This window comes from Staurois parvus, unplaced genomic scaffold (genome assembly GCF_062004578.1).
Source record: "Staurois parvus isolate SC_StPar_1 unplaced genomic scaffold, SC_StPar_1.0 ptg000715l, whole genome shotgun sequence".
Lineage (NCBI taxonomy): Eukaryota > Metazoa > Chordata > Amphibia > Anura > Ranidae > Staurois > Staurois parvus.
In genome coordinates, this window is record NW_028318511.1 from 487,368 (window position 1) to 623,798 (window position 136,431).

At 42.3% G+C, this 136,431-nt stretch overlaps 1 protein-coding gene across 2 annotated transcripts; it reads right to left on the reverse strand.

Annotated features, from left to right (window-relative positions):
• Positions 1-5,309: 5,309 nt before the first annotated feature.
• Positions 5,310-95,987, reverse strand: LOC149445605 (synaptotagmin-1-like). Of its 2 annotated transcripts, none has more exons than XM_089653519.1 (9): positions 95,845-95,987; positions 35,569-35,720; positions 33,446-33,606; positions 31,444-31,539; positions 30,205-30,372; positions 13,352-13,519; positions 13,152-13,269; positions 9,498-9,631; positions 5,310-6,803 (listed from the first exon to the last, which is right to left on the reverse strand). In XM_089653519.1, the coding sequence occupies exons 2-9, from the start codon at positions 35,684-35,686 to the stop codon at positions 6,570-6,572; spliced, it is 1,197 nt and encodes a 398-aa protein (XP_089509645.1). In that variant the 5' UTR covers positions 35,687-35,720; positions 95,845-95,987; the 3' UTR covers positions 5,310-6,569. The 2 variants fall into 2 exon arrangements, with proteins under 2 accessions (XP_089509645.1, XP_089509646.1); XM_089653520.1 differs by lacking the exon at positions 95,845-95,987 and adding an exon at positions 40,496-40,540.
• Positions 95,988-136,431: the final 40,444 nt, after the last annotated feature.

Sequence of the window (136,431 nt, forward strand, 5' to 3'; positions counted from 1 at the left end):
TCTGTGGCCCTAACTCTGTCCCTAATACAGAGCGGTCTGCCTCTCTTGAATGACTGGAGGCAAATGGAGAATTCTAAAATGGCCGCCATTTATAGCTCGACCATTACACAGTGCTGGCTGGCTGGCTGCTGATTGGCTAATGCGATCACATGTCATTAATGAATGCATTATGGGTCAGCGCGCCTTGTCTGCGCGCCTTCCCAGACATCCCCGCTCCGTCGCCGCACATGTCGCCGCCATTTTAGGAAAAATTTCGATTCGCGCATCCGAAGTATGATAATTTTCGGATTCGGCGCGAATCGAAAATTTTCCAATATTCGAAACGAATTCCACTTCGCCTACTTCGATTCGCTCATCTCTAAATATAATAATAATACATTTAATTCAATAATATAATCAAACCAAAAACACTGAAATGTGAAATATAGCGCCAAGTTCGCACATTGCTGAGCAAAGTCGCAAAATCGTTTTCAGTGTCTGATGACGAATTTCCCCACAAATCATTATCACTCAATTCTGCAAGTAGTTCTGATTTACTATCGCTGTTCTCTAGCTGATCTAAACTGCTTTTGACCTAAAGGGACACTTTTTGGACGCCATGGACGTTTCTCAGTTTCCAGGCAGAAAGAACAGACAAAATGCAGGCGGGGCGCAGGACAAAGCACTAGGGACAAAATGTATGTGAAATTGGTTGAGGCAGCAATGTTTTGCTATGTAAAATGTAAAAAAAAAAGACATTATTTAAAATTTTTAAATTTCCCGCCGCCGGCGGCGCCCGTACGTCCCGACGTCACAGGAACAGGACACAGAAGCCGGATGCCGGCATCGGCGCCGAAGGAGATGGCCGGGGAAGCTGCAGGGGACACATCGTGGGAGCGCAGGGTAAGGTAAGTGAAGAACAAATGCCGGAGCAGCGCCGCATGGTATTCCCGAGTGTAGCTCGGGGTTACCGCTCTTGGTACTGAAATGTTACCCCGAGCTACACTCGGGAATACCGCCAAGGAGGTTAAGTTGCATTACTGAAATAAATGAACTTTTGCACGATATTCTAATTTTTCGAGTTTCACCTGTATAAGCTCCAGGAGACCTTTTAGTTTCTTGGGAGTCCTCTTTATTTATGCAGTGAACCCCACTTTGTGTTACCAGCCACTGACTCCAAACTTGTCAGCCCCTTCATATTTGATATAATAGCTAATTTATCATTAAATTACAATTACAGATCATTCATTTGACTTCTCCAGTCTCATTTCCCACAGTCTGTCTTCTTCCTACCTGCAGTGCACATTTGATGTTTATCTTCTCGGCACACATTTTTTTCTTACAGCAGGGCATGCTGGGATCAGTAGTTATTCCTTTTAGTGCAGCCAAATGTTTAAAGAGAACAGTTATGATTGGGTTTATGGAAGAATATTTTTTCTCAAATTATATATAATATGTAACAAAGTATAATCGACTATGAATAATGTACAACTGTCCTTTTATGCCGTTATTCTGCTTACAGATGACTCTTGGCCCTGAAAATAGAAGGAACGGGTCACCTGAAGTCTGCTTGGCCCTATGCTTTCTTTAGAGTTGGCATTATGGCACCATGTAACAGAGAGCTGTAGTTCTGAGAAATCGAAACATCTGTTTGGCTTTTTATATGCTGTTGTGGTTACGTAGGAGCTGGAAGACAGTTGAAGGAGCAGCAATTCATAGAGATGAAAATCACTTTTCCACTGCAGTGCATTGCATTATTGCACATTTCCCTAGTGGTCTTCCAGGGCAGAAAGTTGGAGAGACAGAGACTTCTACCACCTGGACAGGAAACATGTTACCAGGTCAAATGTTAAAAGGGGGTCTTTTCCTCATTTCTTGTTTTTTTTTCCCTCCATTTGGCGATGCATTGCTTGGGACCTGGGTAAGGTAAGCCTTTGAGTCTCTGGCTGTCCTTTCTTCTACCCCCTGTACAGTCATGGCCGAAATTGTTGGCACCCTTGATATTTTTCCTGAAAATCAAGTATTTCACACAAAAAAGGTATTGCATTAACACATGTTTTGCTATACACATGTTTATTCCCTTTGTATGTATTGGAACAAATATAAAACAGAGGCAGAAAAGCAAATATGACATAATGTCACACAAAACCCCAAAAATGGGCTGGACAAAAGTATTGGCACCCTTAACTTAATATTTGGTTGCACACCCTTTGGAAAACATAACTGAAATCAGTCGCTTCCTATAACCATCAATAAGCTTCTGACACCTCTCACCCGGAATTTTGGACCACTCTTCCTTTGCAAACAGCTCCAGGTCTCTCTTATTGGAAGGACACCTTTTCCCAACAGCAATTTTAAGATCTCTCCACAGGTGTTCAATGGGATTTAGATCTGGGCTCATTGCTGGCCACTTCAGAACTCTCCAGCGCTTCTTTGCCATCCATTTCTGAGTGCTTTTTGACGTATGTTTGGGGTCATTGTCCTGCTGGAAGACCCAGGATCTTGGACGCAAACCCAGCTTTCTGACACTGGGCCCTACAGTGCGACCCAAAATCCTTTGGTAATCCTCAGATTTCATGATGCCTTGCACACAGTCAAGGCACCCAGTGCCAGAGGCAGCAAAACAACCCCAAAACATCATTGAACCTCCACCATATTTTACCGTAGGTACTGTTTTGTTCTTTGTAGGCCTCATTCCGTTTTCGGTAAACAGTAGAATGATGTGCTTTACCGAAAAGCTCTATCTTGGTCTCATCTGTCCACAAGACGTTTTCCCAGAAGGCTTTTGGCTTACTCAAGTACATTTTGGCAAACTGTAGTCTTGCTTTTTTATGTCTCTGTGTCAGCAGTGGGGTCCTCCTGGGTCTCCTGCCATAGCGTTTCATTTCATTTAAATGTCGACGGATAGTTCGCGCTGACACTGATGCTCCCTGAGCCTGCAGGACAGCTTGAATGTCTTTGGAACATGTTTGGGGCTGCTTATCCACCATCCGGACTATTCTGCGTTGCAATCTTTCATCAATTTTCCTCATCCGTCCACGACCAGGGAGATTAGCTACAGTGCCATGGGTTGCAAACTTCTTGATAATGTTGCGCACTGTGGACAAAGGCAAATCTAGTTCTCTGGAGATGGACTTGTAACCTTGAGATTGTTGATATTTTGCCACAATTTTGGTTCTCAGGTCCTCAGACAGTTCTCGTCTCCTCTTTCTGTTGTCCATGCTTAGTGTGGCACAGACAGACACACAATGCAAAGGTTAAGTGAACGTCTCTCCTTTTTATCTGCTTTCAGGTGTGATTTCTATATTGCCCACACCTGTTACTTGCCCCAGGTGAGTTTACAGGAGCATCACATGCTTGTAACATTCTTATTTATCCGCAGTTGTGAAAGGGTGCCAATACTTTTGTCCAGCCCATTTTTGGAGGTTTGTGTGACATTATGTCGAATTTGCTTTCTTTCCTCCCTTTTTTTGTTTTGTCCCAATACACACAAAGGGAATAAACATGTGTATAGCAAAACATGTGTTAATGCAATACGTTTCGTGAGAAATACATGATTTCCTGGAGAAATATCAAGGGTGCCAACAATTTCGGCCATGACTGTATATACTTCTGCTGCTGCTGGTGGTCCTTCTATGCTACCTTGCCCTCCAGGACCCCTCCTGGGTACCCCTTCTTTTTCTTCATGTCTAGTGAAGTCCTTGTATGGAGGGGACTTACCTTCTTGACAGGGAGTTTTGTGGGTGGGCAGTTGCAGTTTTCCCAGGTTAGAATATGGCCTTAGCCATTTCTTTTTTGAAGGACACTAGGCATCACATCTGTGCAGGGTAATGTCATTCCTGGGTGATGAAACTTTTTGTTCCAAGCCTCATTTTTGGTGCTTAAGGAAGACGATGGGCCTGTTGGTGCCTTTATGGTGGATTTTTCCAGCAGCAGGTGTTAGGATGCCAATAATGTAGGAGCTATGCTGCAAGATGGACCCCTCCCTGTAGGCTCAGCAGATTCAAGATTCCCTAGTGCCAAAACTACACATGGAAGCCAAACAGTTTTTCTGTGTTGCCAAAAATGATGCACATCAGGTTTTTGTTTTGGACAGTTTGTTATGTTGCCAGCTATTCATTTGAATAGTAGTAGATACAATGTCAATCACGATGTCCGCCGCCGCCTCCGACCAGAATAAAGAATTAAAAAAAAAAAGTCTCCACTTCCGATGATGGCTCCCGCCATCTGCCTGCTCCGGTAGTTTGACAGTTCTTAAATATGTAAGGGGTGGGGCCACCTGGGGACATCATCATTGATGTCACGTGCGTGATGTCCCTGGGTGGCCCCGCCCCTTACATATTTATGAACTGTCAAACCACCGGACCAGACAGACGGCGGGAGCCATCGTTGGGAGCGGAGCATTTTTTTAAAAATTATTTTTTCGGGTCTGCGGCAGACATCCTGATTGACTTTGGATCTACTGCGGGGGGATATTCTTTTAGTTTTTTCTCTTAATAAAGGACTTGTCAAAGACCATGTCCTGTCTTTTTTCACACTATACTTTTTGTTTTTTGTGAATGAGTAGCAGGACCATGTTCCCCATACTCATTCACATAGGGGGGATTAAAGGGGGCTTCCAGATTCTGATAAGCCCCCTGCCTGCAGACCCCCACAACCACCGGCCAGGGTTGTGGGGAAGAGGCCCTTGTCCCCAGCAACATGGGAACAAGGTGCTTTGGGGGGGGAGACCCCCCTGCCCCAAAGTACCCCCCCATGTTGCGGGCATGTGGCCTGGTATGGTGCAGGAGGGGAGGGGGGGGCGCTCGTTCGTCTCCCCCCCCCTTTCCTGATCTGCCGGGCTGCATGCTCGGATAGGGGTCTGGTATGGATTTTGGGAGGGACCCCCACGCCATTTGTTTTTTAATTTTGGCGTGGGAGTTCCCCTCAAAATTGTAAACCGAGGCATTATTTTCAATGGATTTCATTCGTAAACCGAAAATTATATTAACCAAGGCGTTTGTAAACCGAGGTGCACCTATACAATGCAACTAGGTAAAGTAAATGCTTATAACAGCAAATCATAATTTTTGTTTAGTTCTCCATGAAAGATGATACATTCGGGTGCTACTGGCAACAAATACATTTTTATTTCTATTTTTTCTCAAGTTTTTATAATTCAACCCCCATCTTTAAAATATATGGACTATATCACAGATTACATATTTTGGCATCTTTTGGTCTTGATTTAAAATGATTCCAACATTTGTTAGAAACGTTATTTCTCTAACATATTCTTCATTATTTTAGAGTTATACATACAAACATTAAGATTAACACTACACAATTGGGAAAGTTCAATCTTGGTTTATTCCGAACAAAAGTTTGAAATATATTTTATATTGTTCTTTCAATGCTCATAGAACATATTTTACTTCATTCTGTTTCCCAACTTGTAAACATTTGCCGACATGGCATGACTTGCATTTTGTACGGATATAATTTATGAATGTACAGAAAAAAAAATATATATATATCAGACAGACTTTGTGCAAGATGAGACATATAAAGAAACAGCTAATATGTTTTGGTATAATAAAAGGTTCATGATAGGGCCGCCATTCATTCTAGCTCAATGGGGTAAATGTGCACTTTTTGGTAGAGAAGCATCTTATACCAGGTTTACTCCGGTTAATATTTTAAACAGGGAAATAAGTTATGATTGCATAACTATCCATTTTAACCATGGAGTTGCCACTCTGGATAAATTCATGAAGAATAGATGTGAGGATGATAGAATGTTGTTGCTGAAACTTTTTGGAATGGGCAAGGGGTGGCCGGTGTATCCCTGCCAAAGGCTCCTTGTATTCATTTACCCAGATGTCTAAGATACAGTATGTTCTGGTATAAACTACAAAGAAGAGATACTTTATCCCTCCCACAAGAGATAGGTGACTTCACTGTAGCAAGGCAGGAAAAAGTTTAGATACAAACCAGCCAGGTGATTAGGGTCAAGGATCCTGCTTGTACTATGACCAGAAAAAACAGTTTTATTGCAGAAACACCCACGAGGAACACTGGAAAGAGAGAATTGACTGGAAGGGCGTTGAAAGAGAGTTCTGGCGCAAAGTAACTAGTTGGGATTGAAGTGGCTTCTGCTACACAATGTCTATCAAGGAAGTAAAGAAACAGTCCTGCTGGACATGGGAGTGACCTGTCTTGCTGTGGCCATTGGACGTTTGAGAAAAGCAATGGGCACCAAAATCTGTGCAAAGGCAGTTTTCCTTCTCTTTTAGGAAGGTGAGGAAAAAAAGTACCCTTTTGCAAAACGTTTACCAAGGATTAAAAGGGGCATCATACTGCAAACTGGCTGATATCAGATCAAGAGTGTACTAAGACACATGATCCAGTGGGGTGGGTTCTGCTTTATATTATATGCTGTATGGCTGAACAAGTGTAGACTTAATTTTGCTACACACATATTACAACATAATAAGCTACAGTAATCACCATATGCAAAACAGTAACAAAAGGGGCCCAGATTTTAGGTTGCAGGTAACCCTGATATTTTTTCATGGCGACCCTGACTCAGGAACCTCAAGATACAAGCTCTATCTCCCTGGAATAGGCAGTTTTAAATGAGATTTTAGTGCCAGCGTTTTGTCAACCTCTTCTGCTGCCTGAAGATTGTGCCACTGTGCTATGGGTCTTCGAGGATGTGCAAGCATGTCTGACCAGTGTCGCAAAGCATTTCCCGAGGCTCGGCAGCCTAAAAATATCTTTCCAATCTGCTCATTTTTATTGACTTTATCATGGTCCCACACTGAGATGATGAGATCCACATTCTGAGGGAGAGAAGAAAATTGTTATATGTACATAAAAAGGATTTGCCATCCTAGTTAATTGTGCAGTATAGAGTGTATAACATTGAAGTTATTATATAAAGTAAAGTGGTTGTAAAGGCTCAAGCTTTTTTACCTTCATGCATGCTATGCATGAAGTTAAAAAAACTTCTCTGTGCAGAACCCCCCCCAAGACTTACCTGAGCCCGATCGTGATCCAGCGATGTGCATGAGAGCCTCGGCTCTCCTGGGACTCTCCCTCCTTGTCTGTGACAGCAGCGGAAGCCATTGTCAATCACAGCCACTGAGCCAATGAGATGAGAGAGAGGGAGAGGGCCAAGCCACGGCTCTGTGTGTTAATGGACACGCAGAGCAGCAGCTCGGGAGCACACCTGCCTGGGTTCCCCCATTGCAAGCAGCTTGAACTCAACAGGCGGAAGGGGCGAAGAGCGCCAGCGGAGGACCCGAGAAGAGGAGGATCGGGGCTGCTTTGTGTAAAACCACTATTATTTTTTAAAACTAAATCTGAGCCTTTAGTAACATTTTAACCATTTGCCATCTGCCCTATAGCAGATTTACGCTACAGGGCAGATGTTCTGTGCAAATCACATATATAAATGTGATTTTACACTTCTGCCACAGGGGGGCACACGCCTACCTCTGGAGCACTGATTCTGCTGTGATTGGACACAGCAGAAGTCGATCAACAGGTGCCAGCCAATGGATGAGCACCAGCACCTGTTGATCACCGAGAAGACTGACAGAACATAGCTCTGCCTATGTAAACAAGGCTAAGCTGTGTTCTGTCAGTGGCGATCTGCTAGATTTTTTTCAGGGAACAAAATCTAGCAGATTGCCTTGCAAAATCAGCACACACAGTACCCAAAAACACTGGCTAGGCACACAATTAACCCTTTGATCATCCTAGATGTTTAACCCCTTCCCTGATAGTGTCATTAATACAATAACAGTGTATATTTTTAGCACTGATCACTGTATTATTGTGACTGGTTCCCACGAAGTGTCAGACTGTCCGCCGCAATATCGCAGTCCCACTATAACTCGCTGATCACCGCCATTACTAGTATAAAAAAAATTCCAGTATATATACCGCCATTTGTAGATGCTACAACTTTTGCACAAACCAATCAATATACGCTTATTGGGATTTTTTTTTTATATGTAGCAGAATACATTTTGGCTTAAATTTATGAAGAGATTTGATTTTTGTTTATTTTTTACTTGGATATGTCTTATTGCAGAAAGTAAAAAGTATTGTTATTTTTCTTAAATGTCAGTGTTTTTTGTTTATTGTGCAAAAAATTAAAAACCCAGAGGTGATCAAATACCAAAAGAAAGCTCTATTTGTGGGAAAAAATATTACATACCGTATTTTTCGCTCCATAAGACGCACTTTTTTCCCCCCAAAAAAGGGGGGAAAATGTCAGTGCATCTTATGGAGCGAATATGGAGCGGCCGGTCCGGTATTTCCACCGCCGTGTCAAAATACCGGGCCGGCCGCTCAGCTCTGCAGTGGGACTTTACCTGTTCCTCTATCCAGCGGCGCGCTGTCTTCACGGCGCGCTGTCTTCCCGGCTTCTGTAGTGTGCGTGACAGCCAGGTGCCAAGTGCGCATGCGCAAGAAGCGGTGCTCTTTGTGAATGGTAAGGCGGTACCTGGGACACATGACAGATCCCAGAAGCCGCCGGACCAATCACAAAGCTCAGTGATTCTCGCTCATGCGCACTGGGCATCCGGCTGTCCGCCGAGCGCCCACACTACAGAAGCCGGGTAGACAGCGCGCGGCTGGATAGAGGAACAGGTAAGATCAAAGAAGAACTCCGCGGAAGTAAGAGTGGGTACCTGTCAAATTCAGGTACCCGCTCCCCCTCCCTCCCCAAAGGTCAGCAGTCATCTCCTGTACCGTGTCCGCAGTCTCTGGTCATCTCCTGTACTGTCCGCAGTCTCTGGTCATCCACTGTACTATGTCCGCAGTCTCTGGTCATCCCTGTACTATGTCCGCAGTCTCTGGTCATCCACTGTACTATGTCCGCAGTCTCTGGTCATCCCCTGTACTGTGTCCGCAGTCTCTGGTCATCCCCTGTGCTGTGTCCGCAGTCTCTGGTCATCTCCTGTACTGTGTCCGCAGTCTCTGGTCATCTCCTGTACTGAGTCCGCAGTCTCTGGTCATCTCTTGTACTGTGTCCGCAGTCTCTGGTCATCTCCTGTACTGTGTCCGCAGTTTCTGGTCATCTCCTGTACTGTGTCCGCAGTCTCTGGTCATCTCCTGTACTGTGTCCGCAGTCTCTGGTCATCTCCTGTACTATGTCCGCAGTCTCTGGTCATCTCCTGTACTGTGTCCGCAGTCTCTGGTCATCTGTACTATGTCTGCAGTCCATTAGTTCAGAATTTTTTTTTCTGTTTTCTGCCTCTAAAACCTAGGTGCGCCTTATGGTCAGGTGCGTCTTATGGAGCGAAAAATACGGTAAATTTAATTGCATTGCATAAATTTAGTTGCATGACAGTGCAATTGTCAGTTAAATTAAAGCAGCGCTGTATCGCAAAAAATGGAATGGTCATGGAGGGGGGTAAATCTTCCGGAGGTCAAGTGGTAGGATAGGTTCACCTTTTGACAAAAAATAATAAATGCACATTTTTTTTGCAGATAAATATGTAATATGAGTATGCCATTCTGACCTTAATTTGCTCCAGTGTCACATCAAAGGTGAATTCCTCATTGAAGTATGGATTTAATGTATTCTTCTTTACCTTAGTCTTTTTTCTCTTCCATTTTTTCTTATTCAGAGCCAGCTGCACCTTCACGTATGGGTCTGTGGGGGCAAAAAAGTTCAGTTTGTTGATAAAATAAATACTAAATATATATCATTACCAATGTGGTCTTATCAGGAATAGCATGCATGTTATTAATTAATAGCAACAGTCAAAAATCTAGATGGGTCAATTGGTAGTCTGCTAAGGGACTAGCAAATCAAGAACTGTGCAGGCAAATCGGGGTACGGCAGTAAAGCTAACTGATTGCATGACTACTAATCCAATACAGAGAAAATCAGGATCGTAAATTTGTTGGATCCTTTAGGGTTGATTGACTAAAGGAAAATAAGATGTATACTTAGCTTAGTGAAGATCGTGAAAATTCACTTTGCAAAGAATACTCAATTACAAGTAAGGAACATTTTAAAAATAGTATTTTTGCTTGGACATGATTGAATGATGAAAGTCAGCAGATCTTCACTGCATTAACTATGCTAAGAAAAAAAATCCCCTTGCAAATAGAACAGTCTATTTAGTAAATCAACCCTAATGCATTACAAATTATTGGGCATGTTCACATTCAATTGGATTTTATACACTGTATGGCCAAAGATACACAGACAACCTTCCAAATGATTGTCTTACAATGTTTACAGTGAAGGGTGCTGTTAATGGTACAGCATACACCAAGGCTGTTATGCCCACAAAGGTGGAGAGGGACTCCATACTAATACCAATGGTTTTGGAATGACATGTCTAATAGGTCCATATAGGTGTGAAAGTTGTCCAAAAAATTTGGGCAAATTACTTTATATCCTGATAGGTCCGCATCCTTTAGATACATTGATCTGCATGCATGTCAGGAACAATTCAGTTGATCCTTTGGTGAGAGACTATTTCGTACAATAAACTGCTAAAAGCTGAGCTCTGGCTGGTTATGATCTCGGCTCAATTATGCACATTTTGCTGTTTTCTGAAATAGGGGCAACTGCATCCTAGAACCAAGTTTCATCAGAAAAAAACACATATACTAAAACATACACCCCCCGGTTCACATATATGCGGCCATGCGGCACGAGAGCCCATTCATTTGAATGGACTCCCGTGCCCGTGACACGCAGGGAAGAAGTCCCTGCACTTCTTTGGAAAATGCAGCCCGCATGGGAAACTCGGTTCCCAGTACAGTTGCGTTTTCCAGTGCGGTTGGAGTGCCATTATAACTAATGGCACCCGCCCACGGGTCCGCATTTTTCTGTGCGGGTGGTGCCGCACAGGTTTTCGTGCGGATCTGCAGCGGCACCACCCGCACAGATGTGAACCTAGGGTCAGGGGGAGATTACTAAAACAGGAGAGTGCAAAATCTGGGGCAGCTCTGCATAGAAACCAATCAGCTTCCAGATTTTATTGTGAAAGCTTAATTGAACAAGCTGAAGTTAGAAGCTGATTGGCTACTATGCAGAGTTGCCCCAGATTTAGCATTCTCCAGTTTTAGTAAATTGCCCCCTAATGCTAAGAGGGTTAAAGGAAACCTGTGAAGAGAGGAATATGTGGATTGCCATTGCTGACCTCCTCCTGAAAATACTAGTGATTATCTAAGTCACTAATCCAGGACAAGTATGCCAATCAGGAGAATCAGATTCAGATCACAACTCCTAATCTGCATACCTTTGTTGGGATAATGACTTGGTAGAGCAATGAAGCCAAAAAATCAGTATGACAGCCGAGAAATTTTCTGATGAAGAGGATAGCATTGTTAGCTGTCATATCTTCTCAGTACATGTCCTCTAAAACTAGCCAACTGTTTTTGTATGAAACAAAAAAAAAGTTTGTATCATAAAACCAGAAAGGCAAAACTATTGGATATGTAGTTTTCCTTTTGTGTAGAAAGTTCTATTTGTACACAATTATCTCAGATTAAACTGAATGTAAAATAAAGTAAGGTCCACCATCGGGGGGGGGGGGACAACCCATACAGATGTAGGGGGCCTGGGCCCAGGCCCCAACCAGAACCGCAGGTGGCCCCATGAGAGTCTCCCAGTATGCAGTACTTCTGTCCCGACGGACCTGTGCAGAATCCCTGAGCTCAGTGACAGAACAAGTTCTGGCACTGGGCTCTGGTAACTGGCCTGACAGGGGCGCTCTATTGTGGGCACCTGCCCTGCATCTCTTGCAGGTCACACACTCGGTGATTGTCCCTCTGTGGCAGCCAACACCAGCAACTCTCCCCAATGACAGGCTGCACACATCAGGGAGGATCATTCTCCCACTCCTTGGCTCTGATGTTCTCATCTATACATGGAGGAGGGACCTTGCATTGTGAGTGAAGTCTGTGTATAGCCTATGGATGGATATAGAGGAGGGAGACACAGTAACAGGGAAGAGGGGCGGTTAACAAGGATGCAAAAATGGAGGAATGATGTGAGATGGAAGTAAGAGGATTTGTGCTGGGGGTGCTTTGGAACTTCAAATCCAACCGCCCACTAGCACAAGTCCTTTCCCCTCCCACAGCACCCCCAGCACATATTGCCTTACCCCCCTCTACCCCAAACCAAAGAGATGCCGCCTGTCACAGAGGGGCAGTGGGAAAGGGACATGACAGAAGGTTGCCTATCTGTCCTCATCCCATGGGCCACTCTTTTTCCCTCATCCTACAGTGTCACTCTCTGTCCCTATCCCAGGCACCCTTCTCTGTCTCTATCCCAGGAATCCCCCTCTGTCCTCATCCCAGGGGCCCCTATCTGTCTTCATCCCATGGGTTCCCCTCTGTCCTCATCCCAGGGACCCCCCTTTCTCACCTCATCCCAAGGGCCCCCCTTTCTGCCTTCATCCCTGGGATCCCCTCATCCCAGGGGCCCCCCTTTCTCCCCTCATCCCAGGGGCCCCCTTTCTCCCCTCTGCCCATGGGTACCTATCTTCCCTTATCCCAGTGGTCCCTTCTCTGTCCTCATCCCAGGAGTCCCCTAAAATGCAACTATGGGGCTCAGGACAGTAAGGACTTGTTTACATTTACAGTTTAGTGGCAGTAAAACCCTAAAGCTGAGCCCTATTTTTACCCCCTCCCCAACCACACAGATGTCGCAGCCGCAGCAAGAATTCTACACCCTGTCACACTTAATAGGTGTAGCGCCTGCCAAGTGTAACCCATTCAAATGAATAGGGCTCCTTTGCAAACGCCCTGCAACTTTGTAAGTACAGCAACCAAGGGGTTAAAGCAGGTGTGAGGAGGCATTTTATTGCCTCCTCACTGCCTTCTTTAACCATTTGGATCCCACAGCGCCCTGCAACTGCATGCATTGCACACAGTTGCAGATTAGCCCCATTCACTTGAATAGATTACGCTTGGCAGGCGCTACAACTGTTAGGTGTGACAGGGTGTAGAATTCCTGCTACGGTAGCAACATGTGGACACCCCTGGCCAGTGAACAGATTTGGTGGGACGGTCAGTGTGCGAACCCTGGGGAATGTTGGTCGTCAGGCTCGGTGGGGCCCAGGCCTAAAGCTGTGTAAAGGGCCCCAAAATTTCTGATGGCTGTCCTGAATAAGATACAGAACCCAAATTGTCCTTTAGTGGAAATTCACCTGAGAATCCATCGTTGTCCATTTTCTTAAGTTTTCTTCCCTCAAGAATGACCACAACAAGTTTTGATGACACAGGGATGTATTTTAAAGAGAAGCAAATCTCTCCAAGTTTTTCATACTGCAAAAGATAAAAGTGTGATAATGGAAATGTTTAGATGACCCTATAATTCCCAGTACAACATTGGTGCACTTGTCCTTACATCTGAATCTCCTGCAGCTTGCAGCTCTTTCCATTCTTCAATAACATCTTTCAAATTGATGTCCCGCACTGCTAGGCGCACCTCCCCAATCACTTCATGTTTTGAAAAACGGTTGAAGTCGAAGACCTGCATCACCACTTCTGTCTCTGCTATTTCTGACTGGAGAAGCTGGAGAAGAAAAAATGTTTGGCAGTGTCAGTGAAAGCCATCGTATTTCTAGAAGTAAAGAGTTTGTGCAGATCACTACAGCTAGGTTCACACCTATGCAGGTTGCGTTTGAACCGTTTCTGCATTGCATTTTGTGTTTTTGCACCTGCTTTTTTGATGCATTTTTTTTCCTCTATCTTTAAAAAATAATGTTTTGTTGCTAAGCGGATTTAAAACGCAAAACGCAGCAAAAGCGTAATACATGCTTTTCTGCAGCGTTTCCATTGAAGTCTTTAGAACCAAAATCGCAACTTTTTGCATTCAAAAAAAGTCCCTGACCCTTTCCAAAAAACGCACCAGGTGAAAACGCACAGATGTGAACATGTCCCATAGGAAATCATGTTAAATGGACTGTACTGCGATTCTGCGAAATGCTGCGGAAAATGCTTAGGTGTGAACCAAGGGTTATGTAAAGCTGGATAGACAAAACAAAAAATTTCAGATGAAATTCTGCTTGTAAGAACGTTCCTTAGACTTTCTAATCATTAGCTGGGTGAAATTGACGTTTGCTTTCAACCACTCTGACAAGAAAATTCAAAGAAGCAGGAAGGAAATTTTATTTTCTCAGACAAATTTCAAACAGTATATACAGTCAGGTCCATAAATATTGGGACATCGACACAATTCTAACATTTTTGGCTCTATACACCACCACAATGGATCTGAAATGAAACTAACAAGATGTGCTTTAACTGCAGACTGTCGACTTTAATTTGAGGGTATTTACATCCAAATCAGGTGAACGGTGTAGAAATTACAACAGTTTGCATATGTGCGTCCCACTTGGTAAGGGACCAAAAGTAATGGGACAATTGTCTTCTCAGCTGTTCCATGGCCAGGTATGTGTCATTCCCTCATTATCCCAATTACAATGAGCAGATAAAAGGTCCAGAGTTCATTTCACGTGTGCTATTTGCATTTGGAATCTGTTGCTGTCAACTCTCAAGATGACATCCAAAGAGCTGTCACTATCAGTGAAGCAAGCCATCATTAGGCTGAAAAAACAAAACAAACCCATCAGAGAGATAGCAAAAACATTTGGCGTGGCCAAAACAACAGTTTGGAACATTCTTAAAAAGAAGGAACGCACTGGTGAGCTCAGCAACACCAAAAGACCCGGAAGACCAGAAAACAACTGTGGTGGATGACCAAAGAATTCTTTCCCTGGTGAAGAAAACACCCTTCACAACAGTTGGCCAGATCAAGAACACTCTCCAGGAGGTAGGTGTATGTGTGTCAAAGTCAACAATCAAGAGAAGACTTCACCAGAGTGAATACAGAGGGTTCACCACAAGATGTAAACCAGTGGTGAGCCTCAAAAACAGGAAGGCCAGATTAGAGTTTGCCAAACGACATCTAAAAAAGCCTTCACAGTTCTGGAACAACATCCTATGGACAGATGAGACCAAGATCAACTTGTACCAGAGTGATGGGAAGAGAAGAGTATGGAGAAGGAAAGGAACTGCTCATGATCCTAAGCATACCACCTCATCAGTGAAGCATGGTGGTGGTAGTGTCATGGCGTGGGCATGTATGGCTGCCAATGGAACTGGTTCTCTTGTATTTATTGATGATGTGACTGCTGACAAAAGCAGCAGGATGAATTCTGAAGTGTTTCGGGCAATATTATCTGCTCATATTCAGCCAAATGCTTCAGAACTCATTGGACGCCGCTTCACAGTGCAGATGGACAATGACCCAAAGCATACTGCAAAAGCAACCAAAGAGTTTTTTAAGGGAAAGAAGTGGAATGTTATGCAATGGCCAAATCAATCACCTGTCCTGAATCCGATTGAGCATGCATTTCACTTGCTGAAGACAAAACTGAAGGGAAAATGCCCCAAGAACAAGCAGGAACTGAAGACAGTTGCAGTAGAGGCCTGGCAGAGCATCACCAGGGATGAAACCCAGCGTCTGGTGATGTCTATGCGTTCCAGACTTCAGGCTGTAATTGACTGCAAAGGATTTGCAACCAAGTATTAAAAAGTGAAAGTTTGATTTATGATTATTATTCTGTCCCATTACTTTTGGTCTCTTAACAAGTGGGAGGCACATATGCAAACTGTTGTAACTCCTACACCGTTCACCTGATTTGGATGTAAATACCCTCAAATTAAAGCTGACAGTCTGCAGTTAAAGCACATCTTGTTCGTTTCATTTCAAATCCATTGTGGTGGTGTATAGAGCCAAAAATGTTAGAATTGTGTCGATGTCCCAATATTTATGGACCTGACTGTATAGTTTTCATTCATTCCGAAATTAAATGTTAAAAACAAACAACATTTTGAACTACTTTTAAAAACGGCATTCATCCAGCCATTAAACATACAATTTTCGTACACATTTTTGTATGAATTTTCATTCAATAATCTACTATTGTATAGCTCACTCCAGTCTTAGGCATTGTATAACTGGCTTACATATACACAATACATCCGTATTTAGATGTGTTCCTACGCACTACCGTCTTTTACCACCACCCGCCCCCCCCCCCCCCCCCGAGTTCCCCATGACCATGGGTTCCTCTACTCCGCAGCTCGCAGCTGCTGTCACATATAAAATTGGTGCGGCTGTGCAGCGTGCTCGTACTCCATTTACTCTTTCTCCAGCTTTCTAACTGAAAGCCCATACAGAGATACAGGCAGAAAGCTGGAGGAAGAGTGTGCAGGAGCCTGACACTGCACCCTCACACCACTGATTGTGGGTGCAAAGTTTTTCAGGCTCCTGTAAAAAAAATCATGTGCATTTATTTATTTATTTATTTTAAACGTGAAGTTAGCTTCTAAGTCAAACAACAATAACCCATTGTAAGCAGTCAGCAGTTCTCTTTCTTGCTTCTAACATTGTTCATTTTTAAAATCTGGTTAATAGAACTGACTGCACTTTGCAGCTCATCATTGTTTTTTTTAAACTGCTTTACTAAATGCTGTTTTCATATAGTTAATATACAGTACTGTATATTTTATTGTATTAATGTTTTTACTTTTTGAATTTATTTACTGCATTATTCCATTCTTTGAAAGACAGCATATATTTCTCAGGTAACACATCTACTTGTTAAAAAGCTGTATTATCACAGTAATGCCCACTACTAAAATAACTGGCAGGTGCTCCTACATAGAGAGGCTTGAGACACATGTAGGCAAAATTGCATTGCAGTTATCATGTAGGTGTATTTATTCACAGCAACAACAACTCTAATCCACAACCAAGCAAGTTGTCCTCTGACATCATGGGGGAGATTTACTAAACCTGGAGCACAGAGAATCTGGTGAAGCTATGCATAGTAACCAATCAGCTACTTGAGCAAGCTGATTTTAAAAGCTGATTGGTTACTATGAACAGCTTCACCATATTCTCTGGACTCCAGTTTTAGTATATCTCCCCCATAATGTTGCAAATGTTTATTTTTTCAGTTATGGTAGACATTGTCTGATATACCTGGTTTTATAACTCCACATGATGGAGCTTCTATCTGTCCCCATAAGAGACATGCATATTAGAGAATCTCACTTCTCATTCTGCATTCTCTATGTTATAAAATGCATGTAAATTGCAGTGGGTAGACCATTTGTGATGGATTGCAAGCATACCAGTAGAGTCAAGATTGTACCCAAGAGATAGAAAAGGTCTTTGGATGATTCAGCCCAATGACCATTTTCTTATTGCTAATATTTTGGTAGACTTGACCATCCAAAAGAAATAAGTCAAGATGCATTTATACATGTGCTGAGTCCTAACACTGTAATGTGCTCTCTATACATGATGTATACAAACACAGGGCAACCACCCTAATGTATAACTAGCCATTGCAGCAAGGAGCATATGGATGGGCAACACATGTCAAAAAAACAAACAATAATTCCCAGCTCACTTACCAGCCAGCCTACAACAAACTGAATTGGCCCTGACTAACAGTTCACATTAAAAACAAGGTTTAGTTTGCACACATTTGCAAAAATATGCATAAGCTGCAGTGCCCACGTCATGGCACCCTAGTGTACGTAATTTATAACTATAATTTTGAGAGTCTCCCAATTTGGAGCACATATACAGTATAGTACAGTGCATCCAGAAAGTATTCACAGCGCTTAACTTTTGCCAAATTTTGTTATGTTACAGCCTTATTCCAAAATGGATTAAATTCATTTTGTTCCTCAACATTCTACAAACAATCCCCATAATGAAAACGCAAAGGAAGTTAGTTTTGAAATCTTTGCAATTAATTATAAATAATAAATGAAAAAACCCACATGTACATAAGTATTCACAGCCTTTGCTTAATACTTTGTTGAAGCCCCTTTAGCACCAATTACAGCCTCAAGTCGTTTTGAGTATGATGCTACAAGCTTGGAATACCTATTTTTGGCCAATTTCTCCCACTCTTCTTTGCAGTACCTCTCAAGCTCCATCAGGTTGGATTGGGAGTGTCGGTGTACAGCCATTTTCAGATCTCTCCGTAGATGTTCATTTGGGTTCAAGTCTGGGCTCTGGCTGGGCCACTCCAGGACATTCACACAGTTGGCCTGTAGCCACTCCTTTGTTATGTGGGCTGTGTGCTTAGGGTCATTGTCCTGTTGAAAGATGAACCATCGCCCCAGTCTAAGGTCCAGAGCACTGTGGAACTGGTTTTCATCAAGGATGTCTCTGTACATTGCTGCATTCATCTTTCCTTCGATCCTGACTAGTCTCCCAGTTCCTGCTGCTGAAAAACATCCCCACAGCATGATGCTGCCACCACCATGCTTCACTGTGGGGATGATATTGGCCAGATGGTGAGTGGTGCCTGGTTTCCTCCACGCATGACACTTGCCATTCAGGCCAAAGAGTTCAATCTTTGTTTCATCAGACCAGAGAGTTTTGTTTCTCATGGTCTGAGAGTCCCTCAGGTGCCTTTTGGCAAACTCCAGGCGGGCTTTTATTTGCCTTTTACTGAGGAGTGGCTTCTGTCTGGCCACCCTACCATACAGGCCTGATTGGTGGAGTGCTGCAGAGATGGTTGTTCTTCTGGAAGGTTCTTCTCTCTGAGAAATGCTGGAGCTCTTTCAAAGTGACCATCGGGTATTTGGTTACCTCCCTAACTAAGGCCCTTCTCCCTCGATCGCTCATTTTGGCCAGGCGGCCCGCTCTAGGAAGATTCCTGGTGGTTCCAAACCTCTTCTATTTATGGATGATGGAGGCCTCTGTGCTCATTAGGACCTTCAATGCTGCAGAAATGTTTATGTACCCTTCCCCAGATCAGTGCCTTGATAAAATCTCGGAGGTCTACGGACTTCATGGCTTGGTTTGTGCTCTGACATGCACGGTTAACTGTGGGACCTTATATAGACAGGTTTATGCCTTTCCTGATCATGTCCAATCAACTGCATTTCCCACAGGTGGACAAAGTTATGGAAACATCTCAAGGATGATCAGTGGGAACAGGATGCACCAGAGCTCGATTTTGAGTGTCATGCCAAAGGCTGTGAATACTTATGTACATGTGTTTTTTTTGTTTTTTATTTTTAATAAATTGCAAAGATTTCAAAACAAACTTCTTTCACGTTTTCATTATGAGGTATTGTTTGTAGAATGTTGAGGAAAAAAATGAATTTAATCCATTTTGGAATAAGGCTGTAACATAACAAAAAGTTAAGCACTGTGAATACTTTCTGGATGCACTGTATCCTCCAGCTAAAACCTCCAAATCAGTTCACTTATCTCTAAAGACAATATTTTATTTTGCTAACTAACTGCTCACAAGAGCAGAAAATAAACATTTTGCCCCACGCTTGACATTCACTGATGTTTTCATGGCAAACATGCTTGAAAGGTAAGAAGCACTTGAGGCTAAAGAATATTTGGCAGCACTTTTGCTTGCATCTGATTTCTCAGTTTTGTCTTCAATTTTGCTATTAATTTGCAATAAGGTTCACTAGTTTCGGCATCAGTCACTTATTGCAGCAAATTCTGTGAATGTGTGTTCAGCACTGTCTTGTGATCTCATATGACTGAATTATTTTGCAATTTATTATGCAATCCGTATAATGTTTTCATGCAACACTGGATTGAAAATGTGGTCAGTTTGGTCATAGCTAAAGAGATTATAAATAGAAAAAATGACAGTGGTCTGTCTGTCTATGTAATATAAAAGGTGCAGCGCTAAAGTAATGAATGAATCAAATGAAATACTTCTAAAACATGTACATATACATGAATAACTAATAAGGTGAGTAGAAGCAGTAATAGAACAAATAGCAGCAATATTGAAAGGCAGACACAGTGAGGAGCTCTGATCAGCACTATCAGTCTAAAGTGCGAGATTTCATGAGTTATTAATATAGAAATAATGAAAATACTGATAACTGTGGTGATGGTATTCGTGACACTGAGTGGTCAGCGTTGGGTGATATAACATGAATAGTGACTAATAGTGAACACATATCAAATGACACAACCAGAGCTCGATTTTGAGTGTCATATCAAAGACTGTGAATACTTATGTGGTTTTTTTCATTTTTTATTTTTAATAAATTGAAAAGATTTCAAAACGAACTTCTTTCACATTGTCATTATGGGGTATTGTTTGTAGAATGTTGAGGAAAAAAATTAATTGAATCCATTTTGGAATAAAGCTGTAACAACAAAATGTGGCAAAAGTTAAGTGCTGTGAATACTTTCTGGATGCACCGTATTGTAAATGTATCATTTGTTGGGAATTCCTCAAAAAAAAAAAAAGCAGTGTACTTCCTGGTATGTAAAGGTGCCTAGGCATTCCTTTACCTGCAGCCTCCTATTTACAGCATGAGATGAGATCTAAGGTACTCTTCCCTGTGGGTGCTAGTCACAGGAGATGTGGTTTGAGATTTAGTTGTCCATTTATGACACAGAGAATAGCTGCGATTCAACGGATCTCAGCTATTCTCTGGTCATTCACAGTTTATGACACTCAGGAGATCATGACAGCCCTTCACTGGAGATCTGTGTTCTCCCTCCAGATTCTCCAGCCCAGAGCTGGAGAATTGGAGGGACAGCAAACTAAGCAGAGATAATTTACCTCTGCTTAGTAAACTGATCTTTTACTGTAATCTCACGAGATTATAGTAAAATCAGCCGTTTTCCAGAGTTTGTAGACCATTCTCCAGCGTTTGGAGATCGTTCTCCCTTCGTTCGGAGAACTGCTTCATAAACTGCATTCACAGGAAAACTGTGTTCTCCAAGAATGCCAGAGAACTGAGCAGCAATCTATTACCGCTGGTTCATAAACGGACACCTTAGTGATGCCACTACTAAGCTTCCCACCATTTTCCATTTCTGAGGTTCTGACAGCAAAAGCCCTGTCTCTACCAAGATGGCCACCTCCACACAGAGACAAAGTGCAGAACAAGGCAGTAAATGTCAATAATAGGCAAAGTTTAGCTGCAGGGGGATCACAGGCAATACTAATGACTAGTCTTTTTTTCACTGCCTGCCAGTTTTTGGACACAGCTTCCAAAGTTCTTTTTAGTCTGGAAGATGCTAAGCTCAAGCAACCTGCCTACTGCTGTGCATTAAAAAAAAGTGGGGACTCCTTTAAGGTGCTTATATAAAATCTAAATCATGCAAGAGTTGGCACCTTAATCTTTTGCAAATTACTTCAAGATGGTATTAAAGCAGAGCTCCACTCAAAAGGGGAAGTTCCACTTTAAGGACTGCTCCCCCACTTCTCATTAAGGATTGGCACCTCTTGGGGGGGGGGGAGAGCGGGTACTCGAATTTGACAGGTACCTGCTCCCACTTCCGGTCCAATCGCCTAGGTGATCGGAAGGTGTCCTCCCTCCCTCCCTGTAGTCTTTTGGGACACGAGACAGGTCCCAGAAGACTAAAGGACCATTCATGAAGCACAGCGCTACTCACGCATGTGCAGTGGGTACCCGGCTGTGAAGATGCAAGCTGTCACAGCAGGGTGCCCACACTGAAGATGCTGGAATCCTGGAATACAGGACGGCCAATGAAACGGGCTGCGGGACACACACCGCCGGACCAAGGGACAGGTAAGTGGCAGTTTGTGTAGCTGCTGACTTTTATTTTTAACAGGGTGAGTGGAACTCCACTTTAAATTGAAAGGTAAGAAACTCTGTATTGTACTGATAAATTATTTGCAAACCAAATTAAAAAAACAAAAACCTTTTAAGCTTGCATAGAGGGTTAGGACTGAGGGTGTCACACCAGAATCTGGACATGGATCTTATATACTGCAACCCCAGAGAGAGAGAGAGAAGCTACCTGATATTTACAGAGCCTGTCCCCTGTAGTCCAAAGATGGTGTTTTCTTTTTAGATGCTCCCAACCTAACAGACCCTTGCCCAACAGGCTATATAAAGAGAAAACCATTGTCTCACACCCTCTGTGCTGCCCAGAACAACTAGTTTCATCAGCATCTTACAGTTCCATGCTAACATCTTTACTAAAGCAATTTCATGCCTCCAGCTACACATCTGTCATATGTACAGTACATGACATTATGTTGGTTCGATAACTGAAAAGGTTTGCAATGTCGAAGAGGTAATTGTTTAGGGTATCTGTTGGCGCTATAGAAATATTGTATAATAATAATTTAAGGGCACATCTGGTTTCCATCACTTGGCTTCTAGTTTTCATATTTTCCTATCACTGGCTACCTATACTTTCTGTTCCCATACAGTAACAATATACACCATTTAGAAATCTGCATGCTGCTAGAACAAGCCATCATGACAGTTGGGTTGATTTACTTAAAGAGCAGAGAATTTTCAAACAATAATTTGTGTAAATATGCACTCAATTATCCAATCAGGTAAAAAGCTAATTTTTGCTTGCTTATTTCGTCTGCACGATTGCATAATTGAAGTGTATATTCACTAATTATTGTGTGAAGATTCCCTGCTCCTTTAGTAAATCAACCCATCTACCTTGTAGGCAGGTGCCTACAAATGTGCTACTGTTAAATAGAGATTCTGGGTTGTGCAGGTGGGGAAGGGTTAATTCTGAGCCTATGCCTTCTCTTGGTACTGCCCTCCACCCTGTGATTGATATGAATAGCAGGAAGGCACTGCTGGGAAAAAGAAGTCCAGCAGAGAAGATGTAACCACAAGCAACCTGCTAGCACCCCGCCCAGGAATCTATCTATAATGACTCTTTCAAATATGGACTACTACCTGGAAAGGTATGCCTGGACAGCCTGGTACTAGCTAGTCATGGTGGGACTGATGTGCACTTTGGAATATTATTGCAGTGTTTTTTAGTAAAGTTGTTAAACGTTCAAAAGCCTGGTCTGATGTTATTGGAAGGGGTGCATGGTGGTGCATGGTGTATTGAAGAATAGGGTCTGTAAACAAAGACGGGGGTGAAGAGGAAAGTACGGAAGGCCATCACGAAAGCTTAACTCAACAGAGGAGTTGGCAAAAGGAATGTACAGTTGCAAGAAAAAGTATGTGAACCCCTTGGGATTACGTGGAGTTTTGCATGAATTGGGCATAAAATGTGCTCTGAACGTCATCTAAGTCACAACAATAGAAGAACACAGTCTGCTGAACATAATACTACCCAAACATTAGATGTTGCCATGGTTTAATTGCACATAACATGTAAACATTCACAGTGCAGGGAGGAAAAAGTATGTGAGGCCCTAGCTTAATGACTTCTCCCAGAGCTAATTGGAGCCAGGAGTGAGCCAACCTTGACTCCAATCAGTGTGATGATATTGGATGTGTTGCTGACAGCTGTCCTGCCCTTAAAAAACACACACCTGTTTTGGGTTTACTGGTTTCAAGAAGCACTGTCTGATGTGAACCATGCCTCGCAGAAAAGAGCTCTCAGAAGACCTACGATCAAGAATTGTTGACTTGCATGAAGCTGGAAAGGGTTACAAAAGTATCTCCAAAAGCCTTGATGTTCATGTGTCCATGGTAAGACAGACTGTCTACAAATGGAGAAAGTTTAGCACTGTTGCTACTCTCCCTATGCGAGGTCGTCCTGTAAAAATGACTGCAAGAGCACAGCGCAGAATGCTGCATGAGGTAAAGAAGAATCCCAGAGTGTCAGCTAAAGACCTACAGAAATATCTGGCACATGCTAACATTTTTGTTGACACATCTACAATAAGGAAAACATTAAACAAGAATGGAGTACATGGGAGGACACCACGGAGGAAGCCATTGCTGTCCAAAAAGAATATTGCAGCACGTTTGAAGTTTCCAAAAGAGCACCTGGATGTTCCACAGCACTACTGGCAAAATATACTGTGGACAGATGAAACCAAGATTGAGTTGTTTGGGAAGAACACACAACACTATGACGTTCCGAGCACATTTTATGCCCAATTCATGCAAAACTCCACGTAATCCCAAGGGGTTCACATACTTTTTCTTGCAACTGTAGTTGGTATGGGTAACCTTGAACTGATGGGAATGTAATAGCAGCCAGACAGCAAGGAGTGTTGCCAGGCATGGGTGATAAGGTCTCATGTAGTGAGGAGAGCAAGGAAGTTACTCAAGTTGATGCATGAGCTGGGCGCATAGTGCAAGGTGGGATCTCATTCTGTCACTGGGAGTGAGATGGCAGAGAAATGCTGGACTGGGGCACAGGCTTAGTGGTGCCCCTCCTAAATGTTACATTCTGAAAGATGAAGTGTACAGCAATATGGGACAGTTTCGTACAAAAAAGTGAACTTACTGGTGGTTATACAGCTGCACGTGGTGAGCTGCTCACCTCTAAGCAGGAGTTCCGCCTTCATATTGATTTTTATATGAATGTGGCCCCACCTGGTCCCGAGCATTGGTGAGTGCGTTCAGGAGAAGAGGTACCCCCCACGTGCAGGTCAAGTAGGCCCCGCCCACAACCTGAACACAGTAAGCTGCATTTAACTTTAGACACTGTACACCGATCCACTCTGTCTATAAACAAACATTTCCTAGTAGATACGACAGATATGTTAAAGCTCAGTAAAAAAAATGGGAGCAAAAAGATTACCTACTGTATATAGCACTGATGACTTAACTGCCATTCTTTACAGTAACAAACGTATGAGAAAAGCCTGTGCTATAAAGTGCAGTTGCTAAAACACGCTTTGTGGATAAAATGCAGTGTCTAAACGTTTTTCCATGTGTCTTCAATAATGATAAGTGCCTGGAACCAGGGCTGCTGTTAGAAACCCCGGGCCCCCATACATCCAACCTGACAGGGCCCCTTTCAAAAAAAAAAAAAAACTTCAGTTATGAATGGACACAGTAAGTGATCACTCATTGCATCAATTCAGGAAAGGAAGGGGCTGGTTAATGTGACATATTTATCAGACCCTTCCCCCCACTTTCCATCCTGAAGGATACTATTGTTTGCTTGCAGCTGCTGGTCGGGAGGAGAGGAGGAAAGCCGGCACTGCGGGGGCCCAGGCATCTGGGTGAATCAGATGTGCACAGGCAGGGTGATCGGCATGGTGGGTGGGGGGGGGAGCAATTACTGTAACCGATCCCCTGTATGGCTCTCTCAGGGGGAGGAGAAGAATCCAGCTTTGAGATGCTGCAGAGAGAGCCATACAGGGTATCAGTTCCAGTAATTGCCCCCCCACACCCACACACACACTGTGCCGATAACACTCCCTACCCACATCTGATTCACCCAGCTGCTTGGGCCCCCCTGCTGGCCTGGGCCCCGTACAAAAGGACTGGTGGTACCCCCTTATCCACGGCCCTGCCTGGGACCCCCAACTGCTGAGCCAGCTATTGATTTTGCAGGAAGTGCATATTTGCATACTAGAATGCTGCAGGCCCCCCCTGGGAAGTTGTGATGATATCTGAAGATAAGTGCAGATACCTGTTGGTGTCTTGTGTTTTAATCCAGGTAGCCAGTTTAGCATGTTTAAGACTGACAGGTGTACATTAAAATTCGATGTACTCACACACATAACTATAAGTGAGATCTCACTTCTGCATTGCAGGGAATAGTACATCTGTCATCCTACATTACAAAATAGAATATACTCCAGGAAATGGAAATCTGACTCAAAAAATAAACTGGATAGAATGTATGGGCACTTCCTTCATTCCACCTTTCATCTATCTGTAAATGTAAAAGTTATCTTTTGTTTGTAAATGCTTGAGTATACATCAAATTGTCTCTTGCCAAAAAAGATCAGGAAATGCCTAAATGAAATTCCCCTGTACGATCTTATCTGAAATTCCTTATGTAAATCTTGAAAATGTAATTTTTTTCAAGTTTCGCCATGTGTATTAGTCTATTGCAGAAGTAAACAGTGTATCTGTACTGCAAGTAAGTTTTAACCCAAAAACAAAAATATAATACACTGCGGCATTCCAGTCCTTAGATATGGTGACTGTATTAATTTTCTTTTTTCAAGCTATGAGCATTTTCTGCAAATACAGAAAACTCATGATCTTGTAAGAAATCCAATCTCCTTGTAACTTCCGTGCATCTTCTATGGACTACAGAACATCTCCCCTGTAAGTAAGAAGATGAGGAAAGGTGGAGGTATTTAGTCCATATAAGGAGAGCAGCCTAGGATGACATTGTTGCTTCTCCATAGACAGATGCATTATGGGCAGGTTGTAGGTCACAAAGTTGTAAACTAATGCAGCCACCTAATTTACGGACTGAAAAGCTGCAATATTATTATTATTATACAGTATTTATAAAGCGCCAATAGTTCGCTCAGCGCTGTACATTACAAAGGGGGACAGAACATGTGACAGAACAATACCAATACAATGCAAAACATGAGGGGATTGAGGGCCCTGCTCTTTCGAGCTTACAATCTATGAGGGAGGGGATGGTGGCACAGGAGGAGATAGCTGTGGGGGATGGAGTGGTAGGAAGAGTGGAGGAGGTCGGCAAGTTAGCAGGGGGTGGGGTAGGCTTCCCTGAAGAGATGGGTTTTCAGGGTGCGCCTAAAGGAGAGGAGAGTAGGTGATAATCTGATGGGTTGGGGCAGGGAGTTCCAGAGGATGGGTGACACCCTGGAGAAGTCCTGGAGGCGGGCATGGGAGGAGGAGACCAGGGAACTAGAGAGAAGGAGGTCTTGTGAGGAGCGGAGTGTGCAATATATTACATTTTGTTAAAATCTGTAAAAAAAATTGTGTCTAAAGATCCCATAATCGGGCAGTTCCTGCAACAGTGGAACAAGACAAAAGCCTCAGCATACCTCATGGCCCTTCAGCTGCTGCTACGGGAAATAAAGCTGACTATAGACCGAGTGTCGGCAACCCACGGCTCCAGAGCCGCATGCGGCCCTTTTTCACCTTTGCTGCGGCTCCGGAGCACACTGCCCACCAGGTGACAGGCAATAGGGTTGCCGTAGCTCAGTGGTCGGCAAGCCGCGGCTCTTTACACATTTTAATGCGGCTCTTCTGTGTGCCGGGCGCCCGCTCCCCTCCCTCCTCTCGGGCGGCTGCCCCAAAAGTCAGGACTCTGCAGCTAGCCCAGCAATGGGCAAACTACGGCCCGGCGGACCTTTTAATCCGGCCCGCGGAGCGTGGCAAACATTGGCTGTCAGGATGTAGGCGGGGCAGCGTGACGAACTCCTCTCCTCTCACAGTCCGCCCTGAAGACCGGAACAGCGCAGGAACACGGCGAGAGGAACGCGCGGAGCAAAGGTAAGTGAATTGACACAATATGGGGAATGAATTACTATAGGGGGGATGAATTACTATAGGGGGGATGAATTACTATATGGGGGATGAATTACTATGGGGGATGAATTACTATATGGGGGATTAATTACTATGGGGGGTGAATTACTATGTGGGGGATGAATTACTATGGGGGATGAATTACTATATGGGGGATGAATTACTATGGGAGATGAATTACTATATGGGGGATGAATTACTATAAGGGGGATGAATTACTATGGGGGATGAATTACTATGGGGGATGAATTACTATATGGGGGATGAATTACTATGGGGGATGAATTACTATATGCGGGATGAGTTACTATGGGGGATGAATTACTATGGGGGATGAATTACTATATGGGGGATGTATTACTATATGGGGGATGAATTACTATGGGGGATGAATTACTATGGGGGATGAATTACTATATGGGGGATGTATTTTCAGTTTTAAAAATGTGGCTCTCAAAATAAATTTCAATCGTGGTTTTGGCGAGATTTGGCTCAGTTGAAAAAAAAGGTTGCCCACCACTGACCTAAGGCTATGATTGTGATTATGACGATACACTGTGGCCCTGATTAACCCTTTGCTTACTGGGCCCTTAAACCCCCTTCATGACCAGAGCGCTTTTTGCAATATATGCAGTGTCGGATTTGTTTTAAATGTTGCAATGGTTTTGCGGCTCCCAGTCTTTTTTTCCCTCTCGGAAACGGGTCCAAGTGGCTCTTTATGTCTTAAAGGTTGCAGACCCCTGCTTTAGACGGAGTGATTTTCTTTCCTGCAACCATGGGTACCCATATGAAATTTGTATAATTTCTTTCGCACAAAAACTTGTTTTGATGGTATTTAATCACCACTGAGTTTTTTATTTTTTTGCGGTATAAAAGAAAAAAGACTGAAAATTTTGAAAAATAATATATTTCTTCCTTTCTGTTATAACATTTTGCAAATAAATAATCTTTCTACAAAAATGTAGGCCATAAATATATTCTGCTACATTTTTTTGGTGAAAATAATCCAAATCAGTGTTTATTATTTAGCTGGTAGGAAAGTTACAGAGTCCACAAACTATGGTATATATCTAAAAATCGATAAATCCTGATATATTGATGGCCTATCTAATTTCTTGAGATCCGAAAACACCAGGACAGTACATATAGCCCCCAGATGACCACTTTTCAGAAAGTAGACAGTCTGAGGTATTTAAGCATAATTAATTTTTTTAGGTTGTCATTTTTTTTGTCATAATTTTGTGGAAGATGAAGAAATTATTATGCCTGCTTAATTTTTTTTTATTATTATATAGCACTACTCCCTTAGGGATTGCTGATGAATTTGGGTCCCCCTATAGTCCTGCACACCCAGTCATTCAGCTTTTTCCATACAAGCTTTTATCTGGAGGTGGAAATCAGTCCTTGAGCATTGGTTTTGTTATTTTATTGAGGGGATTAGAACTTGGATAGGGTAAAGGGTGTATAGGATGCCCAAGGGAATTGATACCGGAGGACAACTTCCTGAACTATTCACAAACTCCTTTTCTTCAGTAACACAGTCTCTAGTGGAGTGCTAGCCAGCATCTCCTAGTTGTACCACCCCAGACTCCAGATGAACTCCTTTTCTTCCAAGAATCTGGAGACTTTCTTCCTGAGCATGGGATCAGGCTCCTGTTCCTTTAATTGAAGTGAACAGTGACTAGTAGGGAGCTAATCGGTTTTCCCACCAGAGTGCTCCTTCCCCTATATGCCCAGGGGGTGCAGGTGTACCGCTTGCAGGTTGGCTGCTGCTACCAGTCCTATCAGCTGGGCTGCTCCATTCCTACCACACAGGTGGTCTTCTCTCAGGGGGCCAATAAGTACTGAGTTTACCTCCTCTCCAGCTCCAGACTCGCAGGGAGGCCCCATCCCACTAGGCCTCCTGGTAGCCTCCTCCAGCCTCACATCTTTCTACTCCACTCTCCTTTCTCCACAACACCACTCCTCACACTGAGCAGGCTCCCACACTTTTAAGGGAGTCCCAGCCCCTTGTCAAGCCTTCTGTTGGGGAATGGTTGAGGTCCCTTAAGAGTGCAGCCAGCCACTCCTTAGATCCACCCACTGCCTCCAATGCCCTCCTCCCAAAGCCTCAGAGCAGGGGGAAATTCCAGAGTCTCTCAGTCCTGACCAGAATTTGATCCTTCTGGCTATCACACCTGAGCTGCTAACCAGCTCCTGACTAACCATTAGGGTCTAGCTCCCCCTAGCTGCACTAAGAGGGTGCTACAATTACATACTGTCACCAATGCAGTACAGCATCATTATATACCTGGTTTGGCGGTAATCAGGGACTGACTGGTGACAGTATGTACAAAAAAAAAAAATACTTTTTCAAATTTTGTATAACTTTTTTTCATTTTTTTTACAATTTTTTTTTACTACCAAGACCAGAGCAATACAATATTACCACATTATACTACTCTGGGCAAGTGATCAGGATTTTTGTTTTACACATTATGATTGCTTATACCAGTGAATTTCACAGGTATAAACAACCAATATTACTGAATGAAACAGATCCATTCAGAAGTTATTGTTGTGATCTGCAGTGATTGGCCACAGCTGATAACATGGCACAGATGGGCTGCGATTGGCACCGTCTGTACCATGTGATCACTGTGACCAATCACAGCTAGCAGCACAGTTCTAAGCAATGGATGGCATGGCCATTCGTTGTTTATAACTGCCATGTGATCTGCTCTGATTGGTCACAGCAATCACATGACACTGGCAGCAGGCCAGTGTAGTGATCAGTCATTGGCTGTGTTGTAGATTGCACTGGAATACGGCCCATGGGGCACGCTTGAGGCGCGATCCTGGGAGGACGTCATATGATAAATATGGATCCCACACGGCAGTCATTTTACAATTGGCCAGGCGAGAAGGTGCTAAGAGTATTTTACTAAACATCTCTTGCTTCAGATCTGATCTGCAAAATTTTGTGTTCAACAACCTGTTTGGTATTGTCAGTGATATCTCACATACCTTGAAGGTGAAGGTCTCATTGAAGGAAGGATTCAGTGTCTTACGATACACTTTGGTTTCATTTTTCTTACGGGTATCATTCGTTAGATACACTATAACATATGGGTCTGATGTCCCTCCACTGTCCATAGCCTTGAGAGAGGCAGCTTGCTTCACTGAAATAGTTATCTGTATTGAAAGAGACCCAGTGATATCATAAGACCAATGACACAGATGACTGTCTCAAACACTCATTACAGAAACAGTTCATATTCACACAAGATCCCGATAGACATTTATAATATGACAGTAGGTTGCCATGACACAATTAGATACAAAGAGGTTGATTTACTAAAAGGCACTCTACAAGTGCAGTTGCTCCAGAGCTTAGCAAATGAGAAGTTCTGCACCCTCCATCATCTAATCATGTGCAAGTAAAAATGCTTTTTGTCTAACAAATTATGCACTGATTTGCATGTTAATGAGGGAAATAAGTATTTGATCCCCTTCACAAAACATGACTTAGTACTTGGTGGCAAATCCCTTGCTGGCAATCACAGAGGTCAGACGTTTCCTGTAGTTGGCCACCAGGTTTGCACACATCTCAGGAGGGATTTTGGCCCACTCCTCTTGGCAGATCCTCTATAAGTCATTAAGGTTTGGAGGCTGACGTTTGGCAACTCTAACTTTCAGCTCCTCCACAGATTTTCAATCAGATTAGGGTCTGGAGACTGGCTGGGCCACTCCAGGACCTTAATGTGCTTCTCCTTGAGCCACTCCTTTGTTGCCTTGGCCGTATGTTTAGGGTCATTGTCATGCTGGAAGACCCATCCACGACCCATTTTCAATGCCCTGGCTGAGGGAAGAAGGTTCTCACCCAAGATTTGATGGTACATTGCCCCGTCCATCGTCCCTTTGATGTGGTGCAGTTGTTCTGTCCCCTTAGCAGAAAAACACCCCAAAAGCAGAATGTTTCCCCCACCATGTTTGACAATGAGACGACCCCCAAAACAGGAATGGTTTTACAGGTGGAGGCCACTGACAATTTTTTCCCTACATTTTGAGTTGCTGCAATAAAATTTCAGCAACATGGACTAGTTTCTTGCATACTTTTTTCACTTTGATTTTTGGGTGTCTTTGAATTCAGTCCTCTGTAGGTTAAAAACACACACACAGTATAAGCATTGTCTGCTTTGGCTATAGTTAGACATTTGGCCCCAGTCTGTGATTTTAAGATTGTATTAGAAGTAGTCTTCTTACCTCCTCTTTTGGAAAACTGTATTCCAGTGAGTACTGCAATCGGCCACGATACTCATTTTCCTGCGATTTCTGTAGTCCTTCTACATCTGGCTGCACCTACAGAACATTAGCAAAACATTTACAGCATAAGTTCTATGAAGTAAGCTCTTTTGAGTTTGGCTGGAATCAGGATAGGGTTAGCAATGCTGTCATGTTTTTATTGCTGTTTGTGTCCCTGCTTGGCAAATTCAAATTCCTATGCTCCTCACATTCTCCTGCTGACCATTGTAACCAGGACTGAAAGCAAGGGAAAATCCAAACGTTTGAGCTGTCACCAAAACAGTGATGGAGTGTTAGCTTTCCAAAGGGGCAGGGGTGGACTGAGAACTCATGGGGCCCCTGGGCAATACGGATCATGGGGCCCCTCAGTCCTCGCCCACACTCAAACAAGCCTATGAAAGGTACCAGGGGCATCCCATGGGGCCCCTTACTGACCCCGGGCCCTTGGGCAGTGCCCGAGTGCTCAAATGGTCAGTCCGCCCCTGCAAAGGGGACACTTGTTGCAATGACAACTGTCTAGGAAAGGAATTCCCTATTTGGATTTTAACCATTCCTTACTAAAAAAAAAAAAAAAAAAATCACAATTTGGGCTTTAGATAATTTTTGAAAAAAATAAAAACCTTACTTCTGCTCGGTGTTATCATGGAAGGACAGTCCCTAATTACTAATGCTAGGACCACTAATCTTGACCTGCAACATTTAGGACCCCTTCACTCTATTGCCTTAGAGTAACACTTAGTTTACTGAATGCACATTACTCCTTCCCGACTGACGTGCACGGCAAAATAGTGAAACACCACAATGCACTGACCGTGTACTACAAGAATGGTATACTCAAGTGAATGGTTTGCCTTAGCACAGTGCACATTACCATGCAGCATAACATACAGAAATGCATGTGCGCTAACACACCACAATGCTGTGAACCGGCCTTTAAAGATGTTCATGTTTAATATGGTAACTGCTTTTTAGTTGAAACTGCTGTTTCAAAGTGGAACTTTACTCTCTCAGTCAACATTGACTATTTTGAATCCTTATGCTACTAGCCTTAGTAAATAGATAGGAAAATATATGGTATTTGCTATTTCTTTTAACTGTTTTTTACATTTCTTTTTATACTTTCTGGTTCCAGGCCTAGTCAAATGATGTCACACATCCCAGGAGTCTTGAGGAGGGAGGAGGGGTTTTCTCAGCTAAGTACACCCTCTTGCCTATATGGCTGAGCTAAAGGCAGATGGATTCCAGATAGTAATTGCTACATGCATCATCTGCCCTTACTGAATATGGCCACAACCAGAAATGCTAGGGGGTGTTTTTCTAAGTGATTTATCAGCAAAATTAATCATGGAGACATGGATGGGTGAGTGAGTTTGCTTTGAATTTTAAAAATGAATTAAATAGCGCTTTTGGTTTGTGGTGCTCAAATACATTGTAGTTCCACTTTAAGGACGGTTAGATTTTGGAGTACTTACTATATCTGGCAATGAAAATTATATCACGCTTTTAAAAAAATAATATGAATATTTAAAATGAAAATAAACAGTTTATCAATAAATAATGTAATTACTAAATGCACAATGGTTGTATTTTGCCTAGCTTTTGTCATCTTTAAAGTTTTGTATGAACTTGATAGACCTGTTTTTCAGGGACTATAGCTACAGTATGTAACTGTCTAAGAATAATTAACCTAATAGAACAGTAACATACAAATCTGTATTCACAGCTTTCAGTCTTCAGATATTTTCTGTTTTTTTTACATCTCTCAGAACCAGGGTGAAAGAGTATTTTATTGTTGTGAGGTCCACCTACTTTTTGTATCCATTAATATAGAGTTTCATTTGTAATTGTTGACTCCTTTATATATTTTACATTGTGGAAAACAGAGCAAACCTAGTCCCTTTCTCCACATATACCACTGACTAGAAATGGCTTTATGTTTTTAATTTATCTTTACAGAACTTACCAAGCTTGTGGTGACACTGTTCTTCACTGATTCAAGTTTGATCTTTTCTTTCTCTTTGACTTTCTTTTTACGCTTACAACAACAGCAACAACAACAGATGATGATTAGCAGGATTAAGAAAACTGCCACAGCGAACAAAATGTAGATTGCCCATCGTGGTACTGATTATACAGGGAGGAAAAAAGACAGTAAGGACAAATACACAAGCAAAGGGGATAAAAGAACAAATACAATGTGTTTTTATTTTTTCTTTCAGACATTTAAAAATGAATGTCTGAAAGACAAGGCAAGTATTTACATATTTGGTTTTACTTTACATACCTGATGTTGTTATAAGTACAAGAATTGTATATATGTTTTAACATTTTAATCAAAATTAGTTAATTAGACGTCAAAAATCTTCCTTCATACCAGGAGAAGCGATGGGTTTTTGGAATGAGTTTAGAATTACCAGTTGGTAAACTGGCCAATCAGGTGGAAATTGAATTCAGCAATCAAATTTTGTTTCTATTTTGTCAAAAGTGCAAGGCAATCGAAGATAATGGTGGTTTTGACTGATCACAAAAAAGAGGGAATCAAAGTGGCCCTGATCAAACAATCTGATGATTTTGTATGAGATTGCCATATTTTTTTCTGTTTAATTCCATTCCAGTTTGATTGCAGTTGTCTATATTTTTATATCTCAGTTTTGCCTTCGCAATCAATCAGATTGGCACTTGTGAGTGGTACATTGCTTAAACCTTTGCGATAACTCCTTATAATTCCTGGTTGATGAAAAGTCATTAAAATAAATTTAAAATTGCCGCATGTGTTGCCAGCTTTAGGGATAATGTTAGTGTAAAGGGTTGCACATTAGCAACAAAATTTATTCCTGATTATTTTATTGGTGCTGAACGTTAATAAGTTAAAATAAAGGGGCGCACTAATACTTTATCACCAAAATCAACCAGTATTCAGAAGCCAAAAATCTTAGTATCATTGGTGCAACAGTGCAAGGTCTCCACCACTGTGGTCAGTTGGTGCATTGGGCTGTTTGATTTACAGCATTGGAGGCTGGAGTCTTTCAATTTCTACCTTGTAATCACATGTTGGGGGATGCAGGCAAACTGTACAGCATGTTTTTAATAATGCAGTGGGGAAAATTTACTAAAACTGGTGCAGAAGGAATCTGGTGCAGCTGTGCATGGCAGCCAACTAGCTTCTAACTTCAGCTTGTTCAGTTAAGCTTTGCAAAAAAATCTGGAAGCTGATTGGTTTCTTTGAGCTGCACCAGATTTTGCACTCTCGAGTTTTAGTAAATAACCCCTACTGCTCCTTCTATGTGATTCATAGTGACACAAGCATGTCATCCAATGTGCTTCCAACATGGAATTATGCATTTTGCACAGTTCATCAATGGCACACCAGATGATGATAGGATAGGGAGGGGGTATGTGGCTTTGACCAATGAAGTAAGGCACGTGTATGTGATATCATGAAAAACACCAGAACTGTTGGAAGCTTAGAGTGGCCTGTCCAAGTGTTCGGAGGCCCTCATAGCTATCCTTACTCCTTAAGTTCCTCAAGCCTCGCTTCACTGCACCATTATAAGTTGCCAGAACCGTCTTTGCCTGTTAAATCTTGGGAATGGATTGTGAAAACCACAAAATCTGAACCACCCTTTTCCAGAACTGTGACTTCACCTAACAAAGATTTTTACAAAGAGTAAAGTGGAACTTTATTTAAAAACGTACATCCTGATGGATCACTTCAGACTGGTCCCTTTTGCAGGTATAGCTATGTAAAACATTAAAAAGAAGTGCCTATACTGTTTAAAATCCAGTAATACACTGTTAAACCCTGATTTGCACATGCTCAGTTGCTCTCTTTTTTGGAACTGTGCCGAAAATCAGAGCCACTAGAGACCGATCTGCTGACAGGCTAAAGATTTACTGCTTGGCTTCAGCAAAATGGTAGCCTCCAGGAAGACGAAACAGGAATAATACTGGAGGCAATTTACAGTACACACTAATTTTGGTAGCATAATTATTAATGTGGAATGTATGTTCCTTGCTAAAGAACGTTGTTTTTGTATCAAGTTGTTATGGGTAAAGTTCTGATTTAAGAACAGTTGCAGTACTTACAAGGTATTTTATTTAAAATGTTCTCTATCCACGCCCAAATCCCTGAAGCTGGAACATGGGTGGTGCTGGTGGCGGTGGGACTAGTTGTATTTGCACTTTTAGCCATGATTGTTGTCATAGTGAGGAAGCGCTCCTCTTCCACTGTACTGTACCTGGTAGAAAAAAAAAGCATTAAAATACTGTATACTTTGGCAAATGATAATAGGAAAAATTAGGCATTATGATTACTATTTATAGCAGTCAGCTCTTTCAGCATCCTATTTCAGAAATGGCAAGAGGCAGAGGTGTAGTTACATGCACAAGGCCCTGGTTTAAAATTTTAGATGTCAGCATGCCCTCCTGATAGCTCCAACAGTCCATTTTCAGCCACACAGAGAGGCAAAATGCAACTTATTCATTACAAATTTATTACAGCAACATATCTAAAAACCTAAGACATAAATAATTAAAAACAAAAGATCCAAAATATAATTATAATAGATACAATTGAGGGGATTTACTAAAACTGGTGCACACAGAATCTGGCGCAGCTGTGCGCAGAAACCAATCAGCTTCCAGGTTTTAGGCCTCATGCACGCAGGAAGTAAAAAAAAAATACGTATAGCCTTTCCCCTGAAGATGTTGTTTACGACGAAACATGTAGGGTGTGGACTAGACGTGACGGCATCACATACGCTAGTCGGTTGGAGCTGGCATTTTTTTTAACCATCAGCCTGCTAATTTGTACCTATTGGATTACAAGCAAAGTTGTTATTTATATCCTGTTGGATTTATACTTTAGTGCCCATTCACATATATGCGGATTGGATGCAGTTTGAACCACGTCCAATCCGTATGCCATGTGAAAAAACATTGCTTCCTATGGTACCTGTTCACTTATGTCCGGTGCACTGGCGGTGCAGATTCAGTGCAGATTCAGTGCGGTTTTAAGAAGAGTCATGTCTGATTTCTGAGCAGTGGCTTCAGGTTCAGGTGCAGATTACAGTCTGTTGACTTCTATGGGAACCATTCCTAAACTGCATATGTGTGAACAGGACAAGATCCTGAGCTAATCCTGTCCTGAATCTGACCTAAACCTGACATGAACCTGTGAACAACTACTGTATCAATTGCTGTGAAACCTAAGCTTCAATCCGTACTGTACATGTGTGAATCAGCTCTTCTAGAAGCCTTACTCCTGGCAGCAGCATTTTTGCAGTAAAACGCCTGATGCTTGTAAAAATATCTAACGCATTTATAAGCGTTTAGGCGTGTTTGCAAAGCCTCAAGCGCTTGGGCGTTAATTCATTTCATTGGCCAGAATAATAATTTATTCTGCCCATTGAAATTAATTAACGCGCAAGCGCTAAATGCACCTAGTGTTAACACGTGGTGAAACGTATTTACACACGTCAAGCGTTTTTTCTGCCAAAACGCTGCTGCTGCTGGATGCATTGGCCATGGATTTTTTTTCCTGCCAGTAAACGCTCCTATAAGTCTATGTGTGCATGAGCACATAGGATAATATGGAGGACTGTTTACAAGCAGTAAAAAAAAAACGCCTGACGCCACTAAAAGTGGCTTCAAAAACGCCCTGTGTGCATGAGGCCCTAGGCTTGGTTCACACTGGATGCTATTTAAAATCATGCGTTTTGTTTGTGATTTTACCACATTTTCTGAAGATTTCCCAATGATTTCTTGTGTTTTCATTGCGTTTTGCAGTGCGATTTCTATTGTATTCTATATGTGAAATCGCAAAACAAACTGCAGAAAAAGTAATACAAGAACTACTTTTGAAACAGCGCTGCAGCAAATTGCGTATGTTAAGATACTCACATTCATTAGATCCGATATCAGGTACGATTTCAATTCCCAAATTGCACCTGAAATCGCAGCAGTGTGAACCAGGGCTTAGGCTTGGTTCACACTGAATGTGATTTAAAATCGTGCATTTTGTTTGTGATTTCACAGCATTTTCTGAAGATTTCCCAACTATTTATTGTGTTTTGCAGTGCGATTTCTATTGTAGTCTATATGTGAAATCGCAACAAACTGCAGAAAAAGTATTACAAGAACTACTTTTGAAACAGCGCTGCAGCAAATCGCGTATGTTAAGACACTCACATTCATTAGATCTGATTTCAGCAAAGATTGCAATTCCCAAATTGCACCTGAAATCACGGCGGTGTGAACCAGGGCTTAGGCTTGGTTCACACTGGATACGATTTAAAATTGTGCGTTTTGTTTGCGATTTCACTGGGGGCTTATTGTCAAAGCGTAATTGAACAAGCAGAAGTTAGAAGCTGATTGGTTACTATGCTCAGCTGCACCACATTCTGAGTTTCGGTTTTAATAAATCAGCTGCAATGCCTCTGTTTAGTGTATTACATGAGCCTCTAAGCCCCGGTTCACATATATGCGGCCGTGCGGGCAACGTTTTGCGCGGCACAAGAACCCATTCATTTTAATGGACTCCCATGCCCCGTGACAGGCAGGGAAGAAGTCCCTGCACTTCTTCTGAAAACGCAGCCCGCACAGGTACCTCGGTTCCCAGTATGGTTGCGTTTTCCAGTGCGGGCGGCATGCCATTAGAACTAATGGCACCTGCCCGCGGGTCCGCATTTCACTGTGCAGGTGGTGCAGCTGCATGGATTTTCATGCAGATCCGCAGGGGCACCACCTGCACAGATGTGAACCTAGCCTTACAGCAGAAAGAAAAGCTGACATAAAATGAGAAATGCTGTATAAAATGTTTAGTTCAAACAGAATTAGTAATTAAAAGCGAGTAGAGGTCATGTTTGGCCCTTTTGACATCACTGGCCCATTCATGGCTGCTCCCTCCAGGTATTCCCCAGGCAACACGGTAGAACAGTATACATAAATTCTGACAATGTTCTTTTATCATCAGCTTTACTAGACCAACCTACATACTGCTGACTAACATTTACACCGCCCTAAGGTTAGGTTCACACCTATGCAGGTTGTGTTTCACTTGTTTCTGCAATGCGTTGCGTTTTTGATGTGGTTTAAGTTTTTTTTTTTGTTGCTAGGCATGTTTAAAACGCAAAACGAATCAAAAATGTGTCAAAAACGCACTACATGTGGCCCACATTAACCAATCAAAAAAAAATCGTTCATCTGGCAATACGTACTGTTGACGTCTTCCGTACAAGTGGAAGTGATGCAGTGTCAGGTGACATTGTAGCCACGCCCTTCTGGCCAGAACGCGCGATATACACGAGAATTAACAGCAATGAGTATAATATAGTTTATTACATTATCTATATACATAAATAGTGATACATAAATTAGAATATGCAGAATTCTGGTTTCATTATCTCATTAGGCCAATCTACTTTTAACATTTGGATTTTTCGTTCGTGTTTACGACGATTCCTTGGACATAAAAATCCGGGTCATCTTCTGTTTCCGCTCATAGCGCTTGATAGATTTTTTTCATACGACCGTCATACCAACGCATAGAAAATCGGTCGTTCGTATGCGAAACAACAACATTTTTCACTGGATTTTTTCATTCACAAAATCGTTATCGGTTAAAACATCCTGCTCATCAACGAAGGGAAAATCGTTCGATCAGTGGTTCCGCAAAATTTTTCATATGATTTTCTTATCGTGTGTACGGGGCATTAGCTTTGAACCTAGGGTAAGAGCTGATTTACACATGTGCGGTGCGGATTGAAGCTCGGGTTTCACAGCTAATTGATACAGTAGTTTTTCACAGGTTCACGTCAGGTTTAGGTCAGGTTCAGGACAGGATTAGCTCAGGATCTTGTTCACACATATGCAGTTTAGAAACAGTTCTCATAGAAATCAATAGCCTGTAATCTGCATAGGGTTGCCACCTCATCCCTTTAAAACCGAACTCATATTAATTGCACATGTTCTGACATTGATTTTATGCAAATAAGGCACTAAGTGAGTTTAATTATCACCTTAATCAGCCCCAGAACCTGTATAATTAATGTGTTCAGTTTTGACCCTAGGTTCACACCGAAGAGTTTTCTGCAGCATTTTGCAGAAACGCAGTACAGTCCATTTAACATGATTTCCTATGAGACAGGTTCATATCTCCGCGTTTTCACCCGTACGTTTTTTGGAGAGGGTCAGGGAGTTTTTTAAATGCAAAAAGTTGCGGTTTTGGTTCTATAGACTTCAATGGAAACGATGCAGAAGAGCATGTAGTGCATTTTTGCTGTGTTTTTGATGCGTTTTAAATCTGCCTAGGAACAAGAAGAAAAAACTGAAAAAGCCCCCCCGCAAAATGCATAAAAAACACAGGTGCAAAAATACAAAACGCAACGCAAACCGCAATGCAGAAATGGCTCAAACACAACCTGTATAGGTGTGAACCGAGCCTAAAGGAATGAGGTAGGAACCCTAAATCTGCACCTGAACCAGACCACGCTGTTCAGAAATCGGACATGACTCTTTATAAAATGGTTAGCACTTCCGCCTGGCAGTACTAGGGTTGTTGGTTCGAATTCCAGCCACGGCACCACCTGCCTGGAGTGTGCATGCTCTCCCTGTGCCTCCAGGTACTCCAGTTTCCTCCCACACTACAAAGACATGCTGGTAGGTTAATTGGTCCTAGTATGTGTATGTATGAAAGGAAAGTTAGGGACCTTAGACTGTACACCCCTTGTGGGCTAGGGACCGATGTGAATGTACAATATATATATGTAAAGCGCAGCATAAATTGATGGCGCTATATAAATACCTGAAATAAATAAATAAAACCGCATTGAAACCGCCCCGCCAGTGCATTGGATATATGTGAACAGGCACCATAGGAAGCAATGTTTTTTCACATGTCATGCGGATTGGATGCGGTTCAAACTTCATCCAATCCGCACATATGTGAACCGGCACTAAATGTTTCCTAGTGATAAATCTTTACTATATAAATATGTTTATAAACAAACTGTACCTTTTCCCTGAAGAAAGAGCCCCAAAACGTCTTGTCCTAGCTGTATGAATGTTATGCCTGAATTCAGCATGCATTTGTATTAGGAGGAAAAAGGAAGGAAATCATTTCCTGACAGGAAAGTGTGGAATAGCCAATCCAAAATTGTTCCCAGTCTCTTGCGTGGATTCCTAATGTTTCTATAGTAATGTTTCTCCAGTCTGCAATTCTTCCTATACCCTTGCATGCATTTATATCTACTGCACATAGAACACAAGTGTGTGTAGACCAGCCTTTCTCAACCAGGGTGTAGAGGCACCCTGAGGTGCCTTGAGGTTTCCTTAGGGGTGCCTCGAGATTTCCTCAGGGGTGCCTTGAGGTTTCCTCAGGGGTGCCTTGAGGTTTCCTCAGGGGTGCCTTGGCAAAATGTCTAAAAACTGCCCAAAACTTGTATAAAAGCCTGCGAGTGGAACAAGCCTGCCTTCTAGTTACATAAAGCCATAGGTTTTCATTGTGTGCCATTATGATCTTCTAGCCACTCACATCCTGACAAGCAATGACATCATCAGTTGATAAGGAGGATGTCAGTGGCCTACACAGCATCCTAGTGTGACCCTCCCCTGCCCCTCTCCATCAGTGCTGGGGTCACATTAGCTCAGTGATGGAGAAAAACTGAGGGAGAAGAGAAACATTGGAATACTAGTCAGTACCAGTGTGCAAAAGTGTATTTGCTTTGGAAGAATAAATCACCTCTAATGTTGGGTATCCTACATGTGTGGATGTTGCTGCATTATATAAAAATATTGGAACCATTTTTCATATATTAGAGTGCGGTGCCTCAAGACTGTCCATAATTTTAAAGGGTGCCTTGACTGAAAAAAGGTTGAGAAACCCTGGTGTAGACAGCCACAAACAGACCATTGCTCTGATACATACACATTGTTATACTTTTAAATATCTATCTGTGCACCCACATCAGCTTTTTGTCACTGACCCTGGGACATGGCCGCTGTGTTTGAGTGGCACGTGTGGGAGTTTATACATTTCTTAGAAAGATAGCACAGGCATAGCAGTGTAAACATGTCCTAAGCATTTATCTATGTGCAGTAAATACTTGTATTTAACAGCTTCCCGATTGCCCTATAGCAGAAATACTGCTACAGGGTGGCACGGGTGCGCAAAATCACACACACACACAGATATATATATATATATATATATAAAGTGATTTTGCACTTCTGGGTAGGGGGCGCGCATGAGCCCTACCTGCGCCGCCGTTCACCGCCGTGGCTGTCGATCACCGGGTCCCGGCCAGTAATTACTTGCCAGCACCCAGTGATTACCGAGGATCTCTGACAGGGAGGAGGACTGTTTTGTTTACTAACAGTCTTCCTCCCTGTCAGCTCAGGCACACTACGCTGGATGGCTGTGCAAAGCCATCCAGAGCAGTATGATTACAGCAGGGATGTGCAATTCCTATAGCCCGTTGCCTGGGACGTGCAGGTCCAGGCACCGGGCAAGAGGTTCTTCCTTATATTTAGCCCTGCTGCGAGCAAGCAGCAAGAATTAGAACTGACGGTCAGCTCTCTTGTAAAAGGAATACAAGTATCTAACTAGCCACTGGATCGCTTTTACAAGCGTGAGCTGTATTGTCGCACCAGGACACCTGATCGACCATCTGGTGCTTCCACTGACCAATCATGAAGGTAGACAAAGATTGAAACCGCTCTGTCCGCCTCTATGATGTAGGAAACAGGAAGCGATGAGAATGTAAATGGCTGTATTTTAAAAAATGGAAAGCATTTGGTCACACCGATCTTGTGTGATCAAATGCTTTTAAGGGCAGAGGAAGGATCTGGGGTCTTATTGACCCCAGATCTCTCAATAAAGAGCACCTGTCATTGCCTATTGCTGTCACAATGGATGTTTACATTCCTTGTGACGGCAATAAAAGTGATAAAAAAAGTCCACTCGTGATGCATCACTGAAAATGTCAGCTCAATAGGCAGTAATAGCATCAGACCTCCTCTGTAAATCTAAGGTGGGAACCTGTAAAGACTTTCAAAGTGTCACCTATGGATAGTACAACTTATGTTGTTTGTTGCCACTGCACGGGTGTGCGCAATTTTAAAGCGTGACGTTTGGTATCTATTTATTCAGCGTAACATCTTTTATATTTTACCAAAAAATCGGGTTTAGTATTGTGGGTTTCTTTGCATTAAAATGAAAAAAAAGTGTATTTTTACCAAAAAAATTGCGTTTGAAAAACTGCTGCCAAGTACTGTGTTACAAAATTGCAATATTCTCTAGAGCCTCTGCTTTAAAAAAAAAATATAATGTTTGGGGGTTCTAAGAAATGTTCTAGCAGTTTAAGTTGCCATAAATCCCTTTTTGTTTTTAAAAGCCCCAGACATTGCTCAAAGCACCTCTGCCTATTAAAAAAAAATTGTATTTTCCATCCTGGCAAAAATGTTTCTTTTTTTTTTTGTTACAAGCAGATTTTCATGAGGGACAAGTAGATTGGAACCCCGATATAGTCCAGGGACAAGTAGATTGGAACCCCGATATAGTCCGGGGACAAGTAGATTGGAACCCCGATATAGTTCGGGGACAAGTAGATTGAAACCCCAATATAGTCCGGGGACAAGTAGATTGGAACCCCGATGTAGTCCGGGGACAAGTAGATTGGAACCCCGATGTAGTCCGGGGACAAGTAGATTGGAACCCCGATGTAGTCCGGGGACAAGTAGATTGGAACCCCGATATAGTTCGGGGACAAGTAGATTGAAACCCCGATATAGTCCAGGGACAAGTAGATTGAAACCCCGATATATTCCAGGGACAAGTAGATTGAAACCCCGATATAGTCCAGGGACAAGTAGATTGAAACCCCGATATAGTCCAGGGACAAGTAGATTGAAACCCCGATATAGTCCAGGGGCAAGTAGATTGAAACCCCGATATAGTCCAGGGACAAGTAGATTGGAACCCCGATATAGTCCAGGGACAAGTAGATTGAAACCCTGATATAGTCCAGGGACAAGTAGATTGGAACCCCGATATAGTCCAGGGACAAGCAGATTGGAACCCCGATATAGTCCAGGGACAAGCAGATTGGAACCCCGATATAGTCCAGGGACAAGTAGATTGGAACCCCGATATAGTCCAGGGACAAGCAGATTGGAACCCCGATATAGTCCAGGGACAAGTAGATTGAAACCCCGATATAGTCCAGGGACAAGTAGATTGAAACCCACGATATAGTCCAGGGACAAGTAGATTGAAACCTCTATATAGTCCAGGGACAAGTAGATTGGAACCCCGATATAGTCCAGGGACAAGTAGATTGGAACCCGATATAGTCCAGGGACAAGTAGATTGAAACCCCGATATAGTCCAGGGACAAGTAGATTGTAACCCCGATATAGTCCAGGGACAAGCAGATTGGAACCCCGATATAGTCCAGGGACAAGTAGATTGAAACCCCGATATAGTCCAGGGACAAGTAGATTGAAACCCACAATATAGTCCAGGGACAAGTAGATTGAAACCTCGATATAGTCCAGGGACAAGTAGATTGGAACCCCGATATAGTCCAGGGACAAGTAGATTGGAACCCGATATAGTCCAGGGACAAGTAGATTGAAACCCCGATATAGTCCAGGGACAAGTAGATTGTAACCCCGATATAGTCCAGGGACAAGTAGATTGAAACCCCGATATAGTTCAGGGACAAGTAGATTGAAACCCCGATATAGTCCAGGGACAAGTAGATTGAAACCCCGATATAGTCCAGGGACAAGTAGCTTGAAACCTCGATATAGTCCAGGGACAAATAGATTGAAACCCCGATATAGTCCAGGGACAAGTAGTTTCTTAAAAAATTTCCATACCCCTGTTACAGTGAAGCACACTTACACCGCCCCCTAGTAAAACACTCCCTGCACACAGTTAACCCTTTGATTGCCCCTCATGTTAACCCCTTCCTGCCCAGTGCCATTAGTACAGTGTCAGTGCTTTTTTTTTTATATAATACTGTTCTGAGGTAAAATCTTGACATTTGAAGAACTGCGTTTTGGAGGAGTTGCCCACCCTATTTTTAGCATGTCACAGCTTCTTCAGTGGATTTTGCACCTTGCCAGCAATAAAGTTGCCATAATGGGCTGTGCCCTTGATTAGAATGTTTGAATTGGTCTAATGTCTGTCCAGCACTTATGATCAGGACAGGACCCTTTAGACTTGTTTAACCTAATGTTAAAATGTGCTCATAGTACATCTGTGACTGGCACTGGTTAAAATGGTTATTTTGAATTGGTCCGTGTTTGAATTTAAATAAAGCTGTGGCCTTGCCCTTTTTTTCCAACTAAATTATTCTATGTGTGTTTTTTCTTAGATGGGGGCAAGGTTATCCACTTGCCCTTCTGAGGATTTACCCCCCTTCCTGACCAGGCCATTTTTTACTTTATGGTGCTGCGTTACTTTAACTGAAAATTGCGCGGTCATGCAACAGTGCACCCAGATGAAATTTACATCCTTTTTTTCCCACTAATTGAGCTTTCTTTTAGTGATATTTCATCGCCTGTGCAGTTTTTATTTTTTGTGCTATAAAAAAAGACTGACAATTTTGAGAAAAAAACAATATTTTTGACTTTTTGCTATTAAACATGTTCAGTAAAAAAATTTTAAAAATCAAATTTCATCATAAATTTAGGCCAAAATGTATTGTTACATGTCTTTACTAAAACAAATTCCAATACGTGTAAATTAATTGGTTTACGTGAAAGTTATAGTGTTTACAAATGGTGGCATATATACTGGGATTTTTTTTTCTTTAATTTTTACTAGTAATAGCGGCGATCAGTGACTTATAGAAGGACTGCAACGGGCATTCTGACACTGGGGGGAACTGACTTGGTGTCACTGACATCCCCAGTGACACCAATACAGTGATCAGTGCTAATAAAAAGCACCGACTCTGTACTAATGGCACTGGGCAGGAAGGGGTTAACATGAGGGGCGATCAAAGGGTTAACTGTGTGCTGTTTTACCAGGGTCTTGCCGTGTGTTAACACCTCACTGTAAGCACACTGCTTTGCATGGCTGTGCTATGCACAGCCATGCAAATCAGTGTGCACGAGCTGACAGGGAGGAGAACAGTTTTGTTTACAAACGGTTCTGCTCCCCATTGGAGATGCTCGGCAATCAGCGGGCGCCGGCAAGTAATCACCGGCCAGGACTCAATGACTGACAGCCATGGCAGCGAATGGCAGCACGGGTAGGTCCAGCGGTGTCTTCACCACTGCTGGTTTCACTGGCCGTCTTCTCTCCCTGGCGCTGGCATCCCAATGTGGGCACCCGGCTGTGACTGCTTCTTGCGGCTTCACAGCCGGGTGCCCACTGCGCAAGCACGAGAAGCGCTGCACTTTTTGAATGGTCCCCGTAGTCTTCTGGGATCTGTTACATGTCCCAGAAGACTACTGGCAGGGGGGGGGAGGAGGACAACTTCCACTTCAGATCGCCTAATTCCGAATTTGACAGGTACCCGGGTACCCGCCCCCCCGCCCGCTTCCTAAAGGTGCCAATCCTTAATGGGGAGCGGGGGACAAAGACTTAGAGCGGAACTTCCCCTTTTGGGTGGAGCTCCGCTTTAAGAGTTCTTCTGGGATTAAAAGTTTAAGAGAGGCCATATTGGAGAAACGCTTACAGTGGTGCTGACCACCACAAGGCATGTGAGGTCCCTGCATGGTGCAGCTCTTGGTCCTTCCTATGTAGTGGTAATCATGGCTGCAGTAGGAGCATTGTCACTGTTAGGGCTCGTTCACACCTGACTTTATTTCTAACTCTTGCCAAATGCCCCTATAGCGTTTGACAGGCGTTTGGGAAGCATTTTTAATACTCCTCAAACACTCCCAAAACGCCCTATGCGTGGTTTTGAGGCAGTTGATAGGCGTTTGCCTCGCATTAAAACCGCACCACAATCTCCTATAATGAAGTGAAATGGTATTAATGCTCCGCAACTATATCACAACCGCACCGCAAACGCCTGCCAGGCGTTTGCGGAGCGGCACCATAGACTTGAATGGGAGGCTTCAACTCCTCCCGACTCGTCACGAGGCGTCAGTTTTGCCGCGACGCTAACGCTTCCGTGTGAACAGCACTGTGTGCTAGCCTGTGCAGAATTTTCATAGGTGTTTGAGAAGCGTTAAAAATGCTTCCCAAACGCCTGTCTGATGCCTGCTGACAAAGCCAGTGTGAACATAGCCTTAAGTTTTTAAAATGTCAGCCTTAAGCTATGTCCTTGCTTTTTACAGCAAGCATTCAGAATCATTGGATTGTAAAAGTGCTTCAGTACAACAGGCAATACCCCCGGTGTGCTATTACAGTCTGTGCCAACCTAGTGGACTCAGGCTATCTCAGGAGGGGTGCCAGGCCCATTGTAAACCTGAGACTCCCTGTCTACCACTGCAATGTTTGGGGTATGTGTGAGCTGATTTTTGAAGAGTCTAGAGGTTATTGATATGGTAAGTGTAGCAATATGTTATATGCTGTGTATGGCCTCTAGGGGTCTCACTACTTAGATACTGGTACAACTGTGTTATTGCCTCTCTTTGGTTGTAGTTCTAGGCAGACACATGTATAATGGCAGCTAGAAGCACCTAATAAAATGTCTGCTACTAACTACAGTGTGTGAGCATCTGAGCAGGATTGACTAACAGAACATGGTGGCAGCTGGGCACTGGACCTCTGAATAGCAAGTCTTGTGTCTGCAAATACAGATTGTGTGACACTGGAACTGTACAGAGAATCAGCAACTGTAAGTACAGAGTCCCTATCAGACTGCACTATGGAGAGTGGCCTGAAACCCCCTCAGAGACTGGATGTCACTTCTTCCAATCTCTCACAGACATGGAGACACTGGAAGGAAGAGTTTACTCTGTATGTGGACCTGACAGTGGCACCCAGAGATGAGCAGAGGGAAGTAAAGCTGTTTTATTACTTGATTGGGGAAAAAGGCAGAGAACTAGCCGAGACCCTGCTCACAGACAGCATGGCACTGACAGACATACTGCAAGCATTTGATAAGCACTGTGACCCCAAAAAGAATGAGACGGTGGAGAGATATAAGTTCTTCTCAAGGAATCAGGAGATTGGGGACAGTGTGGACAGATATGCGACAGAGCTGAGGAGACTGGCTGCAACCTGTGGATTTGGGGACATCAGGGACTCCCTTATCCGAGACAGGATAGTGTGTGGCATCAGAGACTCTCACCTCAGAGAAAGATTACTGAGGGAGGAAGAGCTGGCTTTGGAGAAATGTATACAAATCTGCAGGGCTGCTGAGCTGACTAAAGACAGGCTGAAGATGATGGAGGGCACCAGTGATGCCTCAGTACATGCAGTATCTGTGAAAGGCAGAGCAAGGTCCAGGCTCCCTGTGAGCTCAGTCCAGTGTAAATACTGTGGCAAAAGACATGAAAGAGACAAAGAGAAATGTCCAGCGTATGGGGAGTCCTGCAGGACTTGTAGCAAGATGAACCACTTTTCAGCTGTGTGCAGATTCAAAACCAGCAAACAGTACAGACAAGTCCACACAGTAACCCAGGACACAGACGAGGACAGCACAGAGGGCATCACATGGCTGCAGCTGCAGTCTGCAACAGAGAACGTCAATGTAGTCAAACAGCCAGTAGCCAATGATGCAAAGCAGCTCTTTGCCATATTTATGGTGGATGAACAGCCCATAAGATTTCAGCTGGATTGTGGAGCAAGCTGCAATGTCATTCCATTTACTCTGCTTAACAAACAGGTTCCCATTGAGCCCACTGATAAGGTACTGGTCATGTACAACAAAAGTGTTCTGAAACCCATGGGAACATGCAAGCTAAAATTAAGAAATCCACGTAACAGAAAGAGCTACAGAGTGGAGTTTACTGTGTTGCAGGAGGACGATCACATTCCTTTGCTGGGAGTTAAAGCAGTTCAGGCTATGGACTTAATAAAGGTGCAGTCCCATAACATCATGGCTCTGGAAGTTTCTGAGAATACTCAAAATCCTAAACAAAAGGCAGAATACATTTTGGATTTTCACCACATAAAAACAGAGTATGCTGATTTATTTGAAGGTGATGGGTGCCTGGAAGGTAAATACAAACTAGAAATTGATCATACAATACAGCCTACCAGACTGCCTACAAGAAGAGTACCTGTAGCCTTAATGCAACCGCTTAAAGAGGAACTGCAGGATTTGCACAGCAGAGGTATGATAGCACCAGTACAGGAAAGCACAGACTGGATAAGCAGTTTGGTGATAGTGAAAAAACCATCAGGCAAGTTAAGAATATGCATTGATCCTAAGCCACTGAACAAGGCCCTTAAAAGAAATCACTATCCAATGCCAACAATAGAAGATATTCTACCAGATCTATCAAAGGCTAAAATATTTTCGGTATGTGATGTGAAAAATGGGTTCTGGCACGTGGAACTGGATAAAGAATCAAGTTTATTAACAGCATTTACTTCCCCATTTGGACGCTATAAGTGGCTGAGAATGCCAATGGGAGTAAGCCCAGCTCCAGAAGTGTTCCAACAAAAATTGATGCAAGCTTTGGAAGGACTGTCTGGAGTAAAAATAATAGCAGATGATATACTAATAGTTGGGGAAGGTGATGATCTAGAATCCGCAACAAAGGATCACGATAAAAAGATGATACAATTCTTAGACAGATGTAGAAAAAAACTAATCAAACTGAACCTGGAAAAATTCAAACTAAAAATGACAGAAGTACCATATATTGGACATCTTCTTACCTCAAATGGTGTTAAAGTCAATCCAGAGAAGGTGAGGGCAATACAGGACATGCCGACACCTACAGATATACGTGGAGTACAACGATTCCTGGGCATGGTGTTTTTTTCTTTCCAAATTTTGCAAGCATTTATCAGACATGTGTGAGCCACTGAGACAGCTAACTCACAAAGACGTACTCTGGGAATGGACAGAAAGCCATGAAACTGCTTTTCAGTCAGTGAAAAATGCTATTGCAGACGCAGCAACGCTAAAATATTTTGATCCAGATCAAGCAGTGGTAGTACAATGTGATGCCTCAGAAACCGGCCTTGGAGCCACACTAATGCAGGATAAACAGCCAATCACATATGCAAGCAGAGCGTTAACTCTAACAGAGCAAGGATATGCTCAAATCGAGAAGGAACTACTAGCGGTAGTATTTGGGTTAGAGAAATTTCACCAGTACACCTACGGTCAACAAGTATTGTTGCATTCAGATCACAAGCCTTTAGAAAGTATTACAAAGAAGCCACTACTGAATGCCCCAAAAAGACTGCAGCGTATGCTGTTAAGGCTTCAGAAATATGATTTTAACATTTGTTACTGTCCAGGAAAGGATTTACTGATTGCAGATGCCCTAAGCAGAGCTTACTTACCCATCACAAATGAAGAAGAAAAAGACATTGAAAGCATCAATATGTGTGAATATCTGTCTGTCTCAAAAGACAGACTGAAACAAATACAGACCTGCACAGCGGAAGATAAAACTCTACAGATCCTATCGACTGTCATCTTGAAGGGATGGCCAAAACACAAGCAGCATGCTCCAATGGAGGTTTCTCCATTTTTTCACATAAGAGATGAACTCTCTGTGCAGCATGGAATCATCTTTAAAGGAGAAAGGGCTGTCATACCACAATCACTTAGAAGAGCCATTATAGAAAGATTGCACTCGACTCACTTAGGTGTAGAAGGATGTCTACGTCGTGCACGAGAATATGTTTATTGGCCTGGAATGAATGACCACATAAAAAACTTTATAGCACAGTGTGAAATATGTGCATCGTGCAATGATAAGCAACCGAAAGAGACATTGCAACCACATACAATTCCAAACAGACCATGGTCAAAAGTAGGAACAGATCTGTTCACGTGGAACGACAAGGAATAACTTGGCAACTGTGGACTATTTTTCCAACTTCTGGGAGATAGACTGCTTACAGGACACAAGGGCCAAAACAGTAATTAAAAAACTCAAGGCCCATTTTGCCAGATATGGCATTCCGGATATTGTGTTCTCTGACAACGCCGCTCAATTTACATCGGAAGAATTAAAAAAATTCAGGGAGAGGTGGGAATTTGAACACCAGACATCATCTCCTGGATATCCACAGAGTAATGGTAAAGCGGAGTCAGCAGTAAAAACAGCCAAAAGACTCATGCAAAAGGCAAAACAGGCAGGTACAGAGATATACTTGTCTATACTGGACCACAGAAACACACCCACACAAGGCCTAGACACTAGTCCAGCACAGCGGCTTATGAGTAGACGTACAAGGACTCTCTTACCAACTGCAGGTCAACTACTAAAGCCAAAGCTTGTGGGCAATGTTAAAGCCAAACTAACGAAGAATCAAGATAGGCAAGCTTTCTATTATAATAAATCTGCAAAAGATCTGCCTGTTCTCCAGAGCAATGAAAATGTACGGATTCAGCCAATAGGCAAATATGACAAACACTGGATAAAAGCGAAGGTTGTACAGAAATTGGGACCACGGTCCTATGAAATTATAACAGAGGAAGGAAGAAGATGGAGGAGAAATCGGAGCCATCTGAGAAAAACACAAGAAGGAGATGATACAGGGCCCTGGGAACAGTATATGGACACTCAAAGCGATGAGACTATGAATACCAGCAACAAAGAAACAGGGACTGCTGAGGAGCATAGGGAGGTCTCTAGGCAGAGAGAGACAGTCCCAGAAAATAGACTGCCAGAATCAGAAGAACACCAAGATTTCTGTGAAGAAACCTCATATGTTACGCGATCTGGCAGAACAATCAGAAAGCCGGCTCACCTCAAGGATTATATTTAACTTATAGCTATGTTCTACTTCACCAATTTGTGTTTGTTATATTTCATTGTTCTTTTATTTAAAAGAGAAAGGATGTAGCAATATGTCTAGGGGTCTCACTACTTAGATACTGGTACAACTGTGTTATTGCCTCTCTTTGGTTGTAGTTCTAGGCAGACACATGTATAATGGCAGCTAGAAGCACCTAATAAAATGTCTCCTGTTAACTACAGTGTGTGAGCATCTGAGCAGGATCCACTAACAGAACAGTAAGGAGTTGTGCAGTGGGGTGTAAATTAAGATTGCAGCTACCCATCACACAGCCATAAGGGAGAGCCAAACACAGCATTTAGTGGAGCAGATCACTCTCCTCCATGATTGGGTGATACACGAAGGAAAACTCTCATCAAACTGTTAAACTAAGCACTGGCGTATTATCAGCTCAGCTTGTAAACAAGTTTACAAACAAATCATAGCATCATAAAGCACTACTGTACTTAATCTATGCAGTACCACCTCTGAAACAATGTATTACTGAAACATGAGGCACCACAGTGGGATTTAAGTGTTACTAAACCCAGGACTCTGCATTCACTATATCCAGTCTTCCACAGCACACACAACATGGAAATGTTTTTTTTACCTTTTCTCATCAGCAGTATATAGCTATCTTGTGACTTCTATCAGTGTCCAGCAGAGCACTGGTTAATCTTGTAGGAGCAGTTTTCATTCTCCTCTGACTGTCCTATGAGGCTGCATGGCCCATGACTCTCTGTCTGGAGAGCGCTGATTGGTCCTGTACCAATCACATGCACCCTCCAAAAAAAAAGCTCTCTAGCAATACACACCAAACAGAGCATGTGCAGACTTGCCACTGCTGCTCTATACTATGGCAGATAGATCGGGGACAGTAAAGGGGAGGATCAGAGAAGACAGGATCAAACAGCCTTTTCACACAATGCAGAGGATTAACCTCTAAGGTTGCACAGTGAGTATAACAGGCATGCATTACTGCATATACAGACTGATTTTACTGTTGTGGGTTTAGTAACACGTTAAAGAAGTAAGTGATCAACAATATAATTTACCCCACCTAAGTCCCATTTGGTCTCAATAGAGCTCTTTCAAGGATGATATATTTGGTGTGAAAAAGAAATTGACAAAACTGCTGCTTACTGGATGTTTCTTGTTTTTTGCACCCTTCTCAGTAAACTCTGGAACTTGTACATAAAAATCCCAGGTGATCACCAGTTACAGAAAGACTAAGCCTGGGTTCACATATATGCGGTGCGGTATATTGCATGTGATTCCCACAGGAACTGCACCACATTCCTGTGCAAATCAAATGCGATTTGTGTGCGGTGCGACTGGAGACATACATTGTGTTTGGCTCTGATCACACTGTGCCCACACCAAAAATGTGCAGGACCATTTTTTTGGTCTGCACTAGAATCGGATCGCATGGGTATTTGTGGACCGCTTTTGGGGTGTTGTTAACCTAACATACACACCCACAGCGGTTCGCATGAACAGAGTGTGATTCTGATGCGGTGTGGAATTCGCACAGAAAACGCTGTCAGTGTGAACCGGGGCTTACACCAAACCAGCCCTCTTAGCACCAACAATCATACCATGGACAAAATCACAGAGATCATGTTTTTTTCCTGAATATTTGGTTTGATGCAAATATTAACTGAAGTTCTTGACTTGTATCTGCATGATTTGATGTGTTGCGCTGCTGCCACATGATTGGCTGATTAGATATCTGCATGACTAAACAGGTGTACCTAATAAAGTGCTTGGAGTGTAAAATTTGCATTGTAAATATCACTGAAACCTCCACTTGAATTTATAGTGGAGCTCCACCCAAAAGGGGAAGTTCCGCTTTAAGGACTGCTCAACCGCTCCCCATTAAGGATTGGCACCTTTGGGGGGCAGGGGGGAGTGGGTACCCGAATTTGACAGATAACCGCTCCCACTTCTGGTCCGATCGCCTAGGTGATCGGAAGCGGAAGGTGTCCTCCCTCCCTCACTGTAGTCTTGTGGGACACGTGACAGGTCCCAGAAGACTACAGGACCATTCATGAAGCGCAGCGCTACTTGCGCATGCGCAGTGGGTACCCAGCTGTGAAGCCGCAAGCTGCACAGCTGGGTGCCCACACTGAAGGAATCCAGGATGGCCAGTGAAATGGACTGCGGGGGAACCCACCATGGGACACCACAGGGTGAGTGGAACTCCGCTTTAAAGGATTTATGGGCTAGTTTTCATATGGTAAAGTGGAATTTAATTTAAAAAATAGGCAGGTAGCACGTCTCTTCTGCAAAAAAGTTTTCTACCCAATTGTCCATACTTTGCACAGAACTCGGTGTAAAATGTTGGCATCTGCTGAGATGAATGAACTCCTTTGCATGCATGAGAGTAATGTCATCTCAGCCCAGCCAAACAATCAGCTGAAGACTGGAACCCAGAACAAGACTCCCAGAACAAGACTGTCTGAAGATTCCAATGGCCTGTAGGGGAACTCTGGAACACTACCGCTCTGGCGGAGCCCTCCTCCTAGAGAGATACCACCCCGTATGCCTGGTGTGCTGGGCTGCTATATGTGGGACATTTTATTTTAAACAAACCAAAATGATAAAGAAAAACATTGCAGACTGTTAGTAGTTTAGAGCTAGGCTGATAGATTGTTAGTGGTTTAGGCTGAAATTCGCTGCACGCACTGTATGTGTATCCAGAAAGTATTCACAGCGCTTAATGTTTGCCACATTTTGTTATGTTACAGCCTTATTCCAAAATTAATTAAATTAATTTTTTTCCTCAACATTCTACAAACAATACCCCATAATGACAACATGAAAGAAGTTCGTTTTGAAATCTTTGCAATTTATTAAAAATTAAAAATAAAAAAAAACACATGTACATAAGTATTCATAGCCTTTGCTCAATACTTTGTTTAAGCACCTTTAGCACCAATTATAGCCTCAAGTCGTTTTGAGTATGATGCTACAGGCTTGGAACACCTATTTTTGGGTAATTTCTCACATTCTTCTTTGCAGTACCTCTCAAGCTCCATCAGGTTGGATGGGGAGCATCAGTGCACAGCCATTTTCAGAGCTCTCCAGAGATGTTCATTCGGGTTCAAGTCTGGGCTCTGGCTGGGCCATTCCAGGACATTCAGAGAGTTGGCCCGTAGCCACTCCTTTGTTATGTGGACTGTGTGCTTAGGGTTGTTGTCCTGTGGAAAGATGAACGGTCGCCCCAGTCTAAAGTCCAGAGCACTCTGGAACAGGTTTTCATCAAGGATGTCTCTGTACATTGCTGCATTCATCTTTCCTTCAATTCTGACTAGTCTCCCAGTTCCTGCCTCTGAAAAACATCGTCACAGCATGATGCTGCCACCACCATGCTTCACTGTAGGGATGGTATTGGCTAGGAGGTGAGTGGTGCCTTTTTTTTGCCAGACATGACACTTCACATTCAGGCCAAAGAGTTCAATCTTTGTTTCATCAGACCAGAGAGTTTTGTTTCTCATGGTCTGAGAGTCCCTTGGGTGCCTTTTGGCAAACTCCAGGCTGGCTGCCATTTGCCTTTTACTGAGGAGTGGCTTCCATCTGTCCACTCTACCATACAGGCCTGATTGGTGGAGTGCTGCAGAGATGGTTGTTCTTCTGGAAGGTTCTCCTCTCTCCACAGAGAAACACTGAAGTTCTTTCAGAGTGACCATTGGGTGCTTGGTTACTTCCTTGGCAAAGGCCCTTTTCCCTCAATAGCTCATTTTGGCTGGGTGGCTCGCTCTAGGAAGATTCCTGATGGTTCCAAACTTCTTCCATTTACGGATGATGGAGGCCACTGTGCTCATTGGGACCTTCAATGCTGCAGAAATTTTTCTGTACCCTTCTCCAGATCTGTGCCTTGATACAATCCTGTCTCGGAGGTCTACGGACAATTCCTTGGACTTCATGGCTTGGTTTGTGCTCTGACATGCACTGTTAACTGTGGGACCTTATATAGACAGGTTTATGCCTTTCCTGATCATGTCCAATCAACTGCATTTCCCACAGGCGGACAATAAAGTTGTGGAAACATCTCAAGGATGATCAGTGGGAACAGGATGCACCAGAGCTCGATTTTGAGTTTCATGCCAAAGGCTGTGAATACTTATGTACATGTTTTTTCTGTTTTTTATTTTTAATAAACTGCAAAGATTTCAAAACAAACTTCTTTCATGTTGTCATTATGGGGTATTGTTTGTAGAATGATGAGGAAAAAAATGAATTTAATCCATTTTGGAATAAGGCTGTAACATAACAAAAAGTTAAGCACTGTGAATACTTTCTGGATGCACTGTATCCTCCAGCTAAAACCTCCAAATCAGTTCACTTATCTCTAAAGACAATATTTTATTTTGCTAACTAACTGCTCACAAGAGCAGAAAATAAACATTTTGCCCCACGCTTGACATTCACTGATGTTTTCATGGCAAACATGCTTGAAAGGTAAGAAGCACTTGAGGCTAAAGAATATTTGGCAGCACTTTTGCTTGCATCTGATTTCTCAGTTTTGTCTTCAATTTTGCTATTAATTTGCAATAAGGTTCACTAGTTTCGGCATCAGTCACTTATTGCAGCAAATTCTGTGAATGTGTTCAGCAGTGTCTTGTGATCTCATATGACTGAATTATTTTGCAATTTATTATGCAATCCGTATAATGTTTTCATGCAACACTGGCTTGAAAATGTGGTCAGTTTGGTCATAGCTAAAGAGATTATAAATAGAAAAAATGACAGTGGTCTGTCTGTCTATGTAATATAAAAGGTGCAGCGCTAAAGTAATGAATGAATGAATCAAATGAAATACTTCTAAAACATGTGCATATACATGAATAACTAATAAGGTGACTAGAAGCAGTAATAGAACAAATAGCAGCAATATTGAAAGGCAGACACAGTGAGGAGCTCTGATCAGCGCTATCAGTCTAAAGTGTGAGAGTTCATGAGTTATTAATATAGAAATAATGAAAATACTGATAACTGTGGTGATGGTATTCGTGACACTGAGTGGTCAGCGTTGGGTGATATAAAATGAATAGTGACTAATAGTGAACACATATCAAATGACACAATTGCGATAAACAATAATTATCAGAAAAGTCCAGAAAATAAATCTGTGAACAGGTGACATCCAGTGCTAGTGAATCCGTGAAACGTATTCCTTTATATGCACTCACCAGAAGCGTGTATAAAATGCGCATGAACAGCAGGTTTCTTCTCCAGGTAAGTCAGGCAGCACACCCATCAGTCATACGACCATGAAGGCCAGGATGATCTCAGATAGGGATGACGACACCAAGCACATGCAAACCGCGATGAGAAATCTAAGATGGCCGCCGGACCTTCGTGCAGCCCCAGCGGCGTGACGTCAATGCACAGGCTCCTTCCTTTTATAATTCATTCACTAGTGAGGATACCAAGGTCGGTCCTTTAGTGCCAGCAGCTTATACCTTTCTACACACCCATAGCACTCACTGACATTCCATATACAGTTGCAAGAAAAAGTATGTGAACCCCTTGGGATTACGTGGAGTTTTGCATGAATTGGGCATAAAATGTGCTCTGAACGTCATCTAAGTCACAACAATAGAAGAACACAGTCTGCTGAACATAATACTACACAAACATTAGATGTTGCCATGGTTTAATTGCACATAACATGTAAACATTCACAGTGCAGGGAGGAAAAAGTATGTGAGACCCTAGCTTAATTACTTCTCCCAGAGCTAATTGGAGCCAGGAGTGAGCCAACCTTGACTCCAATCAGTGAGATGATATTGGATGTGTTGCTGACAGCTGTCCTGCCCTTAAAAAACACACACCTGTTTTGAGTTTACTGGTTTCAAGAAGCACTGTCTGATGTGAACCATGCCTCGCAGAAAAGAGCTCTCAGAAGACCTTCGATCAAGAATTGTTGACTTGCATGAAGCTGGAAAGGGTTACCAAAGTATCTCCAAAAGCCTTGATGTTCATGTGTCCACGGTAAGACAGACTGTCTACAAATGGAGAAAGTTTAGCACTGTTGCTACTCTCCCTAGGCGTGGTCTTCCTGTAAAAATGACTGCAAGAGCACAGCGCAGAATGCTGCATGAGGTAAAGAAGAATCCCAGAGTGTCAGCTAAAGACCTACAGAAATCTCTGGCACATGCTAACATTTTTGTTGACACATCTACAATAAGGAAAACATTAAACAAGAATGGAGTACATGGGAGGATACCACGGAGGAAGCCATTGCTGTCCAAAAAGAATATTGCAGCACGTTTGAAGTTTGCAAAAGAGCACGTGGATGTTCCACAGCACTACTGGCAAAATATACTGTGGACAGATGAAACCAAGATTGAGTTGTTTGGGAAGAACACACAACACTATGTGTGGAGAAAAAAAGGCACAGCACACCAACATCAAAACCTCATCCCCACTGTAAAACATGGCGGAGGGAGCATCATGGTTTGGGGCTGCTTTGCTGCCTCAGGGCCTGGACGGATTGTTGTCATTGATGGGAAAATGAATTCCATAGTTTATCAAGACATTTTGCAGGAAAACGTACGACCATCTGTCCGCCAACTGAAGCTCCGCAGAGGATGGGTGATGCAACAGGACAATGACCCAAAGCATACAAGTAATTCAACAAAACAATGGCTGCAACAGCACAGAATACACGTTCTGGAGTGGCCCAGTCAGAGCCCTAACCTCAACCCGATTGAAATGCTGTGGCATGACCTTAAGAGAGCGATTCACACCAGACATCCCAAGAATATTGCTACACTGAAACAGTTTTGTGAAGAGGAGTGGTCCAAAATTACTCCAGATCGTTGTGCAGGTCTGATCTGCAACTACAGGAAACGTTTGGTTGAGGTTATTGCTGCCAAAGGAGGGTCAACCAGTTATTAAGTCCAAAGGTTCACATACTTTTTCCTCCCTGCACTGTGAATGTTTACATGTTATGTGCAATTAAACCATGACAACATCTAATGTTTGTGTAGTATTATGTTCAGCAGACTGTGTTCTTCTATTGTTGTGACTTAGATGACGTTCAGAGCACATTTTATGCCCAATTCATGCAAAACTCCACGTAATCCCAAGGGGTTCACATACTTTTTCTTGCAACTGTACATCCTGTCTGTCTATACTAGTGGTGGCGAGCCTATGACACGTGTGCCGCAGCAGGCATGCAGAGCCCTATCTGTCAGCAAGCCAAGTCAACCCAGTATAGCCCCAGCAGCCAAGCATCAGATAACGGCACACATAGGGGCCAATACGCATGCTCGGAAAGTAGCAGCACCAGGCGATGACATCACGAGCCACAACTCATTAGCTGCGACTCGTCAGAGCTTTCGCATGGCCAGTCAGTGCACTGCTAAGGAAATTATGGTCAGTGGAACATTGCCCTTTTGTGCTGGTGGTCAGTGGAACTTTGCCCCCTTGTGCTGGTGATCAGTGGAACTTTGCCCCCTTGTGCTGGTTGTCAGTGGAACATTGCCCCCTTGTGCTGGTTGTCAGTGGAACATTGCCCCCTTGTGCTGGTTGTCAGTGGAACATTGCCCCCTTGTGCTGGTGATCAGTGGAACTTTGTCCCCTTGTGCTGGTTGTCAGTGGAACATTGCCCCCTTGTGCTGGTAGTCAGTGGAACTTTGCCCCCTTGTGCTGGTGATCAGTGGAACTTTACCCCCTTGGGCTGGTGGTCAGTGGAACTTTGCCCCCTTGTGCTGGTTGTCAGTGGAACATTGCCCCCTTGTGCTGGTGGTCAGTGGAACTTTGCCCCCTTGTGCTGGTGATCAGTGGAACATTACCCCCTTGTGCTGGTGGTCAGTGGAACTTTGCCCCCTTGTGCTGGTTGTCAGTGGAACATTGCCCCTCTGTGCTGGTCAGTGGAACTTTGCTCCTTTGTGTTGGTTGTCAGTGGAACTTTGCTCCTTTGTGCTGGTTGTCAGTGGGACATTGCCCCTCTGTGCTGGTGATCAGTGGAACTTTGACCCCTTGTGCCTGTGGTCAGTGGAACTTTGGCTCCTTGTGCTGGTGGTCAGTGGAACTTTGCCCCCTTGTGCTGGTGATCAGTGGAACTTTACCCCCTTGTGCTGGTGGTCAGTGGAACTCTGCCCCCTTGTGCTTGTTGTCAGTGGAACATTGCCCCCTTGTGCTGGTGGTCAGTGGAACTTTGCCCCCTTGTGCTGGTGATCAGTGGAACATTACCCCCTTGTGCTGGTGGTCAGTGGAACTTTGCCCCCTTGTGCTGGTTGTCAGTGGCACATTGCCCCTCTGTGCTGGTCAGTGGAACTTTGCTCCTTTGTGTTGGTTGTCAGTGGAACTTTGCTCCTTTGTGCTGGTTGTCAGTGGGACATTGCCCCTCTGTGCTGGTGATCAGTGGAACTTTGCCCCCTTGTGCCTGTGGTCAGTGGAACTTTGGCTCCTTGTGCTGGTGGTCAGTGGAACTTTGCCCCCTTGTGCTGGTTGTCAGTGGAACATTGCCCCTCTGTTCTGGTGGTCAGTGGAACTTTTCCCCCTTGTGCTGGTGATCAGTGGAACTTTACCCCCTTGTGCTGGTGGTCAGTGGAACTTTACTCCCTTGTGCTGGTTGTCAATGGAACATTGCCCCTCTGTGCTGGTCAGTGGAACTTTGCTCATTTGTGTTGGTTGTCAGTGGAACCTTGCTCCTTTGTGCTGGTTGTCAGTGGGACATTGCCCCTCTGTGCTGGTGATCAGTGGAACTTTGCCCCCTTGTGCCTGTGGTCAGTGGAACTTTGGCTCCTTGTGCTGGTGGTCAGTGGAACTTTTCCCCCTTGTGCTGGTGGTCAGTGGAACTTTGTCCCCTTGTGCTGGTGGTCAGTGGAACATTGCCCCGTTGTGCTGGTGGTCAGCGGAACTTTGCCCCCTTGTGCTGGTGGTCAGTGGCACTTTGTGATAAATAAGTGGGTTTTGGGTTGCAGTTTGGGTACTTGGTCTCTAATAGGTTTGCCATCACTGGTCTATACTGTACATTCTCCCATATGTCCATAGAAGACTGTTATCTGTTCTCCCAAATTGTACATATGTGCCCAGTGTGAGATCCTCTGGCAGTCAAGGAGAATATGCCAAAGTGCACCCCCCCCCCCAAAGCTAACATTTACTTGTTACAGGTACTTGTATAACGTTGTCAATTTTACGCAGCGCTTTACATTTATATTTTACATTTACATCAGTCCTTACCCTCAAGGAACGTATGATCTAAGGTCCCTAACTCACTTAAATACACATACTAGGGCCAATTTAGACAGGAGCCAATTAACCTACTAGCACATATTTGGGGGAGGGGGGAAACTAGAATACCTGGAGGGTACAGGGAAGACATGCAAACTCCATGCAGGTAGTGTCATGTTTGGTATTTGAACTGACAACCCTAATGCTGCCAGGCAAAAAAGTGCTAGCCACTTAGCCACTGTGAATTTAAAATTATAGAATAACTAAGGGAGGGAGTGAAGGAGCTAATAAAAAAGGGTTAAACTAACATGTTATCTACAAATTTAAGAGTTAAAAAAAAAACTTATTAGCATTAACTAAATTTGTATTTGGGATTTGCTCCTTTAGTAAGGGAAATAGAATTGTGTTTCTGGTACATAGCATTTTTTTAGTAACATTTGACTTGACAGTTGCACTGAAAAATGATACTTGACATTCCAGTGACACACAATTGCCCTTTATCTTACTGTCACAAAGAACTGTACCTCCCAATCAGAAATATTAAGGCACTGAGTGTTACCCTTCAGGCAACATGTAACAAAATGTTTTTTTATATTAAATTTGCTGGTTGTCAGTGGTATTCCCTTCACTGGTCCCTGGCTTCCTTTTAGTGGGGGTTCCTGGCATCTATGAGATCAGGGATTCTTGGAATATATTGGTGAACTTTTCAGACATAGAGCTTACATAGCCAGAGAAGAAACTGAGCCAAGAAAGTGAACTTTACTATAGCCATTTAATACTTTAAGTGGGCTGCAATTTAGTTAGGTTCTGCTCCGGATGAGAGGGTTAGGGATCAGAGGATTAAATCTGTTCTAGGGTTAATCTCCAGCTGCTACAGAGAGCTACCACCTGATGGATTCTGCCCATGGCATGGACTTTGCCATTACTGGACCTGAAAGCACATGGACTCTACCTCTGCAGGTATGCCAGGGCAGAACATAGCCTGGTTAGAAGTAGGGATATAGGGATAATGACTGTTTCATTAGAGTTCTTGAACTGTTCAGTCCGTTTTTGGACTTTGTATTGTTGCACTAATTCAGTAAAGCGTTAAACTTTGCCTTCTGTCAAGTGTAAAGTTTTTGGAAAGGGGTGCACTGCAAGTAATCGGCATTATTGCAGACTTAGTCTACAGTGTGGGTCACTTTCACATGGGGTATGAAGAGTTAACTTGTTAAGTGTCACCTTAATGCAAGTTAAAAAATGTGGTTGCCATGAAAAATGAAGTCAGCAAGCAGCCTGTGGTAAACATGTACGTGTTATACTTCCTATGCCGCATTCCATCTCCCATAGGAACCAGAGTGGAGCTGCACTGCAGAGGTCCCCATCCTGTACAGAGGTACGGAAGTTCAAGAGTTAAAGTCAAGTACATGTTGGAACCCATGCTATGTGCACGGTGGGATTCCATCCTGTTACCGGGACCAGTAGTGGGAATCCCTGGGCAGCTGACTGTGGTCAGTGTTCGGCACGGCTCGCCTAATTGCAAGCTACAGTGGGAAGATGTACAATTACAGAGGGACCCAAGAGTAACTGGAGGACAGTTGCTGTGCAAGTGTGCACGGAGGATTGCTCATCTCTAAAGTCAGAGGACCATCTTAAGTTTGAGTATTTCCCCATGGCGGCCTCTGCCTTGTCCCAGGGCACTGATGAAACGGCACTAAAGCAAGGGTACCCCATTCTTAGGTGCCTTGTGTAGCTCAGAAGAGACCACCCCGGGAGTAGTCTTCTCATGTGACCCAGACTTGGCACCCAGCAAGTTAACTGGGAAACATGGAGGAAGGTCCACCATCACCTGCACCCCCCATGTCCATGTAGTAAATATTATCACAGCTACAGAATCTTCTATCCACAACAACCAAGTAGAAGAGACTAAACAACTCTGAGGGCCTAGGAGGTCCTATCCAGTGCCAAAGCATCTCCTTTCAATTTGACACCATTGGAGAGGATGGCTTTTACAAGACCTAGTAGACATCTGAGTATTACCATCCAGGCAGTGGGCAAGCGGAGATGCACAGTTCTCATGAATACATTTGATTACCATTCTAAGGTTACCACTCTTCTCAGTAATGCCAACACTTATGAATCAGTAAATATATGCCCCACTGACTGTTACAAAAAATATAATAGACTGTTTACAAAGGCTGGAGAAGGTAAAAGCAATTGACCAGGCCATATACTAATGTCTCTAACCAAGGGAAGCTATACCATGCCTGTTTGGACTCTCTAGAATATCTAGCTAAGATCCCTCTGAGACCATTTGTCAGCAGCAAACTCTGCCCTGTATAACATTGTTATATAACTGTCATCCTAGTTGGCAACACAGTACACCATATTCAAAACTCCATAGAAGTTTACATATATATGTAGACTGACTTTAGAACCAGGAGAGACAATGGTGTCCCATGATGTCACATTAGAAACACAAAAACTCAGAGGACATTATTATTATTATACAGGATTTATATAGCGCCAACAGTTTGCTCATCTCTTTACAATATAACGGGAGACAATACAGCAACAATACAGTTCAATACAAGAGAGATAGGAGGGCTCTGCTCCTTGGAGCTTACAATCTAGGAGATAAATATCAGTTTGACATGGGAAAAGGCTTTGAGTGTTACATGTCAAGGGGGGGGTTGAATTGTATGTTGTGGAAAATCCACCCAGTATCTACATTTTGACTCCCACTGGAACACAAACTGGTGTTAGTAGAACTCTGCAACATCAGATTGGGATGGTAAAAACATACATAAGGGTTGATTTACTAAAGACAAATAGATAATTCACTTTTCAAGGGAAGTTGCACTTTGCAAGGGGATTTGTTCCACAGCTTAGTGAACAAGGTGGAGCTCTGTTGACTTCTATCATCCAATCATGTGCAAGCAAAAATATATTTTTTTTAATTTTCCTTGCACAGGTTTGGGTATTATTTGCAAAGTAAAATTTTACTACATTCACTAAGCTCTGGGACAAATTCCCTAGCAAAGTGCCAATTCCCTTTTAAAGTGAACAGCCTACTTCAGGGATGTTGAATTCCTATCGCTGGCGCCCGGGAAATGCAGTTCCGGGTGCCGGGCAAGAAGTTATTTTTTGCATTTAGCCCTGCTGCGGACAAGCAGCAGGGTTTAGAGCCGCCCTTCTATGAGCTGTCCCTATCAACTAGCCAACGTTTTCGCCTTCTGATAATAGAGGCAGCAGTGGTGGACAGATCAGTACCTTCTCCCCTAGCGGAGATCAGGCGGTTCCCCAGTGTTCTACTCCTCCCCGACCCCTAGGTGGAACCTGCTGTGAGGCTCGCAGTGATTGGGCAGAACTCGAGGAGGGGGTGCCGCTGGCTTCAGAGTTGATCATTTCTTGCCACAGGTGTGCTGATTTGAGAGAAGGCTGCAGGACTGGTATGTATGTGTGCTGTGTAGTAGACAGATAGTGATCAGGAAACACTTTCATTGCTAGAAGATAATGAGTGGACATGGTTAACCCTTTTATTGCCAGCAGATGAGATCCCAGATGGAAGTGCATAATTAACCCTTTCAGATATGTGCTGGAAGCGTATCATTAACAATTTCATTGCTAGCAGATTCCTGGTGTAAATATGAACTTGCATTAGGGATCAGTTGGCATTGAAATGGTTAATCATATGCCAGGGGTCCTTGTTTTTTTGCAATGGGGCTCTAAAGGTACTAGCTACAACTTCGAGAGGCAGAGAAAAAGCGCAACCACTCTGTCCACCTCTATGACATAGGAAACAGGAAGAGATGACCATACATCACTTCCAGTTTCCCTGACACCAATTTAAAAATGGAAAGCTTTTGATCAAACCAATCGTGGTGTGATCAAATGCTTTCAAGGGCAGAATAGGGATCTGGGTCTTATTGACCCCATATCTCTGCATGAAGAATACCTGTCACTGCCTATTGCTGCTACAAGGGACGTTTACATTTATTGGGACAGCAATAAAAGCTATAAAAAAAAATAAAAAATAAAAGCAACAGTGTAAAACAACAAACAAACATTTTTTAAAGCATCCCCGCCCCTGCCCTCCTGCACAAAGACAAACGCATACATCAGTCCCGCATGCATGAAAACAGCAATCGTCCCACACATGCAAGGTATCACCATGAATGTCAGATCATGGACAGTATTTCTAGCTCCTGGACTCCTCTGCAAATCTAAAGGGGTAGCCTGTGAAGACTTTTCGATAGTCGACTATGGATAATAATATTTACGCGGTTTGTTGCCGTTGCATGGGCAGGCACATTTTTAAAGGGTGACATGATTGGTATCTATTTACCTGGCCTAACATCATCTTTAATAGAAAATTGGGTTATATATAGTTTTTTTTTTTATTGTGTTTGATAAACCGCTGCGCAAGTACCATGTGACATAAAAAATGGCAACCCTCACTAATTTATTCTCTCTTTAAAAAATATATAATGTTTGGGGATTCTAGGAAATTTTCTAGCAATGAACGAGAAACATTAAATGTTTAAGTCGCCATAAAGCCCCTTTTCATTTTTAAAAGCACCTCAGCCTAATAAATAGCAACCCTTCATATTTCCCATCCTGCAAAAAAAATATTTTTTTTATCAGGACAAGTAGATTGTCATAAGGGACAAGTAGATTGGGACCCCATGCAAGTAGTTTTTAAAAAATGTTCACACCCCTGCTACTTGTCTTCAGTAAATCAAACCCAGAGAGTCTAAAGTTAAGGAACAAAGACATTTTGGGAGTGCTTTGAAGGTTTGTAATTACCCAAACTGTAAATAATTCACAGGGACAAGGAAAAACACAGGCCCATTGAATTAGAGGGGGTAAGCAGAATACATATATTACAGATAATACAGATTAATAGAGTCATCCCTTATGTAGATGGAGTGTTGTAAAAACTTGGAACAATCTTTACCAAATATTACATATTCTGTGTCTTTTAAGCTCAGTAATACACAGAAAATATAAATGAATGGTGCAGCGCTGCCTAACTACGTACACTAATAACTTATAAAGTCTATAAATATCTAGTATCAAAGTGCGACAATACACCTCCCCCAATGCACAAATACTTGTAGTGTACAGTATGTATAATCACTTGCTACATACAGTTGTGTTCAAAATAATAGCAGTGTGTTGTAAAAAGTGAATAAAGCTCAAAATCCTTCTAATAGCTTTTATTTCCATACACACAAATGCATTGGGAACACTACACATTCTATTCCAAATCAAAACATGAAGAAAAATATATCAAATGTGTGTTGTTCCTCTAAAAAAATTGAAGAAAAGTGAATATTAGACTGTTCAAAAAAATAGCAGTGTTTGTATTCTTCTTTACAAACTCAAACATTCACTATATAAACTGAAAAATGTTTGAAGATTTTGCTTTCCTTTGAATCACTTAATTAATATTTAGTTGTATAAGCACTGTTTCTGAGAACTGCTGTACATTTGAGTTGCATGGAGTCAACCAACTTCTGGCACCTGTGAACAGGTATTCCAGCCCAGGATGATTGGACTACATTCTACAGTTCTTCTCTATTTCTTGGTTTTGCCTCAGAAACTGCATTTTTGATGTCACCACACAGGTTTTCTATTGGATTAAGATCCGGAGATTGGGCTGGCCACTCAATCTTGTTGGTCTGGAACCAAGATGTTGCACGGTTACTGGTGTGTTTGGGGTCCTTGTCTTGTTGGAACACCCATTTCAAGGGCATTTCCTCTTCAGCATAAGGCAGCATGACCTCTTCAAGTATTCAAACTGATCCATGATCCCTGGTATGCGATAAATAGGCCCAACACCGTAGTATGAGAAACATCCCCATATCATGATGCTTGCACCACCATGCTTCACTGTCTTCACAATGTACTGCGGCTTGAATTCAGTGTTTGGGGGTCGTCTAACAAACTGTCTCCGGCCACTAGACCCAAAAAGAACAATCTTACTTTCATCAGTCCACAAAATGTTGCGCCATTTCTCTTTAGGCCAGTCAATGTGCTCTTTGGCAAATTGTAACCTCTTCAGCACGTCTTTTTTCAACAGTGGGACTTTGCGGGGGCTTCTTGCAGATAGCTTGGCTTCACATAGGCGTCTTCTAATTGTAACAGTACTCACAGGGAACTTTAGACCTTCTTTGATCTTCCTGGAGCTGATTGTTGGCTGAGTTCTTGCCATTTTGGCTATTCTTCTATCCATTCGAATGGTAGTTTTTCGCTTTCTTCCACGTCTTTCAGGTTTTGGTTGCCATTTTAAAGCATTTGCGATCATTTTAGCTGAGCAGCCTATCATTTTCTGCACTTCTTTGATGTTTTCCCCTCTCCAATCAACTTTTTAATCAAGGTACGCTGTTCTTCTGAACAATGTCTGGAACGACCCATTTTCCTCCTCAGAATTTCAGAGAGAAATGCACTGTAACCAGCATGTACAACATTTGCTGCCTTCCTAGAACTCCACACTGCTATTATTTTGAACATGCCCCTTTCAATTAGTGATTCAATTACACAGAATCAGCAGCATGCATGTCATGACTGTTGGGTCTGTTGGATTTCTATGACTCTACTACACCTGCTAGTAAATTATTTGCCATGTAGAAATATCATTTCTACCAAAAAAAGTGATTGATCAGGTTAGTGATGTCTGACTGCTATTATTTTGAACACAACTGTATAAGAACACCTCCTCCTGTGCAAAAACAAACCCAATGTCAGAATGAATTAGAAATACGCAAAAAAAAACTAATAGGCTTGTATTATTCTTGTTAAAGCCTCACTTATTAAAAATGGCCATAGCTGGCATGATACAGTGGTTGCATATGGATTCCTTCTTCAGCATTCACACTGAGGAATATTTCAAACCAATCATTATTTTTGTATGTAAGAAGTATTGGAGTGACCACGGTATTTGTCTCAGCCTCATTTAACCTTCTACTTAACATCCACACTGGTGGTGCATTGTTTTCAAAGAGTGAGCTGACTTACAGGGGTCTGTTTATCAATGTTTTCACTCACAATTCACACATTTTTCATTTGCATTCAGCTGGAAAAATGTGTGAAACTTATGCAAAAGATGTCTGAATCTTGGGTGTAAACAGTGAAAAATTGACCACATAGACTTTAGCCAGTGACCAATCACTAATGTATGTGGTTATTTCTACAATGACAACTAATATTAGAGGACACTACAATTTTACTCTCTACCGTTTTTTTTCACAAAAAAGTAATTTTGTAGGGTGTTGGCAACCAAGTTATATGCCCTGGGTGTGAAACACCCTGGGTACGCTTACTCTTATTTAAAACATATTTAACTCATTGATCATACCAATGCACCATATGCTATATGAATGATCCTTTTCAGTGGGGGTTCCCCAAGACTTGATAAATATTTCAAGGGTTCCTCAGGTTGAAAAAAACTGCTGTAGACCAGACATTCTCAAACCGGGTTCCTCCAGTGGTAGCTAGGGGTTCTTGAGCTGTTGGGGCCCAACTAATGATGTCTACATAGTTCTGGGCTAACACCGCCTAACAGAGTCGGCAACATAACATCGGTGATATTTTAGCTCTCTATAAGGGTGGAATTCTCACCATCACTGTAAGGGGGGCATGCTTCCCACTGACCACCAGTGTAAGGGACATTTTCCCACTGACCCTCAATGAATGGGCTTTAGCTGGGGTTTCCCAAGACCTGAATATTATTCAAAGAGTTCTTCAGGGGTTAAAACATTGAAAAAAGCTGGGTTAAATATTTACCAAGGGCTGTTTGTTCTAATAGAAATGCATTGAATTCAGTGTTTCATATATGGCTAAATAATGTGACCCTTACTGACATGCCTGTCCTGTAAAGGTGCAATACATAAAAGGTGGATTTTTTAAGGTGCTACCTTAGGTTTAGCAACAATTACTCATCCATATAATTGTTGAAATTCATACTTATAAAATTTGGAAAAATGCACACAAATGTTCTATTTGCACAACTGACAGGTGAAACTCGAAAAATTAGAATATCGTGCAAAAGTTAATTTATTTCAGTAATGCAACTTAAAAGGTGAAACTAATATATGAGATAGACTCATTACATGCAAAGCAAGATAGTTCAAGCCGTGATTTGTCATAATTGTGAGGATTATGGCTTACAGATCATGAAAACCCCAAATCCACAATATCAGAAAATTAGAATATTACATGCAATAAAAAAAACAAGGATTGTACATAGAACAATATCGGACCTCTGAAAAGTATAAGCATGCATATGTACTCAGTACTTGGTTTGGGCCCCTTTTGCAGCAATTACTGCCTCAATGCGGCGTGGCATGGAAGCTATCAGCCTGTGGCACTGCTGAGGTGTTATGGAAGACCAGGATGCTTCAATAGCGGCCTTCAGCTCTTCTGCATTGTTCGGTCTCATGTCTCTCATCTTTCTCTTGGCAATGCCCCATAGATTCCCTATGGGGTGCAGGTCAGGCGAGTTTGCTGGCCAATCAAGCACAGTAATCCCACGGTCATTGAACCAGGTTTTGGTGCTTTTGGCAGTGTGGGCAGTTGCCAAGTCCTGCTGGAAAATGAAGTCAGCATCCCCATAAAGCTCATCTGCAGAAGGAAGCATTAAGTGCTCCAAAATCTCCTGGTAGGCGGCTGCGTTGACCCTGGACTTAATGAAGCACAGTGGACCAACACCAGCAGATGACATGGCTCCCCAAATCAACACAGACTGTGGAAACTTCACACTGGACTTCAAGCATCTTGCAGTGTGTGCCTCTCCATTCTTCCTCCATACTCTGGGTCCTTGGTTTCCAAATGAAATGCAAAAGTTGCTCTCATCAGAAAAGAGGACGTTGGACCACTGAGCAACAGACCACGTCTGTTTTTCTTTAGCCCAGGTAAGACGCTTCTGACGTTGTTTGATGTTCAGGAGCGGCTTGACAAGAGGAAAACAACATTTGAAGCCCATATCCAGGATCCATCTATGTGTGGGGGCTCTTGATGCACTGACTCCAGCCTCAGTCCACTCCTTGTGAAAGTCCCCAACACTTTTGAATGGCCTTTTCTTGACAATTCTCTCTAGGCTGCAGTCTTCCCTGCTGCTTGTGCACCTTTTTCTTCCACACAACTTTCTATTAATGTGCTTTGATACAGCACTTTGGGAACATCCAACTTCTTTTGCAATTACCTTTTGAGGCTTTCCCTCCTTATGGAGGGTGTCAATGATGGTTTTCTGCACAACTGTCAGGTCAGCAGTCTTTCCCATGATTGTGATTCCTACTGAACCAGACTGAGAGACCATTTAAAAGCTCAGGAACCCTCTGCAGGTGTTATGGCTTAATTAGCTGATTAGAGTGGGACACTTTGAGCTGAGAATGTTGCACCTTTTCACAATATTCTAATTTTCTGAGATTGTGGATTTGGGGTTTTCATGAGCTGTAAGCCATAATCATCACAATTATGACAAATCACAGCTTGAACTATCTTTCTTTGCATGTAATGAGTCTATCTCATATATTAGTTTCACCTTTTAAGTTGAATTACTGAAAAAAATGAACTTTTGCACAATATGCTAATTTTGCGAGTTTCACCTGTATTAGGAAAACCAATACAAGATTTTCAATCACTGATATCATACTCCTACCCTATTAAATTTTTTCGGTCCTAATATCCCAGCTCGTTGCTCGAAAGGAGGACAGCAGCAAGGGTACACTATTTCATATGTACCGGACCTGTCCAGGGATATGTCTCTCCTGGATGGCCTAGAGATACATATTGAGCTGACCCAGCTGCATTCTTTCTTGGTCTGCGATCACCTAATATGTCTACAGACGTTAAAAGACACGTTATTGGCAAAGGGTGCAAGGTCCTTCCAAACCTCCATTCTCATATGCAAGCTAAAACTCATAGAAGCTCTTATGGCCCAATTAAACAATACGCTTCCAATCTTTGAATGAGAGACCTATGGACTCACTTTGATGACCCTGCTTAAAGTGTAACTTTACTTTCTCAGTCAACATTGACTATTTTTAATCTTTATGCTGTTAGCATTAGTTAATAAATATGAACTTATATTAACTTGTTTTAAACTATTTTTTTTTATGTTTATTTAGTTACTTCCTTGTTTCTTGCCCAGGCAGATGATGTCATATATCCCAGGAGTCTTCTGGAGGGGAGGAGGAGTTTTCTTAGCTCAGCACTCCCTCCTTCCTGCTTGTCTGCCTGAACTAAGAGCAGATGGATTCCAGGAAGTCAATGCTACATGAATCACCAAGATAACCACAGCCAGAAATGCTAGGGGGGGGTTTTACAAAGTGACTTCCCAGCAAAATAAACCATGGATACATAGATGGATGGAGAAGTATGCTTTAAATATTAGGAATAAATTAAATATAATTTTTACATTGTGGTGCTCAGTTGCAGTGTAGTTCCACTATAAGAGGTCTTTCTGCTGTCTGTTTTCTTTTGCTAAATTCTGATTTTGTACCTCACATCCATTTCCTTCTTTTCTTTTTCTCTTTTTTTTTTCTTTTTCCCAATCATTTTCTTGTTAGTCTATAAACCATAACTGCAGCTTCTGCATATGTTACCAGAAAGTAATAATAAGCTACTGCTCTTTATGTTACAACTTTGTAACCGCATGTAATCCATTCAATCTAATTGGCAAGTCGTGAGTTGTTTTCTGTATTCATATGGTAACCAGGTGCTTAAACTATGTTTTTCCATTGATGGATTTGTTATCTCTAGTTTTGTCTAAGGTGACTACTTTCCTCATTTTCTCTATCCTGAGATGGCTGATTTTTTTTGATTGTCAATCTCTAAAAGTGAAGTTTGCAACATGAAAGGCTTATTGTAATGCACCTTTGGAAAAGCTGTTTCTAATAAATAAAATTACATTAAGAAAAAAATGTATTATCTAATTTTAAAAAAAATGAAATATTGGTTCATTGAAAAGCATACACAACACCTCAGGTACAAAGTAATAAAAAGCCCCTACTGCTCTTTTATGTTGGTTTTAACCCAATTTACAATATCAGTACACATATACAGTTACCATCAAAGTTTTTATGCACCACTGTTGCTTCAGTATTTATGTATTGCAAGGGTCTGCCTGCATTGATTGTCTTGGTATGTCCTCTTAGTACATGGTTTTAGTAAATCTAAAAGAGATTGTATAGAGTTTGTACAATCAGATTGTATAGTGTATTGACAACATAATGTATCCTGTCATAAGCTGCTGTCCATTCACATGGCTTATATAAACCACCACCAGATCTGCCCTATCATTTAGTATTCAGCAGGTGTGTGAACATCCCACCACCAATTACAATGCAATGTATTCTGTACAGACAGAGGTCACCCTGAAGCTCTCACACCCTGCTCTGTGCTGGTTTTGCAGGAATTTTAGACATTCCTTTGTCTCTTTCATTATTTCTATAAACTTTTGTTTATTTTTCCAATGCGTCAGCCAGAGAAGTCCTTTTTTCCTAGTCTGTAAAAGTTGCCTGACTTCTGCACAGACAGCAGTTGCCATCGTAGACAAGCAACTGCTATTAATACAACCTGTTTATCAACAATACAATGAGAGTGGAAAATGCTGGCAGAGAATGTAGCATTTTGGAAACAACTCACTAAGATTTCCATTGTCCCAGTTTGCCTGGGTTTTGGGAAGAAACTATAAGCACGAATACCTTGTACCATTGTTAAGTTTCCACCAATGTTTCTATGGGTTGATGTGCAGCAAAATAAGATCAACAGCCTTTTCTCTCCAGTTTTCATACCGGGTTTCAATGGCTTGGCATGAAAATACAAACTGGAGAACACAAGATAACCACATCATTTTAAAAGAAACAGTACAATTGGGTTTTTGGCAGAACGCCACAAAAATCTCACCTGAGTGTGATGACATCAGAGATCTACTATTAGGGTTTACCTTCCTTATCTGAAATCTCTAAGCAATAAAGAATTGTCCTCGAATTCACTGAAGATAAACTGGCACTGTTAAGCCATTGCTATGAGGAAAAATTCTCTACTTAAAGTACAAGTTGAGTAAATCATGGATCTCCTGACGACATGATCATATGGAGATAAATATTATTATACAGAATTTATATAGCGCCAACAGTTTGCTCAGCGCTTTACAATATAAATAGCATATTTTCTTGTAGATGTCTTCCTTATTCCCAGATGTTAGGCATTTTTGATTGACTTCTCAGTTCTGAAGCTTCAAGTCCTGGCATGGCCAGCCCCAGTTGTTGGGAGAACTTTACTGAACAGTCTTATATCAGAATCTTCACAGCCCAAACCCCATTTACTCCAAGTTATGCTCATCAATAATTAACAAGCTGCAGACAGGCTTTCTCTTGAAGTACTGATTTAGGAGATTTTGAGTAAAAAAGGCCTTGCAATGTTGAACAACAAGACCTCCATTGAGCTGTGGTTTAAAGGAGGATGCCCTACAGCAAAAACATGTGGCACATGGAAGGTGGTCCTGCTAAGGATTGGGCACTAAAAATATATGTAACTTGCTTTATTTTTTACACTAGCACTTTCTTGGCAGGATTGTCTCTAGGTTACAGTCACCAAGTCACTCTAATTTACATATATTCTAAATAGTAATTGATGAGAATTTAGAAAGCCATATATGATCTTCGTAAAACACAAGATGCTAATTTTGCAGTAAGTTTAGATAGCTTTAGTGTGTAGGTAAAACTTACTTTGAAAAAGATTTCTCAAGATAAAAAAGAAAGTAGCTTTATTACAATGATTGGATTCATAAAGGTGTTAAATAAAGCCTAATTTTTCCAGGGAAAAATGTAAAATCTAGTAGCATAAAGTAAACAGTTACAAATTTCTTTAAACTAATAATTACTAATGGTGGATATAAGCTAGAGATGTCTTTTCCAGCCATGGATTCTCATAAGGTAGCTCGAGGTTCCTTGAGCAGTGAGCAGTGAGCGAACTAGAGAACTGATCCCCTACCTACAACGAAATAAATCAATAAATCCTCTTGCGCTGCCAATCCCTATCCGAACTAGGCGAGTTGGGAGCAAGCACCTAATTGTGTTCCCACAAACCAAATAAGTACAACTAAAATGATGCTGTGCTACTCAATTAATAGCAAATACCAAAAGGATCTATCCTACCATCAATGCAAATTCAATATTAAATGCCCGGCTGAGCACGTCTCCTTGAAAAAATAAAGTGACTAATAATCAATCAATTTATGTAAATCAGGTAAATAAACAAATCTACACCTGACTGGGCACCTCCTCCGAAAGTGAAAGTAAAGTGACTAAAAAGTGATAATCACATATTCTGTAGATAAAAGCATTCAGTGAGAAAATAAACTCAGTATAAGTAGCGATATATAATAAGCAAAAAAATAAATAAATAAATGCAAAAAATATTGTTAAATAAACACCCTGCAGAGCACCTCTTTTTAGGATGTAGAGGCAGTAGGGTTAATAAATCAGTATTACTTAAATCCAAAATCCGATCAAAATAAATGATAATAATAAACACCTGGCTGGGCACCCTACATGTGAAAATAATACACCAAAAATAAGTGCATAAATTAAGTGTAAAACAATAAAGTCCCAATAAAGTCTATTGTGCAAAACACAATCTTCAATATTCAATCCATCCACCAGTGAACACCACTTGTGCTCCTCCACTGGCTAGCATGCATGCTCACCTTCAAATCTGACCTGTAAGCTATATAGGTCACAAACGCTTTTGGTCGGTGAATTCCCAAGCAGCTCTCCTGGATATCTCCTCATCTGCAATACATCAAGTGACTACTCTCCTTTGGCCACTATGGTTTCCCATAGTGTAGGAAATTCCCATTTAATTGGTATAAAACCTCATCACATCTAAAACTGGGTCCACAGACCTATATAAACATGTATACTATGAAGCATAAGGATAGGTGTACCAAAAGGTGTCCAAAACTGTAAATGACGTCACCACGCTTCCACCAGACGCACTGCATCACGAATCACATGACTTTCTTAGTGATAGGAAGGTGGTGACAGGTGACTCATTTAAATAGGATCGGGGCAATAACCAATTAAGAAGCAGAATACAGTGGCCATTTTGTTGAGGACTGGCAGGTTGTATACACACATAAATAGAAGCAAGTGTCCATAAGCTCTATACATCACAGCTCAGCATAAAATAAGACAATTAAAACAAAATGCAAAATTGTACTAATCAGTTAACATAAATACAAATTATGCGTACATATAATAAATACTAAATAAAGGAACAAAAACGTCCAACAAATTACGGTGGCCTTTTAATTGAAGACCAGCCTGACTTAAAACACTACAGGTATTAATAGTGGACTCAACTGTATACATTCCGGCTCAGCAGTAAGTGATTAATTAGGCAGATACCTATTAAATACATAGCCTTCAAATAAACGCATAGATGTAAATAAAAATAAATATATTAATAATAAAACATTAAATCAATCCAATAAATGAAAAAACGGCTAATCTAAAACCAATCTAGGCAATAATTAAACCAAAAAACCTCACTAAAGTATTATAAAACATTCAGTATATTGCCAAATGTATTGCGACACCAGGGACATAGGTGTTCCAATCACCTCCATGGCCACAGGTGTATAAAATCAAGCACCTAGGCATGCAGACTGCTTCTACAAACATTTGTGAAGGAATGGATCACTCTCAGTGAATTCAAGTGTGGTACCGTGATAGGTTACCACCTGTGCATTAAGTCCATAAGTGAAATTTCCTTGCTACTAAATATTCCACAGTCAAATGTTAGTGGTATCATAACAAAGTGAAAGCCACTGGGAACAATAGCAACTCAGCCATGAATTTGTAGACCATGTAAAATGACAGAGTGGGGTCAGAGCATGCTTGAGCGCACAGTGCGCAGAAGTCGCACAACAACAATGCGTAAGAGCTTCATGGAATGGGTTTCCATAACCGAGAAGCTGCATCGAAGCCTTACATCACCAAGTGCAATGCAAAGCGTCAGATGCAGTGGTGTAAAGCACGCCGCCACTAGACTCTAGAGCAGTGGAGATGTGTTCTCTGGAGTGATGAATCATGCTTCTCTATCTGGCAATCCAAAGGACGTGTCTGGGTTTGGCGGCTGCCGTCTAGACAGATCAGATTGAAGGGCAGTTGGGTCTAAACAAACAGCAGAGTCTGTTTACTCCCGGCCACCCATAACACCGAGGGCTGTTTCCATGTCTGCTCTTCAGAAACTGAGCGGACACAGATCTGTCATGTACCCAGCTCTGCTCTGATCACCGGATCGCAGGGGATCAGATCCCATGCTAAACAAAACAGAGTCAGCCCCATGTGAAAGAGGCCTAAACTAGTCCTTTTATTTATCGGTGTTTACAGAAACTACTGTTAAATATGAAATATTTTAAACAATTTATCAGAACATAATGAACAAAAGCTCTTCTCCAGCCTGTGCATAGGAACCTAACTATTCCCCTCTGGAAGCTTTCAACTCCTGCACTACCTAACAAAGGTGAAGCCAGATCTTCAATTACAAACCACAAAGCAGACACCTTAGTGATTCCCATGGGGTCATGTGTCACTGCTCTCTGCAAACCTCATCGTCCAGTAAGTGGTACACACGGGCTGAAAATTGGCTGAAATCGGGCAGTTTGGTAGGAACAAGCCAACTTTTGGACTATGAGTACAACTTTAGAAGTCCACTCCACGGGCACGTACAATGCAGGCTTCTTTCACAGCTTAGCCCTCGGCCAGACCAAGGCAGCCCCATCTCTATCAGGAAGGCATCAGAACTTAGAGAGCTTAGGGACAGCCTTGGCTACAACTGGGGACAAACCTGGGACAACAGGCCAGAATCAACCTGGGAGGAAAAAGGCCCTCTCAACACCCACCATTCCCACCTAATTACATCAATGATTATTGGCGAATGGAGTCACCCGTGTGTACAGCTGTCTGTTCTACATTAGCTGATCTCACGACCGGCTTCTGTCAAATGGACATGCTGGAAAACCACCATCTGACCGGGATCCGATCAGCTGGCTGCGAGTGCTGGTCAGTGTGTTCTTTGAGGGGGGTGTACCCCTGTCAGAACACAAAGGCATAACGGGAAAGATTGCCGCGCTAACATTGCTGGGATGAACGAAAAAACTGCTACGGTGTACTCAGCATTAGAAAAAGAGAAGACTACTTAGCTGTTGACTTTTGACAAAAAAGTCCAAATCTGCATATCAGCTACACTACTGGTTTGTTTGGGAAAAAGGGAGTTTTAAACAGTTTGTTGCCATAAACATTTTCTCTGTGTTTTGCCACATACGTAATAATAAACCTAGCATCAAAGCTGTTGCTGTACACAGTTGTCACTGCAGCCCTACCCTGCAACTTTCATCTAAATTCCTTTGTGATTAGTGGACTGTATTGTATGTTATTCAGCAATTCGATGACCATTTCCTGCTTCTCTATATACCAGGAAAATGTTTGGTATCTTCATGCACAGCAAAAATAAGAATCTTTATTCTTGTATTAAAGTGTTCTAGATGTAATGTGATCCGTGTAATGTTAATAAACTTAGTATGTATGGAAGTTTTTAAACCATAGCTAGTAGTGACCACATTCAGTCACACTTATTATTATTATTATACAGGATTTATATAGCGCCAACAGTTTGCTCAGCGCTTTACAATATAAAGGGAGACGATACAGCAACAATACAGTTCAATACAAGAGGGTTAGGAGGGCCCTGATCCTAGGAGCTTCACTTGTCTTGTAATGTTGAAGACGTTGCACCACTCATTTGAGTAGTTTCCTCATTTTAAATGTATAAATCTATACCAGCATTTATACTCACAAGGGCAGTTCTCTTCAACATTAAAGCGGAGCTCCACCCAAAAGGGGGAAGTTCCGCTTTAAAAACTGGTCCCCCGCTTCACCATTAAGGATTGGCACCATTGGGGAGCGAGTACCCGAAATTGACAGGTACCCGCTCCCACTTCTGCTGTAATCGCCTAGGTGATCGGAAGTGGAAGTTGTCTGCCTACCCTCCCTCACTGTAGTCTTCTGGGACATGTGACAGGTCCCAGAAGACTACAGGGCCATTCAGGAAGTGCAGTGCTACTTGCGCATGCGCAATGGGCACCCGGCTGCGAAGCCGCAAGTTGTCACAGCCGGGTGCCCACACTGAAGATGCCGGTGCCTGGAACACCAGACAGCTGGTGAAGCGGGTTGCAGGGAGGACACCAAGGGATCGTGGGACAGGTGAGTGGCTGTTTTTTTATAAGTCAGCAGCTACAGTTTTTGTAGCTGCTGACTTTTATTTTTTTACAGTGTGAGTGGAATTCTGCTTTAAGAAGTCTAGCTCAATGTGACTCTACCAACTATACCAAGCACCTGGGTTAATGAAAATCTTCATAGGCATATTTTTAAAACCTTGTTCCTTTGTGTCCCAGATGCAGATGAGTTTTATATTCCAAAAAAGTTTTATTGAAGTAAGAAAGACAAAACAGATCATAGACAGATACGGATCGCAGTCCGTGCACATCTTCATATATGTTCTCCCGTATCGCAGACGGGAATAGGACGTTAGAATATATTTTAGAGCAACATGTATCCAATTCCCACAATAAAGCATATGCAAAAAGTATAACCATAGTAATAATATTTACCATCTGTAATGTTCGATAAATATGGTATACATTAGTCTCTATGTAGAGAGAGCTCAAGCAGCAAGACTATGAGGCGCAAGACAAACGTATTATCTCAAGGCACATATGTCTGCTATATCCGTATCCAAAAATCGTGGGTTAGTTTTCTAAAGTATTATCACACTTGTACATCTAGAAGTGTTCTGATCCTTGTAAATAATATTGCTATTTAGAATATGAGAAAAAGGGTTGCTAAAACGAGAAAGAAAAGAAAAGAAAGAGACTCGAGTGGAAATGGAAAAGGAGTATGGGAAGTAATATCAGAGTGAGGAGGAGTGGGACAAGGAAGACATATAAATAGGGGGAGAGAGAAAAAAAAAAAAAAAAAAAAAAGGAAGGGGGGGGGGGGGGGAGTTGGGGATTAGAATTAAATAAGTATAACTAAACCAATCACATCACATAGTATCGGCCTGGTTATAACAGATGCTGTCTTAAATTAAGGTTATAATCTCTTTAAAGTCCAGTAAAGGAATTATTCCTGGGGTGAAAGTTCTAGAGGTTCTCCAGTTTACCAAATCTTCTCGCTCATTCCTTCATTAAGCCATGATAAGTCTCAGTAGATAGGAAGTGAGTCCAACATGCCCATGTCTTCCCGAATCGCTCGGGGTGTTCTTTCGCCACTGAGATCAGCTCCTCCATTTCCGCGATCTTATTGATCCTAAGAATCCACTCTCGCATGGTGGGAATATGGTCTGATCGCCAATGAACAGGAATACACTGTTTTGCCGCATTTATCATGTGTAAAGCAAGCGACTTACGATAGGTCTTCACAGGAAGAGAGGAATGATGGAGTAGACATTGTGCTGGGGTAAAGTCTAGGGCGTATGTAGTGACTTGTGCGATTATGTCCAAAACATTTATCCAGAAGGGCTGCAGTTGCGGGCACTCCCACCATATATGCAAAAGAGTGCCTGTTGCCTGGCAACCTCTCCAGCATAAGTTAGGAACACTAGGATCAAATTTATGAAGCACAGATGGAACTCTGTACCACCTGGAAAATACTTTGTAGTTGCCTTCTTGTGTAGAAACACACATGGAACCTTTATGTATGTGGTCACAAATCCGGTCCCAGTCCTCTGGAGAGAGTGGGATTTGTAGATCACGTTGCCAGGCTATACAAGCCCTCTGCAAATGAGAGGTATTGGAACTTTCCAAAAAAGAATATATCTTAGATATTACATGCCGCTGAGGGGAGTCTGTAAAGCAGAGCTTCTCAAATGCAGTAAGCGATCTTGACAAATCCTGTAAATGTGGGGAGTTACGCAAAAAGTGGTGTAATTGTCTATACATCCAAGGCGTTAGAGTGATGGCAGATGAGTTTTGACTCCAAACCTTAGGACAGATAATCCTCTCCATTTTTTTCCTCTCCACATCTATGCTAGCCTAACTCCAGGAATTAAAAAAAATGGCCTTTCAGAAGGGCTCCCCACACTGCAAGGATTAAATGCTTGTTTACTCCAGGTGTAGAAGAATTGGGTGTAATACTTAGTTTATTCATTGCTCCAGCAGGTTCTGGTGGTCTCTTCTGCTCCAGGTTGCAGGTGGTCTCTTGCTATCCTTAAGTATAATCCAGGTCTATTGGTCTGCACTCCAATCCTGGCCAGTACTGTGCCTGAGAAAGGAGATGTGTAAGAGGGAAATTTGTAGTACCACAGCCAGCTGTATGATTGTTGCCACTCCCACTGAGGTATTGTGTTCTAACAGCAGGGAGACTGTCACAGCCGTTGGCACCAGTCAAGCAGAAATTTTCCTAGAGGCTGGTTGTACAGAAGTTGATTGGTAGATCGACTTCTGTACAACCAGCCTATCTATACATGGATCACAATTTGTCCAGTCCTTGCTGAACCAGATGGAATTTGATCCATATACTTGTTTTATTCATTGTTCCAGCACGTTCTGGTGCTCTTTTCTGCTCCAGGTTGCAGATGGCCTCTTGCTATCCTTAAGTATAATCCAGGGCTATTGGTCTGCACTCCAATCCTGGCCAGTGCTGTGCCTGAGAAAGGGGATGTGTGAGAGGGAAATTTGTAGTACCACAGCCAGCTGTATGATTGTGGGTTGAGCAAAAAAAAGGAAAAAAAAAGCAAATTCCCCCATCTACAAATTCATGTTGGATTGGGGAAATCACTCCCACTGAGGTATTGTGTTCTGACGGCAGGAAGACTGTCACAGCGCCGGCACCAGTCGAGTGGAAATTTGATTGGTAGATCGACTTCTGTACAACCAGCCTATCCATACATGGATCGAATTTTGTCCAGTCCCTGCTGAACCAGACAACATTTGATCCATATATGGCTGCCTAAGACAAAAAATAACCTTTTTGTATGCATAAAAACATATGCTCCTTTTCCTGAGGTTTTATTTGTCTGTGAGACGGTCAGTTGTGGCACAGTAATTAGTATTTTTTGGTTACAAGGGCTGAGGCATACAGTATGTGTGCATTGTACACAGCAGGCGCAGAATATGTTAAATCCCCCTTTAAGACACCCCCCACTGGCCAGCCGCAGCACCTTTCTGTTATGTCTTTCATAATCCTAGTCTTGCTCACAGTCTGTCATGTTGTCAGGCAGATTACGTGTTATGAGTATTGTTAATGTATATATATTTTTTATACTGTTTAAACGCTGTGTTTGTGTCTAGGAACATATTATATGTCCTCTGCTCTGCTGACCCCCTGTACACTGCCATACTGACCTCTGTATATTCCCCTGCTGACCCCCCTGCCTTTCCCCTACTGAACCCTGTTTTCTGCCCTGCTGACCCCTGTCATCTCTCTGCTGACCCCTGTCCTCCGCCCTGCTGACCCCGTCATCTCTCTGCAGACCCCTGCCCTCTGCCCTGCTGACCCCGTCATCTCTCTGCAGACCCCTGCCCTCCACACTGCTGACCCCTGTCATCTCTCTGCTGACCTCTGTCCTCTGCCCTGCTGACTCCTGTATATTCCCTTGCTGACCTCCCATCTTCTGCTCTGCTGACCTACTACACACTGTCCTGTTCAGGGGCAGACTGACCATTTGGAAACTCGGGCACTGCCCGAGGGCCCGGGGTCAGTAGGGGGCCCCATGAGATGCCCCTGGTACCTTTTTCATAGGCTTTTTTGAGTTTGGGCAAGGACACAGGGGCCCCATTATCCCCTATTGCCCGGGGGCCCCATGAGTTGTCTGTCCACCCCTGGTCCTGTTGCCCCTGTCCTCTGCCCTGCCAATCCCATGTACACTGCCTGCTAACCTCTGATCCTCTTCCTTCCTGACATTTTTTACTGCACCCCAACATCAGACTGGCTAGATCCGGCACAGATTAGCATTATCGCTCTGTGTTCCGGCAGAGAGATGACCATATCTGCCATAAGAGAAGTCGAACAGATATAACCAAACATTTTCGTTAGTGCATTTAACAGAGTAAAGTACAGCAAAAAAAGAAAACTTTATCATTAGATTCTAAATAAACATTTTTTTTTCAGTGAAACTTTCATTATTTATAGAATATGTAGTCTTCAACGTAAAGCAGTTTGTTCTGGAGCTAAAAACTCATGTATGAGGGTTAAACTTTACAATATTGATGACCATAGAAAATGAATGAGGACAATACAAATGCTGGAACTGCACAATAAACCCAGACAGGTGCAGCTAAACAGTTTATCTTTTGTACTATGGCTCAACCGTCTAATATGAATAATGTAAAACTTAGAGACTTCACGTCATATTTCTAGTAATCACACACATATGTATGAAATATGAAGAGAAGAGAAAAAAGAATCATGCCCATTTAGATAGATGTCTAGTCTGTAAATACAATTACTAACTATAAAATAATTAAATGCAGTTACTAAGACTTTGCAAATATATTGAACCAAAAAAGAAAAAAAACATGTATAATAGTTTCATAGATGAAGTTCTTTGTGTCTTTGGTATTTCTGTATTCCCTCTTTGCTGAAATAGCAGTTAAAAAATGATCATCAGCTAACTCTTTACATTTTGTGGCTGCTAATAGGATCATAGTTAAACACTAAACTTTGGCTTAAAAAAAAAATGTATGTATTCTTATCTAAAAAGTGCCTTCTGATGTCCTCAGTATCCACCAAATCTCCAATCTGCTGCTGTCATCAGACATCTTCTAGAGGATTGTCTCATTCTTCATGGTCCCAATGTATGTAGGAACCAGGGGCGGACTGACCATTTGGAAACTCGGGCACTGCCCCAGGGCCCGGTGTCAGTAGGGGGCCCCATGAGAGGCCCCTGGTACCTTTTTCATAGGCTTTTTTGAGTTTGGGCAAGGACACAGGGGCCCCATGATCCCCTATTGCCCAGGGGCCCCATGAGTTGTCAGTCCACCCCTGGTAGGAACATAGCCACCCTCTCTTGCTTGCACTAATGAACTATGGGATGTGTAATGTGCATAGAGCAGTGCACATGACCGCAATGAATGTGCACTGCTCAGTTCAAAGAAAGTGGGGGGGAAAGGAGATGTTCAGGAGCCCACAGAGGATGTTACAAAGATGCAGAAAAACACAGAAACTGTTTCATCAAAAATAAATGTAGGGCCATTAAAATGTGGATGTTTGTGAATTGATTTTGGAGAATAAGGAAATTCTTTGGTGTAACTTTAAGTACTGGCCTAAAACCAGATGTACTTGCTTAGCCCCTTCACGCCAGGGGTAAAACAAATCTTAACACCTAAGCAGTTTTGCAACATTGACATGTGTTAGTAAAACTGTACAAATCATCACAACTACTTTGTACATCCAGATGAATTGAATTATACCTTGTTTTTTTCCAGGATAAATTGGGATTTCATTTGGTGGTAAATGGTAATGGATATCTCCTGATGGGCCAGGAAAACTGGCCCAAAATAGTAAAAAAAAAAATTTTTTTTTAAATTTAGCTGTGTGTTTCTTGTTACTGCCATAACCTACCACCAAAGAACAACCCAAAATAAATTTTCCATCTCTTGACCGTCGCAGTGATACCATATATGTGTATGTTATTTGTACCTGTAGTACAGCCCAGAAACAATGTTGCGCATTTTGTTTTTTCGTTTACCTAAAACACACTGACACTAATATCAATTTTTTTTTAAATCCTGACCTTTGACCAAACACTTACCCTGGCACTGAACTAGATCAAACCTTGATCTAGGTATTTTTTATTTTATTTTTTAATGTTTATCTTTTCTTTTTTTTTAACAGACATTTTATTCCCCTTCTATGCCAGGAGTTAGAGAGATACAATGTATCTCTCTCCTCCATTCATAGAGAGAAAAAAAAAACAAGGGGGCCGGGCTGTACAGTGACTGATCACTGTGATAGCCAATCAGAGGCTATCACAACGATCATGTGACCCGGAAACGGGAGTCCTGGGTCCCGATCATTAGAACGGGACCCGGGGTTCTCAGTGACACCCCAATCTTTGTGCTGGGAGCACGCTGTGCGGCCCCACGTATGCAAATATGCGGCCCCATGGAAAAAAGCCCAATTCTGTGAGGCCGCATATTGTATGATGTCAGAGTCAAGGGGTTAAATAGTAATAGTAATTACTAAAATAAATGAGATACCAATTTAAGAAAAACCTAAATGTTTATTGTTAGAGTGCACATTTTATTTGATCCCTAGTTTAAGAATACACTCACTTCAAACGCAATATAGATGCTGATGATGCTCATCTTTTGAACATTTTGCCCCAAGTGAAATCAACATATTTTCTTGGTCCGCTGGATCAAAGGGGTTTATTTTAAATAGGAAGCTAAACTTGTCCACATCTTAGGGGAGTTTTTCTTTAAAGTGTATCTCCAGCCAAAATCTTTTTTCATTTTCAACAAATTGGGAAATGGTTAGAATCTCTGCTGGGTCCTTTTTATTGCTCTTGGTATCCCAGCTAGGGAGATGCCCTTTTTCTATTTGTCCTGGTGACCAAAAGGTGGTGTAAAACCCCACATTTTAAAAGGATAAGTGCACCTTTTGATCAAAAATAAATGCACATTTTTTTGCAGGTAGAAAAATGTGCATTTATTACTTTTGGTTGCAGGAGCCTATAAAGCATTGCACCAGCTCGCTGGTGCGATACAGATCTCCTGCAGATCTGTCAGTATATCTGCTTGCCTGTACGGGATGTACAGGCAAGCAGATATACTGGCAGGAAGAATCAATGAATTACCACAGCGCTCCACAGCGCCGTGGTAGTTCATTGAGAATTACTAGCCAACAGCTGCTAAGGCTGTCGGGACTTGTAGTTCATTCATTCACAGAACTCTATGAATGAATGACATGGCCGTGTGGGCAGAGCCCCACATGGCTGCGCTCTAAAAACTTGGCTTACCCTGTGTTACGCGGGCTATAAGTCAAAATCATCTTCTACAGACAGAGGGACTAGGCAAGGGTGCCCCCTATCCCTACTCTTTTTTGTCTTGATGATAAAACCGCTGACGCAATTAATTCACAATGATCCTAATATAAACGGGGGTTGAAGTAGCAGGCATTCATCACAAGCTCTGCATGTTTGCAGACAATGTCCTGCTTTGTTTTTTACTTCTCCTTTAACATCCACTTCAAACCCGCTCCCTATCTTGGACAGTTTCGCTCGAATCTCCAGGTTGGAGGTTAATCGTACCAAGTCCAGGGTTTTACGTATTACCTTATTGGCACCTGAGTCCCAATACTTGCACTCCTTGTTTCCTTATTCTTGGTCCAAACGTAACTCAGGAGTCATCACAATACCATCTACCAAGCAAACTATCTTCCCATACTAATTTGCTTAACAAACCTATTGGCCAGGTGGTTCCCCCTGCAAATATCCTGGTTGGCATGATCTCTGCTGTAAAACTGTCAATCTTACCTAAAATTGTATATCTTTTTAGAGTTCTGCCCATAGCTGTCCCTTCCTATTTCCTTTGCACACTAGCGCAGAGTATCCCGGTACATCTGGGGTAGGTCTACACTGCTTCTACGCCACAAACTCACAGAGAGCTGGGCGAGACTCATTTTGCCAAATATTTCCAATTAGTCCAATTAGCCCCTTTGCTTAAATACCATGGAACGCATAAGGTGCTTCTCTGGGTCAGTCTGGAAGCTGTCAATAGTGTTCCTCACAACATAGACAATCTACTGTGATTCCACTCACACACAGGGCAGATGGATACTCACAAATCCAGTAACTCTTCACTCCTTAATCCTCTGGGACAGGCTAAAACGGTCATCAAGGTTCCTTTTTTCACAAAAACCAATGCTTTCTTCTTTATACAATCTAACATTCTACCCAACATTCACTTCCCCTCGTACTATCGCTAATTAGGCTCTATTAGGACTTATGAGATTGAACTACCTAGTCACCTCTACAGTTTTTAAATCTTTTTCTATACTACAAGAGCAATATATATTACAAAACTCAGAGATATTTCACTATTTTCAGGTTAAACATTTCTATTCCACCTTAATCCATTCCCACGACTATCCTATTTTGAGTACCTATGTTCTAAAGACCCATATGCAAAGTGAGCGATCTCTAAACTATGCAATACATAATTCCACTTATTGCCTCCTACACTCCCCAACCCACCTATGTTAGCACATGGATGACTGACTTGGACACTACATTAGAGACAGAGAACTGGGCAGCCATTTGGTGAGCCACTCACAGCTCCTTTAAAAATATTTCAGCCTTGGAGACTACTTATAAAGTACTCTCCAGATGGTATCTTGTCCCAGTGAGAATAGCTAAATATGTTCAGGGTTATCCATCACACTGCTTTCATGGTTGCAGGGAACCAAGTACACATTTACACAGTTGGTGGACCTGCCCTTTAGTGCAAACCTTTTGGAATGAAATATTTAAAATACTTTGCTATTTATTACCATAATTTCACCAGACCCACAGGTTGCTCTGCTGAGCAGTTTCTCACCACATTTTAACAAAGCCCAAGATGCCCTCACTCTTCTCTTTTGTTACTAAGCACAGAGTAACACAAGTGATGAAACGTGCAAAGATTGAGACTACTCTACAGGACAACATCCACAAATATGTCAAAACATGGCAACCATAGGTAGACAAGTTTTTTGCCTCCTAACTTTAATGAATCCCTATTGGAACCCTGACAATTTCAACATCTGACTCTGGAACCCACTCTGGCTGGTCCTGCTGTCTAGTTGACCCATGTGACCCCATCCACCTCCTCAACTCTTTTCTTCTTCACTCTCTCTTCTGTCTTCACTCAGGTTTTGCACACATTGATTATTATCCTGCAGTTTTCTCAAGGGATTGGGTCCCCACTTTGTCTTCATGATTGTGATACCCTAATGTTCATATAGAAAACATACTGTTGAGATTTTTCCTGTTAGCTCTGGCTGCCAGATTTTTGATTTTCGGATTTACAGTATGAATAGTTAGTGTGTTGCTATTAGTAAACTACCATTATCCATCTCTGGTCCTCCCTGCGCAGAGGCAATGTTCCTTTACATACAAATGGCATATACCTTGTTGTGCTAGCTAGATTCTTAATAAAGAAAATGAACAAGAAAAAACTTGGCTTACCAATACCCAAGTGCATACATTTACAACACTTTCTTGCTCTATATGACAAATAATATTTTAAATAGCCATGAAATGACACAAATAGCCATGAAATGACACAAATAGCCATGAAATGGCACAAATAATAATAACAGAAAACATTACAGACTGTAAAAATTGAAGTGTTTACTTACATTAATGGTCAGTGGAGAAGTTTGCCTTTACATTTGGTATTTGAAAAAGTATTCCCTTACATTGGTGGTCAACGTAGAAGTGACCCCTTACATTAGATGTCAGTGGAAAGTTGTTTCCTTAAATTGATGCTCAATGGGAGATTAATCCACCACTGATTACTGCTTAAAGAACCCATAGCAGCCTTTGGAGGAACTCTAGTTAAGAGGCTGTTTTAAAGTCTGACAGTACAATTTCCTTTAAAGCTAAACTCGAGGAAGATTGAACAAGATCCCTTGCAGTGGGTCTGTGCTCCCACCCCAAATGTTAACTGATTATTCATTTCCAGTTGGCATGGGAAAGAAGGTTTATTTACACGATAATCCATTCCTCTGCACTGCTAGATCAATCCGCAAAACGTCTTCTCCCCAATGCTCCAGCGGCTAAGGTCCTGACATCATCAAAGGGTCATAGCTCTGCATTGGGTGTGATGATGCCGAAGGACAGTCCAACGTTGGAACATGGGGGGAACACAGTCTGCTGGGAGAGCAGAGAATCGGGTAAGTAAAATACTTTTACTACCCACTAGAATAAATGAGCAGATAACTCTTGTAGTGTTCGGACTTCCTGGAGTTGGGCTTTAAACCTACCTACAACTTTGAATTAAATACAGACTGAATAGTTTGTTTAGTTAGCCTCTCACATTGCATGGGCTTAGTTAATCTAAATAAATTGAAAGTTTTGTTGCTTAAGAATTAGTATTTTGTACAAATCAGAACATCTTCCATCAAAGTAAACCAGAGCAAAATCTGCACTTGCATATATGCGCATAATTTATTTACATTCATAACCAACTACGGACCACCAGCCTGCAATGCACTGCAAACAGGCTGTATAGGCACAGCGATATACCTGTACATCACTGGCCTCTTCCGGGTACAGGGCACACACACATGCCCCCGTCTACTGACTCTTGCTGTGATTGTACACAGTGAGAATCTCTCAGCAGGTCCTGGCCAATGATTAATGGCCGAGACCTGCTAATCGGCTGTGTCCAATCACAGCCTGGAGCCCTGTGTTGATTGTCAAGAGGGAACAATCTCTGTTTCTTATCCCAGGGAAAAGGAACAAAGATTACCCCGAGATCAGGGGCGGACTGACCATTTGGAAACTCGGCACTGCCCGAGGGCCCAGGGTCAGTAGGGGGCCTCATGAGATGCCCCTGGTACCTTTTTCATAGGCTTTTTTGAGTTTGGGCAAGGACACAGGGGCCCCATGATCCCCTATTGCCGGAGGGCCCCATGAGTTGTCAGTCCGCCCCTGTCCGAGATGTTAACCCCTTCCCAGCCAGTGTCATTAGCACAGTGACTGTGTATAGTATTATCACTGACACTGTATTAGTGTCACTGATTATTATTATTATACAGGATTTATATAGCGCCAACAGTTTGTGCAGTTTGTGCAGCGCTTTACAATATAATGGAGACAGTACAATTACAATACATTTCAGTACAGAAGGAATATGAGGGTCCTGCTCGTGGAGCTTACAATCTAAAGGTGTCAGTCAGTTCCCACCCAGTGTCAGTAAGTGTAAGAATGCCTGCTGCACTATCACAGTTCCCCTATAAGTTGTTGATCAAAGCGATTAGTAGTATAAAAAAAGAAAAAAAAAGTATATATACACCATAGTTTGTAGACACCAACCCAATTAATATACACTTATTGGGGATTTTTTTTACCAAAAACATTGACGAGTAAAAAAATACATTTTGGCCTAAATTTATGAAAAAATTTTTTTTTTTTTTATTGGATATGGTTTTATAGTAGAAAGAGTAAAGAGTTTTTTTCAAAATTTTTTTTGTTTATATAATAATAAATAAAAATAAAAAGTGGTGATCAAATACCAGCAAAAGAAAACTATACAGTTGCAAGAAAAAGTATGTGAACCCCTTGAGATTACGTGGAGTTTTGCATGAATTGGGCATAAAATGTGCTCTGAATGTCATCTAAGTCACAACAATAGAAGAACACAGTCTGCTGAACATAATACTACACAAACATTAGATGTTGCCATGGTTTAATTGCACATAACATGTAAACATTCACAGTGCAGGGAGGAAAAAGTATGTGAACCTTTGGACTTAATAACTGGTTGACCCTCCTTTGGCAGCAATAACCTCAACCAAACGTTTCCTGTAGTTGCAGATCAGACCTGCACAATGATCTGGAGTAATTTTGGACCACTCCTCTTCACAAAACTGTTTCAGTGTAGCAATATTCTTGGGATGTCTGGTGTGAATCGCTCTCTTAAGGTCATACCACAGCATTTCAATCGGGTTGAGGTCAGGACTCTGACTGGGCCACTCCAGAAGGCATATTCTGTGCTGTTGCAGCCATTGTTTTGTTGAATTACTTGTATGCTTTGGGTCATTGTCCTGTTGCATCACCCATCCTCTGCGGAGCTTCAGTTGGCGGACAGATGGTCGTACGTTTTCCTGAAAAATGTCTTGATAAACTCTGGAATTCATTTTCCCATCAATGACAACAATCCGTCCAGGCCCTGAGGCAGCAAAGCAGCCCCAAACCATGATGCTCCCTCCGCCATGTTTTACAGTGGGGATGAGGTTTTGATGTTGGTGTGCTGTGCCTTTTTTTCTCCACGCATAGTGTTGTGTGTTCTTCCCAAACAACTCAATCTTGGTTTCATCTATCCACAGTATATTTTGCCAGTAGTGCTGTGGAACATCCAGGTGCTCTTTTGCAAACTTCAAACGTGCTGCAATATTCTTTTTGGACAGCAATGGCTTCCTGCGTGGTGTCCTCCCATGTACTCCATTCTTGTTTAATGTTTTCCTTATTGTAGATGTGTCAACAAAAATGTTAGCATGTGCCAGAGATTTCTGTAGGTCTTTAGCTGACGCTCTGGGATTCTTCTTTACCTCATGCAGCATTCTGCGCTGTGCTCTTGCAGTCATTTTTACAGGACGACCACGCCTAGGGAGAGTAGAAACAGTGCTAAACTTTCTCCATTTGTAGACAGTCTGTCTTACCGTGGACACATGAACATCAAGGCTTTTGGGGATACTTTTGTAACCCTTTCCAGCTTCATGCAAGTCAACAATTCTTGATCGTAGGTCTTCTGAGAGCTCTTTTCTGCGAGGCATGGTTCACATCAGACAGTGCTTCTTGAAACCAGTAAACCCAAAACAGGTGTGTGTTTTTTAAGGGCAGGACAGCTGTCAGCAACACATCCAATATCATCACACTGATTGGAGTCAAGGTTGGCTCAGTCCTGGCTACAATTAACTCGGGGAGAAGTCATTAAGCTAGGGCCTCACATACTTTTTCCTCCCTGCACTATGAATGTTTACGTGTTATGTGCAATTAAACCATGGCAACATCTAATGTTTGTGTAGTATTATGTTCAGCAGACTGTGTTCTTCTATTGTTGTGACTTAGATGGCGTTCAGAGCACATTTTATGCCCAATTCATGCAAAACTCCACGTAATCCCAAGGGGTTCACATACTTTTTCTTGCAACTGTATTTGTGTGAAATAGTATAGAAATTATATATATAAATTTTGTTTGGTTACAGTGTTACATGACCGCAAAATTACCAGTTAAAAGAGCGCAGTGCTAAATAGCCTGGTCATGAAGGGAGGGCAAAACCTTCTGGAGCTGAAGTGGATAACTAAAGTAAAGGAGATGATTAGAAATGTAACACACACACACACATTATATATATATATACACACACCGGTGTGTGTATGTGTATATGTGTGTATATATATATATATAGTCACTCAGGTACTTTGTTTTGTGTACATACTGTACTGTATAACTTTTATAAGCATTCTTAAAGCTTGGCGTAGTTACACATTCCACGCTCAAACCTTCATTTCTTAATGTTGATTCAAGGTGTAATATTGTTGTCAGTAGAATCAGGGAGACTTTATGTAACTTGTTCATGATCTGCCCAATAATAGATATGGTGTAAAACCTGCTCTGACTTCAAAAGCAAACAAGCAGCAAAGGGCTAAAAAAAAAGCTTAAGTGACACGCAAAATTGTGCCAAACATAATATTATCGTTTTTTTGGCCAACCATGCATGCCTTGGAAATACAACTGTATATGAGATTCAAACCAACATTCAAAATATAAAAACAGAATTGTGTCTAAATCATTGTAGAAAACATGTTTTGGGAGATTTATCCTATTTTCCTGTCTTGACGAGAGGGTGCCACAGGGACAGGAAGTGTAAGAAAATTTCTCCAAAGGAAGAGACAGACAGCAACAAACGCTCATCCTTAATATAGTCAGGAAAGGTTACATCCCATGTCAGTATTTTATAGCTGTCTGTGTTATATTTCCAATAGAACCTGCTCCCTTAATTTCTTGCCCTGGTGAGAAAGGGGACAGGAAAAGATGGAAAATCTCAGCGGCCAGACTCATCCACCTTACCAACCGCTCCGCATCTGCCACCCCCTTCTGTCATTCCCTCCATTGGCTTCTGATTGCCCAATGCATAAAATTCAAACTTCTAACATTGACGTACAAAGCCATTCATAACGCTGCCCCAAACTACCTCACTGACTTGATACCCAAATACCACCCAACCCGTAATCTTCGCTCCTCACAAGACCTCCTACTTTCTAGCTCCCTGGTCTCCTCCTCCCATGCCCGACTGCAGGACTTCTCCAGGACTTCCCCCATCCTCTGGAACTCACTACCCCAATCCATCAGACTGTCACCTACCCTCCTCACCTTTAGGCGCACCCTGAAATTCCATCTCTTCAGGGCAGCCTACCCCACCCTCACCTAACAGCCGATCTCCTCCACACCTCCTACCACTCTATCCCCCACAGCCATTTCCTCCTGTACCACTATCCCCTCCCTCCTAGATTGTAAACTCCAAGGAGCAGGGCCCTCGAACCCCTCGTGTATTGTTTTGGTACTGTATTGTCTCATGTACTGTCCTCCACTATAATGTACAGCGCTGAGCAAACTTTTTGACGCTATATAAATACTGTATAATAATAATAATAATCTCCCCAGTGGGAACACAGACAGCAATAAAAACATGATAGAAGTTCTAACCTAAACTTACTTCTTCAATAGTTAAGGGCTCATGTACACTGCAGCTCCTAAACTGACGTTCAGGAGCTGTTCAGTGTTTTTTTTTCAGCAGCCCCTGAACTCTACTTAATGTTTTTCTATGTGTCCATGTACACGTAGTCATTTACAGACAGTTGAGTTTACAGTCTTTTTTAATGCACCAAACTTGCGTTCAGGAGTAGATTTTACCGGCGTTTCAAACTCCAAACGCTTGTAAACGCATGTAAATGCTTGTAAACGCCTGTAAACGCGATTAATCGCGTTTATAAGCGTTTGCATTTAGAACCCTTTTTTAACTGTTCCATCTCCAGATGCTGTCCAGAGCCTTTTTTCATCATCAGAAATGCATGCAAAGTGTTTTTCATGTATTCAAATGGACTCGGTACTCCAACGCAGTCAGTTCCAGGTTTCGCGTGAAGGAAAAAATGGTAGAACGTGCCGCATTATGCTCATGATAGGATCCATAGTGAATACAACCAGAAAAGACAGGTCATCTCAACACATACTGCTCTCTCTGCTTCTGCTCTCTCTATTTCTCTCAAAATGTCTGACAGTTAATTTTTTTACTATTTTTCAGTGCATTCTGGGCATTTGGGAAGGTCTCCTAAGGTTATCTTTTAAAAATGCTTCTAAACGCAAATGCACATAAACGCGGTATGGAAACGTGGCTAAACCATCGTTTTTTTAACCTACGTTTTCCAGCAGTCAGTTTGGAAGAGATTTCCAAATGCCCCGTGTACATGAGCCCTAAGAAGAACATTTTACCTGGAGTTCAGCTTTATACAAGGAATGAAAGGAATGGGAAACTCATTTAAAGACCAGTGGGTAGGCTGATTCCAATGAACTATTACTGGGTTGCTTATAGGAAAATCTGGATGACACAGAACTAGTAATTTTTTCCTGTGCAATGTTAATCTGCTTACTAAAACCCACGGACAGACACTGTGGTGGGAAACCTCTGCTACTTGACATATGTCCCCTGCAAAAGGGCCACTGCGGCAAAACATATTCCTTGGAATTCATAAAGACCGGTGCAAACAGATTTAGTAAAAGTGTTTTATGTGCGTTCCAAAATTGGTGAAGCATGCGCCAAATTCATCTACCTTTCTAGAACTTGTACTTGAAGTTGGTGCACTCTGGGCCATTTTTAGAACACTTTTGCAAAATCAGTCTGCTCCAGGATCTCTCTCTCTGTACGCCAAAAGAGATTTGGTCTTAATTAGCTCCACTTTTGTAAGATAAAACCTGTTGGTATTTTAATTTTGAATTTGGTGCAGGCTTTACACTGTAAAAGTGGCACAATTTAGAACTACCTTCATCTGGAACACAAGTCGCTGTCAGAACCAAAAGTGACGCAGATGCTTCATCAGTTTGGGCAACACATTAAAGTGTATGTAAACCCTCACCATGTAAAACAACCCATTCAGTTCAAAATAGAAATTAAAAGGTAAAACATTTGTACATTATATATATATATATATATATATATATATATATATATATATATATATATAAAACAAACACTTTGTTTCCCTTTTTAAGTGATCGCATTCCATCTGTTCTCATCTGCATAAGAGCTCGGGGAAGAGAAACAGCTTCCCATTGAAAGGCTGTGTGAGGGAGGGGGAGAGGGAAGCTAGAGCAGTGTGATCAGTTTTTAATAGGAAAGCAGAGGGAATGGCAGGAACACCAGGGATTTCACACATAGGAAGCAATACAAAGAGAGCAAGACACTTTTTCATGCAAATACATGGTACAGTAGGCACATGTCAGGTCTATGACATTTTGGGTTTTACATATTCTTTAACAGGTGTGATTAACTCAAGGAAATGGCTCAGCAGCTTTATTGAATTCCCCCATTGTAGTCTGGTAACTAAATGCAGTTAATCCAATAAAATGATAGTTACTATTATTATTATTATAGGTACTTATATAGCGCCATCAATTTACATATATATTGTACATTCACATCAGTCCCTTCCCTCAAGGAGTATACAATCTAAGGTTCCTAACTCACAACTCACATTTATTTAACCTACCAGCATGTCTTTGGAATTTGGGAGGAAACCAGAGTACCTGGAGGAGACCCACGCAGGCACAGGAAGAGCTGCAAACTCCAGGCAGGTGGTGCTGCAGTTTGGATTCGAACCAACGTCCCTAGAGCTGCCAGGCAGAAGTGCTAACTATTTATTTTCTTTATCTGATGTGCCTTTATTTATATGTTTTCTTCACATTTCCATGCAGACCCAAAGAGACAGTGACATGGGTTGGGGCAAACTATAACACTGCTAGGGGGCCTTAAAGCAGGGACCTTTCAAGCTCATGGATTAAATCAGTGGTGTTAACTTTCTTGATATACGAGACCTCAAATGCAGTCCTTGACCATACATAAAATTACATATTTATTTGTAAAAAATATTGAAAACCATTTATCATTTTCCTTCCACTTCACAATTATGTGCCACTTTTTGTTGGTCTATCACATAAAATTCCAATAAAATACATTTACGTTTTTGGTTGTAACATGACAAATTGTGGAAAATTTCAAGGGGTATGAATACTTTTTCAAGGCACAGCCCCTTTACAAGCTTCCACATTTCCTTAAAAATTACTTGTGCATTGTTTTGGTATTTCTTTCAACATGATCCAATATAAAAGATTACAGGAAATAAAACTAAAAATAGAAAAGGGATGGACATTACAAAAAAAGTAAGGTGGGATGAAAGAAATAAACCAAACCATTTAACTTTGACAAGACAGTCCAAATGATCATTTTTATCACTGGCCTGAGTAAGACTACTATGTACATGGACCCCAAGGGCTGTACACGAAGTGAAAAAGGGCCAGAGGTTGGGTACCAGGGGTTTAAATGATCTTAAAGCGGTTGCGGCAACTCACCAAGAACCTCTGACAGTAATATAGTTTGTCGCAACCCCTGTCGCTTTTGCCGAACAGGCTTGTCTTCATGGCAATGTGAAGAAAAATATAATTAAAGCTAAGTAATATTAAATAAGGAATAAATATACTGACTAGCACCATTAGTTACCAACTGCATATAGTTATCAAAACACACGATATAGGTCTTGTAATGAAGCAGGCTGCCCTTTAAACTCAATATCTCTACAAGAACATGGTAGACATGGAATTAGGGCCTTTTAAAAAAAAATTATCTAAAGTTTTTAACAAATTACAACATGCAAAGATAAAAAAAATAAAAACTAAGGTAAGCCTCATAGCTGAGGTATGGGACTCTCGGAGAAGGTGGAGGGCTATCAAAAAAAGGAAGTCATAACTCAGGTACAGTAGCTGAGACCCATTTTGAATAACAAGTACAGAAGTTAGGGCATTTATTGTACAGCATCTAAGCAAATATTTCTTGTAATTTTCTTTGAATTTTGGATATTTTGTATTCAAATGGTTACTTTGACTTCTAAAGTCCAGAAAACTAAATCTCTCACTGCTTTTCAGAATAGAAATTAAATATAATTAAATAGAATAGAAATTTAGGTGAATCGTTTCGCCTTTTCACTAAGCTGTGTAGCATAAAATATTTAAATGTGCTTCAAAAATTCTGTGAGCACTTGTGGAACATTCATTTTGCCCTTTACGCCAAGTAAAAAATCACCTGTTGAAGAAAGAAAGTTCAACAGGTTTTCATGATAGGACAGATAAATCTTAACTCTTGTCCAAATTATGAGAGATCCTTCAGCTCTGCCTGACATTAATGAGAAAATATGGACCTTAGGGCAGTATAAAACATTGGCAGTAAATATCAGTACCCAGACATTAAAGGACTTACCAGAACCATGCAGTATTTCTGTTCAGCTAGCACAAACCTGCTTTCGTTATAGCTCTTGTCCCCTTTACCTACACACCGAACTGGAAATTCAACTAAAGTGCAGCCTAGAAGAATACCACACCCACTGTCACACCGGGTCCTACAGTGACAGTCACGTACAGAGGAATGCCATTATAGTGTCACAAGTAACAGGACAGCCCTCCAACGTTATGATGAAAAGCAAACTCACAGGAAATGGAAACCCTGTTTGAAAAGAAGAGTTTTGCCACAATGTTCCCACTCCTGATAGCATCACAATGCAGGAATGTCACTGAACTGTTGCCAGGTCCCAGCCTTGGGTCACTGTTGTCACTGATGTGATGACTGATCTCACTTAGGAGTAAGGAAGCTGATGATTAACCAGGCTAAGTAGAATGGTGAGAAATAAACAAATATCAGGTATGTTTTCTAAAGGCCAGTGATGATATTGTGACTACAAATAAAGGAGCAGGAGGTGGCAGGCGTTCCAATCATATATTAATATTTGTGTAATAATTTGTGTATTAAATGAAGGAAATAAAAAGACCACAAAAGTGGTAAAAAAAAAACCCAGCAAAACTCATCTTTCATTGATTGACATTTTACAATTTAATTGCCTCGATCAGGAGTCTCCAAACTTTTCATTACACTGTCTATTTTACAAATATTTGCAGGTAAAAAAAACAAATCATGGTATGGATGGATAAACACATTCCAAAAATACCTTCACACACAAGTTTCCGCATCACATCAGAGCACCTGTTCACGTCAGAGATCTTTCACATCAGATTCTCCCCCGTCACTTCAGAGAGTCCCTTACATATCAGAGCTCCCCCTTACATTAGAGTTCTTATCAGAGCTCCCCTTACATCAGGGTCCCTATGAGAGCTTTCCCTTACATCAGGGTCCCTATCAGAGCTCTTCCTTACATCAGGGTCCCTATCAGAGCTCTCCCTTACATCAGGGTCCCTATCAGAGCTCTCCCTTACATCAGGGTCCCTATCAGAGCTTCCCCTTATATCAGGGTCCCTATCAGAGCTCCCCTTACATCAGTGTCCCTATCAGACCTTCCCCTTACATTAGGGTTCTTATCAGAGCACCCCTTACATCAGGGTCCCTATCAGAGCTTCCCCTTACATCAGGTTCCCTATTAGAGCTTTCCCTAACATCAAGGTCCCTATCAGAGCTCTGCCTTAGATCAGGGTCCCTATCAGAGCTCCCCCTTACATCAGGATCCCTATCAGAGCTCCCCCTTACATCAGTGTCCCTATCAGAGCTCCTCCTTACATTAGGGTCCCTATCAGAGCTCCCCCTTACATCAGGGTCCCTATCAGAGCTCCCCCTTACATCAGGGTCCCTATCAGAGCTTTCCCTTACATCAGGGTCCCCATCAGAGCTTTCCCTTACATCAGGGTCCCCATCATAGCTTTCCCTTACATCAGGGTCCCTATCAGAGCTCCCCCTTACATCAGGGTCCCTATCAGAGCTTTCCCTTACATCAGGGTCCCCATCAGAGCTTCCCTTACATCAGGGTCCCCATCAGAGCTCCCCCTTACATCAGGGTCCCTATCAGAGCTTTCCCTTACATCAGGGTCCCCATTAGAGCTCCCCCTTACATCAGGGTCCCCATCAGAGCTTTCTCTTACATCAGGGTCCCCATCAGAGCTTCCCCTTACATCAGGGTCCTTATCAGAGCTCTCCCTTACATCAGGGTCCCTATCAGAGCTCTGCCTTAGATCAGGGTCCCTATCAGAGCTTTCCCTAACATCAGGGTCCCTATCAGAGCTCCCCCTTACATCAGTGTCCCTATCTGAGCTCTCCCTTACATTAGGGTCCCTATTAGAGCTCCCCTTTACATCAGGGTCCCTATCAGAGCTTTCCCTTGCATCAGGGTCCTTATCAGAGCTCCACCTTGCATCAGGGTCCCTATCAGAGCTCCCCCTTGCATCAGGGTCCCTATCAGAGCTCCCCCTTGCATCAGGATCTCTATCAGAGCTCCCCCTTGCATTAGGGTCTCTATCAGAGCTCCCCTTACATCAGGATTCCTATCAGAGCTCCCCCTTACATCAGGATCCCTATCCGAGCTCTCCCTTACATCAGGGTCCCTATCAGAGCTCCCCCTTACATCAGGGTCCCTATCAGAGCTCCCCCTTACATCAGGGTCCCTATCAGAGCTCTCCCTTACATCAGGGTCTCTATCAGAGCACCTCCTTACATCAGGGTCCCTATCAGAGCACCCCCTTACACCAGGGTCCCTATCAGAGCTCCTCCTTACATCAGGGTCCCCATCAGAGCTTTCCCTTACATCAGGGTCCCCATCATAGCTTTCCCTTACATCAGGGTCCCCATCATAGCTTTCCCTTACATCAGGGTCCCTATCAGAGCTCCTCCTTACATCAGGGTCCCCATCAGAGCTTTCCCTTACATCAGGGTCCCCATCATAGCTTTCCCTTACATCAGGGTCCCTATCAGAGCTCTCCCTTACATCAGGGTCCCTATCAGAGCTCTCCCTTACATCAGGGTCCCTATCAGAGCTCCCCCTTACATCAGGGTCCCCATCAGAGCTTTCCCTTACATCAGGGTCCCCATCATAGCTTTCCCTTACATCAGGGTCCCTATCAGAGCTCTCCCTTACATCAGGGTCCCTATCAGAGCCCCCCTTACGTCAGGGTCCCTATAAGAGCTCCCCCTTACATAAATGTTCCTTATCAGAGCCCCCCCTTACATCAGGGTCCCTATCAGACCTTTCCCTTGCATCAGGGTCCCTATCAGAGCTCCCCCTTGCATCAGGGTCCCTATCAGAGCTCCTCCTTGCATCAGGGTCCCTATCAGAGCTCCCCCTTACATCAGGGTCCCTGTCAGAGGTCTCCCATAGAACAGATGACAACTGATCTGAATTCTCAGTTTCTGCACTAAGTCTGAGGATACGCCACTCATCCTAGTGGCAGGTCATATAAAATCTCAGTGGGCCAAATGTGGTCCATGGGCTCGATGAGCAAGTCGAAAAATAATTTTAAACAGATTTTCCTAACCTTTTACCCTGGAGGAACAAAATACAGTTTAGGTTTCTGGAAAGCCCTGCTAAAAATGATCATATCTATAGTTCATGGTTCATTTGCATAATCAGTAAGTTGTAGCTATACTATAACATAGAAGAATATCCAATAGCGTATTTGAGATCCAGGGTGGAATCTGTTTTTAACATTTGCCACTCTATATAACAAATTAATTTCAGTAATAACCATTAAATATTTTGAATACTAATAACAGTGAAAATGTTGGTATCCATCTACATTGGCGGTTTTCAATAAGGAGGGAGGGGGTAATATGCATAGCTTCCCTTTTTAGGTGAAGTTCTGCTTTAGACCCCTTTCACACGGGGCAACTTCACTAGGAGTCCACTTGTTCAGCAGGGGATCTGTCTGCGTATCCCCCACTGAGCAGAAGGATGACTGGTCTATGTCCACTCCGCTTATACAGCCCGTTCTACTTTACAGGTGATCAGAAGTAAACCGACCGCCTGTCCGTTTACACCTGACTGCCATCTGATCTGCTACGCCCAGGCGGAAGGGAACAGATCCACATCCCTCTGTTTTGTAGAGGATCAGATTGGATTGGATGTAAGTGGGTGTAAGCATACACGTGTCTGTTTACACCCACCGCTCAATAGAACAGAATAGATGACCCGATCGAGTTCACCTGAAAAATGGGCAGGCAGACCTGATCATACTGCTAGTGTGAAAGGCACCTAAATGAAGTGCTAGCAACCTCTAGAGGAGCTCTAAGTAAAGCAGAACTACAATGCATCTGAGCACTAAAAAGCAAAAATGCTATGTAATTCATTTTTAATATTCAAAGCAAACTCCCCCATCCATACACGTCTCCATGCTTTATTTTGCTGAGAAATCACTTTGACACCCCCATGGTACTTCTGGCTGTGGCCATCTTGAGTAAGGGCAGATGAATCATGTAGCATTTACTTCCTGGAATCCATCTGCTCTAATGCAGGCCATAGACGGGTCGAAAACCATCCGTTTTTAAAACCTTACCACCAATGGTAAAAAAAATTTTTTAAAAAATCAGCCGATTTTCGTCCCGTCTACGGAAGGCATTTAATTACTTCTGTCCCTTGCAGAGAGCTCCGCTATTATATTTGACATGAAAAAGTCTTGCGGTTGCAACATTGTATCCATTTGTTTTCATTTCGGATACAGATGTTTTTATTCGGATACAAATAGATACATTGTTGCAACCGCAATACTTTTCATATAAAATATAATAGCGGACTGGAATTCTTCTTTTTCTTCTTCTTCATGGCTCATGTGCAGATTTTTTATCGGTAAAATGATCGGCCGATCTGCCCATCATTGCCGGGAAAATCGGGCGATCGGCCGATTTTTTTCCAACTTTACCGATAAAAAAAATGTGCCAAAACCCCGAAAAACGGCCGACCAATTAACCCACTAATGGTGCGAAAATTGGCCGATTTTTTTTTTTCACCCAAAAAAATCGGCCGATTTTCGACCCGTCTTTGGCCTGCAGTAGTTCAACCATACAAGCAGGAGGGCATGTTTAGCTGAGCAAACTTCCTCCTCTCCTCCAGAAGACTCCTGGGATGTATGACATCATTTGCCTAGGCAAAACAAGTAAATATGATATATGTTCCTATCTACTAATGCTAGCAGCATAAGATTTAAAAATAGTCAATGTTGATTGAGAGAGTGAAGTTCCAGTTTAAGAGGTTTGAAATGTAAATGAACTGAAGAGATCCAACTGCCTCCTTGCCTTTGGCATAATCTACTAACTGGAGTTTACAGCCCACTCTTCCTCCTGTGCTGATGCCATTATCTTAGAGTTTTATTGATAACATTCAAAAACCATATCATTTAAAGTGGAATATAGTAAATAACACAATGAATCGCCATAGATGCTGAAAAAATTTAATTTCTTTAACAGTAATGCTTACATAAACAGTAGGCATAGGTTGTGCAAATCAATCATTTGCTGTAATTTCACGCTTTTTAAAAGATTATATGTACACAGGAGAAAGAAAGATACTATAACTGTTTTTATTGTATCATTTGCTTTTTGTTATCTATTTTTCAGTCCTCTGGTTATGAAAGCCAGTTTGACTGCCACAGAAATCATAGTAAAAATATCTGGTAGTGTCAAGGTCACTTGTGGGAAGATCGTTAGGACAAAGAGCCCAGAAAATATATATTTGCCCATTATAAAAAAAAAAAAAACGTACACCACTAGGACTTTCTTTAAAGCTCAACTAAAGTAGCAGAAATAGATATGCAGTCAAGCTGGTTCGTATGGTGGTGGACTTGCTCCCGAGACAGGCTGTGTGCATCCATAGACACACGCAGCACGGCTTGACCTGGCCGCCCGCTCCCTTCTCACAGGATTTGATTGGCAGCAGTGGTCGCCAATAGCTCGAGCTGCTGTCTCTGAGCCTGTAAGGAGGGAGAGAGAGAGAGGGAGAGAGAGAAGAGATGCTGAAGATGGCACAGTGGTCGATTGAAGTAGGACATAGGTAAGTATAAAGGAAGTGGGGGGCATACAACTACTAAACAGAAGGTGCACACGTACAGCGTACATCACTTACACAGCTCTCTTTATCTCCTTGAAGTGTGAAGTCCATAAGTAATCAGTCCCGGTGGCAGTGGTAGAGGGCATGGGAAAGTTTCAATAAACTCCTGCAGTTCCTGAAAGGATCTGGGAGGGATCCTCTCACATGTAGGAAGAAAGGCACAAACAGGGCACTTGAATCAGAGCAATAAAAGTAACACCGTTTTTTGAAGTTTAGCACATTTAGGCTAAGTTCACACTAGCTTTGTTAGCAGGCGCTAGGCGTTTGGGAAGCGTTTTTAATGCTTCTCAAATGCCTATGAAAATTCTACACGTGGCAGCACACAGTGCTGTTCACACCAAAGCATTAGCGTCGTGGCAAAATTGACACCTCATGTGGAGTCAGGAGGAGTTGAAGCTTCCCATTCAAGTCTATGGTGACGCTTGGCAAACACCTATCAAACGCCTAAAAAACGCACATAGGGCAAACGCTTCCCAAATGCCTGTCTAACGCCTCTCAAATGCTACGCAGGGGGCGTTTGGCAAGAGTTAGAAATGAGTCAAGTGTGAACGAGGCCTGACATGTAAAAGCACAGGATCCAGCCTGGATGGGTCATCATCCAGCTTGGGTACATCAAGCCAGGCTGATCATGCAGCAGCAGGGTGTGTGGAAATGCTGGAACTAGTACAGAAAAGAGCGGGCAAGCTGGCAGCATCTAAGTCTCCAGGTAACATGGCTGGCTATAAAATCAAGAGGGTGATATGGGATGTGGGTGGGGCGTTTCAGGGGCCCCGCAGAGGGCAGCCCATTCACTTGAAACGCACCAAAGAAGCTCCTGAACCTTCTGGGCATTGAGCTTCATGTTTTTTACCAGATGTTTTAGCGCATTTGTGGCGCATTTTGTTACATGCAAAAATGCATTTCTGTTGGCTATATCTAGTGTGCCATTAAGAATTAGTGGCACCGCAAGCACGATGCACATCTTTCACCTGTTTTTCATGAACGCCAGGTTTATATGCGGAAACACACACACTTTTTCTGCACACTTCTGCACACATTCCCAGAACGGACAAATGTGAATGCAGAATTAGAACTATGTTATGTAAAGAAAAATGTATTAGAGGCCATTATGTTTTTCATTTATTTTATTTTTTCTTAATAGAATTTAGTAGTATGAGCAATAAATGTAATAAATGTAGTATGTACATGTGCCGACCCCCAACACAGTTTGGGTAGAATAATGTCATATAAACAAGTGAAAGAGCACAGATGATGTACAAATAGTCAGAACTCATAACAAATAATTAGCATTAAATCAATTCAGTAAGCCCCAGTTCACAGTATGAATCACACAGGAATGCATTGCGTGTTCTTATTTGATTCACATGTGATTCGGTGTGGTGCAATCTGAGCCAATTCATTTTCCATGCACTACTTTTTTGAAATGCACTATAACCGGATCGCATGGTAAATTTACACCATACGATCTGATGCAGGGAAACACACTACATTTGGCACATTGGTGCCATTAAGTTGCAGCTGAAAAAAAAAAAAAAAGTCAGCACCTACAAAAACTGTAGCTTCTGAATTTTAAAATACATCCACTTACCTATCCCACGATCCAGCGGTGTCCTCACCACCGCTGGTTTCACTAGCCGGCTTCTCTCCCTGGAGCCGGCATCTTCAGTGTGTGCACCCGGCTGTGACAGCTTGCAGCTTCACAGCTGGGTGCCCACTGCGCATGCGCAAGAAGCGCTGCGCTTTGTGAATGGCCCCATAGGGGGGGAGGACAACTTCTGCTTCTGATCACCTAGGTGATTGCAGCGGAAGTGGGAGCAGGTACCTGTCAAATTCGAGTACCCGCTCCCCAAAGGTGCCAAACCTTAATGGGGAGTGGGGGACAAAGCATTAAAGCGGAACTTCCCCTTTTGGGTGGAGCTCTGCTTTAAGATTGACACCTGCTGCAGATCACAACTGTGGTGCGTTTTGAACACAGTGCGGGAAACACCCAGGGATAGCGGGTTTCCTGCACGCATTCTAGTGGGATCCTAGCCTTAAAGATGAATCGTAATTGGGGCCTGCTCTAATTTATAGAACACTATTCGCCCTTTAATAGGTTCAAAATAGTACCTGTACTATATTAAAGCGGAGCTCCACCCAAAAGGAGAAGTTCCGCTTTAAGCCTTTGTCCCCCGCTCCCACTAAGGATTGCACCTTTGGGGAGTGGGTACCCGAATTTGACAGGTACCCGTTTCCACTTCCGCTGCAATCTCCTAGGCAATTGGCAGCGGAAGTTGTCCTACCCCCTCCCTCCCCATAGTCTTCTTAGACACGTGACAGGTCCCAGAAGACTACGGGGCCATTCACAAAGCACAGTGCTTCTCACGCATACGCAGTGGGCACCCGGCTGTGAAGCCGCAAGCTGTCACAGCCAGATGCCCACACTGAAGATGCCGGCACCAGGGAGAGAAGATGGCCGGTGAAACCAGCGGTGGTGAGGACACTGCTGGACCGAGGGACAGGTAAGTGGATATATTTTAAAAGTCAGCAGCTACAGTTTTTGTAGCTTTTGACTTATTTTTTTTTCCAGGTGGAACTCCGCTTTAATGTCCTACTTTCTCTGACTCTGCATGGTGAAGTAAAGGAACCTTTGCAAAGTTAGGAGGGAGGATTTGCACAGTAAGACCAAACCCACACAGTATATTTGAACAGCTTAATATGCTATAAAAATAGTAAAGGAGCGGCAATTTGCTTTTTGACCACAGTGAGGACTAATTCCTTTTTAAGTGTCAGAGATATTTTGTGATTAGCATGTTGCTAATCAGAAAAGGGTTTTCATTTGCTAGACATAATTCCCACGGCACTTAACATGCATGTAAAGCCTAACAATAAACTTATCTTGTGCCGCCTTTGCCCAGTTAAATATACCATTATATCTGTTCTAAACGTGCCTGCTAAACCTGTCAGAAACCTTGTCAGCTGATAATATTTTATGCTTTTTATTGACTGTTATCAGTTAGCATTGATCCCAGATACCTCTGTATATAAAGAACACTTCCTCCCTATGGTGTGGAGATAAGAAGAGTGGGAGGTGTTCTGTAGTCCTAACATACTTCCTGTGCTAGGGTGACAATGCTGCACCTCCATAGATGCAGTACATAAGAAAGCAAAGGAAGGAAGTCTGTTACTAACAGAATTGCCAGGTGAAAATAAGGAGAAAAAAGCCTTAAAAAGCAGATTAAAGCTGGGTATACGCTGTTAGTTACCAACACGAATATTTGTACAAACATTCATATGAAAATTTTCGGTACATTCAATGGCAAACATCCAAAAGCACTTCGAAATTTTGTTTGCTCTTATCATTGGCTTTTGCAATGGATGTAGTTTGCCAATTGAAAACCACATAAAGTGTTAGAACATTTCCCATCATGCTCCTTCAAATTTTCTGATCACTACTGTTGAAAACGCATTTTGATTTATTAACTGCTAGAAAATTGAATGAACGCTCTTAAAAGATTTTAAACTAAATACTGCTGGTGTATGGCAAGCTTAATGCAGTCACCACATCTAAGGACTGGTAAGCTGCAATCTACAGTATTACTGGTAAACTGCAATCTATTTCTGTAGTCTGCAAAAACACCTGGTTGATCCTGCTGTTCTCTATCTCCCCTTTCTGTTCATGTCCCCAAAGCAGCTGGGGATTTAGCAGAGCAGTGTTGGCAGCTACTGCACATGCTCAGTTTTCAGTGAGTTTCTATGCTGAACATTTCTTCCCTATCACATCTGAGAAGCAAATTGTGACTACAAAGTCACACATGTGGGCGTATACACGGTGGTAAATGACAGCCCACTTCCTCCCTCCTCCTCCATGCCCACTAACCAGCTAAACACAATGGGGGTGGGATATTACATATTGATTGATGGAGGCTTCACCTTCATTATTCTAAGGCAGAGGCTGGAGGGGGGTGACAGAGCCTGTGACTGGCAGAAATCCACCCACACCATGTTATTTCTAAAAAAAACATTATGAAGATTTGATTTCAAATATATATTTGTATGATGATTTAAACAGTTTAATGATATTAATTATTTATTTTCACTCTGTATCCCAAAGGCCGTTTTTTTTATTTTGAACATGTGACTAGTAGCAGGTGACTAGAAGCTCCTCCTGCCACTGTTTCCCTGCAGACAGGCTAGGAAAGAGCTGGGTCATGTGACAGCTGTATATCGATTAGAAAAAAAAAGTACTTAGATGTTTTGTTTATTAAAATAGTTATAGTGCCTTCATCCACATACAGAAAGAGAAGGGAGAATGTAAATTAAACAGTGTGTGTTTAGTATCACTTTAAATATACTTTCAAATATATATGCTTCCCTTGTTGATCCAAATATTAAGCTCTCTTATATGGTGCACTGGGAAAGGGATTTAAATATTTCTCTGGAGCTGGATGGACACTTGGTGGATTACGGCTGATGCTCTATCTAAAATCTCAATTAACGCTACACTCATTGAATCTAACTACAAAACGCTTCTTCCGTGGTATTTGGTCCCTACATGTCTTGCTAAAATGTACCCTTCTGTGTCACCCAGCTGTTTTCAACATTGTGGACAGGAGGGTACTATGCTCCACATATGGTGGAAATGCCCTGTGGTGACTAGGTTTTGGATCTGTTTATTTATTTTCCTTTACTCGATAACGGGGGTTAACATTCGTTGATCCCCTGAAATAGCTCTATTTCATTTATTGCCCACTGATATTCCTAAGAAATCGGTTAAATTGATTCTTTATATCCTGTTGGGGGCGAGAATTATGATAGCCAAACGTTGGAAACAGTCAGCAATCACGTTGGACTTAGTCAAACAGAAACTTCATTGGATTGTGATGAATGATAAACTTACTAGTATACTTAATAACAATACTTTTGAGACAACAATTTGAGAGCACTTGGGATCCATGGATTCTGTATATTTCTGCTATTTAATGGACTCTTGGCTGGCCCTCTTTCATTTCTTTTCTGGGTTTTATTCTTTATTTTTCTTCTTCAGTTCTTTCCTCTTTTTTCGTTCTCTCTATTTTTGTCTACTACTTTAATGATATTATTTATACCACTTTGTTTATGGAGCAATTTGCTCATAATGGATAACATTTTGGATGTGCTACCAGTGTATTCCTCATTACGCTTTATTGGTCGATTTTGTTGTTGTGTTGCTACACATTGTACTTGAATTTACTGTTTTATTGCTTGATGTTCTGCAACTCGTCATGTTGGTGGGTTGCGTTTCCGGTCTTTCTGTATAATGTTTCTAAAAATACTTAATAAATATATTGAAATATAAATATACTTTCAATTGTAAGTGAAACATGGATTTAAATCAACCAAGAAAATATTTTAAAGCAGCCCATAGATATGGGTGTTGTGTCTGGGGGTAGGTAGATGTAAACTCAATAGGCAAAAATTAGCAGGCTGATTGTTACAAAAAACACTGACTCCAACCGACTGGCGTACGTGATGTCGTCACATCTAGGCCACGCCCTACATGTTTTGTCCTAAAATACATCTTTGTGATGCCTTCAAATCTGAGCCACACCCTACATGTTTTGTTGTAAACGACTTCTTCAGGGGAAAGGCTATACATATAAACATGTAGGGTGTGGATTAGATGTGATTAAATCACATACCGCTAGTCTGTTGGAGCTGGCGTTTTTTTGTAACCATCAGACTGCTAATTTTTACTTATTGGATTACAAGCAAAGTTGTTATTTATATCCTGTTGGATTTATACTTAAGTGCCCATTCACAAATATACGGATTGGATGCGGTTTGAACCCAAACCAGTGCTGGATTACCGCATGATTTTTTTCCCCCCCAAGTGCTGCGAAGCTTGAATTGGTGGTTGGAAGCACGGAATTTGGAAAAGGGAAGATCTTTCCCACCAGTGATTTGGAAGCTGGTAACAACCGATGCCGGCCTCTTGGGTTGGGGGGCTGTTCTAGAAGGGACCACAGTTCAGGGGACATGGTTGCCACAGGAAAAGATCCTTCCTATTAATATGCCAGGGCTTGGGGTGCTGCAGCTTGCCCTGAGATATTGGACGACCAGGCTTCATGGTTGACCAGTCAGGGTCCAGTCCGACAATGCTAAGGCAGTGGCATACATCAACCAGCAAGGCGGTACCAGGAGCCGGAGGACTCAGGAGGCAGTAGATCACATTCTGGATTGGGCAGAAGGGCATGTTCCAGTTCTGTCAGCTGTATTCATTCCAGGGATAGAGAATTGGCAAGCGGACTACCTTAGTCATTGGCAGTTGTTTCCGGGGGAATGGGCTCTGCATCCTGTGGCATTCTCAGCAATCTACCAGCATTGGGGGTACCTGGATGTAGATCTATTGGCGTCCCGGTTCAACAGCAAGGTGGATCGGTTTGTGTCCAGGGCGCGGGATCCTCTTGCGACAGAGGTAGATGCCTTGGAGATACCGTGGGATCAGTTTTCCCTAATATATGCTTTTCCCCCAATTCCGAATTCTGCTACTCCTGTGGCTATTAAGAAGGATTAAAGATGAGGCGATTCCAGTGAAATCAGGAGCAACAGCCTGGCCCAGGTGGTGTTGGTACACAGCATTTTCAGGCTACCAGTGGGTGGTCCATGGCATCTGCCACACAGGTCAGACCTGCTGCCTCAGGGATCTATATGGAGACCAGCTTTACGGTTGCTGAATTTGACAGCATGGCTGTTGAGACCCAAATCTTAAAAGATAGGGGAGTGTCAGACTCGGTGATCAACACAATGTTGAGCGCTAGGAAGCTAGTTTCTAGAAACATTTATTATAGAACTTGGAAGTCATATATTTCTTGGGGTGAGGGTCAAAATTGGGACCCCCGGAAGTATTTGATTGTGAGAATTTTGTCTTTTCTCCAATCAGGAGAAATTAAATTGGCTGTTAGTACTATTAAGGGTCAAGTTTCAGCAGTTAATCATTCAAGCCTATGGTTTGATGAGCAAGGGTTAACCCTTTTGGGTGAAAGCCCACTCTACCAGGAGTGTGAGGGCATCTTGGGCTATCTGCTAAAGGTTATGGCTTTGGGATGTATCACAGAATCATTATTATGGCATGCTCTGTGTCTTGTGATGTACAATAAAGAAAATTGGATTTTTTTCTACATATTTACCTCTAAAATCCATTTCTTAGAATACATCACAGGGCACAACGGTCCCTCCCCTCTTTCTGAATTTTCATTGCTTGCTACAACAACAGAGTACTTCCTGCGTAAAAGGTGTTATATGGGAGAGGGCTTCCTGTTTGATTGGTCAGCCAGTGTCCACTCACCTATAGGTGGCATATAACCACATAGTCTATTATTATGGCCTGCCCTATATCCCGTGGTGTACAATAAAGAAATACATAAAGGTGGAAAGGAACCTTCAAGACTCCAAGATGGACTACGAGTTATTGTGGCATGGTGATCTTGTTGGTAAAGCATTGAGAGCATGCATACATTTCATATACTATCGATTTAGACAGAATGAATTGTAAGGATTCAATATTTCTGGATGCTAGTCCAGCCCATTAACAAATGGAACAAAATTTGGATCCATTCATTATCTGGATCCCAGTTACCAAACAGAATACAAAATTTAATTAATTTGCCCATGGGCCTGAACTGCTATTGCATCATATGACGTCATCCAAATGAAACGAATGAAACAAAAGCATTCATTAATCTTGTTACAACTTTTTTGGATTAGTTGTCGTTTATTTCTGTGTCTATTTGGAGATTCGCATACTTGTGTCTATTTGGAGATTCGCATACATTCGTATAGTTCACTGGCAACTCTGAAAATGACATTTTTGTCCGAAATTTTAATTGCAATGAAACGCACATGTCTACCACCAATAGAATCTACCAGAAATCTATGAAACTGCTGGGTTAAGGGCCTGTATGAATGGGCTTTGGGCTTGGGATGCATCAGTTTGAGGGCTTCTGACATTAATAGGTGTATTTGACCTGTAGTTGATATCATTCTGGCTTGTATTTGGTCTGCTTCAAGTGGGTTTTGCAATCTCAAAGACATATGGAAATGCAAAACCCTCTTGAAGCAAACAAATGCTAGTCATATTGGGCCCTAACACTCCAGTATCTACCAAAAAGGTAAAATATAATTTTTTGGCATACCAACCCTTTATTTTTAATTGGTCGGTCCAGTTAAACAATTGTCGTAATGGCAGCATCAGCTGTCAGAGGTGGGTAAAGGTAGTAGAATCTGCCTTCATGGATAACCACCCTCCTAAATCTGTGGGCACCCTAAAGCTAGCCATACATAGCTTGAATTTTGCCAATTCCTGTTGGATCCATCTGGCTTGACAAACGTTCACTGGCAACTTAAGGGGGTCAGCCGCCCAGTGGAAAATTGTTGCCCAAATAATAACTGCATCCGCCTGTTCAGGTTATCAGACAGCTGCAGCTCCCACTGGCAGGAGAGATTCCACCAGCCACATTGTTTAGTGTGGATGAGGGAATCAATTGAGTTCTCTTGCTGGCCACACAAGGTTTATATCTGTCTCCACCATTGCAATATATTGTATATAGGCTGTTTGTAAGAATACATTATTGAGAAGAAGCTATTTTATTTTCCATGCTTGGTTTGTATATAATAGAGTGAACATCACTTGAAGAGCAGTTTGTGTCTTAGCCAAAGCACACTCAGAGGACATATTTTCAAGCAAAGTCCTTCAGTAGCTAGCCCGAGACTCCATAAAAGCAGTCACAGTCCTTGTAGCAACCTCTGGCACCTCACCCTCAAAGCACAGGCACACCTCAAGATCTAGGCAAAAAGTCCTACTCACAATGTACAAAGACAGCTCCCCATCCCCAATCAGCCTCCTTAAGATACTCCTCAGTGAAAGGGGTCCCTCTCTAGCCCAGCTTCTCAAAGCAGTATCCTCCTTGATATTTGTTTTCTGAGAACCTATTGTCCACAGTTAGTTGGCCGAAGGAGAAGCCATGGAAAAGGGTGGGGGTATGTAGGTCCCCTTTAGGGTAGGTCCTGCCCCCGGTTAATGGGAGCCTGCAATGCCACTCGTTTTCCCTTTTTGGGCAGAGTATCAGAATCACAAATATTTTGGCAAGTAAAACAATTTACAGCTATGTATTTCAATGGGGTATTTAGCTGTTTGTCTGGAGTTTCACTTTAAAACAGTAAAGTATCCTGTTCAATACACATCTTAAAGCAGGTTCCACCCAAAAGGGGAAGTTTGGCTTTAAGTACTGGTCCCCTGCTCCATGTGAGGAATTGGCACCTTTGGGGAGTGGGTACCCGATTTTTACAGGTACCCGCTCCCACTTCCGTTGCGATCGCCTAGGCAATTGGAAGTGGAAGTTGTCCCCCCCCTCCCTCCCCATAGTCTTCTGAGACACGTGACAGGTCCCAGAAGACTACGGGGCCAGTCACAAAGCGCAGCGCTACCCGCGCATGCGCAGTGGGCACCCGGATGTGAAGCCACAAGCTGTCACAGCCGGGTGCCCACACTTAAGATTCTGGTTTCGGGGAGTGAGAACGGTCAGTGAAACTGGCTGTGGTGAGGACAGCGCTGGATCGTGGGACAGGTGAATGGCTGTTTTTTTAAAGGTCAGCAGCTATGGTTTTGTAGCTGCTGGCTTTTATTTTTTTTAGCTTTGACTGCATCTCCGCTTTAACTCCAGAACAAAAATGTAAAATTTCAGCTTACCTGTCCTGTGGTAGATGCATTCATTTTTTTCTTTTCATGTTTATTTCCTTTATTTTAACCTGGTGATTCGGCCTATAACACACTTTCTGTCCTGGGCTGACAACACTCACTCACTGTACTGTTTTCATGCAGAGTTGTCAGCTTAGGGCAGGAAGTGTGGAAGGACTACCAATCACCTATCCATACATGGAGGGAGGCGTTCTGTAGTCCACAAAGATAGCTGGAAACAGTGCTAACTGAAAACATTGCAGCATAGGTGATGTCCACTGGAAGTTTTGGGCTCATTAGATTTCTGGCAGGATTGATGGGTATTTTTGGCACAGATATAACAAATGGTATTAATGGTACATTAAACAGACCAAAATGGAATAGGAGAAGATGCTATGGTTTACATACCTTGTAAGTGAATTTTAATGTAAAGAATAATAGCTAAGACTTTCTGTAAAATATACAATATAACTATAAAGAGACTGCTTTTGGAAACCACCAAAACAAAACGAAAACCTAAATCCACTTTCCATGTAAACAAACTGTATAATCTGGAAGTGATGTAATTCTGGTAATCTTCTTACCTGCCTCGTGCTTCGTCTGGTGCTTACTCACTGTCTACAACTAGATCTCCGTGTGCTAGCCTGGTGAATATATTTCCCTTTAAATCCCTTTTAATCCCTATCACACAACCCTATGCCTCCAAAAGAAAACTGTGTCTATAAATCCAAGTCCAGTGCCATAAACAGGGAGTTCTGTGTAATAGCCATTTAAATTCAGTAAGGAATCCCACAATTCAGGGACCTTGTGATCAATTGCGTCCAGTGTTGCCAACACCCGAAGTGAAATTTACTGCCAGGACGCCCAAAATTTACAAACAACACCAATTTTTTTTTCTAACAGAAATAATAAAATTTACTGACAGAGCCACTTTTTTTACTGACACCTAAAAAAGTACATAAAATGGCCATTTTTAAAACAGTGCAAATCAATATTTAGGCTACAAACATAAAGTTAGTGCTATTAGCAAGGTGTTTAAGTTGTAAGAAAAGCAAAAAAGCATGTTTTTCCATTTCCATGAAGGTCAGGTTATTATAATCCAGCAGTGCACTATCCCAGGGGTACTTTATTAGTATAAAAAGATTCAAATATACACAAATATACTCAAACATTGAAGATATACAGCATGTCAAGACACCATATTGTGACACAGTAAATAGTAGAGCCCAAAGTGATCTAACGCCAAGATAATGCCATCCAGGATCCAGAATGGATGAGCACACTATCAAGATGCCCCAGTCCCATTTTCTATTGTCAGTGGTAATTTTTTCCCCCACTGGCTGTTCTTCTCCATTAAAAAAAACTGCTTGTTTGTAAAAGTATTCGTTATATTACAGTTTCACTTTAAAGTCTATCTAAATCCAATAACAAAATGTACATTGTTTTGCAAGATCAAATAATAATGTAGTGGAGTCCTGCGTTACCCACCTTGTCCAGCAGTGGGCTCCCACAGTCCCCAGAACTACTGGGAAATACCTACTGATCCTTTTTCTATGAACTACAGGACCCCTCCTTGAATTGTAAAGTAGATGAGGAGAGGGGTAAGTGTTAGAAGCCCAAATCAGGAGAGCAACTTAGGGTGACAACACTGTTGCTTCGTAGACACAATACATTGAGTGTTGTAATCCTAGAACAAGAAATGTATTACTGGCAGGATTACCAGGAGGAAATAAAAAGGAAAAAAGCCTTTAACCACATCCTTACCACGTCCTCCCAGAACGCGGCCTACCAGATGTGCGCACCTGGCAAACACGTGATGAAGTAAAAGGCCAATCACAGTGGCCTTTTACCATGTGATCATCTGTGTCCAATGACACAGATCACCGAGTAAATACAGTTGTCGCTTTTCGGAAGCTGTCACAGAGCAGATCGGCACTGATCATCAGGGCATTGATGATCAATGCCACCCACCAGTGCCCATCTGTGCCCAGCAGTGCCACCCAGTGCCCTGCAGTGCCACCCATCAGTGCTGCCCAGTAGTTACACCCAGCAGTTCTGCCTAGCAGTGCCGCCAGTCAGCTCCACCTGTTAGTGTCACCCATCAGTGCCTATCAGTGCCCATCATTGCTGCATATCAGTGCCTCCTTATCAATGCCCACCAGTGCCGCCTCATCAGTGCCACCTCATCAGTGCTGCCTCATCAACGCACAGTGAAGGAGAAACATTACCTGTTTGCAACATTTTTTTGCTCTTTCTTTGTGTATACTGCAAAAAATAAAACACCCAGTGGCGATTAAATACTACAAAAAGAAAGCTCTATTTTTGTGAAAAAAATGATAAAATTTCATATGGGTACAGTGTTACATGACCGCGCAATTGTCATTCAAAGTGCAACAGCGCTGAAAGCTGAAAATTGGCCTGGGCAGGAAGAGGTGAAAGTGCCCAGTAGGCAAGTGGTTAAACAGAAAACCAATGCATCCGCCACATCTAAGGACTGGTAAGCTGCAATATATTACATTTCTGTTTTCGGGTTTAGCTATGCTATAAGAAATAACCAATCCTATTTTGAGCATGCAAGATAAAGTATATACAGTAGAAGTGGCCGGTACATGGCATGACTTTGTTTTGTCCCTTTATGATGGGTCTTATGTGAAAGCTAAAGAAAGCTTTCACTGATCTCAGTGCAATTAGGTAATTTTAGACACTCACAAGATTAGTTTTAACCACTTAATAGGGCCATTTAAGTATTTTTCCCAATGATAATGGAACATGGAGAATACATGGAAGTCGTTGTTGGTTTAATGACGCTAGCATAGCTTATTCTAGTAGTAATTAACTTTTCCACTGCACTTTCTTGCCACAGGCTACATCAGGTTAGAGAAGTAAACACTGCAAGGACTCAGGGTGGGGAATTGTCATGTAGATTCGTTCAGGAAAGGTGGAGGTAGATTAGAGGAGTTCTACTTAAAAAGCACATCTGTCCTTTAAAATGTAGGGTGACATTACAGCAAATATGAAGAAAAAAAATACAGTACATCTATGAAATACATGTGTATTCCCATGTCCTTCATCCATGCAGAAAAAGAACTGTTGATCTGTCCGAAATGCACTCCGCTGCCTTTTTCCTATTTTGGGCTGAAAACACACAGCTTTTCTTTTGGCTGAGAGGTGTCAGCCCTGCACGGTGTCTTATGCTAAACTGCTTAACTACTCCCACACTAAGGGCTCATGTACACGGGGCATTTGGAAAACTCTTCTGAATGATGGAAACTGACTGCTGGACAGCGTAGGTTAAAAAACGTTAGTTTAGCCGCGTTTGCATACCACGTTTATGTGTGTTTTTAAAAGACAACCTCAGGAGACCTTCCCAAATGCCCAGAATGCACTGAAAAACAGTAAAACATTAACAATTTCAGACATTTTGAGAGAAATAGAGAGAGCAGAAGCAGAGACAGCAGTATGTGTTGAGATGACCTGTCTTTTCTGGTTGTATTCACTATGGATCCCATCATGAGCATAATGCGGCACGTTCTACCATTTTTTTCCTTCACGCGAAACCTTGAACAGACTGCAATGGTGTACTAGGTCCATTTAAATACATGGAAAACGCTTTGCATGCATTTCTGATGTTGAAAAAAGGCTCTGGACAGCATCTGGACATGGAACAGTTAAAAAACGCTTCTAAACGCAAATGCTTATAAATGCGGTTAACCGTGTTTACACACGTTTACATGCGTTTGAAACGCCGGTAAAATCTACTCCTGACTGCAAGTTTGGTGCGTTCAAAAAAATGTTGTAAACTCAACTGCCTGTAAACGACTACTGTATGTGTACATGGACACATAGGAAAACATTGGGGAGAGTTCAGGGGCTGCTGAAAAAAACCACAAAAAAGCTCCTGAACGTCAGTTTATCAGCTTCAGTGTACAAGAACTCTAAAGCAGCCCAAAGATTATGCAATTTTCTTTCCTTCCACAATGGGTGGATTCCCCCATCAATAGTCAGTGTTGTTTGGGGAAGCTTTCCCAGCCAGCAGAACACAATAAATCACTGCTGGCAGCTATAGCCACTGGCAGTAAACGCATGAAATCCAGCAGGCTGGTTGCACTGATGTCTCTGAGATTGTAAGCTCTAACGAGCAGGACCCTCAGATTCCTTTTGTACCAAATTGTATTGTAACTGTAATGTCTGCTTTAATTTTGTAAATCGCTGTGCAAACTGTTGGCTCTATATAAATCCTGTATAATAAATATAACTAGAAAAGCTACAATTTCTGGGGAAATTGTGTGAAGTGTTCTTGCCTCCACCAGTAGTCTACAACTGGAGTGGGTGGAGTAACTGGGTGGAGTGGCTTGTCACTCTGCTGCCTGCTCACACACCTGGGATCCTATGGCAACTCACTCTACAGCAAGGGCAGAGAAGAGCGGTTAAAAACAAACTGCTCCAACTTGCTCACTTCACTGCCAGTTGCCATCTTTAAACAGTTGTAGTTTAAAAATTATAAATCCTACACCAAAGAGCTTTATATTGTGAGAATCACAAGACCCAGACCTACATTTTGATGCATAGTATGTCTCTGAAATATTAAAAATAAATGTACAGTCACAGTTTAGAAATTACCCTTCAAATTTGAGGTGGCTAGAGTGGAGTTTCAATGAATGTCAATGGACAGCGTGAATTGCAAACAAATGGTCATATTGTGAAAACTATCAGGACTATGGCTTAGCCATGGACATTTTTAGTGGCAGCAGGGATAGCTGAACGTTTTTATATAAGATTTGTGTAGGTGGGTTTGGAAATGAGGGAGTGATGGCAGTTTAGAAATCATGTCCTGATTTTTCAGCTCACGCTCTAGCTTTTGTCAGCTCCCACTCTAGTTTTGAACATTCCGCCATTCATTCCTATGGGACCAATTTCCAAACAAAAACGCTGATATTTCGTGAACCATTCGGCGAAACATTCCACAAAGTAATAGTACACCAATCGGGAACAATCCACACATTTCGGTATATTACTGTCTATGTAGTATAAAAACTGTGGGAGGAGTTAGGGTAGTAAATTTGGCTATAATAATAAGAATGTATATGTGAGATAACAGTAAGTGGTCTTGCCATGGAAGAACACTTAATAATGTCGATCACAGTACAACCAGTCTGTCCATGGATGGACTGAATCTTGTGCGGTCCCTGATAATCCGGCCTAGATTCAATCCAGTTTAAGATCTCTACTATATAAAGATAAGAACTAGGAGATAGTATAAGAAGTGTTCAAAAGACAAAAGGTTGGCTTCAAATTTTTTACAAAATCAACTCTTTCTTTTGCACACATCAAACAGATATAACAGAATGCTTCCAATTATACATTTAATAGACCAAAAGGGAATAAATAAGAGATGATTACTTGTAGGCTTTACATACACTTTAGGTATGTATAAAGCATTCATTGTGTGGCCACTAGATGGATCATAGGCAGTGATGTTTGATTCCTATGGAAAGATGCCAGGGACATGTAGTTTCGGGTGTCGGGCAGGTAGTTTTTTTTTTCTACCTTTAGCCCTGCTGTGGGCAAGCAGCGTGCTCACCTGTCAAGTGGAAGCATTCGTGCAGCAGCACTGCCGTCCGATTGCTTCTACACAATGACAGCCTCTCCCCCCCCTTGAGGTCTCCTGGGCTCTGCTTACCAATCTGCAGGCCCAGGACCAGCTCACCACCATCGGCTAGAGGGAAGGGAGGAGAACGGAGACATCCGCTCCCCTCCCCTTCTTGTCCTGATCCGGAAGTGATGTCATGACATCACTTCCGAGTCCCCATTGAGAGATTCCCGGCCATGGAAGCTGGGAAAGAATGTAATGTGGTGCGATGTGCACCACATTACATTAAGTGGAGCACAGGGGACACATGCAGGGTCTTTTAGACCCTGGATGCCTCAATACAGAGGACTTGTCACCAAAAAATCATCACATAGGGGACTTTGTCCCCTATGTGGTGTAAAACAAAAAAAAGTTAAAAAAACAAAACAAATGTTTTTTGGTTTTTTATTGTAAAAAATGAAAGTTACACAAAAGCACATACCTCCCCCCCCCACAAAAAAAAATTAGGCCCCACACCCCCACATATACACACACTGGGGTGCCTACCCGTGAAAACGTTGATTGCGATACACATGTCACATATCACCGCGCACGCCAGAATGAGAGCAATAATTCTAGCACCAGACCTCCTCCATAACGCTAAACTGATGATCTATAAGGAGCTTTAAAAGTTTCAACCTATAGAAAATAAAGGGTACTGAAATTCGTTGCCATTTTACGAGCACGCACAAATTTAAGGTTTGACATGTTGGATATCTATTTACTCGGTGCAACCTCATCCTTTACATTTTACAATAAAATAGGGTAATCTATTGCTTTTTTGTGCCCTAAAATTATCTTACATGTATATTTTACTGAAACTTTGTGGTAATATCATGCAACATAAAAAATTGAAACTGCCACTCTTATTCTCTAGGGTCTCTGCTTTCAAAAAATATATCATATTATGTAATCTTCAGGCCTAAAATGATTTTTTTAACTTGTGCAAAAAACACAAAAACGGCTCTGCCAGTGAAAGGGATAAAGGAGAAGCCCTGAGCCATCCTTTCCTGAGGAGCACACAATCTGTGCTCATTACACTGTAAGGCCTCTCCCCTCCCTGCTAGTCCCCCGGTGCCGGAGAGAGGCGGGGAGGGGAGGAGGAGATAAACAGCTCAATATTAAAAATATTAAACGATTAAGTCGCCATAAGCCCCTTTTGTTTTTAAAAGACCCAGACAATCCTAATATCACCTCCTATTTAAATACAGTTTTGGTTAAAAATTATTATTTTTTTTATCTGGACAAGTAGATTGTCATGTGGGACAAGTAGATTGGGGCACCGATTTGGTCCCTGGACAAGTAGTTTTTTCAAAAATTTCCTCACCCCTGATAGGAGATAATTATGTTACATACAATACAACAAACATCCACACAGCATATATTTTACACATAGACCCCTAAGTGTTTGGGTCAGGTAATAGTAGGGAGACCAGAGTCCTTAAAATTCATGTTTGTTCTTGGAATTGAAAGCCCTGCATCCAAATATTATAAAATAAAGGTTGAAGGATTGGTGTACACATATTATAGGGCTCTTTATATAAAAAAAAATGATTCTGTTCTCATAGCTCCTGACATTTTTGCATACACGACAGTATGACATCTGAACATATCTGAAGCAGGAAAAAATTCTGGTCTTATTTATAACATAGGAACTTTCCCTGATACTAGGGGACAGAAACAAGCACATAGTTTGCAAAGGTATTATGGACCTGGAGAGATGCTTATTAGTTATTATCTTTGCTGATGCCGATTAATTTCAATGGCTGTTCATTTTAAAACAATATTCTGTTTCTAAATCAAGTTGAAATTCTTGTTATTCCTCTGGAAAAGTAGAAGGCACAGTGACACCTTGGGGTGTAATAATAAAAAAAAAATTCATAGCAATTTGCCCAGTAAAGGTGCATGTACACTTTGTTCTGTGTGCATGGGGCAACAAATTATATTATTAGGCTATTTTCTGTGATTGTCAAATGTTTTCATTGATTTAAAAATGGAAAATACTGTAAAATACTGTATTTGACCACTAGATTACACTACGTATTTCTTGTGAAACTTAGTATCATCTAGTGGCCAAATGCTGGCCAAACATTTTCGGATTTAAATGGAAGATACCAAGTCTGGCCACTAGATGGCAAGAAGTATCATAGGAATTTGGTATATTTAGTGACACCTAGTGGCCAAATGTGGTATTTTCAGTTTTAAATCAATGGAAAACATTCAACCTGCACAGGAAACAGCCTAATAATATTGTTTTTTGCCCCATTAGCACAGAATACAGTTGTGCTCAAAAGTTTGCATGCCCTTGGAGAATTGGTAACATACAGTATGTACCATTTTTAAAGAAAACATGAGTGAGCGGGCAAAACACATTTGCTTTATTTCTTATGGGATTCATATTCAAGTGTTGGTCATAACAAAATGGCACAAACATAAAACAAAACATGGCAACAGGAAATGCAATGACCCCTGTTCAAAGGTCTGCATACCCTTAGTTGTTAATACTGTGTATTGCCGCTGTTAGCATCAATGACAGTGTGCAGTCTTTTGTAATAGTGGTCTATGAGACCCCAATTTGTTGTAGGTTGTGTAGCTGCCCATTCATTTTGGCAAAATGTTCCAGGTCATGCAAAGTATTTGGTCGTCTTGCATGAACTGCACATTTAAGAACACCCCAGAGTGGCTCGATGATATTAAAGTCAGAAGACTGTGATGGCCACTTCAGAACCTTCACCTTTTTCTGCTGTAACCACTGCAGTGTCAACTTGACCTTGTGCTTAGGGTCATTGTCATACTGGAACGTCCAAGAGCGTCCCATGTGCAGCTTTCATGCAGAAGAATGCAAATTGTCTACCAGTATTTTCTGATAATTTTTACTGCTTTTTTTGGCATTGTCGCAGTAAAGCCCTCTTTCTGGCAACTCGAACTTGCAGCCCATTTTTGTTCAAACATCATCGTATTATGCTACTAGAAACAATCACACCATCTTTTTCCAGAGCAGCCTGTATTTCTCCTGATGTTACCTGTAGGTTTTTCTTTGTATCCCAAACAATTATTTTGGCAACTGTGGCTGCAATCTTTCTTGGTCCATCTGAACTTGGCTTGGAATCAAGAGATCCCCAAATTTTCCACTTTTTAATAAGGGATTGAACAGTACGGACTGGCATATTCAAGGCTTTGGATATCTTTTTATATCCTTTTCCATCTTTATAATGTTCCACTACCTGGCTACGCAGGTCTTTTGACAGTTATTTTCTGCTCCCCATAGCTCAGTATCTATCCTGCTCAGTGAGAGCTAACAAACTCTTTGACTATTTATTCACAGACACTAATTGTAATTTAAAAGACCACGGATGTGGAAAATTATCATTTAATTGCCATTTTAACCTGTGTGTGTCACCTTGTGCGTCTGTACCAAGGCCAAACATTCCAGGGTATGTAAACTTTGATCAGGGCTATTTGGGTGATTTCTGTTATCATTATGATTTAAAAAGGAACCAAACAACTATGTGATAACTGGCTTCATATGATCACTATCCTTACATAAAAGGCAGCATTTTGGCATGATCAGTCATATTTTTAATACAAATGCAAACATTTCCCAATTTCTGCCAGGGTATGCCAACCTTGAGCACAATTGTAACTGTAAATGCACTTTTATTGGGCAAATTGCAATGCATTTTTTTAAAATACACTCCCTTGTGTCTAATGTGAGGATAATCAACATAGTACCTGTAACAAAAGGATTTCTAATCTAAATATATAATTATTTTATTAACAACAAAATAGAAAAAAATATAAATTTGCAGCCTTGTAAAATTGGCTGAATATTACATTAATAAATACTAAAAAAAAATCCCAATAAGTGTATATTGATTGCTTTGTGTGGAAGTTATAGCGTCTACAAACTATGGTATAAATACTGCAATTTACGCCTTTTTTCTGCTATACAGCGCTGCACTAGTTTAACGGACAATTGCACGGTCATGCAATATGGTACATAAATGAAATTTACATCCTTTTTTTCCCAACAAATTGAGCTTTCTTTCGGTGGTATTTGATCGCCTGTGCGGTTTTTATTTTGTCTGACAATTTTGAGGGAAAAAAAAACAATATTTTGGACTTTTTGCTATAAAACATGTCCAGTAAAAAAAAATGCAAAAATCAAATTTAGTCATAAATTTCTGCCAAAATGCATTCTGCGACATGTCTTTGCTAAAAAAAAAACCCAATACGTGTAAATTAATTGGTTTATGTGAAAGTTATAGCGTTTACAAATAGCGGGAAAGATACTGGGATTTTTAGTTTTTTTTTATACTAATAATGGCGGCGATCAGCGAATTATGGCGGCGATCAGGGACTTATGGCGGGACTGCAGCGGACATTCTGACAGTGGGGGGTACTGACTTGGGGTCACTGACATCCCCAAAAACAGTAATACAGTGATCAGTGCAAAAAAAAAAAAACACTGACACTGTACTAATGGCACTGGGGAGGAAGGGGTTAACTTTATTTTGCAGGGAAGGGTTATAGGAGTGAGGGGAGTGTTTTACTAGGGGGTGGGGGTGTGTACTGGGCGGGACAAGGCTGATCGAGAAAGAGAAACTGTTCTTTTTGATCAGCTCATCCTCGAGCTGACAGGGAAGTGACAGACAGCACAGCTACTGCAGCTGTGCTCTCTGTCACTGTTTGCCGCCGATCGCCGGGAAACAGCCGCTAAGGAGCGGCTGTGACCCGGCGACTGACATCTGCGGCAGTGATCCGCGGGACAGATAGGGCGACGGCGCGCCTCGCGCGCGCCCCCTATTTGTTTACAAAACACACGTTTTAAAACGTGGTTTTGCCTGCGAGTGCCGCCCTGCCGCCGTATATGTACAGTGGCTGGGCGGCATGTAGTTAAAGTGCAATTTTTTTGTTGCTGGGCAGAATAAAAATGCAAAATGCAAACTGCGGCAAAAACACACTACTATGCATTTCAGCAGCTTCTCCATTGAACTTTATTGTACTAAAAATGCTGCGTTGTGCTTTTAAAAAAGTCCCTAACCATTTCCAAAAATGCAGCAGCTCAAAAAAGCATAAATGTGAGCATGTGCCATAGGAAACCATGTTATATGGAATGTAGTGCGTTTTTGAAAAAAGCACTAAACAACGCATTGGTGTGAATGGAGCTTAGAAAAGTTTATACTCATACAATAAAAGTAATGAAAAATATTAATTTAAATGTCACAATGACAAAGAGGGATAGTTGTGCCAGTGGGAGAACAGTCCTCAATCATTGGTGTCAATGTTTGTATAATAATCCTCAGCATTGGTGTCAGTGGCCGCAATAATATTTTCTAGCATTGATGTCAATGACCACAATAATAACCCCCAGCATTGGTGTCAGCAACCAGAGTGCTAGCCCCCAGCACTAGTGTCTCTGGTCGCAATAATAATCCCCAGCATCTGTGTTAGTGACCCCAATACTGATCCTCAGCACTGGTGTCAGTGACTGCAATAACCCCCAGCATTGATGTCAATGACCACAGCATTGGTGTCAGTGACTGCAATGGCCACAACATTGGTGTCAGTGACCACAAAATTAATCCCCAGCATTGGTGTCAGCAACCACAATAATAACCCCCAACACTGGTGTCTGTGGCATCAATAATAACCTCCCAGCATTGGTATCAGTGGCCGTAATAATAATCCCCAGGAATGTTGTTAATGACCACTAATAACCCCCAACACTCATGTCTGTGGTAGAAAAAATAACCAACCATCACTGGTGTCAGTGTCTTTAATAATAGTCCCCAGCACTGGTGTTATTCACCACAATAATAACCTCCAACATTGTGTCAGTTGATGTCAGTGGCCCTCAGCACTGGTTCATCTATTACTCTGAGGAAGGGAGTTTGACTCCCAAAACGCATTAGCACTTTACCCGAGGACGCATGCTGTCCACAACTGGCACCTTTGACTTCTTGTCTCTGTTTTTATGACCTTTTATGGCTTTTGAGTATGTTTTTGCATCTTTTTATTACATTTTTGGTTATTGCGTTAATGCATGACGAGAGTGCACCCTGTTTTGTTCTTTTCTGCTTCAGCACTGGTGTCAGTGAGCTTAATAATAACCCCCAGCATTGGTGTCAATGACCACAATAGTAATCCCCAGCATTGGGTCAGTGACTGGAATAATAACCCTCAGCATTGGTGTCAGTGACCACAATAATAGCTTGCAGCATTGCTTTCTGTGACCGTAATAATACTCCCCAGCATTGGTGTCAGTAACTACAATAATAAGCACCAACATTGCTGTCAGTGTTCTCAATAATGTGGTGTCAGTGGCCATGATAATAACCTCCAGAACTGGTGTAAGTGACCACAAATAATAATCCCCAGAATTGGCATCAGTGACTACAATAAAATCCCCAGCATTGGCACCAGCAGCTGCAAAAATAATCCCCGTTATTGGGGGCGCAGTAATCCCCAGCATTGGTGTCAGTCACAAAATTTTGATGCAGCTTTACAATAACAGGAAAAAAAGGCAAATATAAAACTGAAGAAATCATATTGTGGATAGCATATTCTAGCATGTAACTGCTGCTAATATTGCTGAGGTTCACTATAAGTGGTTCTCCTATTTGAACTTTTTTACAATGATGAACTGTACCACCAGTTTTATGACTGTGCAATTTTATTTTCAATTTTCATTATTTTTATCTAATTAGCGTGACTCTTGCTCTCCAGTCCACGTGAATGTATGTAGTGAAAAGGCCACCAAATCGGCCAAAACCTGCTCAAAAACAGGATCCTGAAAGAGGAAGTGGTATAGATTATGTAAGATATCATTGCTGTGTCAGTGACTAATCACTGCCGCAGGTTGGGGGATACGAAACCTAAAATGTGAACTCATCAGTCAAACTGTCACAACTGAAAATATTTTCTATTCACAATGCAGTTAAAACATATTGTTTTAAAGTTTTAACCAAACGATTTAATCTACATCCATTAATAGTGCATGTAAGCATTATATACTGTATTTCAATGTGAATACCATACATAAATGTTAGTATATATACTTTTTTCAGAAACTGCTTCTTTTGTCACCAACTATACTTAAAGTGGTATTAAACTGCCATTTTAAAAGTTTGCTGACAGGTAGGGTTTTTATGACAGAATATACCATGCCTGCCAACTGTAATGTACACTGCCCCACGCATGCGTAGCTCTGGGTGCGTTTATGGTACTGCTCTGTGCCATGATGATGGGACTTCCTGTCACGCTTACCCCTAACACAGGTGGTCAGACACTATAGCTGGCTTCTGTGTTCTTCACCTATAACAGCACCTTTTCCTATACGTCAAGCAGGCAAACCAGTACTTGGTTGCCCCCAGGACATATACACAGTGCAATATAGTGCCTGGCTACTATGTCGGGGCAAGTGCAAACTGAGCACAGCAAACAGGTACTTGCAGTTGGTAGACAGGCAGAGGGGTTCATTGATAGTCCAGGTACACAGCAGGCAAGGTACAGAATGGTCAGGGTCAGATCCATAGTCAAAAAGGCAGGAAGGCCCAATCCAACGTCATAAACAATCCATACAGCAAAGCAGCGCAGACAAAGACGGAGTTTGAAGCACAGGTTAAATACAATAGCACAAGCATGAGACTGCAGGCTTGGCTGGCTTTGCCCTGGTTCACACTATCCCGCACACTGTGGGCTGGTTGCAGGTATCACACCTGTTCCTGGACCCTCAACCAGCCGCATTGTGTTTCTCTTGCAAGACGTGGGGGGTGCCATTCATTGTGAACTGAATACGAAATTGAAAACAAGAATAGAATAAAATAGAATACAGAATACAGGAATATAATAGAATAGGATATAAAAAAAAATTAGAAAATAAAATAGACTAGAAAATAAAAAAATAGAATAGAATATAGTAGCCTTCTGAAATTCAAATTTAGAAAAGAATAGAATAAAACAGAATAGAATAGAAAAGAAGCGAGTATAACAGAACAGAATAGAACAGAAAATAAAATAATAGAATTAAATAAAATAAAGAATAAAAGGAATAGAAAAGAATAGAATAGATTAGAGCAGAATAGAAAAGAACAAATAGAATAGAACCAGCTTTGGAAATTCGAATAGCAAATTTGAATAGGATAGATTAGAAAATAATAGAAAATTAAAGCATAGCATAGAAAAAAACAATAGAATAAAATAAAAAAGAATATTGCCATCTTCAGAATATTGAATTTTCAATAGAATAAATTTGAATTTGATACTTTTTGATTCGGTCAAACTGAATTAAATTTGACCAAATTCAGAAAATTCAAATCAAATTCGAAAACGAATAAATTAAACTAAATGAATTCTGAAAACGAATTAAACAAATTTAACAAATTTACCTAAATAGAATTATTTAAATAAATAATGGATCGAAACAAAACAAAAATAATTTTTTCGTTCTGCACATGTCTACTTAAAGCGGAAGTAAAGTCGTGTTTTTAAAATAAAAAAGCTGGTCCCCCTGAGGTTAAAGCCACAATGTACTAGTATGTACCACGTACTAGAATATTATGACACACTTACCTGCAAACGAAGCCCTCCAGCGTAGTGCTGTCATGGCTCCCCTGGCACTTCCACTTTCTCCTGGTGTAAATTCCAGGTTTCGTATCTTTGGTTGATTGAATGGCTGCGCTGTGGTGACATCACTGAAGTGCATGCACGCAGGGGTCAGATCACCGCGGTAAATAGAGCAGGGCGTAAATGTGATCTGAGCTGCGCATGTGCGGCTCAGATCTCATTACCAGCTGAGAGGCAGGGGGGACATTTGTGACAGAAGAGACCACTAGGGTCTCTTCTGTTATAAAAACCCTACCTGTCAGCGGATTTTACATGCAGTAACTTTACTAGCACTTTAATAAGGCTTACATTACAGAAGTAGAGGGGTGGCTATTAGGCGGAGTGGTGATGCAGGTAACACTTAAGAGACTGATTGCAAGATCATTGTCACAGTACTAAAGTCCCAGATATAGCAGATCCAGCAGCAGAATCCCTATTCTGTCCCTCCTTGTCAGGAACCTATACCTAAAGCTAAATACACGGTCCCTATCCAGCATGGATCCTGCCCCTACTTTGTCCACTTCACAAATGCTCACCAACTGCACTGAGGCAGTGCTATTTATTAACCTTGTCCTCACTAAAGATGACCACTGAAGTCATCCAGTGGTGCACCATCCAAGAGGAACAAGGGGCAGCCCAGGGACTATGGCTCTTCCTTACCACTCAGATTTGCAGCATATTGCAAATTAAGACCTTGACATCTTGGCGCAGAGCAGGTGGTATGTACTGATATAGCTCCGGAATGGGTGCGGCATCCCCTGTATGTATAGGGTGATCTATTGCTTTCGTGTACCCATAATCCTCAGGACCAGCCAAAACCAGTATGTGCTTCTCCAACAGCTGATGTAGCAGCCGCTGCTGGGACTGGTTACAACAAAGTTCCTCTCATCTTCCATTTCCTCTGTACAGCAGTCAGCAATACAGTGCCATCTACAGAAGGGAGGGTAAACAGCTACGGGCCTCAGGACCTAGCCAGTGCACAATTGCATGGCTGCTTATTTATTTATTTTTTCTCCCACTGTTTGGTCATCTTTCACTTATGGGTGTGTTTTTTTTCTCACGGATGGAGGGTGTGGGTCCTCGGGCCTGCCCTGTAGTCTAGGGGGAGGATGTGTGGCCATTAGGTTCCTTCCTCCCTGTTCCTGGGGGGTCTTTCTTCAGTAGAGCTTCCTGACCTAGTACTTGGTGGTCGGCTTCGTCTAGCCACAACGAAAGGGGTCCACCAGGCCTTTTGGCTAGGTGGACCATGTGGAATCCTTTGTCCTTGTCAGGAGCCTTGCACCCCGGGGGATCAGGGTAGAGGTCCTACCCCTTCAAGGGTGGACTAAAGCACCCCCCTAAGTGCACTTTTTTGTGTTTGTGCTTTGCACTTGCACTTTTTTTGCTCACGAACGGTTTTCGCTTTTCGCACCTCCGTGCAAAGGGGGGGGGGGGGGGTAAACAGCACTTGTCCACAATTTGATTAATTACTGCTGGGATAATGGTCATAAAGCATCAGGATAGATGTAAAAGATACAGATTCACAGAATGAATGGGGGATTTTTTGTACTGCAGGACCTCAGGTCCTCAGAAGAACAGTAGTGACAACTCTAAATCTCCAGAGAATAGTAATAATCAGAGGCAGGGGTGGACAGGGTATGCTTTACATCAGTGGTGGTTAACTGAGTAAATATTAGGGGACCTCACATGCAGCATTGTGTTTAAGGCGTTTCTCTTCAATGTGAAGTCAGGTCCCCTGAGGTTGGGTGCTGCTTAATAGTCTGGCCCTTTTCCTTTATATGGGAGAAGGAACAGTTCATGGTCAAGGTCTGTTTGTACAACACTAAGTTATGAAGATAGCATGTAGTGGGAGTACATTCCCCTCTAGGGGAAGGGATGCCACAAGGCCTAGGATCCAAAGAGGAGCTATATGGTACACCTTCCTGAAGTAGGTGAGCACTAAAGCAACCCCTCCTGAATAGTTTAATGGGACTCCTAGGGCTCACTACAGCCATACTAAAGAGGTTTATACCATGTGGCCCACCATCATGCACAGGTATAGCAGCTCTTGGAGTCTGATGAGGACTGGAACAGATTCTTCATTTCGTTTGGAGGGCCTCCTTTACTGTAGGGCCCCTGCTGCATAGTTCAACCCCAAGAGGCAACTAGGGGGGGCTACGAGTGTCCAGGGAACAATAACTTAGGGCCCATTACTAGTGATTCATTGTAGTAACACAAGATAAAAAGTCAAATAACCAAATTAAAATCCATGCTCAGTCCAGAACATATAACAGCAGCTGCTATAAAATTGTGATACCAATTAACAAGTGCAAAAAGAAAATGAAAGCAGCCCTAAATAAACAATCTTCATATATCCCATAAGTTAGGGCTCAAAATTTCAAGTCCTGAGCTACTAGCCAAGACTTAAGAGTTACTCGAGAACAGTTGCCCCACCTAGCCCCTAACCTGCCCTCCCCTAATTCCATCCCTAAACACTCCCTCAAAAACTATCTCATGAAATGGAACTGTTAAATGTTTTATGCAGAGTGAAGGAAGGGAAGGAAGGAAGAAAAGAAATGGAAGGAAGAAAGGGGTGGAAGGGAGGGAGGAGGAAGGGAGGGAGGGGTGGAAGGAAGGAAGGCAGAGAGGGAGGTAGGGTTGGAAGGAAGTAAAGGTGGGGTAGAAGGGAGGAGTGGAAAGGCGTTAGGGAGGAACAGAAGAATGGGAGGGAAAGTAGGAACAAAGGAAGGGAGGGGTTAGTGGAAAGAAGAGAGGGGAGAAATAAGGAAGGGAGGGGTGAAAGGAAGGAAGGGAGGGAGGAGGGGTGGGTGAAAGGAAGGAAGGGAGAGGTGGAGGGAATGAAGGAAGGTCGGTCTCACATGCTCATTCAGAAGCATCAGAGCTGTCAGCTGCTATGTGTTCTCTGCCCACACTCCAGTCCGTGCAGCTTCAGAAGATGTTTGGGCGGGAAACTGAACACGGGGAGGCAGAGAAGATCCAGGAAGGAAGGAAGGAAGGGAATGGTGAAAGGAAAGATCAGAGGGAAGGGAGGGGTAGGTGGAAGGAATGAAGGGGTAGGTAGAAGGAAGGAAGGAAAGGTGGGAGGAAGGAAGGAAGGGGTTAGTCGGTTGGAGCCAGCCTTTTCTTTGCAACCATCACCCCAGAAGAAGAGACCTGGTTATGAGTTATAGCCATGGCTGGGACTATGTTCTCTAGTCGTTCAAGGACTGGTAGAGTTCTGTCCTTTTATTGAAGAGCAGCATTCAGAGGAACAACGTAGCTCAAATGATGTAGAAGATTGTTATCCTTTATGTGTACCTGTTCTATGTGTAAGAAGGGAGGAATGCTGCCATGGGTTAGAAATTAGTCAGTTTGGCTGTAAAAAGTCGAATCGGCCAAACACTAGTTGATGTCTGTAAGCACTTTGAGATTTGTTATTGTGTTCCAGCTAAGTGTAACAGTAAACTTTCGTGAAGCATTTGTCGGTCTCACATGCTCATTCAGAAGCATCAGAGCTGTCAGCTGCTATGTGTTCTCTGCCCACACTCCAGTCCGTGCAGCTTCAGAAGATGTTTGGGCGGGAAACTGAACACGGGGAGGCAGAGAAGATCCAGGAAGGAAGGAAGGAAGGGAATGGTGAAAGGAAAGATCAGAGGGAAGGGAGGGGTAGGTGGAAGGAATGAAGGGGTAGGTAGAAGGAAGGAAGGAAAGGTGGGAGGAAGGAAGGAAGGGGTTAGTCGGTTGGAGCCAGCCTTTTCTTTGCAACCATCACCCCAGAAGAAGAGACCTGGTTATGAGTTATAGCCATGGCTGGGACTATGTTCTCTAGTCGTTCAAGGACTGGTAGAGTTCTGTCCTTTTATTGAAGAGCAGCATTCAGAGGAACAACGTAGCTCAAATGATGTAGAAGATTGTTATCCTTTATGTGTACCTGTTCTATGTGTAAGAAGGGAGGAATGCTGCCATGGGTTAGAAATTAGTCAGTTTGGCTGTAAAAAGTCGAATCGGCCAAACACTAGTTGATGTCTGTAAGCACTTTGAGATTTGTTATTGTGTTCCAGCTAAGTGTAACAGTAAACTTTCGTGAAGCATTTGTTGTGGCATTCACATGACTTTTAGAAGCCAATAGCCATTCGTGTCATATGTTGCATTCTTTATTCAAACACTTGTCGCGGCATTCAAATAGGAAATTCAGCACTGGACACAAAAAACTGCCTTGCCTGAATTACATGTGCACCTTAGTGCACCTCATGTACTAAATCCAGTATATGCAGCAAATGCAAGACACACCCATTATTTATTTTATACAGAGAAAGCTCTGTGGTATCTTGTATGACTACCCAGTACTCCCCACTCTTCTCTACTGCCACTTTCCCTGCATGCCCCACTTTTCCTCCCTTCTCTACTGCCATTTTACCCCTTCTATCTTCACTCGCTCCCTCTCTCCTCTAGGGGTAGCGGGCGGTGGTGTCAGAGGGTGGTGGGGGGAATAAGGGGATGTTTCAATGGTTCTGTGTTGCCTAGGGCAGCACAAAAACTAAATACACCACTGCACACAGCACTGATGTAACATGCCCCTTATTCTTAGGTAAGGAAGAGAGCTGCTTAACAGCTTCCCATCCGCCCTATAGTAGAAGTGCAGCTACAGGGCAGCATGGGTGTGCAAAATCATGTATATATACGTGATTTAACATTTTTGGGTAAGGGGCATGCGTGTGATTGCTAAACAAAACCGTTCTCTCCCGTCAGCTCCTGCACACTCCATTGCATGGCTGTGCATAGCACAGCCATACAAAGCACTGTGCTTACAGTGCAGCACAAACACACAGCTCCATAGTACAAACCACACAGCACACAGCTAACCCTTTGATTGCCCCACATGTTAACCCCTTCCTGCCCAGTGCCATTAGTACAGTGTCCGTGCTTTTTATTAGCACTGACCACTGTATTGGTGTCACCTGGGATGTCAGTGACACCGAGTCAGTTCCCCTCAGTGTCAGAATGCCAGCCGCAGTCCCGCTATAAGTCGCTGATTGCTGCCATTACTAGTAAAAATTTAAATGAATATCCCAGTATATATACCATTTGTAAATGCTATACCTTTCATGTAAATCAATTAATTTACACATATTGGGATTTTGTTTAGCAAATACATGTAGCAGAATACATTTTGGCCTAAATTTTTGACGAAATTTGATTTTTAAAATTTTTTTACTGGACATGTTTAATAGCAAAAAGTTAAAAATATTGTTTTTTCTCTCAAAATCATCACTTTTTTTTTATAGCGCAAAAAATAAAAAAACCGCACAGGTGATCAAATATCACCAAAAGAAAGCTCTATTTGTGGGGAAAAAAATAATTTAAATTTCATTTGGGTGCATTGTTGCATGACCGCGCAATTGTCAGTTAAAGTAACGCAATGCCGTAACGCAAAAGACGGCCTGGTCAGGGAGGGGGAGGGGGGTAAATCCTCTGGAGGGCTGTAACAGGAACAAAAGCCCAGGAGATGATTCTGAGCTTAGTGCTGGGCCTCAGCTGTTAATCACAGTTTCAGCACAGAAGGTGATTTAGATCCGCTGGAGCCACTGTTCGCCTGAGCACAGCGAGCTGCACTGACAGGTCACACGTTGGGTGTCACTGCTTTTGATGATCCCACGCTGCAAATATAGAGATATTAAGCTACAGGAACAGGAGTACCTAGGCAGAGTTATAAATAACATTTTTAGATTTTTCTGATAAAACAGCAATCTTCACTTTTTTGACTATGTGTGGACCAAATGACTAGAAGTGAACCAAATGTGCCATTGAAAGTAGTAATCTTTTATGCAGAACATAACAGTTACCCTTGATCCTTCACCATTTGCTACCCTGTACTCAGCACTGCAGCGCACACCTTCCATAATCAACAAAGCCTAAATAGACTACTGGACATTCCTCCTGCTGCTGATGAACAGGCTTATCTGGATTCAGAATGAGGAAAGAACAAACAGAACGCCATCCCATAAAAAATGTTTAATAAGAAATAAAGTAGGTGTTGTACTCACAAACGACAATAAAGTCAAGGCACATCAAAAAAGAACAGCTGGGTCAACACTGCGCTGAGTAACAGTCCGCAATAGGGAGTGTAGACATCCAATAGTTGACGCGTTTTGAGGACTTGCCTCTTCCTCAGAGCCAAATGCCCAAATGTCTGCTCTCTCTTTTATATGCTCACTACTAGTTGAACCAAAGGTCACATGGGCCGTCCTGGGCACTCCCCTATGCAGGCAGAGGAGTCACAGGGGCAATCGACATAGTGTAAGTAAACACGAAAGATCTATAAAAATATATATGTATAAATAAAACCATTGAAACTAATGACAATCATAAAATCATATGAACCATAAGAAGTGTGCAAATAAAAAATAAAAAATAAATAAGTAGAAAGTTACACATATATATATTAAAAATCCTTCCCTGGTGATGCACTGCACTGCTCGCACATAAATAAATGGATGGATGAATGGATGGATGAACGACGCTACGAAGCTGCCTAGTGCTCTGCTTGCCATAGACAACCATGGGACATGGATTTAATGAAGAAAGTAGATCTGAAACCCAGCAGAGACACTTATTGACCGATCACCTACGCGATCTGAGCAGAAGTTCTCCTTCCCCACCCGGCTGCAGCACACATCACAGGTCCCAGAAGGCTGCGGGACCATTCACAAAGCACAAGCAGTCACAGATGGCTACCCACAGTTAGGATGCTTGCACTGGTGACCGAAGACAAGTGAAAAAAACAGCCTGGGTGAGGACTGCGCTGGATCCATGGACAGGTAAGTGGCTGTTTATTTTTACACAGGTGACTGAAGAACTGTTTTAAGAGACTGCCTATTTTTTTATTTAATTATTTCATGATGTCAATAAAAAATTAAATAATAATAAAAAAAAACATTTCACTATTAAAAAAAATAAAACCAATATGCGCATACATTCTTTTTGTTCATGGAAAGATTTAAAGTTAACATGATATCAACGTTTGTTGCTATGGTGGGTAATGCTAAATGAGGAAACATTAGGGACTAGATTGTACACAATTCCCAATACAACAACTAGCGAGTTGCTAGAAGAAGCAGTTGACTATATAGGAAATATAGTTATATAGGAAAACATTACCTTTGACATGATCGCATTGGTTTGTAAAGCAGTAGTAATGAATAATAAAAATAGTGTAGTTCTTCTTTAAATAAATAAAACAAATATATGTGTATATAAATAATGTCACAATACAGTGCAAAATACCAATGTGCCACGGTCACCTAAGTGACCTAAAAAAGTGATAATCACAACAATATACATAAACATATGATAAAGTGTCAAAAACTCATGCCACGTCACTTATTAAAGTGGTATCTACACACAAACACTACCAAAGACCCCTATATAAACGGGGGGAAAAAACAAACAAGTCATAGTGCCACTTCAAATCACATATAGACACACTGGATACTCAAATAGTCCATAAATGAATAGATAGGTGCTTCATATAAACATGCAACCTGCAAATGGTGTATTCAAATCTGTGAAAGTGTCAGCACACTTCTTCCACTGTGGCTACAATGCCTCCTCACCTCCTTCCGGTGATCCCAAAGGGCCAATAAGCCTTCAGGATCACCCTGGATCCTTGTCAATCCTGGCTGATATCAATCCTCCTGCGAATCTCCAGATCCCTCTGATATGATGTTCTACAGAATATGTGTCTCACCACTACAGTGAGCAACAAAAAAGATCCTCCATAGTGTAGTATTTAGTAGGCAAAACTCTCCTTTATTTTAAAAATAACAATTACACTCACATTCTATGCAGTCCCCCTTCCTCTCCGATCCGGTTCATATTCAACAGAACATCATATCAGAGGGATCTGGAGATTTGCAGGAGGATTGATATCAGCCGGGATTGACAAGGATCCAGGGTGATCCTGAAGGCTTGTTGGCCCTTTGGGGTCACCGGAAGGAGGTGAGGAGGCATTGTAGCCACAGTGGAAGAAGTGTGCTGACACTTTCACAGATTTGAATACACCATTTGCACTTTGCATGTTTATATGAAGCACCCATCTATTCATTTATGGACTATTTGAGTATCCAGTGTGTCTATATGTGATTTGAAATGGCACTATCACTTGTTTTTTCCCCCGTTTATATAGGGGTCTTTGGTAGTGTTTGTGTGTAGATACCACTGTAAGAAGTGACGTGGCATGAGTTTTTGACACTTTATCATATGTTTATGTCTATTGTTGTGATTATCACTTTTTTAGGTCACTTAGGTGACCGTGGCACATTGGTTTTTTGCACTGTATTGTGACTTTATATACACATATATTTTATTTATTTAACCTCCTTGGCGGTATGCTTCTTTCCGATTTTTTGTGCTGAAAGCGATACCATTTTTTTGCATGGAAATATGTAGTTTTTTATTATAGGCTGTAATTTTTAGGAATAACTCACTGAAATCTGTACAAACAAGAGTCTAGTAAACATTCCGGATATGATAAAACTTGAAACACGAAATCATAAATTATAATTTAATAAATCATCAAAAATAATAATAATAAATTTAATTCAATAATATAATCAAACCAAAAACACTGAAATTTGAAATACAGAGGCAAATTCGCACATCGCTGAGCAAAGTTGCAAAATCGTTTTCAGTGTCTGACGAATTTCCCCACGAATCATTATCACTCAATTCTGCAAGTGGTTGTGATTTACTATCGCTGTTCTCTAGCTGGTCTAAAACCGCTTTTGACATAAAGGGACGCTTTTTGGACGTCATGGACTTTTCTAAGTTTCCAGGCAGAAAGAACAGACAAAATGCAGGCAGGGCACAGGATAAAGCAGTAGGGACAAAATATATGTGAAATGCATTGAAACAGCAATGACAGCAAAAATGACATTTTTAAAAAATTTCAAATTTGCTGCCGGTTCCGGCGCCCATACATCCCGACGTCACAGGGACCGGAACACGAAAGCCGGATGCCGGAATCGGCCTGAGGAGATGGCCGGGGACGCTGCAGGGGACACATCACGGGAGCAAAGGACAAGGTAAGTGCTGCAGGGACCCCCTGAGCAATGCCGCATGGTAAGCCTGAGTGTAGCTTGGGGTTACCGCTCTTGGAACTCAAATTTTACCCCGAGCTACACTCGGGAAAACCGCTAAGGAGGTTAAAGAAGCGCTACACTATTTTTATTTGTTTACGCTGTTTGGGTATCAGTTCAGAGTGTTGGCAGCTGCACATTAGGGTTTACTTCCTTTATAAGCGCAGGAGGATTTTGATGTGATTTAAAGCGGTAGTAACATTAACAAAGAAAACAAAAAAAAAAAGTGTTCTCCTGCAGGTTTAAGCTATAACGTACTAGTATGACAGGAGACAGTCTTTGGCGAGTCATTTAATAAAGACAAAAATTTAAAAAATGTCCCCCAAAGTAGATCCGACATCAATCACGATGCCTGCCACCACTGCCGACCTGAAAAAACAAAAAACACTCCACTATCGATGTTGGCTCCTGCCGTCTGACGGCTGCACCACAATGACAATTCTTAAATACTGTGATTGTGTCACAAGGGTTACCCCTGCCCCTTGTGACGTCACCATGCACCGTAATTCGCTAAAGCATTGCACCTGACCTGTGCTCAGGTGCATTGCTTTGGCCAATCACAATGCACTGTCAGGGCGCAGTGCATTGTGGGGTGCGGTGGGCGAACAGCCCTTACCGTTCGTGTGTCCATCATTCACATACGTTCGATTCAAACATAAAGCCCAATACTAGTTCTCAGTGAACTGTGAGGGCATTGATCAGCGCTCTTTTAGTCCCGGTCGTGTGGGCCGCTTTTTGCACTGGCATGAGGCATTTGAATGGACTCTCATGCCCCGTGACACGTAGGGAACAAGTCCCTGCACTTCTTCCGAAAACGCAGCCTGCACGGGAACCTCGGTTCCAAGTACAGTTGTGTTTTCCAGTGCGGGCGGCGTGCCATTAGAACTGCACGGATCCACAGCGGCACCACCCGCACAGATGTGAACCTAGCCTAAGTTCATTGATCTTCCTGGAGTAGATTAATAGTTTGTCAGATGCCTGACACTGCAACCGTGATCTGCTGATCATGGGTACAATGCTTTACTGGCTCCTAAGAAATAAAAATAATAAATGCACATTCTTTTATCTGCAAAAAAAATTAGCATTTATTTAATTTTTATAGTGAACTTATTAACTTGTTGCCGACCGCAGATAGCCGAATGACGGCTGCACTGCAGCCGGCCAGTTCTGAGTGGACGTCATATGACGTCCTCCCAGAGCGCGCTCTCCTGCGCGCCCCAGGGGGCGCGCACCCGGCGATCTCCGTGATCGCTGTGTCCTACGGACACAGCTGATCACGTGATGTGGTAAAAGGCCAATCACAGCGGCCTTTTACCACGTGATCAGTGGTGTCCAATGACACGCTGATCAGAGGGAAATGCAAGTGCCGGTTCTCGGCTGCACTTTCCTCACGCTGTCAGATTGTGAGGAAAGTACTGCCGAGAACCGGCAGTTGTCAGAGCGGGGATCGGCACCGATCATCAGGGCACTGATGATCAGTGCCCTGATGATCGGTGCCCAGCAGTGCCACCCGCAAGTTCCGCCCACCTGTGCCGAGCAGTGCGCCCACTAGCTCCGCCCACCTGTGCCCAGCAGTGCGCCCACCTGTGCCACTCTGCAGTGTCACACACCTGTGCCCAGAAGTGCCACCTACCTGTGCCTAGAAGTGCCACCTACCTGTGCCCAGCAGTGCCACCCACCTGTGTCCACCCACCAGTGCCACCCACCAGTGCAGCCCAGCAGTGCTGTCAGTCAGTGCCCCCAGTCAGTGCCCAGCGGTTGTGCCAGTCAGTGCCGCCAGTCAGTGCCCAGCAGTGATGCCAGTCAGTGCCGTCTATCAGTACCCATCATCAGTGCCGCCTATCAGTGTTGCATATTAGTGCCACCTATCCGTGACACATCATTAGTGCTGTCTATCAGTGCCGCCTATCCGTGCCACCTCATTAGT

What these genes read in the sequence shown, in the direction of transcription:
- LOC149445605 (XM_089653519.1), bottom strand. Translation starts at nt 35,686, where the DNA reads ATGACAACAATCATGGCTAAAAGTGCAAATACAACTAGTCCCACCGCC. An exon ending in ATGAGACCTTCACCTTCAAG is followed by an intron (nt 13,520 to 30,204) that starts GTATGTGAGATA and finishes TTTCTTCTCCAG; the next exon opens with CTTCTCCAGTCAGAAATAGC. An exon ending in TGACACTGGAGCAAATTAAG is followed by an intron (nt 6,804 to 9,497) that starts GTCAGAATGGCA and finishes TCTCTCCCTCAG; the next exon opens with AATGTGGATCTCATCATCTC.